Raw genomic sequence first — 142844 nt, forward strand, 5'->3', positions numbered from 1 at the left:
GTGTATGAGGACTTATTTGACCATGATCGCTTCAACAAATGTCTTCTCAACCAATGTCCATCCATCCTGTGTGCCATAGTGCATGATGTACCTGCAAGAATGACAGAAAGCCCAGATTACTAATACATTTCCTTAACATACCATAATAGCAAACTATCAAATATAAACTAATAACTGAATTGTTAGGGTCTAAACTTGGCATGGGCCTCGGCCGGTCCTCCGACCGAGGTGCAGGAACGGGCCTCGGCCGGTCCTCCGACCGAGGTGCAGGAACGGGCCTCGGCCGGGCCTCCGACCGAGGTGCAGGAACGGGCCTCGGTCGGGCCTCCGACCGAGGTGCAGGGTCTGAACTTGGCATGGGCCTCGGCCGGTCCTCCGACCGAGGTGCAGGAACGGGCCTCGGCCGGGCCTCCGACCGAGAAGCAGGGACAGGCCTCGGCCGGTCCTCCGACCGAGGACTTGGCACTGGACTCAGAGCAGGAGCAGGCCTCGGCCGGTCCTCCGACCGAGGTGCTGGGACAGGACTTGGCATGGGCCTCGGCCGGTCCTCTGACCGAGGAGCAGGGACAGGACTTGGCATGGGCCTCGGCCGGTCCTCCGACCGAGGAGCAGGGACAGGACTTGGCATGGGCCTCGGCCGGTCCTCCGACCGAGGAGCAAGGACAGGACTTGGCATGGGCCTCGGCCGGTCCTCCGACCGAGGAGCAGGGACAGGACTTGGCATGGGCCTCGGCCGGTCCTCCGACCGAGGAGCAAGGACAGGACTTGGCATGGGCCTCGGCCGGTCCTCCGACCGAGGAGCAGGGACAGGACTTGGCATGGGCCTCGGCCGGTCCTCCGACCGAGGAGCAGGGACGGGCCTCGGCCGGGCCTCCGACCGAGGTGCAGGGACGGGCCTCGGCCGGGCCTCCGACCGAGGTGCAGGGACGGGCGCCATCAGGTCCGCCGACTGAAGGCCACAGGCGGGAACAGGCGCCATCGGGTCCGCCGACTGAAGGCCACAGGCGGGAACAGGCGCCATCGGGTCCGCCGACTGAAGGCCACTGGCGGGAACAGGCGCCATCGGGTCCGCCGACTGAAGGCCACTGGCGGGAACAGGCGCCATCGGGTCCGCCGACTGAAGGCCACTGGCAGGAGCAGTCGACCGGGCCGCCGACTGAAGGCCGCTGGCAGGTGTCGACCGGGCCGCCGACTGAAGGCCACTGGCAGGTGTCGACCGGGCCGCCGACTGAAGGCCACTGGCAGGTGTCGACCGGGCCGCCGACTGAAGGCCACTGGCAGGTGTCGACCGGGCCGCCGACTGAAGGCCACTGGCAGGTGTCGACCGGGCCGCCGACTGAAGGCCACTGGCAGGTGTCGACCGGGCCGCCGACTGAAGGCCACTGGCAGGTGTCGACCGGGCCGCCGACTGAAGGCCACTGGCAGGTGTCGACCGGGCCGCCGACTGAAGGCCGCTGGCAGGTGTCGACCGGGCCGCCGACTGAAGGCCAGCTGGCATCGGCTGGGCAGCCAACATAGGAGCTGGGAATCGAGCCGAGGCATGGGCTGGTAGCTGTGCTGTGGCTGAGGCGTGGTCTGTGGCCGGAGCTGAGGCGTGGTCTGTGGCCGGAGCCGAGGCGTGGTCTGTGGCCGGAGCCGAGGCGTGGTCTGTGGCCGGAGCCGAGGCGTGGTCTGTGGCCGGAGCCCCAGAGCCTGACTTCAGGGAGCCAGGCCGCTGCCGAGAACGTCGCCTTTTAGGTCGGGGAGCCTTGTAGGCCAGGCGGGTTCCCCAGAACGGAGACACTTCAGCTGATGCTGGAGTTGAGACATGGGCTGAGGCATGGGCTGAGGCTGGTAGCTTGGCTGTGGTGTGAAAAAAAAGGTTGCTAGCAGCAATCTGACGAGCCCTGCTAGCTGGATTAGTCATAAAGTCTTGGTACCATCGAATTATGGCTAAGCCATCAACTGCTGGGTCTATTTTAGGTCTGGTCATTCTGTCAGGCGGGGGGTTAAAGGGGGGACTATGGAAAGGGGAAGGTGGACCCAAATGCAGTTACAAACGAGAGGCAAGGATATGGGGAACAAAAGGCGAGCTTTATTAACAAAAGCTGAATTTCACAAAAACCAAGGGAGTCAAAAGTCAAAGTAACAAAAGAAAGCAAGGCAAAGTAGCAACAAAAACAGCAAGACAAAGTACAAATCAAAGGCAAAGTTCAAATCAAGAATGCAAATGGCAAAATCCAAAATCCGAAAACACATACCAGAGACGGGGGAACAAGGGACAGACAGGAGCAGGAGCAGGAACATGGACGGGAGCATGGACGAGACAGACGCTGACAAGAACAGAGGGAGACAGACTGCAACTGGGAAAATACACAGGAGAACTTAAAGGACACATGACACAAGAGGGCATGGAAAATCAAAACATGAGACACAAGACACACAACAACATGAATACAGAGACATAAAACCAGAGTCATGACACATATGATGTATATGAAACAAAATATAATAGCCTACAAAAAATTCACATACAAATATGCCTCTCAACTCAACTTTTATTTTTTAAAGAACAAAAGCTGACATTTTTGGTCAACATCACAGGAACTTCAGAGGCACTAACACTTCGGCACTAGAACTAGATGTCACATGAGCAGTCTCTCAAAGTTTTTATCAGACAGCCGGATCCATTTGGCACTATAAACATCTTTACCAACACTAAAAAGCCGTTCACATGCTGCACTGGCTGGGACACCAGTGTTGAACTTCTTCAAAGAAAAATAAAATAAAATGTATATTATATAGATCTTTTATTTCTCTCTCTCTCTCTCTCTCTCTCTCTATATATATATATATATATATATATATATATATATATATATATATATATATATATATATATATATATATATATATATATATGAAAACTCGTCTTATTTGCCAAAATTGTAGTTAGTACATTGAGTGGTTAAACTACAAAAAATTCCCCCAAAAGTAGTTGAATTACTTGACGCAGCACAAAATATGAATGTAGTTTAACTACCAGCAAGTTACAGCAAATTGTAGTTAAGCTGTGTAGTTCAACTATATGTAGTTTAAGTCTCCCCAACACTGCATATAGGTTTAATTGATCTCACTCTTGGTTTGATTTGTATTCAATAATAAGTAAAATCCACTTACAGTTTAACATGGTAATACGTTAATAAAGTTGAATAAATAATACAATTACGTGAATATACGTGATAACCACAAAGATTTTTAATGAACTTCTGTCAACATATTGTGGGCATGGGCAGAAGAAAGTTTCACAGAACAGTTTCTTAATTTTAAAAAGGGTCCTGAATCGTCAACGCAGTAACATACAGTGACCACAGTTTAACTCACCAGTTTACCAGTTTAAGGCTGGTATGTAACACTGTTACTGTGATGATAAATGACTTAAATATTGAATCTGTGTCTATAATAACAACACCCTGACATGTAAATGTGACATCTGTCTTGATTCATTTAATTTAACTTAAAATATGGACAACTGACTGCATAATATATGAATCAGAAACAGAAATGATTAACAGCAGCTCCCATTCAAAGTCAAGAATATGCAGAAAAATAGTAGTAGTAGTCATAATAATAATAATAATAATAACTAGACAATTCCCCGCCGGGAAATCGCGAGAGTGGGCTGTGCGCTTTGCCCCGTGACGAAAAAGCGAACATGGCATCAGTAAAGTTTCCTCACCATCAAGCGGGAAAGGCCTTAAGGAACACACACATTAAGTTTTGTGGTCCTAGTTTCAGAAATGTGGTAATAGGAGAGAGTTAAAAAAGGCCGCAGTTTTGCAAATCCTCTTCCCGATTTACATTGGAGTGAATGGAGCAGTTGAGAGCTACTCTTGTCGGTTAGAGGCAGATCAATCCAAAACCATAAATCCTACCGATAAAGTAGACACATTGGGAGAAAGAAGACACGTGTGGCTAAGACTCTGGAAAATATCACTGTTTTTGAGCCTAATTTGTGGCCAGGATCATCACGGAAAGAGAAAATGTCTGAGCAAATTTTTGAAGTTCTCTCACTCTGTCAGTTGGCCCTCTCCACTCTGCTGCACGAACATTCCGCCATACACAATCATTGAAAACCCAGAATTTTTCCAAAATCACTCACTGTCATTCAAGGATCACAGTTCAAAAACTACACATCATAGGAAAAAAGTTCAAATACAATTTAAATACTCAGTACTTGTGCCTACATTTTAAAGCTGAAATGGTGTTTCTACGTGAACGTATGCCAGAGCAGGAGATGTTTGAAAAACGTTGCAGATTTGCGACTTTTTTGGCCTCCCCCCATTCATTCCTTATGGGAAACTTTATCGCAGTTTTCGCGACTTATGTCGTGAAAAATTAACATTTCGTAAAGCTGAATAATAGCAACCCGAGTCCGATCGAGCCGCACATTGAATGAGCAAAAAAATAATCATTAAATGTAGTTTAAATGTTGGGAAATATACTGTGTGTGCGTTTGTGGGCATGTGAGTGCACGCTTAAGCATTGCTGTGTGTGTGTGTGTGTGTGTGTGTGTGTGTGTGTGTGTGTATACATGTCTCTCTGTCTGTCTGTCTGTCTCATGTGTGTCTCCTGTCTGTCTGTCTGTCTGTCTGTCTGTCCGATGTGTGTCTCCTGTCTGTCTGTCTGTCTGTCTGATGTATGTCTCCTGTCTGTCTGTCTGTCAGTCTGTCTGTCACTCTCTCTCTTTGCCCAGCTGATTTCGGTTGCTAGGTGACAGTTGGCAGGGGCCGTAGCAACGGACTGTGACGGAGTCAGTTGGCCCTCTCCACTCTGCTGCACGAACATTCCCCCATACACAATCATTGAAAACCCAGAATTTCTCCAAAATCACTCACCATCGTTCAAGGATCACAGTTCAAAAACTACACATCATAGGAAAAAAGTTCAAATACAACAAAAATACTCAAGACCTGTGCCTACATTTTAAAGCTGGAATGGTGTTTCTAGCTGAATGTATGCCAGAGCAGGAGATGTTTGAAAAACATCGCAGACTTGCGAGTTTTTTGACCTCATCCCATTCATTCCTTATGGGAAGTGTCTCGCAGCTGTTCGCGTCTTACGACGCGAAAGATTAATATTCTAGAGAACTGAATCATAGCATACAGAGTCCGATCAAGCCGCACATTGAATGAGTGAAAAAATGATCGTTTAATGTCGTTTAAATGCTGGGAAATATACTGTGTGTGTGCGTCTGTGTGCATGTGAGAGCACGCTTAAGCAGCTCTGTGTGTGTGTCTACATGTCGCTCTGTCTGTCTGTCCGTCTGTCTGTCTGATGTGTGTCTCCTGTCTGTCTTTCTGTCTGTCTGATGTGTGTCTCCTGTGTGTCTGTCTGTCTGTCTGTCTGTCTGATGTGTGTCTAGTGTCTGTCTGTCTGTCACTCTCTCTCTTGGCCCAGCTGTTTTTGGTTGCTAGGTGACCGTTGGCAAGGGCCGTAGCAACGGCCTGTGAGGGAGCTGATTTGAGAGCAATTTCTGCCTCACATCTAGGACGTCAAACTAGTGCTATTTGGTCAAAATCTTACATGATATCAACAATTTTTTTTCACGATCGAGCCAGAAAGGCCTTAAAGAACACACTCATTAAGTTTTGTGGTCCTGGCTTCAGAAATGTGGAAATGGCAGCGAGTTAAAAAGGGTTGTAGTTTTGGAAATCCTTCTCCCGATTTACATTGGAGTAAATGGAGCATTTGACAGCTACTCTTGTCGGTTAGCGGTCGATAATTCAAAAACCGTAAATCCTACCGATAAAGTGGACACATTGGGAGAAAGAAGACAAGTGTGGCTACAACTCTGGAAAATATCACTGTTTTTTAGCTTAATTTGTGGCCAGGATCGTCACGGAAAGAGAAAATTTCAGAGAGAATTTTTGAGTCTCTCTCACTCTGTCAGTTGGCCCTCTCCACGCTGCTGCACGAACATTCCGCCATACACAATCATTGAAAACCCTGAATTTTTCCAAAATCACTCACTGTCATTCAAGGATCACAGTTCAAAAACTACACATCATAGGAAAAAAGTTCAAATACAATTTAAATACTCAGTACTTGTGCCTACATTTTAAAGCTGAAATGGTGTTTCTACGTGAACGTATGCCAGAGCAGGAGATGTTTGAAAAACGTTGCAGATTTGCGACTTTTTTGGCCTCCCCCCATTCATTCCTTATGGGAAACTTTATCGCAGTTTTCGCGACTTATGTCGTGAAAAATTAACATTTCGTAAAGCTGAATAATAGCAACCCGAGTCCGATCGAGCCGCACATTGAATGAGCAAAAAAATAATCATTAAATGTAGTTTAAATGTTGGGAAATATACTGTGTGTGCGTTTGTGGGCATGTGAGTGCACGCTTAAGCATTGCTGTGAGTGTGTGTGTGTGTGTGTGTGTGTGTGTGTGTATACATGTCTCTCTGTCTGTCTGTCTGTCTCATGTGTGTCTCCTGTCTGTCTGTCTGTCTGTCTGTCTGTCCGATGTGTGTCTCCTGTCTGTCTGTCTGTCTGTCTGATGTATGTCTCCTGTCTGTCTGTCTGTCAGTCTGTCTGTCACTCTCTCTCTTTGCCCAGCTGATTTCGGTTGCTAGGTGACAGTTGGCAGGGGCCGTAGCAACGGACTGTGACGGAGTCAGTTGGCCCTCTCCACTCTGCTGCACGAACATTCCCCCATACACAATCATTGAAAACCCAGAATTTCTCCAAAATCACTCACCATCGTTCAAGGATCACAGTTCAAAAACTACACATCATAGGAAAAAAGTTCAAATACAACAAAAATACTCAAGACCTGTGCCTACATTTTAAAGCTGGAATGGTGTTTCTAGCTGAATGTATGCCAGAGCAGGAGATGTTTGAAAAACATCGCAGACTTGCGAGTTTTTTGACCTCATCCCATTCATTCCTTATGGGAAGTGTCTCGCAGCTGTTCGCGTCTTACGACGCGAAAGATTAATATTCTATAAAAAACTGAATTATTGCATACAGAGTCCGATCAAGCCGCACATTGAATGAGTGAAAAAATGATCGTTTATGTAGTTTAAATGCTGGGAAATATACTGTGTGTGTGCGTCTGTGTGCATGTGAGAGCACGCTTAAGCAGCTCTGTGTGTGTGTCTACATGTCGCTCTGTCTGTCTGTCCGTCTGTCTGTCTGATGTGTGTCTCCTGTCTGTCTTTCTGTCTGTCTGATGTGTGTCTCCTGTGTGTCTGTCTGTCTGTCTGTCTGTCTGATGTGTGTCTAGTGTCTGTCTGTCTGTCACTCTCTCTCTTGGCCCAGCTGTTTTTGGTTGCTAGGTGACCGTTGGCAAGGGCCGTAGCAACGGCCTGTGAGGGAGCTGATTTGAGAGCAATTTCTGCCTCACATCTAGGACGTCAAACTAGTGCTATTTGGTCAAAATCTTACATGATATCAACAATTTTTTTTCACGATCGAGCCAGAAAGGCCTTAAAGAACACACTCATTAAGTTTTGTGGTCCTAGCTTCAGAAATGTGGAAATGGCAGCGAGTTAAAAAAGCGTGCAGTTTTGGAAATCCTTCTCCCGATTTACATTGGAGTAAATGGAGCATTTCAGAGCTACTCTTGTCGGTTAGCGGTCGATAATTCAAAAACCGTAAATCCTACCGATAAAGTGGACACATTGGGAGAAAGAAGACAAGTGTGGCTACAACTCTGGAAAGTATCACTGTTTTTGAGCCTAATTTGTGGCCAGGATCGTCACGGAAAGAGAAAATCGCTGAGCGAATTTTTGAATCTCGCTCACTCTGTCAGTTGGTCCTCTCCACTGTGCTGCACGAACATTCCGCCATACACACTCATTGAAAACCCTGAATTTCTCCAAAATCACTCACCGCCATTCAAGGGTCACAGTTCAAAAACTACACATCGTAGGAAAAAAGTTCAAATACAACAAAAATACTCAGGACTTGTGCCTACATTTTAAAGCTGGAATGGTGTTTCTAGCTCAATGTATGCCAGAGCTGGAGATGTTTGAAAAACGTTGCAGATTTGCGATTTTTTTGACCTCGTCCCATTCATTCCTTATGGGAAATTTGTCGCAGTTTATCGCGACTCGCGTCGCGAAAAATTCATATTTTCCTGAGAAAAATAATAGCAGGACGAGTCCGCCCGAGCCGCACGTTTTGATATATTTTTTGTTTGTATGCGCTCAACGGTGCGGGGCGTGAAAACTGCCAAAATCGGAAGGAGGATGAATAATAATAAGAAGAGACACGAGCAATAACAATAGTAACAACATGGACACCTATAGCTCTGCTATAGAGGTGTCCATAGTGGGCTGGCGAGCACAGCCCACTAATAAGAAGAGACACGAGCAATAACAATAGTGGGCTGTGCTCCGCACAGCCCACTATGGACACCTATAGCTCTGCTATAGAGGTGTCCATAGTGGGCTGGCGAGCACAGCCCACTAATAAGAAGAGGGTCGAGGAATAACAATAGTGGGCTGTGCTCCGCACAGCCCACTATGGACACCTATAGCTCTGCTATAGAGGTGTCCATAGTGGGCTGGCGAGCACAGCCCACTAAAAAGAGGCGCGAGCAATAATAATAGTGGGCTGTGCTCTGTGCCCACTATGGACATCTATAGCTCTGCTATAGAGGTGTCCATAGTGGGCTGGCGAGCACAGCCCACTAATAAGAAGAGGCGCGAGCAATAACAACAGCCCACTATGGACACCTATAGCTCTGCTATAGAGGTGTCCATAGTGGGCTGGCGAGCACAGCCCACTAATAATAAACTATATATGCTGCATATTTATAATAGAAGCCTACTGCAACTGTACGTTTTTTTCACCGTTTAACATTATTTTATACATTATCATTTTTTATAATGTTCTGTCATGGAGTACTGCTAACAGAAAAGAAAGCAGCTCACTGCCAGTTACAGCTTCTTATCGTGATCTGCAGTCTTTGTTAATTTTTTGTCATGATTGTTATTATTAGTACCCATCAAAAATCACAGTTACATGTCAGGATGTGGTTATTATAGACATATTCAATATTTAACTGTCATGTATCATCACAGTAACAGCGTTACATACATTAGCAGCTGTAAAGAATAAAAACATTAGAAAACACATCATGTGGTCCCCTTTAAACGCTGGGTGGAGGTGTATATTTGGGTAAATAACCGCCAATGCAGAGCCTAATTTATTTTGAAAAAACATCAAGGAAGAAGACGTGACCACTGACACTGCACGTTTTTCTTCTTCGCCTTTTTCACGTGTTGTGCCCAGAAGGATGCCAGAGAATTCACAGAGAAGCTGGCCAAGTTTGTGACATTTTCATCCCGGAGTTTTGTGAGGAGGGAATTAAACGCCTGTCCCAAATAAACGCCTGGTCTGTTAAGTGATTGAAACAAATAAACGGGCTATTATTTGGTATTTTACGTTTGTTCCCGCATCATCAGCACGAGCTGAACAATAAATCTAACACAGCAAGAAAGGCGGGACTTAAGGCAGAACAGCCAATCATCAGCCGGTCAGTCCCAAAGCCGGTGTCATGTTTGTTTGAAGTAGCAACAGGAGAGGGAGGAGGAGAGGAGGCATCTGCAGCGAGCGCAGATACAGAGCGGCCAGAGAAACTGAGCGACTGTAGTGAGGCGTTTGTGCAAAACTGCGGATAAACGGCAGAAAAAGTGAGGGTGTTGAACCCTCTCACCGGGAAAAGTGTGGGTGTTGAAACACCGACACCTCCCACGGATGCGAGTCGCACCGTGCGACGCCCCTGGCTACAGGTGAGCAGCAAGCTGAATGTCTTCTGTTCTTCTGTGAGCTTCTTAAACAACTTACTGACGCATTACCGCCACCGTGTGGTCGGAAGCTGCATTGTAACTGAGCGTCTCATGGATAACAGCTTTTCTCTGGTGTCTTAAGTTGATAACCTATGCAGTCCCGCGGCCCTCGCGGCCCACAGGTGCAAAACTGAAAGTTTTTGGCGGCCCTCTAGGTGGCGCTTGCGGCCCAAGCTTGGGCCGCGGCCCTATGGTTAAGAATCACTGGACTAGAGGGTGCACTGTTGCTGTTCTGCCTAGCAACAGGAACCAGTTTGTACTAGTTTGCCAGCAGCAGAAAAGAAGAGAGGACTAAAAGGTCACTAAAAGTTGTTTCTGGCAGTTTTCAGTCGTTTTTTTGGTGTTCCAGGTCTAGTTTTTGCAGTTTAAGAGGGATATGTGCATCCATTTGTTGTGTAAGTAGATCTCAGTTTGATAATGGACAGCGTGTAATATAGTAAGTATTTAGCGCCATCTAGCTGTGAGGTTCTACATTGCAACACTCCTTTGCTCACCCCTCCTGTTCTGAAGAAGTTGGAGACGTTCCGGAAGCTACGGTGGCCCTGATGGACAAGAAACTCATTTTCAAAATATGGACTCTTTCCCAACAGCGTCGAGTATTTCTACTGATTCAAGTAATGAGGTAAAGATGTAGTTAGTTATTGTTATTGTTAGTGATGAGCGCTTTCACTGAGCTCCCTCTCAGTTCCGCAGTCAAGCTGGCTCTGAGCGAAAACGCATTTAGCCTTACTACGTAGCACCACGTAGTGCTTTGTGTCCCTCTCGGCAGTCCATAGTTTTTTTAAAACCGGAAAGACATGGCGGCCTCCATAGAGCTTGCCCGTGTTATGTGTATTCAGATAGGTAATTCTTCACTCAGGAGGATAAGTCAGATTGTTGGCAGAGGTAATTGTACACCAATGAAGACTTACTTATGAACGAAGACGTTGATTTGAGTTAAAAAATTACTTAAATCGTTACACACTGTCCCTTTAATAATTATTATCTTGTGGATTGCAATTACTTTAAGTTAAGTAATAAGCAGTGTGTTAATATGGTAAACCTTTAAGTTACTATTGGTTATTATCCTTTTTGCAGTATGAAAAACTTAACAGTAGTGTGATTTTCACACAGTGTGATTTGTTCTGTGTACATCTTAGTAACCACACACACACAAAACAAAGTCCATGTAACAGCCAACAACTTTATTAGAAAATAAAGAACTCTCTCTGCACTCCACGGCCTGGTTATTGAGACCCACCAGAGCCCTGACCGGACTCTCCACGGCGATCCGTGCTCTCCAACCACCCAACCCCAACACTATTTTTCAACCTAAGAACAATAAAACGAAAAAGGAAAATCAACTTTGTAAACACAGTACACAGAACAGGTCACACATGTCTCTACATTGTCACCTGCTGATGGACTGATGGACCAACAGACCACTGAGATAGGGAGGGGCACCCACAGGGAGCTTGGGAAGTTGAGTGTGTGTGTTGGGGGGGGGGGGGGGACACCATCATTACTTTCTTGAGCAATTAAATATATCTCTTGTTCTGCCTGTTTTGTGATATACATGCCTAAAATGTGCCTAATATTTCTATACGGAAATAATATCGCCATTATAATATATATTATAACTAGGATGATTTTTCATTAGGCTATTTTTGGTGCCCCCTCAGCACTTGGTGCCCTACGCACAGTGCGTGATGCGCGTGATGGGAGCGGCGGCGCTGGTCGCTTTAGCACCAAAATGTTTATTGTGCTGTCGCACATCACACTTTCCACTGGCCTAAATCTGGAAAAAAAATGTGAATGACAAAATGCACTCCTACTCACTGATTAACTGATGGAGGCAAGGGGTGGAGAGAAATTTTGTTTTCGTTCATACTCAGAAAACCCTGACCCATAGAAGAAAGGTTCTGTGTCGAGGTGCTGATCTGACATGCCACAGGATCAGAGGTGGAAACTGTTTGCACCAGGGGCAGTTATCGCCAAGTATTTGAAGCATCTTGAGTCAATATTTCAAAGTCAGAAAACCTTGTCAATGCTGAGAGAAAAGCAGCTCAGTCTCTGTGTGGTTCCAAGAATTTCCAAGAATCCTCATCTCCCATTCAGTTTTTTTTTTTTTTTTTTTAACTACATTTTTTTGCATTACACCGATCTTGGAACTTAATTTTCATCTCAACTACAAACCTGTAAAGTTTTGTAATTGCATCCTGAACTGTTGAGACGCTATTGTAATGATAAAATCTGTCCACAGACCAGGTATTCTACACTTGATCCTTCGACATCAGGTCTCTACAGCAAAGAAGTTTTCCATGATGATGCACAGACTCCTAAAAGGTGAAGATGAAAGCAGTCGAGGCTGGTGAGAAAGACAACTATGCTGGCCTACAACTACTGTCTACTTAAAGTAGCTTGTGGATGGCGTGACTTGGCATTGACTTAGTGGGAGAACTGCACTGTTTATTCAAATGTTTGTTCAAATAGGAACCGTTGAAACATCTGGTGAGCTAATATGCAATTGCTGCCCTACGTCAACACTGAGGGGACACACTGCTTCAAATCCACAAAACAATGAAGTCATCGCCCATCACCATGTTTCACTGTATCACTCATCAGCCAACCCTAATGCCGCCCACTATCAAAACAAAACGATGTAGTTTTGATGCAGCATCCGGCTCTGGTACATTACTGTTTACAGATGTCACCTTGAGTAAACTTGTGGATTCTTCGGGTTCAACAAAACATATAATGAAGGTCAAGTTGTTTTTTCAGAATTGCTACGTACCTTATGTTTAAATGATTATAGGAAGACTACTCCATGTGGGAATGTGAGAATTTAATATAGAGAAAATAGATATAGATAATCAATATATGTATTTATTGGGCTCCATCAAAATCATTAACAGTTTAATTTGATATCGAGGTAAAAATTTCCCTTAATCCATTTATAATCAACAACTACTAACCACAGAATCTGATGCAGGAACACAACATTTGCTGTGGAAACTGTTCAGACAGGTGGCGACACATAACAACTTACATTTTCTAAATGTAACATATTTATCATGCCTTAATTAGAAGACAAAGTTTATATTCTTTTCAAACAAAATAGAAATAATAATCTAGCATTCATTCGACACACTGAATATCAGACTTACACTGGATCAAATCAGCACAAAGTGTTGACTTTCAAGTTTAATCCAACTGTACCAAACATTGGATGGAACTCAGCCATTTCTGTATCATAATATGTGCAGTCGTTAGAGTTCCTTTTGTCACATGTTTCCAAAAACTTAATGCACGTAATGACCAGATGGACTCAAGTAAGAAGGATTTATAAATGCCCCTCGAGGGAGAAATGATGAGAAATGTAGCTCTGTTAAATTTAAAATGATTATAGATGAATTCCTACAGGGATTATGTGCATGGCTATGTTCTGATAAACTACTGGCTTCTTTTTATGGGTTCTCAAATCCCTTGATGTGAAACTACTTTCACAGTTTAAAATATGATACCTGAGAGCATTTCAGTTTATAATAATACAACAACATGTCACAGTGTTAACAACTTGCTCGACACCAAAACCAAAGAACAGTGTACATTTTCAACTCAGCTTTTGTCACCTCATTTCCGGGCAATGTCATAGTTGGCCAGGAACCAATCACATGTCAGCTTTATAGCTAGATGGAGAGAAAAAACAGAAACACATCACCTTCAGCAGGTGCATTGTGCAGGCAAATATTTATCGAAAGCTCTCTTTTGCATAAAGGTGAACAAAGGCTTTTTTCTTTATTGTATTGGATGCAGCTTGCCACAGAAGCAATCACTTGTAGTCCAGAGGTCACAGCATCTGTCGTCCACCAAACATGGTACAACATGTTTGGATATTACTGTAGCCTTGTGGATTTGTTCTTCTGCCTCTGTGCAGCACTACTAGATCAACTTAAGTAATTCTGTGCTAAAGCAACAGCAGTATAATTAAGATGCACAGTGATGCACCGTGAACTCTGACCTTCTTTAACGGGCGTAAAGTTGAAGTCTGGACGGTAGCGTCTTAGCTTGGCATTGCTGGCTGTCTTCCTGAGCTGGCCGTCCGACAGGCTCGTGTCATACTGATGATATGGGTCAAGGAGAGACTTGATATTAACTCTGTGGATTTTGAGCTAAATAGGCTACGTACAGCGTAGTTTAATTAGAATCAATAACAGGGTGTAGGATCACTGGGGAATATTGAAAGGATACCTTTATTTCACCCTTGAAGTCCAGAGCCTCTGCGATCATTTCCACAGCGTCTTTGATGGAGATCTCATCCTCTTCGCCCACTGAAAAGAAATGAACAGTGACTGAGTAAGCTGCACATGTAGTGACTCAACTTTTCCCCATTTTCTTTGGAGTATCACACAATCACAAAGATTCACAGAAGAGCATAATAGTGCCGGCAGAGGGTCGAGCACAGCACTGTACTCACCAGAGAGGATAATCGGCTCAATTTCCTCATATTCTCTCAGGACCCAAACAAGCAGACGGCCCACGTCCTGATAAGAAACACAGATCAAGAGACTTGTATGAAAGTTATCATACTTATTTATTCTTAGCAGTCACAGGGGACTCATTTGTCCCAGACCTATCCGCTAAAATCCGAGGGCAGTGTTCACTTTACATTCTTAAACACCGACTTTCTATACAGCACAGACAGTTTGTAGAACAGACGTATCATACCAGGGAGTAAATGAACTGTCTTCTTGCAGCTCCAGTGCCACACACAGTCAACGACGTCCCTTCCACTACGAGAGAAACATGAGAAAAAAACGATTGTTACCCGGTCACTGTCTGTGTTTGTGTGTGTTATTCACTGCTCACGACTCATTTGCATGGGCGGTTTGTTCATAATAATAATAATATAAGGGCGATCCGGCGACGCACCACCACAGTGTCACAGTGGCTGTGACAGTTCTGGACAGTTTGAGCTGCTCTGTATGGCATTGTCCTATCAGCCTAGGGCAGTGCTCCATGAGGTACCGTTCCTTTTGGGGGACTTCTGTCAGGTTGAAATCGCCCAGATTGCTCTCATAGACTGTCATGTCATGTTTTCTATGGGTCTCGCCCTAATGTGCTTTCGTCATACTTAATGCGAAATAGCCGGCGTCGCCACCGGGCTAGCTAGTCACATTCAAGGTTACCACGTCAGGTGTACGGAGCAACTCGATAATTGCACTGAAAGAAGTCCCTTTCAGTCGTCTTAGTAACAAAGATAAATTGGCAACAAAACAATTTAGACCTCCCAGACCAAATTTAAACATCAAACAAGTTTCTACCAAGGGGGGGGAAATCATATAACCGGGATCTTCGCGGAGCTGGTATGAGCGGAAAACCTGGTTAGCAGGCTGTGAAGCAGCTAACGCTTTATTCTGCTACACCTGCACATTGTTTCAACCTGCACGGCAGACACCACCGCATGGACAACTACAGGAGTCACCGACATGCATCATCCTTCAGAAAAGGTGAAGAAACACGAGTCCTCTGAGACCCACATGGGCAGCTGTCTGAAGTCATCGTAGCGCAGCTGAAACAGAGCTACAGGCTAGGAGTTTGTAGTCACAACGATGAGGTTAGCAAGAACCAACACATCCTAGCCCACCTCATCGACTGTGTCAAGTTTTGTGGAGTGTTTGAGTTAGCTTTGCGAGGCAAAGATGAAAGTGAGGGCTCCAACAACCCAGGCGTTTTTCGTGGCTTGGTTGACTTGGTGGCATCGCTGGATGAGATGGGTGAGGAGCACCTGAAAACTGCCACAGTTTTCAAGGGCACTTCAAAGACTGTGCAGAATGAGCTCCTGGAAAGCATGCTAGCGGTCATCAGGGAACATATCAAGGAAGAGGTAAAGTCCGCTAAATTTGTTGCCATCCAAGCGGACGAGACCACTAACATGTCAACGCAGACGCAGCTGGTGCTTGTGTTGAGATACATCGACTCAAACCATGCAGTGCAGGAGTGTTTCTTTGAGTTTCTGCCTGTTTTGGATGCAACATCTGAGTCGACTGCTAGCGTGCTTCGGGACAGACTGAAAGGTCTTTTTTCCGAACGTGACAGAGAGAAACTCATTGCACAAGCATATGCCTGTGTGTTGAGGGGAGAGAGGGCTGGTGTGCAGAAAAAGGTGCGTGCACATTTAAAAAATGCCCATTATGTGCATTGCTATGCACACCAGCTGAATCTGATCATGCAGCAGGCCATTTCACCCAGCAGTTAGAGTTTCCTTTTCGGACCTGTGCGGTGTTGCCACTTTTTTCACCCGGTCACCAAAACGCACCAGCATACTTGGCCAGATTGTTGACAGGATCGTCAACACTGCACGAGAACCTTGATGACCTCATGCAGTGTTTTGAATCCATCAAGACATCAGGTTCATTTGACAGCACCACAGTGAGGGAGGCATCTGGCTTCCTGAAGATGCTGCCCGGATGAGGACTTCCAAGTTTTTTCTGCAGCTGTTTCATCAGATCATGCCTCGCGTTGACATGATGTACCAGAAGCTGCAGAAGGAGGACACTGATGCAGTCTTCATCAAGCGGGCCCTCCAGAGCTTCACAAGCAGTGTGCAGGCAATAAGGTAAGATACAATAATATTGCTCAATCCTTCTCAATACTAAACCCTGTCATTAAGAAATACACTCACTGGCCACTTTCTTAGGTACACATGTGTAACTTAATACAATCCAGAATAACAGCTCTGCTATAAAATCTACATTAATGTAATTTATACATTTTCAGTTATTGTTGATGTCAATAAGGTGATAATTCTACTTTGGTTATTGCTGAGGTCATAGTTGGTGATTGTGGAGCATTAGAGTGCATTATACTGACTGGTGTTCCTGATATTCTGTCCGCTCCATTAACATACAAAATATTCAAAACACTTTTCAAGATAATGCAATTCAGTACACCACCACCACCCACTGCAACATCAATAATAAGGAGAAAGTAGAATTATCACTTTTCTGACAGTGTCAAAGCTGAAAATGTATAAGCTTTGTAAAAGCAGAAGTTATAGCATAGTTATAGTTTGTATCGGATTGAATTTGATTGCACACGTGTATCTAATTAAGTGGCTGGTGACTGTATATGCAAAAGTAAAGCTTGATACTGTTTTTTACTAATAGCTAGATAAATAGTAGTGTTTTGAAATGAGCATTTTCTTCACTTTCCTAAATGCTACCAGGCAGTCATATTTTAATGTACTGACCCTGTTGGTCTGCTTGCCTTCAACAGCAGCAGGAAGTAGCGACAGGAACCACAAGACCAAGGAGGGCCTTGGGAGAATAGGAGAAGCAGAAGCTGTTGAGGGAGATCTGCAACACAATCCTGGCTTACGGCAAACAAAGATTCTCCTTCAGCGACCACCTTGTGAGTGCCACACTGCTACAGGCAGAGATGTTTGAGCAGCACTGCTATTAATTTCCTGTTGAAAGCTACTGTGAGGTCAAGGCAAAGCTCAGGACAGAACTGTCTCTCATCTATTAGAATCCAGAGTTCAAGGGCTGCTGTGGTGCTCTGGCACTGTACCAGGTTCTGCAGAGATACAACCTCCAGGAGACATTTTCTGAGACTGTGGCTCTGTTGAACATTCTCATCAGCACTCCCATGACCACGGCTGAAGCTGAGCGGTGTTTCTCAACGCTGAAGAGAATCAAGACCTTCCTGCACAATGCAGTGGGCCAAGAACATCTGAATGCACTAGTCAGGAACATGCCTGATTTCAACAAGAAGGTTATTGATCACTTTACTGCTTTGAAAGAGACGAGCAAAATTTCAATACAAGTAATGTAGTGTGGTGACACTCATTCTTAGTCTCTTTCTCTCTCTCTCTCTCTCTCTCTCTCCGTCACACACACACACACACACACACACACACCTATTTACTGTTGATGTTGGTTTTTCATAGTTCTCTTAATCTTTCATTCAAACGCTGCTATCAAGCAATATGTTCATCTGTTTATGTTTGTTCATGTTCATTTTTGCAAATCTATACAATTGGCCAGAGATTATATTTGTATTTATAGTTCACTGTTGAATATGTGCACTTTCATTTGCACTTAAAGATAATTAAGCTGCACAAAATCTTTGAAATGTTGTTACTGGTCTGTACATTTACTGTATTTACTGTTTCTTTCTGCAAATACAGAGTATTGTTTGTGCAATGTTGAGCAATTTGAATGCACTACTCCTTTATTTGGATTTATATAAACTATATGTAATTTAAAAAAACGACTTTACTTACGTCCATGTTCAAAGAAATTTGAAAGTAAAATGATTCACAGTTTACCTCTCTGTTGATCTTTATTTGCAGAGCCAAGATAATTGTATTTGTTGAACACTCCTGGATGTAACTTTTCCCTGTAGCCGTTACATTTGGTATTGCTATGTAAGTTGACCAGAAAATAGATGTGGCAATTGTCTTGCTGCCTATCAATTTTCCTATTAAACGGACAGTTGCCCCCCCCCCCCCCCCGAGAAAATTGTCAGGAGCAGCCACGGCTCATTTGCATCAAGATGGATTAGTGTGTTGGTTTACTCACCTTTGGCTTTGTGTGTCCTGTTTATGAGCGCAGACAGCACGTGACCATTCTCTATGTTGAAGTTGTCGTATGGACCGACCACATTGGTTGGAATGGCAGCTGTGTAATGACGACCATGCTGCTGGAAGTATCCCCTGTCAACACAAAGGCACACATGAGGCAGCGCTGGGAGCAGACAGTAATTATTAGCAACAGGACAGGGAGTTTAATGGTTCATGCATGGCGATAAATCAGGCAATTCTTTTTTATTTTTACTCCTTTTGCAGTGTTACTTTGTTGCATTTGAATTTGGCCACACTTGACAAACTAATTGGTGGCTTCAACATATTTGAAACTGCGTCTGAAGGAGTATGAAGTGTCCTGATGTTGATAGAATTTTTTAAAGCTCCTCTCCACTCTGTCGGGCGAGTCCTCCGCTCTGGCCGTCGACTTTCTGTCCCATACACACAAATGTGAAAATCTGAAAATGGCTAAAAAAAAGTGTGATTTTTTAAACTTCGACTGTGTAAAGATGTATGAATGATATGGAAAGTTGAATTAATGTCAGAGAGTCCTCGTCTTTGTGAATGTTTCAAAGTTGGAAGGGAGTTTGTAGCTGAAAGCGTGAATGAGAGGTTAAGCTTTAGAAAGTGCCTAAAAAAGTAACAAAACGTGAGGAAATGTGGGATTTTTTTTAACATCCTGACATTCATTTTAATGGGTACAAAGCCGCCTTCAGCATTCACAGTGGCCACTACAGCACTTTGTTGAGGATGAATGAAATAGAAAGAGCCCACACCCTTGTTTGCACTGCAAAGCAACATACCTGTTCTGAACATCAATCATTCTTTTAGCATAGGAGTATCCAAAATTAGAGTCATGCGGTGGTCCATTGTGTATCTGAGGGTTTAGATAAAAAAACAAAAGATAAACCAATGATTTTTCTCTTGTTTTTCATTTTTCCATTTCTGTTGATGTGTGGTGTCACTAAGGGAAGCCAGAATTCCCCTACCTTTCCTTTACTGACAATTAGACAGTACCACATCATTTTCCAACAAATAAAACCACAAATCTCCCTGAAATTAAGCTTGAAGCACCGTTTATAAAGTAATTGATAAGTAGAACAGAATAGAAACTTTATTGTCATTGCACATCAAGTATACAATGAAAATTTTATAAGCAGAGTGTTGCTTGAAAAAAATGAGCATTGGTGAACTACACTGGGTAAACAAAACAAAGCTCACCATAGTCTCATCAATGGGGTATGTGGTTTTGTCAGGGAAAATACAACTGGACAGGCATGACACAACCTTGACGACGTCCATCTCATGGGCTGTTTGCAGTAAGTTGTCGTTGATTCTGAGGTTGTCCCTCTGTTGCAGTCGAAAGACAATGTCGATATTTAGAGATGATATTTCTCACTACACATGCATAACCTTTGCAATTTGCATTTTAGACGGCTGAGGTGGAGGCCCATCATCCGTGTAGGGCAGCGTTGTCTCACCAGAAAGTGCAGGTTCTCCTTCATGTGTTGAAAGAGTCCCCCAACTTTTGCAGCGAGGTGGATGACATGAGTCGGACGATACTTCTCGAAAACATCTCTGGTCTGCTTAAGATCTCTGTTCGCATTAGTTTGAAATTGGAGATTGGGAAAAATAAACATAAAGGTTTGAAAAGGAAAAGTTTAAGTTTTATGACAAAAAAAATTGCCTTTTTTTTCTAACTCTGGTGGTGTTTGTGATGGAACGGTGGAAGACGTAGTCCGATCTTTCGACTCTTTTTGTTTTGCTTACATTTTGTAACATAAATCCATGTGTGAAAGAGAATGAGAAAAAAAATCTAATCAAATTTCCACAAGTGAATTTGTTTTTTTCTACGTGTGTGGAACCCAGTAAAATATTTTCTTTCAAGATGAAACTATGGCTCATTCTCCAGACTGATCCAGATCAACAAGAAGTGAGTGAGGAATAGAAAGCAAATACGTAGAAGAAAGACATATTGTAACAAGAAGCTTACTTAAGTGCAGGACTTGAGTAAACGTTATTTTCCACCACTGTGCATCAACTATATCAGGGAGGGGCAACTTTAATGATAGAGAGGGCCACAAAAATGTTATCCTCACTACCTGAGGGCCAGATTGTAATCGCGCACTTCCACCAGTAGGATACTGTATCTCCATCATTCAATTAGCCAATTTAATACAGAGACAAAACATTCACATTCCTGAGTGATATACAATTATTTCAGTGCAATGACATCTCAAAAATCATCATTCAATAAAAATAACACAGGAACAAAGTGCAACGGTAATAAAAAAAAACAATATTCATGTTTGATGTGCATTTCTACTCTCCGCCCTACCATTCCATGACATGTTTCTGTATGCCGTGAAGGAGCAATGAGAGATTTTGAGTACAGAAAAATATATTATGCGAGCACATAAATGATATTTTGAAGATGATTTTTCCCCCGGGTAAAACACAATTTCATTTGCGGAAACAGAAATATATTCTGTGCTCAATACATGTATTTGCGTGTTTGCTTTTATGCATTTTAAAGGCCCCCACACACCGCCCAGACGTCCAACTGTCTTATCCGACCACTCTCCAACCACTCCGTTGCCTCTTGTCTGACCCGTTCGGCAGAAAAGCCGCGTTGAACACACCGCTTCGACGTGCTGCTTACTCCACAGTAGCGTGTACGTTCTGCGCCTGCGCGAGATGCAATAAGCAGGTGGCGCTTATGTTGTGAGTTGTAAACGAGAGGCTTATGCACGAAACTCTCTTTACTTTCGATCAAAACGAAACTTAACTATTTCATACAAAAACAACTGCATACTAAACATGCAGCGAGGCATTACCAAACGAACACAGATTAATTCGTCCTGAACGGACATAACAACTAGTCTCGAGCCAATACTACAAAACATGAAAACGGGGAACAACCAGCTAATCTGAATTTAGCGTCTGATCTCCAAGTCTCCCACTGGGTTGACTTAGTATTCTCCATCACTGCTGCACTCTGTCTTCTGCTGCAGCGGCGCAGTTACGCGCGTCTGCGAGTGACGCCTCCATACCGGACGCGTTCAAGTCCAGCAGGCTCCGCAGGTGTTTGATAGCCGCCCCCGCAGTGTCTCCACCTTGCTGAGTCGTTCGTCTTCCAGCTCCTGCGGCAGATGCTTTCTGAGCCACGCGTGCCCTTCATTTACGCAGCGCACTCGGTGCCGCTCCTTTTGAGGATGAACGCAGGCTCGACACACGCCGAGGAGTCCGTGAAAGTGGAAATAGGAGAGCCGTGTTTCGGGTAAACTCTGGCCATGCACGTGATCGATCGTGTGCGGCGTCCAGGTGGAAGAGCAGTCGGAGTCAGAGCGCATCCTTGTAGTGCGCTCCGGTGTTATCCATGGAGAGGCCGTGGAGAGCACGCGTGGACATATGAAACAGGCTCCACTAACGCCTCTCTATGAATTAATAGTTGCCCATAGTTGCTCCAGTTGCGCATCCCTGAACTTTATTATCATTTTTATACTTTATGAGTGAGAAAGGTAGAACTGAAACACCTTACACAAGATCAGCATCCTTGGAAGAGAGAAAGATCCATTCCTCTCCCTCCCGTTTCAGACCTTCATTCATCACCACATGCTCAATGGCTTTGCCCAGCAGCCCAGATCCACCAGTCACCAGCACACGCACTGGCCCCACTTTGGTGTCCGACTCCATCTTCTCTATTTGTGCTGGTTGTTCTGCATTACGAGGAAAATTACACAGAAAATAGATTTCATTAATTCAAACAAATGAATTCATATACCAATACAACTATGTAAAAACATAACTATAATAATAATAATAATAATAATAATAATAATAATAATAATAATAATAATAATGATGAATTAAGACTCTCAGCCGAAGAAATATCGGTAAACTAAACAGCCTCTCCGTTCCGCACCTTTGAGTTGATAAACTGGGATTGGCATCGCAGTGCGGTTTTTTATAATGCTGCTGAAAACCTGTCAGACAAAGAGAACTGGTTATTATCATGTTCAGGCACAAAATGTTTTCATATAAATATATTTACCCACGCCACAGCCATCCAGATCAGTCAGCGGCACACGCGTTGGTTCTGCTTTGGTGTCCCGACTCCATCTTCTCTATTTGTGCTGTCTGTTCAGTGATGGTGAAAACTACACAGAAAATAGGTTTCATGATTTAAAAAGAAGTTTGATTTCATTGCATTACCATGAATACATCAGTTGAATAAACAAAAATAAATAAATACGTGTGCGTAAACTGCATAATATTGCCACAAATTGGGCCTGGAAAGGTAACATCACATTTCTAATGCATTCCAGTTCTTTCGGTTTGTGTTACAGGACTGAAGTGGAGGGTTACGCATGTATGTGTGTTGGTACCTGTATGCAGTCCTGTGCAACTACACCAAATTGACCCTCCTTCATTATTCAATCGTGGTTTAGGTGAGGTTGTTGTTCTGGACACCTTCTGCTACTTGAACACAATCCAGAATTTTATTGTGCAAGTGCCTTTTACTTGATTTGGAACAAAGGACTATACTAAATACACAGTCTTTTACTGATGTACAGGATCGGAAAGACACTGTAGCGACTTAAACGAACAAGGAAGTCGCTGAGGTTGGGCCCGGGCTTCCTAAGAGAAGTTGCTGCTATTCGAAAATAATTTTTAACTTTTTATTAATGAAAAACGATGATCAAGTCATGGTAAAATGTACAAACTCAAAATCAACGTAATTACAGCGATCAAAGATGAATAGCGGTCAACAAAAACACGGTGATCCAGCTCACCCTCTCCCTCCAACACATGAGAAATGAAAAAACAAAACAAACACCAAAAAGATAACAATATCCCTTCACCTTGTGACTAATAGAAAAGCACCTACCAATTCATTCATGGCTCCTACAGACACAACTGCCAGTACTTTGAAGTTCAGATGGCTGAGGGATTATATGATTCGATACCAAACTTCATAAATATCCCATCAAAAATATTGAAAGTATTATTTGAATTTGACACAATACTGGGTTCAGTTAAGGACGTGCAACATCTGTCATAACAGACATATGAAGGCTGCAGCTCCAGTCTGTCATTATTTGTGTTGTAACAGGTTAGTGAGCATACTCAAAATGTTGCACAATTAGGGCATTTCATCCAGGACCTGTAACATCGGATTAGTGGACACTAAAACAGGAGTTGGCTCAAGGTTTCTATATAATGTTCTTCAGAGAGGGAAGGTGATTAACGCAGTAGAAACAGTAAGGCGTCTGTACCTGTACCGTCTGTTTCCTTTTTCTTTTTCAGAAAAAATGATGCTATGCTGTTCTCAAAGGCTTTTCTCTTTGTACCCCATCTGTCATTCAAGTTTTACTTTCATGGTATGGCAAAAAATGATTTTTCGTACATATGGACATTCTAAAATGTTTCCTAAAATAATTATACAAAAACAAGTTTATGGTAATCTGGAGTATTCATGAAACCCTTTCATGTTTGTCGACCAGTCTCTTCCTGAAAGGAAATTTTCATTATCCAGCATATGAAGGTAGATGTCAGGCACAGTGCCAGATGTTTCTCAGTCTCAGTAAAACAGAAATGATTGGTCGACACTCTTTAACTTGTTTCTTAAAAACATTTTTAATGCTGAGAGTGATTTTTATTTACCTGCGACACCTGACATTATATAGTATAAATACATTCATTCAGAACACTGACATTTAAATCATATTCAAGAAAAATCACAATAATTTTCAGACTGCAGAACATGGAACAATAGGCACTGGAAACTATCTAAAGAAAACAGATGATTTAGTTCAAGAGCATGCTGTAAGTCATTCCACTACCGAGGGGCATAGACCTGAAAAGCAGTCTTTCCCAATTTGGTCCTCACAGTAGGAACGTTTAAAATCAAAGACTCTTGTGAACGAGTGTGCAAATTACAAGTTCTAAATGAGATAAAACTGATGAGATAGTCAGGTAAAACATGCAGCAGGGTCTGGTAGATAAAAATCCTGCAGTTCTGTTTCCTCCACAGATAAAGATGGCCATCCAACTTTGTCATAAAGAACACAGTGATGAGTTCTAAACTCATCACCAGTAATAACATGGAGTGCAGAATGATACACAGCATCAAGGGGCTTTAAAGTTGAGAGAGCAGTATGCATGTACCTAGAACAGGTAAAAAAAACCTGACCAAGTTGTTTTCTACAATTTAAAGTACAACAAGCTCTGTTACGATAAAAGAATGATAATTGACTCTTTAGTTTTTTGGTTAGTTCAGAGATATGAATTTTAAAAGACAGCTTATCATCTGTCCAGATGCCCAGATATTTTTGAATTGGAAACCTATTCAATAGGAGTTCCATTCAATGCTCTCACCACCCGCATCACACGCTGTGCGTAGGGCACGTAGAAACTGTTGAGACACCCACATACAAAATGTCATGCTTCGGTGGTAGTTTCCTCAACAACCGGTCTCTCCAGGACAGAAGTTCTCTGTGATGACACGCAGACTCACAAAAGGCAAAAAGTGAAGTCTATAGCAGTTGAGGCTGGTGAAAAAAGACAACTATGATACTGCTACTCCTTTCAATTTCAACGAACATCGCATATGATAGAAGCCCAGTGTATGTTGTCTTTTTCTTTTTTAGAAATGGAAAATTTTGGTCTTCACTGTGTATTTACATGTGAATTTTACCAAGAAAATAAAAGTTTAGAAACCATGTGTTCGCCTGATCATTTAAGATGAGCCAGTTGCCCACCCAGAACGCTGCGTCTGATGGATATTGTACGTGTCGGTGATGCTGTTTTACTGCTGAAATCTGTGCACAGACCGTGACTTAAACATCTGTTGTGGTACTGCTTCTATGGTCGTTCGTCCGACAACAGGGTTCTTTAGGACAGAAGTTTTCTATCATAACATACTCACAGACTCACAAAAAGTGAAGATAGCAGCCTGTAGACTTCACAACAGTACCAAGCCCTGATCAACCACCCTCAGCCAGCAGTTTAAGGAGAGATACACAGCAGAGAACCACCACCTCTGAAAGCACAAGTACTGTCATTTACCCCCCCGCAGGGGGTTTTACTGGAGCCAATCCCAGCTGTCTCTGGGCGAGGGCAGGGTACTCCCTGGACAAGTCGCCAGCTCATTGCACACACAGATGGCAGAGGCCGCCATGCAAGGTGCTAACCGCACATCAGGAGCAATTTGGGGTTCAGTTCCTATACAACCGGTCTCCCCAGTATCTTGCTCAAGGACACTTCGACATGCAGCTCAGCTCAGCCCGGAGCTGGGATTTGCACCAGGGACCTTCTGATCACTAGCCAACCTACTCTCCCCGCCAGTGATGTGCACAAGGGGGGGGCAGGGGGGGCAGTCGCCCCCCCTCGTGGCTCAATTGTTGAAAAACGTGCGCTAAAGTGCCCTCCTGGGAGCCAAAAGGTGTGCTAAAGTGCCCTCTTGGGAGCCAAAAAAGCATGTCAAAGTGCCCTCTTGGTTGGCAAAACACGCTAAACTATCCCCTTGGCTGGTTAAAACATGATAAACTGCCCTCTTGGGAGCCAAAACACGCACTAAAGTGGCCTCTGGGGGGCAAAAAACGTGCGCTGAAGTGCCCTCTTGGGAGCCAAAACGCGCGCAAAAGTGCCCTTCTTTTCGCCCCTGCCCTTCAAAAAGTCTGTGCACGCCACTGCTCCCCGCTGAGCTACAGCCGCGTAGTTGATTTTGATTTGATTTTCCTTTTTATTGTTCTTAGGTGTTACATTGTGATGCTGCTATTGTGTTATTGGTATTGAGTTATCTGTTTGGTAATAAAAAGTCAAACTGGCAAAAACAAACGTTTTTTTCTTGGTGGGGGAGATGGGGGAATCATAAAGGAATTATGTGCTTAGGGCACCAAAAGGGCTAGCAGCGGCACTGTAGAGATGCTACTGTCTATCAGAAAAGAATGTTACAATCTTGTGAACAGCATGCATTGGGATTAAGCAGTAATATGAGGTCAGTCAGAGATTGCTCTACAACACGAAAATCGGACTGCTCTCCAAGCAATCGTACTATGCAAGCAATACCATCTTGTTTGAGCTTGATCTGAGCGCATAAGAAATTTGTTCAAGTTGACTGCAGTAAGAGGGAGAGCGGGAAAGAGAGATCGACTGCTGGGTGACTTGGTATTGACTGAGAGAGAGAGGCAGTGGTGAACTGCACTGTTAATTCAAATGTTTGTTCAAACAGAAACTGTTGAGACACTCTCATGAAAAGTATTATTTTTTTCCAAGCAAATATTTCTTTCATATCAAGATCTACGCCATGACAACATGTCATTCAACATGTCATGGGTGCTTCAGTGGTAGTTTCCTGAACAACCAGTCTCTCCAGGAAAGAAGTTCTCTGTGATGGTGCACAGACTCACAAAGGTGAAGTCGATAGCAGTCAAGGCTGGTGAAAAAGGACAACTATGCTACTGCTACTCCTTTCAATTTCCACTGGTTAGTAGATAACTGTTGAGCGCATGACTGACAAGTTTAACTTCACTGCATTTCACTTTAGTTTTACGTAGACAGAGTCTCTGGATTATCAAGAATTATAAGGACACACAAAAATTATTCATTTAAACTGACATCCTTTCTAGAAGTGACAGGAAACTGAAATGATGTTCAAACTACAGGCCAAGATATCGTAGTCGTTGTGGTAGAAACTTGCTGCTTACTAGCAAAACTTGATGCCCGGATGAATGACGTTCCATAACAGTGGACTCAATCCCTGTAATGAAAATATGAACACTGTAATACATGTGAGACAAATAGACCAATTCAGTATCCTCGACTGTGAAGGTGTGACCTGACCTCCCTTCACAGTTTCAGTTTGAAGTCGGGACTCCTTAGTCTTCTTTCTTTCCATCTCTCGCTACAAAGATGCAAAGCAGAGGGTGCGGAATGTCTCTGACTTCCTGAAGTGTTTGAATACCATGCACTGTACACTTGAGTCTAGCTTTGACAAGACTTGACTTGATACTGCAGTAGGATAATGAGCCAAAACACGCCTCAAAACTTAATGAGAAATACTTGAACAGAACCTGTTTGAGCACACTGGAAAAAAACATGTCAACAACTCCCTTCTACATGTAGAGAACAGGACGGAGGAATTGTATTATTAGAACATCTACAAACCCTTAGTTATCAATATTATTTAGATTGTATTTTTTTAATCACACAAAACCATCACTACCCACTGAGCATGACTGACAAGTTTAACTTCACTGCATTTCACTTTAGTTTTACATAGACAGAGTCTCTAAATTATCCAGAATTATAAGGAGAAAAATGATTCATTTAAACTGACATACTTTCTAGAAGTGACAGGAAACTGAAATGATGTTCAAACTACAGGCCAAGATGACGTAGTTGTTGTGGTAGAAACTTGCTGCTTACTAGCAAAACTTGATGCCCGGATGAATGACGTCCCATAATAGTGGACTCAATCCCTGTAATGAAAATATGAACACTGTAATACATGTGAGACAAATAGACCAATTCAGTATCCTCGACTATGAAGGTGTGACCTGACCTCCCAATCAACTTTTTATAATACACACAGTGTAAATTGTTGCAACAGCAATGAATGACCTGCACACTTCATTATAGATGCATGTGGTGAAAATACATTAACCATAAAAAGTTTAGGGATGTCGTCTTTGACATACAAATAAATGGAGATCACCTGCATTATCCTTTGAATTCATGTTCTGTTCATTTTACACCTTGAAGTATGTTGACAGATCTTGAGGAGTACTACTTGTTGCTTCAGAAGAAGCTGCATGTAATCGGACAAATTGCTTCCAGTTATGTCACTCAGTGGCTGAATTGCATGGTGGGCAATATAGGCATCAGGCTTTCAAAAGGAAGAATGTGTGGAACAAACACATGATGTCTCTGCTATGCTGGAGCCAGTTTCCAACTTTTTTCCACACATGCAGCAGTACCCCGCACGACCTTTAATATGTAAAATTGGTGGAGTTGCACTCTAAAATCCTGGCCGAGGTGAAGCGGGTGTCAGCTCGGAAGGTTGCAACTCTGTCTAACAATACAACAGGGAGAAACAGCCTTCTTGCTCTACTTTATGTAACAGGCCTCAAAGTAGCTCCAGAAGAAAGATTTTTGTTTTATTTCCTACAGTTGAATTCATACTCTGAACAAATAGTTGGCAGCATATTACCAGAGTAACCACTGGAAGCTCGGAGCACCAGGGGAGTGATGGTGTTGTTTACCATAGCGCTGTCACCTCATGAGGTGTGAAGTGGCTAAAACTATTATTTCTTAATATTCTATCCATCATTTTAGTTAAAGCTCCTGTTTGTAAGATGGTAAAACTGACGCTTTGGGTTTCCCAACTCGTCAGATACTGACGCTTTAGGATTGTAGGTCGGGTCGGCCACCATCTGAAAGCGTCAGTATCTGACGAGTTGGGAAACCCAAAGTGTCAGTTTTACCATCTTACAAACAGGAGCTTTAATTTCTTCATGGTTTCAACTAAAACACACCTATTAGACTTTTAAGGATGAGGATTTTTCAGTTGTAATCTATCATATAGGTAAACAGATTCACATGATGAATAAGTACTTTACATTCTTACATCACATACTGTATGTAGCCTACCGTACACTCACACAACATGTTGAGCCCTGTATTTCAGACCACATTTCATAAAGGTAAATCTGCAAATACAGGTGGATCAAACAGTCAGAAACAGTTCTGTTTCGAATGTAATACTTTTATTTCATCTTTCATTGCAAGTGATAATGTCGGCTTCACAGTTTCAATTTGAAGTCGGGACTCCTTAGTCTTCTTTCTTTCCATCTCTCTCTACAAAGATGCAAAGCAGAGGGTGCGGAATGTCTCTGACTTCCTGAAGTGTTTGAATACCATGCACTGTACACTTGAGTCTAGCTTTGACTTGACTTGATACTGCAGTAGGATAATGAGCCAAAACACGCCTCAAAACTTAATGAGAAATACTTGAACAGAACCTGTTTGAGCACACTGGAAGAAAACATGTCAACAACTCCCTTCTACATGTAGAGAACAGGACGGAGGAATTGTATTATTAGAACATCTACAAACCCTTAGTTATCAATATTATTTAGATTACATTTTTTTAATCACACAAAACCATCAGTACCCACTGAGCATGACTGACAAGTTTAACTTCACTGCATTTCACTTTAGTTTTACATAGACAGAGTCTCTAAATTATCCAGAATCATAAGGACACACAAAAATGATTCATTTAAACTGACATCCTTTCTAGAAGTGACAGGAAACTGAAATGATGTTCAAACTACAGGCCAAGATATCGTAGTTATTGTGGTAGAAACTTGCTGTTTACTAGTGTGACATCACCAGGGGGCAGGTGGTAGAGGGCTGCTATATTCCCCATCAGGCTTGGCTGCAGCCTAATAAAATGGCCGCAGCACACACTACGCTTCCCAGCGGGCCTCACTCCTCTGACAGGTGTAGGTGTTTAGGCCACCTGATTAAGGGAGAGGGGAGGAGAACAAAGGAGGACAGAGTGCAGAGAGTAGCCGTGCTTGGAGCTGGGAGCTGAAAGGAGCTGAAAGGAGCTGAACGGCCAGGGATGAAATAACTGCAGCGACAAGGAAAGTGCTTTCAGGGAAAAAGGAGGATGACGGACACTTTTTGTTAGAGACTTTGTTGGGGGTGCAGGAGGAGTTAAAGGGCCCTCCCCCTCCTTCGGGAGGTGTTTTCAGTTGGACTCATAGGGGATTTTTGTGTGAAAGAATAAACCGTCCGCATTGATTCTTCTGGTTTTGGCTTATTTTTTTCAGTTTTTGCATCGCTCCAGCCTTGACTATTGGGATTTCCTGTCATGACCTCACAGATGGTGGAGAATGCTGGCATCTGGGGCGTAAGTGCGGATGAGCGAGAGTAAAGATATTGGAGCCTTGATTCACCGGTTTTCTGACCTCCACACAAACGACAGCCCCATCCACATGGAGCAACTGGTGCAGATGCTGTTGGAGATCCAGAGGGCACAGCAGGAAATGAATAACGCCTTGTTGCAGCAGCAAATCAGGGCCAATCAACTAAAAGAGCAGGAACTTCAGCAGCTGTCGAGGTCCAAGCCCAACCCACGTGAATGCACTGACAAATGTTCAGGTCATAGAGGGCACTTTGGTGGGACCCCGTTTAGCCCCTTGCTACCCCCACTTTGCAGTGAAGCACGGGCTACTGTATCAGGAGACCAAAAAAAAAATGATAGGGTCACTGAGCAGCTCCTGGTTCCCCAACCTCATCGCCCCACAGTTCTGCAGTTAGCCCACACCCATTTAATGGGGGCCCACCTAGGGGTAGAGAAGACCAAGGAGAGAGTCTTGCAGAGGTTCTTTTGGCCAGGAGTTCACAAGGAAGTAGAGAATTACTGCCGTAGTTGCCCAGAGTGCCAGGTTAACGCCCCAACACAGACCTATAGGAGCCCCCTGGTCCCCCTGCCTATCATAGAAACCCCCTTTGAGAGGGTAGGGATGTATATTGTGGGACCCTTTACCAAAGAGTGCTCGGGGACACCAGTACATTTTGGTCTTTGGGAGGTAAGTCCTGATATGTCACTCTTTCACTTTCAAGATGTTCCAGATATTGTAAAAAATGACTCCAGTTTCTTCACAGAAACTAATGCATAGTGTTGATTGAAATACATCTTTGTCTTACTGTATGTTAACATCTATAATTTGGTCTTCAGCACTTTTTAGTCAGCCATGGAGGACTGTGCCAAAGTGAGTAAACATGAAGTCAATGTGCATATTGTGCATTTAATAATCAAGTTAATACAGCATTTTATTCTGAAAATGTATCTTCAACACACAACAGCAACAAAGACAATCTCGATTTTGTAAAATCTTACAAACCTCGAAACAATAAAGTCGAACATCTCAGGATTCTGCTTCATGGACCAGTTGGTGCCGGCAAGTCAAGCTTCATCAACTCTGTTGACAGTGTTTTACAAGGCAGAGTTACCGGTCAAGTTCCAACAGATGCAACATCTGAGAAAAGCTTCACCGAACAAGTAAGAATAACAGTTGATTGTGATGTTTCTGAGCAATTCATGAAGAATTCCACATAGTTTCTTGTGTAAGTACACCTATTATGTTATCTAATCTTCAGACCTCTTGGTCCGGCACAGTGGAAAGAAAGGTTAAATAGACATAAGTTATAACTGTTATAATAAATATTATAGAAATTCTTCACCCACAAAATCATAGTAAAACTGACAAGCACAAACCCTTCCAACACATGGAATAATTGAATTTACAGAACAAGTATATTTTCTGTAATTTAAGGCTGATTTTGGAAGGAAATAGTCATAAAGTTTCCGTCTTAGTTTTAAGGCTGAGGCACCACAAAATGCTTGATAACACTGGGGGGGATGGAGTTACAGTCCTGTGGGTTTTATCTGTCACAGACAAACACAAAATTCGCAAGGATGAAGAGAACTTTTACTCTTTCGTTCTTAATGACACCATGGGCTTCGAGAAATTGCCTGACGGAGGAGTTCATGTGGAAGACGTCAAACTAGCTCTGAGGGGACATGTGAGAGACGGTTACCAGGTACAATCCTCTGAACTCTGACATTGTTTAAAGGAGCCCTGTGGAGTTTTCTTATTAAACAAACATAATGTGGATGTACATTCAGTATCCCACACCAGAAACTTTTTTTTTGGAGGAACAAATTATCGAATGGAATAAATGTATTCACTTCCCAACAAAATACTACACCAAATTTGAACACTGCATTGTTAAGTACTGCATTAAGCAGTCTTCTTTCCTGTGTGTCATTTAGATGCCGATTAAAAAATGACACATAAATCTACCTTGAGCTTGTTTGGTGCATTACTATTGACAGGAATGTGTATTGTTTCACCCGTGTGCATGTTTGCATCAGTGTGGGCATGAGAACAAAACAGGGTCCATTCAAACTTCCCTGTAGCACTACACAAACTCCACAGGGTACCTTTTGAGTTATCCTTTTTTTCTTCTTTTTTTCATAAAATGCATTGTTTGACTCTTTTTTATTGTTTTTCTAGTTCAAAGCTGGGGACTACATGGAACCAAGAGATCCATCTTACGAACCATCTCCCTCTCTTAATGACAGAGTTCACGTCCTGGTTTCTGTCATTCCTGCTGACTCAGTTTCTTTGCTAAGCAAGGAAGTCTTGAAGAAGATGAGAGAAGTCAGACTAGCAGCCAGGGACATGGGTAAGAGCTCTGTGTGGGGTAATAATGACATCTTGGGCTTTATGAATCACAATACCAGCAAAACAAATGTTTGAAATACTGATCAGGTTTCTGTATCGGCAGGGATTCCCCAAGTGGCTATTCTCACCAAAGTTGATAAAGCCTGTCCTAAGGCAAAACAAAACATCGTCAATGTGTATAAGAGCAAGTACCTGAAGAAACGGGTAGGTTTCTATCAGTGATATGTTGAAATGCAACTTAGGTAAATTTTCAGTATTCAATCCAAATTATCTCCTTCAGTCGCTACTTTGCAATTACTGTTCAACTGAAATTTTCTTTCGTTAAAAATTAGGTGGACTTGTTCAATGAGTTGCTGGGACTTCCACTGAACTGCATCTTTCTTGTGAGGAACTATGAAACAGAAAACAAGACACAGGCTGGCTTTGATGCGCTGATATTGTGTGCACTGAGACATATGATCGACTATGGAGAAGACTACCTCATCAACCTGTAGACCTACAAACTGCTGAGGCAAAAATTGCATGATTAAGTCAAGAAAAAGATTGCATTTGAAAAGTTATCTGAATTCTTCTCTATAGTGATTTCTATGAAGATGATACACAATATGTATAGTTATCTAGCCAAGAATCTGTGAATTATTACAACAGACTTTTAATGAATGCTATTTCATATACTCCTTTTTTCACAATGAAATACTTTATTGAGGGTGTCTTATTTTCTAGTATTTTTTATTTCATTTTTTTTAATAAAGTTAAGTTTATTTACTTAATCCACTTTCCATCACAAATTACTTGTTTGCAATCATAGACAACAGGTCAGTGCCAGTGATACAAAACAAGTGTGCCCTTGTGTTGGGCTGAGATGTAAACAGTTGAGATACTCTGATTTTAACATTCTTTACATTTATTTCAATGGACAAAATAAGTTGAGAAAAATGAAAAAGTACAAATACGGACGACCAGATGTGTTTAGTGAGCCCACATATTGATGACTGCTTTGAAGTTTGCATTTTAACATGTTATTCATTGTTTCATTTTCTGGTATGGATGATATTTTACTTAGAGACAAATTTAAAAAAATGAAATAAACATTAACTAATCATTATCGCCACCATTGTCTGTGTTGTTGTTTCATCTTCTACAAATTTAAAGTGCAGAGGTATGCTTATACTCTATATGTTCTGTAATATGTGCAGCATTAATGAGTGTATGAATATTCCCTTTCGTAATGCAACTTTGTGATGTATAATGACCAGTAAATCACCTTGCGCCTTGAATAATGACATGCCAACTATTGTGTGAGTCTCAAACTTTCTCGCCACAGACAAGCAAAGGCAGCTTCAATGAACCCTATCACCTCACAACCACATGATTTAAAACTCTGATCATGGTAGAGTACAACAAACGGAGACACTGGAGCAACATTTGATGGCAGGGCCTGTATCATCTGATTCTGTTAGACAGGAATTGACAGCAGTGATTACAGAACAGGATGTCTTTAGACCTGGTAACAGCATCCCCGCGTATTGTGCAACTTATAAAGTTATATTCCAGACAACGATGCAGATGGACAGGCTATCCAGATGGGCCAGCACATCATGACAGAGGTGCTCGACATACTGATGGAAATACATGGCTATACACCTGCAGGCTTCAGAAGGTGACTACACTCCACTATTGGCCAGTCACGTTAGTAAAAACAAAGGAGGAGCTATAATGCAAGATGCTGACTATGAGGACCATCCCACTGTACTTCGTACCTGGGAGTAAACTCTCTACAGTGGGGGCCCTGCATAGTGTAAAGCATCTAGGTCAAAGGACTCAGACTTGGATTCTGCTCTGTATCAGCAAGGAAACACTAACTGGCATTAGTCTCCAATACTCATGAAGCCCGTCCAGAGGTCAAAACAGATATAACATGTATATCTCTGACATCTGTCTGAAATATTATGAGTTCGTAATAACACTAGAAGGGCCATGACAATCATTTTGACCTTTTTCAAATGTACAGTGTATGTGCTATAACTTAGTTGAATCAAACATTATAATGTTGCTGCTACCCAACTTTTTCATATTTGTATTCAAAGGTTTTTTAGATATACTGTACATTACGCAATTGGTAAAAATAATTTGCTAATAATTAACTTCTAGTGTTAGGTCATGTGGTCCGCAACTACAAAGTGAAAGCAGAAAATAAAGGCAGGAAGCGATTCTATTAAAAAGTCTCAGCACCGTCCCGACACGGCAGTATCACACTGACCAGAGCCATATACGAAAAGGTAAACACTTTCTATTGTGTCTCTCCGATATAGTGGCAAGATACGAGGTACACAAGCTTTGTGATTTTGATCACATGATATCTCAAATGTCAACTCATAGATTAGTGTACAGCAATCTTCAAACTGGACGCACCAGAAGTGAGGGCCACCATAAAGCCAGTAACATAGAGTTTAGTTAAACTTAATCTTGAGGGTATATATTTATATCCTGATCAGGATATGTTTATGGTATTTTATTATTTACTCTTTAAAATGTATAATCAACGTATATTCAACAATTTGGGGTGCCCTCATCTCTATTAAGCTTTTTCAGGGGTAAAGATTATTATAGTGTTTAAACACACGTATATCTAAATGTCAATGATATTAAACTATTCGATAGAAAACGTTTGTACGAGTCTATTGTTTGTTTGATGTCATTTGATTCTCTGTCTAACATCCATGCCTATAAGTTATGTATCAGCAGTAACATAAGTCGTAAACTTACTGAACGAGAGAAGTTTTGATGACATGAATTAAGGTGATTTAGCTGTTTTAACCTGCAGACCTTTTAGTGTCCCACATTAGGAAACGCAGACTGTCTGAGACAGCTTGGCACTAAGAGATCTAATACGTCTACAGTTTATTTGATGAGTGTGATGTGTGCATTTTCTCTCTTGCTTTGATGAGAGACACATTCTGGAGATTTCAGAATGGAGCTGTATGTGGATGTAATGTATTGACTTCATGTTACCATATATTCCAGATGTCTGAAATACATTAGCTACTGTGATGTATTGAGCTGCAGTATTTCCTGATATAAACTTGACAATCTTGGATGATATACTCAGACACACTCAGCCATTATATTAAATATGTTTTACTTTTGTTTATGAAATGTTGCTGAGAAAATGAGTGGGGTTTTGATAGCAGACCTTATATGTTTAATGGAATAGGTTTACGTCTGTGTATTGGTGCTTCTAAAGGATCTGAACATTTCTGTCAGTACATGGGTAAATTCATCCCATTTACATGTTATTATCTCACTTTACAGCTATGATGGGAGGTAAGTCCTGATCTGTCACACTTTCACTTTGAAATATTAGTAAATATTGTAAAAATTATTCCAGTTTCTTCACAGGAACTAATGCATAGTGTTGATTGAAATACATCTTTGTCTTACTGTATGTTAACATCTCTCATTTGGTCTTCACCACTTTTGAGTCAGCCACGGAGGACTGTGCCAAAGTGAGTAAACACAAAGTCAATGTGCATATTGCGCATTTAATAATCAAGTTAATACAGCATTTAATTCTGAACATTTATCTTCAACACACAGGAGCAACAAAGACAATCTTGATTTTGTAAAATCTTACAAACCTCGAAACAGTAAAGTCAAACATCTCAGGATTCTGCTTCATGGGCCCGTTGGTGCCGGCAAGTCCAGCTTTATCAACTCTGTTGACAGTGTTTTACAAGGCAGAGTTACCGGTCGAGTTCCAACAGATGCAACATCTGAGAAAAGCTTCACCGAACAAGTAAGAATAACAGTCTATTGTGATGTTTCTGAGCAATTTATTAGGAATTTCATATAGTTTCTTATGTACGTATGTATTATGTCAGTTCATCTTCAGACCTCTCGGTCTGGCACAGTGGAAAGAAAGTTATAACTGTTATGATAAATATTAGAGAAATGCTTCACCCACAAAATCATAGTTAAACTGACATGCACAAACCGTTCCAACACATGAAATCATGAAATTCACAGCACAAGTATATTTTCTGTAAGGCTGATTTTGGAAGGAAACAGTCTTAAGGTCATGAAGTTTCTAATAAAAGGATAATATGTGAAAATCAAAGCATTTCGAACTTGCTGAATAAATTGTATTAAAGCACATTTATTTTTATTTTGTTGCTTTAAGAACTGCATGTTTAGCTGGGATTGATGATGCAAATAATTGCACATTCTGTTTTACAGTACAAAACTTACAAAATCCACAAGGATCAAGAGAATTTTTACTCTGTAATTTTTAATGACATCATGGGCTTAGAGACATCGCCTGATGATGGAGTTCATGTTGAAGACCTCAAACTGGCTCTGAGGGGACATGTGAGAGACGGTTACCAGGTACAATCCTCTGAACTCTACCACTGTTTCAAAGATCCCTGTGGAGTTTTCTTGTTAAACAAACCAAACTCATATTTACATTCAGTGTTTCACAAAACATTGACAGGAATGTGCACTGTGTCACCCGTGGGCAAGTTGCCTCAATTTGTGCATGAGAAAAACAAAATGAGGTCCCCTTATAGAAAAACTTTGCCATAGTGCCTAAAAATCTCCATAGGGTACCTTTAAGTAATCTATTCCTTTTATTAAATGATTATTGTTTGGCATTTAAGGTCCTATTTGCAAGAAAAGTTGATTTTGAGTCTCATTCATCAAATACTGACACTGCAAGTTTGGGTCTGCCGCCATCCATGAGTTGAGAGTGACACTCCAAAATTAATTTTACTTATGCTAAGGACCTTTGAACACAGTTACACTTATAAACCCATTGTTCATAAAAAGCACGGTTTGACTGTTTTTTATTGTTTTCTGCAGTTCAATCCTAAACGCCAAATGCAGACAGGTGATCCATCTTACAACCCATCTCCCACTCTGGATGACAAGGTTCACGTCCTGGTTTCTGTCATTCCTGCTGACAAAGTAACTTTGCTAAGTGACGAAGTTTGGAAGAAGATGAGAGAAGTCAGACTAGCAGCCAGGGACATGGGTAAGAGTTGTGTGTGGGGTAATGATGACATCAAAATACCAAAATACCAGCAAAACAAACGTTTAAAATACTGATCAGGTTTCTGTATCGGCAGGGATTCCCCAAGTGGCTATTCTCACCAAAGTTGAGAAAGCCTGTGCTGAGGTGAAAGAAGACATCAACAATGTGTATAAGAGCAGGTACCTGAAGGAACAGGTAGGCTTCTGTTGATGATATCTTGAAATGCAATTTAGGTAAAATCTTCGGTGTTTGATCCAAAAAATCTCCTTCGGTTGCCACTTACTGTTCAACTGAAATTCTGTTTTGTCAAAAAATTAGGTCGACATGTTCAGCGAGTTGCTGGGACTTCCACTGAACTGCATCTTTCTTGTGAGGAACTACGAAACAAAAAACAGCATGAATGACAGCATAAGTGCGCTGATATTGTGTGCACTGAGACATATGATCGACTATGGAAAAGACTATCTCAAGGACCTGTAGACCTACAAACTGCTGAGGCAAAACTTGTGTGATTAAGGCAAGAAAAAATTTAGTTGAAAATGTCTGAATTCTTCTTCATAGTGATTTCTATTATTGTGTAATTCATATCAGGGTTGTCACAATATCAGACTTCCATGACACAATTGTCATGGCCAAAAGAATTCACAATAACAATATTGTCACAATATCAGTGTGTCTTATCACTTATTTGACTTTGATGACCAGCATGTGCCAAAAAGATTCCTGTTTGTGTGGAAAATCAAAGTGTGTAAGACTGAATATACACGACATTGTGAAATCAAAAATCATATGAATTATTACATGTTATTGACAATTATACAGCCAAGGATCTGTGAATTATTCCAACAGACTTTTATACCACAGCCTATTCAGTTTATTATTATCAAATGTTTTGTTACCAAATTTCACTGTACTATTTTTCACAATTACATAATTAATGGAAGGGGTCTCATTGTCAAAGTTATTTGTTTGCAATCCCAGACAACAGGTCAGTGCCAATGATACAAAAACAGGTCTGCCCCCGTGTAGGGCTGAGATGTAAACAGTTGAGATACTCTAATTTTAATGGATGAAATAAGTTGAGAAAATGTACAAAAAAGTACAAATACGGGCAACCAGATATGCTTAGCGATACTTTTGTTGGACTGAGGTAAAAACATAATGAGTGAGAAAGTTAAAGCCCACATATTGATGACTGTTTTGAAGTTGGGCATTCTAAAGCCTGAATCACACCGGGCCAACCGTTTGACGTCTGAAGCATTTGGGGAGACTCGGACGACTTCGGGAACAAATCTGTTGGGTGTGTTCAGCTGCATTGGAGGCTTTTGGAACCATGTGGACAGCATCTGCTCCGATTCAACTTGTGAAGTCTGAGAAGGTTGGCCGTCGGCCGTCTGAGCCATTAGATTCTCTGATTGGTTTAGTGCTAGCTGTATGACCATTCTGATTGGCGGTGTGCTAGCGAATCAGCGCGGTGTGTGAGAGGGGCGGAATACTGCGTGCGCTTCGTTTTTCTATGCACTCCGTTCCGTCATTTCCTGTTTTCATGTTTTGGAGTACTAGCATGAGACTGGCACCACCTGCTGTTAAGGAGGCTTATTCCATCTCGCACAAGCGCAGAACGTACACGCTACTGTGGAGCTGGCAGCACGTCGAAGCAGTATGGTCAGTGCAACTTTTCTGCCGAACGGGTCAGACGAGAGGCAACAGAGTGGTCGGATAAAGGCAGTTGGCTGTTGGTTTGAGTCTGGGCGGTGTGTGGAGGCCTTAATTAGCTCCTATGAGGGACTGACTCGCTTTTGGGTCTTTCAAAGCCCTGCTGAATTTATGGTGAGGAGAAATCCCCCCCTGCATTTTCTGTATATCTTGTGGCTGTGGCTGACAGGCCAAATGTACGTGTGTGTCTACTTCAGCTGTGCAGTTATTCATTCTTTCATTTTCTGGTATGGATGACGTATACTTGAAGACAAATTAATAAGAATAGAAATAAACATTAACTAATCATTATTGCAATCTTTGTCCGTATTCAATGCAGTTTTTTTCTGTTCAGTTATGTATGCCTCTGGTTTCATCCTTTACATACTACAACTGTAAAAGTATGCATGTACTGTATGTTCTATAATATGAGCAGCATGAATTAGTGTGTGAACTTCCCTTTTGTTATGTAACCCTGTGTCGTAAAATGACTAATAAATAACCTTCTACCTTGTACCTTGAATGATGACATGCTAACTATTGTGTGAGTCTCAAACTTCCTTGCCACAGACAAGTAAAGGCAGTCTAACAGATCCCTATGACCTCACAACTACATGATGTAAAGCTCTGATCAAGGCTCTGAGGGGGCATGTGAGAGAAGGTTACCAGGTATGATCCTCTGAACTCCAACATTGTTGAAAGCGACCCTGTGGTGTTTTCTTCTTATCGGACAAAAACACATATATTAACATTCCACCTTACTCACCAAATGCTTTGTGTGAATTCTTGAGGTTTGATAAATTAGACAAGGGAATTCCCTTCCTCATAAAACACTCAATAAAAGATTGTTAATATCCAGATTCAGTCCTGCAGAGAGCAATCTTCCTCTTTCCTGCATTTCTGGTGCATTACCGCCACTTATACCATGGTCTGGGGGAATACTTGATTCTGATTGGCTGCAGGGTGTCCATTAACCCCTGATATATGGACATCTACTAAGTAGTTCCAGTCAAATTGACTGTTCACCGCTGTAAATTAATGCGCTAGCTGGCGTATCAAATCTGAATATTTTATTTCCAGCACTGAGTGCAGTCCGTCAGTCCTTCAGTGTCTTATCCTCTGAACACCACAGGGTGGCGAATGTAACACACAAGCTGCAGAAAGTTCACTTCCCTTCTAAATTTACTGATACGCGAATAATCTCTCATCCCGTTCGCTGTTCAGCTCTCTACTTCAGGCTGCGGCCACAGTCACGTTACACACGGCCGGTCATTTGTTCGTGAAAATCTTGCTATTGATTTGGCGACAATGACATGACTGGTTTGCTAGCTAATCGTGTTAGCTAGCATACTGTCAAATTATATCTACTGTTTGTCAACCGTGCGCAATGTTATTGACTTTGAATCTTGCTAGCATAGCGTTAGCTTTCTGGCTCATCGCTGAGCGGACTAGAATATCTCCCGTTGCCAAGTCTATGAGCCGTCCTATTTACTGGAGGAGTGAACAACGTCTCCGTTGCATAAGAATCTTACGGGAGAGTAATGATTGTTCCAGGTATTAGTCAAACCCTCAGGCGTTACCAGGGAAACTAAGTTATGGCGTGTGAAAAACTTTATATTTTGATTGTAAAACGCATAAAAATGTAAATTAATGGTCCGAATTTCTTTTCTTTGGCAAGTGACCATGGTATGAGCGGGATAATGCCCTTCGAGGTGTCCATAAACAGGAGTTAATGGACTTCGCGGAGGCAACCGTTCTTCGGCCTCCGCGTCATCCATTAACTCCTGTTTATGGACACCTCGTCGGGCATTATCCCTTACCTGTAAATCAGTGAAACAGAGTGGAGACATTGGCAGGAAATGTGCAAGTTTGCATCGTTGTGCTCACTGGACAAACAAACCAGGGTCACACTCACTTCTCCACGGCTCTACAAAAACTCCACAGGGTACCTTTAAGTTATAAACGTTGTTTGACTGAATTGTATTGTTTTCTAGTTCAATCCTAAATGCCAAATTAAGATGGGTGATCCATCTTACGACCCATCTCCCACTCTGAATGACAGAGTTCACGTCCTGGTTTCTGTCATTCCTGCTGATTCAATATCTTTAAGTGAGGAAGTTGTGAAGGAGATGAGAGATGTCAGACTTGCAGCATATGAGTAAGAGCAGACATCACAATGGTTAATTCCTCTGTGTGGGTTAACAGTGCCATATTTTGTTTAATAAACACGATACCTGTAACGCAAAAGTTTAAAATACTGATCAGGTTTGTGAATTGGCATAGCCTCTTCTAAGGACAGAAACAAAACATCAACAGTGTCTATAAGAGCAAGTACCTGAAGAAACTGGTATGTTTCTATTGATGATATTTTAAAGGTGTTTTTAGATTTGTAATCCTTGAATACAAATCTTTTTGTATGTACGAATACATTATCAATATTCGATCACTAACATCTCCTTCGGTCGCCACTTTGCAATTACTGTTCAACTGAAATTCTGTTTCTTTAAAACTCAGGTTGACAAATTCAGCCAGTTGCTGGGACTTCCACTGAACTGCATCTTTCTTGTAAAGAACTACAAAACAGATAGCAGCATTAATGCACTGATGGTGTGTGCACTGAGACAGATGAACCTACTAACTGCCCAGGAATTTCTTCCATGATCATGACATGAAAAAAAAAAAGAAAAGAATGTGAATTGTAATTTATGTTGATTTCTATCCTTGTGTAATTCATATTCACTATATAATGTAATTCTTCATGTCACGATCTCATTTTGTGGGGGATTATTTGTGTTTTGGTGCCTGGTTCTGTTTTCTGTTTTGCTTGCAGAGGTGCACTGAGAGGCTGGGCGGAGTTTGCTTTTTTCAAAATAAAACCCCATTTCACAATGTTATTATTCCCAAATGACTGTTTTACTTCCTAAATTCACCTCTCATCGCTAATTATCTGAATGCCATTATAGCCATTGAATAATTAAAAAGTGGAGAGATATACAGAACAGAAATGAGGAAGTTGAAACTTTCTGTACAGGAACACAGTCCTAGTTTTTTTTTTTCAGACTTCCGGTTACTGCACATACCGCTGTTTGGTTAAAACCATGAAATGTGTCATTAGTTTCCCTTTATTTAATAGTTTCTGTATCATTAGACTATGTTGCAATAGCCTGCAGTGCATTCCTTTTAAAATGATTCAGGCCGGCCTTCTCATGCACTTTTTTGATATTTTAAAACAATATTGTGGTTTTTCAAATATGATGTGATTTAGTGGTAACACCTTCAAAGAAGACAAGAAAGCTAAACAGGGGCTTAAAGTGGCGCCTTAAACATGTACAAATAGTTTCGGGAGTAAACTCTTGTCTTGCAGTGCGTCTTGCAGTGCGTCAGTTTTTAAATTTCAAGTTGGCTTTTTAAATTCAGTATTTTGTTTTAAGTGTAATTATGACCTGATTAATTCTAGTGGTTTAATAAAAATGTTTAAAAAAAATATTATATTTTAAAATGTTATCAAGTTATGTTATCAAGACTTTTTTGATAATGTCTAAAACTATCTTCCATACATTAATGATCTCTCTGAAGAGAGCGCTCTGAAAAGCAGATGCCAGAGCTCTCGTGGGCCGTTTGGGCCGGCCGACCAATCAAAGAGCGGCATAAAAGTCGTAAGATCATATCTGTCTGCCCTCTTTCAAGCGTCAATAATGTTCTTTTGCTAAAATGACAACTAAAATACTCCAATTTATTGAAACCAAGAAAGGCAGAAATCTGATCAGTATTTATATGCCACATACAAGTCTCTGTATCACAGTCATGGTTACCCTCTACACAGGGGCGGTTCTAGGGGGGGGGCCAACAGGGGCCAGTGACCCCGTAACTCCGAGTCTGGACCCCCCTGTGGCTCCCCTGACAGGGAGTCTGCATCAATAATACAATGACAGATTTCTTGCGATGATTTTGTTTTGAAGGGAAAGGCTGAAATAAAGTGTCTCAGCAGTTTACTACCCAATCAAAATTGCTGAAATTGTAAACACTGTTTTGTCTGAATGAGGGATTTATCCTTTTTTTCCCAGGTTGTATGTGCCCCCTAACAAAAAAGCCGGCCCCGACCTAGCCCCCCTATTAAAACTGGTCTAGAACTGCCACTGCCTCTACAGTCACAAATTTTTATATCAGTCTGCATTGTTTTGTAGTGAAATGTCTTATTCAGATTTTCAAATATGTGCATGGTTTGAAATAAAACAAATCCACCTGCAATTTTTTATTTGATTATTTGTTTGCAAAAGATATAATGAAGCAATGCCTTCTGGGAATTTCAAGACTGAATTGAGTAGACAGCATCTGCATGGTTGTTGGAAGTCGGAGATTGGATGTCAGAAGTTGACTGTGATTAAGCTAGCAAAAACGATGAACCGAGGCATCAAGCGACACAAGGGGGGAGCGGAGGAAAAGAGAGAGAAATCTAAGAGAGCACTGTTGGCTGAAAAATGCTGCAAACTGACTGATTTGTTTTTCAAATCAAGTGCAGCTTCAGCTAGCACTAGCGCCAATACTGCTAGCACTAATGTTAGCAACACAGTTGAGCCAGCACACCAGGGAGAAAAACAGGACAGTGAGGATTACTAGCCAGGGGAAATGAGCAAGAGGAGGATGAAGAGGTAGACATGGATAAAGAATGATGGTAAGACATGTTTTTATTACGGAGCGGCTGGCTGATGATTTATGAATTTGTTTTATGCATTGGGGTTGTGCATTGATATGTCCATGTTCTGGTGCAGTTAAATCTATCTATCTAGCTATTAAAGGTGCGTGTGCACTCCGTGTGTCAAAAGTTCTATCTGCCCCCCACCCCGCGCGCTGGTGGGCCGCTGGTGGGCGGATATGCCAGATGCCAGGGCCGTTTTTTGTTCCCAGTCCGTCACTGCCCACATTTTAAAGCTCAGAACTCTTTATCATCAAGCCGAGTTGTTATTGACGTAACAAACCCGAAGCGAATGAGGAAGTGAGAGATGAACAAGAATCTCGGCAATCCGTGAATTCCTCCGTCTATATTTAGGTGAAGTGCCTCAGTTAGATCTCGGGGAAGATTTCACGTGTAAAGCATATGGGTTAAAGGACTCAGACTTGGAGTGGATGGAAGCCTGTCCAGAGGTCAAAACACACGCCGCACCCTGGATTACCTGATCATGCATCGTATCCGCTTTTGGCTTCTGCAAAACTTAATTCAGTGCAACAAATCATATGAATTATTACACAATATGTACAGTTATACAGCCAAGGATCTGTGAATTATTCGCATAGACTGTAATACTGTAGTCTATTCAGTTTGTTACCATATATAGAAGAGGATTAGGGTTACTTTAAAATTGTAGTGCTGACTTTAGACACACATATCATATGTAGATATGCAAAATGTCATCACACTTTTTGAACAGTCACAAACTTTATTTCATTTTAATTTATTTTTTCAAAATAAAACACCATTTCACAATGTTGTTATTCCCAAGTGACTGTTTTATTTCCTAAATCCACCTCTCATCGCTAATTATCTGAACGCCATTATGGCCACTGAAAAATTAAAAAGTGGAGAGATATACAGAACAGAAATGAGGAAGTTGAAACTTTATGTACAGACACACAGTCCACATAGTTAGTTTTTTTTAGACTTCCGGTTACACATACTGCACCTGCTGTCATTAGTTTCCCTTTATTTAATAGTTTCTATATCATTAGACTATGTTGCAATAGCCTGCAGTACATTCCTTTTAAAATGGTTCAGGCCGGCCTTCTCATGCACTTTTTTAATATTTTAAAACAATCTTGTGGTTTTCCAAATATGATGTGATTTAGTGGTAACACCTTCCAAAAAGACAACAAAGCTGAACAGAGGCTTAAAGTGGCGCCTTAAACAAGTACAAATAGTTTTGGGAGTAGACTCTTGTCTGTCCATCAGAGGGCGCTGTAGAGTGAGATTAGAGCTGGCAGTGGATCACTGGCTCTCAACCTTATCTGGGATGTCTCCTATTAAATAAAGTGTAGGCTTATTCTTTTTTCCCTGGATGTTGATAATTAATCTTACTATCATTTATGATGATTATTGTGATTATTACTATTATTTTCTTTATTATACATCACATTAAATGTTTTTCATTTTATTATATTATTGTATTTATTTGTTTGGTTATTTTCATGTTATATTGTTATCATTCTGTGTCGTTTCATTGGACAGCATTAAAAAGCATGTCATCTAATGCCACATACTAATAATTTTATTCTATCGGACAGGAATGAGCTGACTTGTCATCACATTAACAAGTTCATTCATAGATTACTTTTTAAAGGATTTTACTCATTATCATGACAGCTGTAGCCTAGAAAATATGTTTTGCTGAGATCTACTGGTTTCCCTTAATTCAATTTATTTTAAAATCATGTATTGCACATTTCGAGTTTCACATTCCATGTTTTCCTTGTTTTATTTCCATTGCTATTTACAATTGCATCAATACAAATGATTTCGGTTTGACCTATGTCCACTTGAGCTTTTGCATTACATTCTTGCCTTAGCATACACTTTCAGATCATCATTTTAAATTTCAAATAGGCTTTTTCAATTCAGTATTTTGTTTTAAGTGTATCTATGACTTGATTCATTCTAGTGTTCTAATACAAGGGTTGTAAAAACAAATGATTATCTTTGAAAATTTTCACAATACAAGTTCTGTATTTGGACTGTTTTGATAATGGCTAAAAATATCTTCCATACATAGAATGATGTCTCTGAAGAGAGCGCTCTGAAAACTGGAACTGTCAATTTCTGAACAACACACCCATATTTTAAAGCTCAGAACTCTTAATCATCAACCCGAGTTTGTGTAGTTATTGACATAACACACCCGAGATGAATGTGGACGTGAGAGATGAAACAGAAGCTCAGCAATCTGTGCATTCCTCCGTCTGTATTTAGGTGAAGCGCCTCAGCTAGATCTCGGGGAAGATTTCACGTGTTTCTGCCCGAGCATGCAGAAGCAGAAGACTTCAGTCATCATCCTATATGTTCTGTAATCCTCATAGTATGATGGAGTTTATGAGCTTCCCTTCCGTTATACAACCCGGTTTTGTGCAATGATGAACCTTATACCTTGCACCTTGAATTATGACATGCTAACTGTTTGTGAGTCTCAAACTTTTTTGTTACAGTAAGGTGAAGTCAGCCTCACTGATCCCTATGACCTCACAAATATATGAGTTAAAGCTCAGATTATGGTAGAGGACTGCAAACGGAAACACTGGAGCAACATTTGATGGCAGGGCCTGTACCGTCTGATTCCGTTAGACATGAAATGACAGCAGTGATTACAGAATAGGATGGTTTAAACCAGGTAACAGCATCCCCATGTGGTGTCTGTGGAAGGGTTGGGTCAACCTGTTAAACTTCATATTCCAGACAACGATGCAGATGGACAGGCCTCAGATGACGACTACACTTACCTATTTGCCAATCACGTTAGTGATAAGAAAGGAGGAGCTAAAATGCAAGACGCTGACTGCAAGGACCATCCCACTGTACTTTGTACCTGGGAGTAAACTCCCTACAGTGGGGGCCCTGCAGTGTGTAAAGCATCTGGGTCAAAGAACTCAGAGTTGGGTTGTATGGAAGCCTGTCGAGATTTCAAAACAGACAGGAGACATATGCAAAGAAGAAATCAGCCATCATTGTCCATCATTCGAAGACAACCACTTTCATCTGAGATGGATTTATCATAAGAGATTATGGAGTTTGAAATGTAGCTGTCAAAATGACCACAGTTACAGTAGCCTTGAAATTGTGGTTCTTCAAATTTTCAGTCACGTGGTCTGCAATAATGTGAAAGTGAAACAAAGGCAGGAAGCAAGTCTATAAGAAAGTCTCAGCACCGTCCCGACACTGCAGTATTACACTGACCAGAGCCACACACGTAAAGGTAAGCACTTTCTATTGTGTCTCTCAGATATAGTGGCAAGATACGAGGTGCATAAACTCAAATGTCCACTCATAGATTAGTGTACAGCAATCTTCAAACTGGACCCACCTGAAGTGAGGGTCACCAAAGGGTCAGTACATAGTGTTTAGGCAAACTTAATTTTCAGGGTAAAACATTTCTATTCTATCTGCACTTTGTCTTTTGCTTTAATTAGGACACATTCTGAAGGTTTGTTAAAGGTCCTGGTGTGGATTTAATGTTTTGGCTTCATATCGGAATATATTCCAGAAGTCTGGAATGAAAAAAAAAAAAGAAAAAAGGAGAAGAATAGGAACACTCAGCAATTGTGAGAGTGAAGACAAACTGTACTATTTGTTTATTTTGTATGATACATTTTATGTATTTAATTATATTTGATACGTCCTCTTCTATTTACTTAAGATGTACTGAAGAGCTGAAGCCTCGCTGTCTGGACTTTTATTGAAATGCAGTATTGCCTGATATAAACTTGACATATTTTATAATCTTATGTTGTAGTTCAATCTGAGATGATAGAATTTGTACTTTTATTGGAATACTTTTTTTTAACGCACATTTACATGTAAATGTCTCACTTTACAGCTATGGGGGGAGGTAAGTCCTGACCTGTCACACTTTCACTTTCAAGATGGTCCAAATATTTTAAGATTATTCCAGTTCCTTTACAGAAACTAATGCATGATGTTGATTGAAATCCACCTTTGTCTTACTGTATGTAATTTGCCCTTCAGCGTTTTTCAGTAAGCCATGGAGGACTGTGCCAAAGTGAGTAAACATAAAGTCAGTGTAGTGCCAATGTGCCTATTGTGCTTCAAAAAAACAGTATTTTAATCTGATGCTCTTTTCTTAAAAAAAAAAAAAAACAGTACAAATCAGGAAAATCTTGATTTTATGGAAACTTACAAACCTCATAACTATGAAGCCACCCATCTCAGGATTCTGCTTCATGGACCCGTTGGTGCCGGCAAGTCCAGCTTCATCAACTCTGTTGACAGTGTTTTAAAAGGCAGAATTACCAGTCAAGCTCCGACAGATGCAACCTCTGGGGGCAGCTTCACAATTCGGGTAAGATGATGATTGTGCTTACAATTGGTTTAAAACTGCCTTCAAATTTAAATGCAGTTTTAAACCTATTGTTACCACAATGTTAATGGGTAAAATAGCTTCTTGGATTACTGACCATGTTATTGCTTTTCTTATTATATCCAATAATATTGTATTTGTTTATCCAGTTTCTAGCTGTAGCATTATATATGTATGTATTATGTCAATTAATCTTCAGACCTCTCAGTCTGGCACAGTGGAAACAATTGACATTAACTGTTATAATAAATATAAGAGATATGCTTACCCCCACTAATGATTTCCCAACACAAGTATATTTTCTGTAATTTAAGGCTGATTTTAGAAGGAAACAGTCTCAGAGTTTCTGTCTCTTGGTTATAAGACAGAGGCACAGAGAAATGCTTGATAACACTCTCTGATGGAGGAGGGATCTTTCAGACAGAGTCCTGTGTGTCTTATCTCTGACATTTAACGTGAACATCTTGTGACATACCCTCTAAGCATGAAGATTTGATAAAACCACGCAAGTAACTTCAGCCTCTGCTTTACAGTACAAAACGTACAAAATCCGCCAAGACAACGGGGGCATTTACTCTTTCGTCTTCAACGACCTCATGGGGTTGGAGGAACGAGCCAACACTGGAGTTCATATGGAAGACCTCAAACTGGCCCTGAGCGGACATGTGAGAGAAGGTTACCAGGTACAATCCTCTGAACTCTGACATTACAATGAAACTTTAAAGTGGCCCCTTGGAGTTTCCCATTTAGCCATACTCACCAAATACTCTGTGTATATTCTTGATGTTTAACAAATGTCATAAAATATAAAACTTGATTTTTCATAAAAGGTAAATATGGCATTGTTAACATCTGTTAAGTCCTGCAGCAAGCAGCCTTCTTCCCTCCTCTGTTTCTGCTGCTTAACAATGTGTGCACGACACAAACAAAACTTCTCCATAGCACTACAAAAAACTCCACAGAGTACCTTTGAGTAATCTATTTGATTTATCTATTCATTTTACCATTTTGCATTTAACACATTTTCATTTGAAACCCATTGTTCATAAACATGAAAAAACATTATTTTATGTTTTTACAGTTCAATCCTAAACTCAAAATGCAGAAGGGTGATCAATTTTACAACCCATCTCCCACTCTGAATGACAGAGTTCACGTCCTGGTTTCTGTCATTCCTGCTGCCTCAATATCTTTGTTAAGTCAGGAAGTTGCGAAGAAGATGAGAGATGTCAGACTTGCAGCCAGTGAAATGGGTAAGAGCAGAAACAACAGTTGTTTTAGTTTTTGTGGACTAATGGTACTGATCAGGTTTCTGTATCTGCAGGGATTCCCCAGATGGCTATTCTCACCAAAGTCGATGAAGCCTGTCCTCAGGTGCAAAAAGACATCAACAATGTCTATAAGAGCAAGTACCTGAAGGAACAGGTAGGTTTCTGTCGGTGATATTTTAAAAGGGTTTTCAGATTGGTAATCTTGAAATGCAATTTATGTTAAAATTTCAGTATTCGATCACGAGAATCTCCTTTAGTCTCCACTTTGGGATTGCCGTTCAACTGAAATTCTGTTTTATTAAAAAATTAGGTTGACAAATACAGTGAAATCCTGGGACTTCCACTGAACTGCATCTTTCTTGTGAAGAACTACGAAACAGATATCAGCACGAATGAAGGCATCAATGCACTGATATTGTGTGCACTGAGACAGATGATCAACTTTGGAGAAGACTATCTCAACAACCTTCTAATTGCTGATGATATGCCATGAATAACTGTAAAAGTAAAAAAAAACAGGTTCTGAGAGAATATTGAGATTTTTTATTTTATTTACACAGCCTTCACACATTTTGTTGTCTTCTGGCTAAAGATACCACATCTGCTGTTCTGACAGCAGTTTCAGTGTTATGCCCTTTCATCGCTTCACTGTGCTACAGTACTGCTGTGCTACAGTACCGCTGTGCTACAGTACCGCTGTTTAGGTGAAATAAAATTAAAAAATTAAATTTGTCATTAAGTTTCCTGTATTTAATTATTTATAGTCCATACTGTTGACTATATTGTCAAAACCCACAGTAGAATCCCTTGAAAGTGATTCAGGCGGGTCTTTTTCTGTATTTTCAAACAATCCTTTGGTTTTCCCAGATAACGTGTGATTAAGTGGAAATGCAGTAATGTCTTTCAATAAAAGAACAAAGCTAAACTGAGGCGTGAATCGACCTAAATAAACAGGTGATACATTTGTGGGAGTAATTTCTCGTCTGTCCATCAGAGGGCCTGGTAGAGTGCAAGTAGAGGGGTGTTTCAATAAAAGGGAAATGTTTCTATATTAAAGCTGTATCAAGCTGTATATGAGGTCTGATTATGTATATACTTAAGTATACCTGTACCTCTTTTTTTCATGTACTATTTATTTTCTTAAGAACTGTGCTTTATGCTCCTTATGTACATTTGCTTCACTTGCAAATGTACATGATGTAAATAAATCATAGATTACTTTTTAATAGATTTTACTCATTATCATGACAGATGTAGCCTAGAAAATATGTTTTGCTGAGATCTGCTAATTGTTTCCCCTTTCATTTTATTTATTTTAAAATAATGTATTCCACATGTTGAGTTTCACATTTCATGTTTTTCCTTGTCTTATTTCCATTGCTATTTACAATTGCATTAACACAAATGATTTCGGTTTGATGATGTCCACTTCACATTTTGCATCACATTCTTGCTTTAGCACATATTTTCAGATCATCATTTAAAATTTCAAATAGGCTTTTTCAATTCAGTATTGTAAGTGTATCTATGACCTGATTCATTCTAGTGGTCTAATAAAAATGTTGCAAAAAATTAATTATCTTTTAAAATTGTATTAAGTGATAATAAAGTTCTGTATTTGGAATTTTTGATAATGGCTAAAAATATCTTCCATACATAGAATGATATCTCTAAAGAGAGCGCTCTGAAAACTGGAACTGTCAATTTCTGAACAACACACCCATATTTTAAAGCTCAGAACTCTTAATCGTCAACCCGAGTTTGTATAGTTATTGACACAACACACCCGAGGTGAATGAGGAAGTGAGAGATGAAACAGAAGCTCAGCCAGCTGTGCATTCCTCCACCAGATTTCACGTGTAAAGCATCTGGGTCAAAGGACTCAGACTTGGAATGGATGGAAGCCTGTCCAGAGTTCAAAACTGACAGAAGACACATGTAAAGGAGAAATCAGCAATCATTGTCCATCATTAGAAAACAACCACTTTCATATGAGATGGATTTACCATAAAAGGTTATGGAGTGTAAAAATGTAGCAGTCAAAATGACCACAGTTGCAGAAGCCATTGAACACTGGTTCTTAAGTTTTGAGTCACGTGCACTGTTGCCAACGCCTCAGCAAGAAAAGTCGCTATTGGCCGTCCTAAAAGTAGATAAAAGTCGCTAAATGACGTTATCACCCAATTTGCATAACTGGTCATGTTTATTTAGTTGAAATGGACGCTGTGGGAGAGATGAATGACGTTGTGGGAGAGACAAAAAGTGAGTAAAAAAACACACCATAAATATGATGAGAACTACACATGAACTTATTTTAGCGCAGTGATTTACTTTAGACAAAATAGATTTTACATGTAAATCAGCCCGCGGCGACATCGCGCATGCGCGATTCGAAGAATGGACGCGGAGGGCTGAACATCTCCTGCTCTGTCCGCAGCTGGGTGGGGCTGTTGCTCGAGGACTGGACCGCCTGTGGGGGCTTTGGGCCGGAGGTGGGGAACACGGCACGACCCACTACTCGCTGAGAAGTGTAAGAACAGTACGTGCTTTCACGTCAGAGTCTTCAAAAGTCTCTAATAACCCCAGAAAAAGTCGCTAGATTTGTCGCTTTTTTTTGAAAAAGAGTATCTAGAGGGGTCTGGGAACTCGCTAAATAAAGCGACAAAGTCATGAAGTTTGCAACAATGGACTAGATCTGCAATAACTTGAAAGTGAAACCAAGGCAAGAAGCGAGTCTATAAAAAATAAAAAAGTCTCATCACCGTCTCAACACTGCAGCATCACACTGACCAGAGCCACACACAAAAAGGTAAGCACTTTCTATTGTGTCTCTCAGATATAGTGGCAAGATACGAGGTGCATAAGCTCAAATGTCCACTCATAGGTTAGTGTACTGCAATCTTAAAACTGGACCCACCTGACGTGAGGGTCACCAAAGGGTCACTCACACTGACAGTCCTCTTGTCTGTCCTACCGATCCTCATCACATTTCTGCCCGAAAAACAGCGTCTGTCACCAGCAAAAAACTTTAACTGACCAAGTGTTTGTGTCGAGAAAAGTCAATGCGATGGTCAGCCCTCCAGACGAGACTTGTGAACTTTCCCCCAGAAAACAGCCTCCCTCCCCGCCAGTGACAGAGTCAGACAGCGTCCTGTTCAGACTGATGGCGATTATGTAATTATATTATTTAGAGCGAAAAAGGTAACTTTGACACTTTCCAGGATGTTTGGTGGTTTAGGATTTCGGCCACTACACTGTAGCTTCCATATGATTATAAACTGTCTGCGGGTACATGTTTAGAATGACAAGAGGACACCTGGGAAACACCTTGAAAACACAGAGATGTCATCATCATGACGTGTACCGTCATGCCTCTTTAGGAGCTGCATCAGCTTTCTGTGTGTATTACACAGCGGTTCATCTTTTGACGAACCACCGCTGCGGCCATGATGCGGCTGCTCTGTGTGAAAGGGGCTAGTACCTCCAGAGGAGTATCAGCACAGGAGCCCCTCGCTGCCTCCAAGACATGCACACAAGCCCCTTTCACACAGATTAGCTGCATTATCGCTGCAGCAGCGGTTCGCCAATTCTCCGCCATTGGTCATTCACACAGATCGAAGCAGTGCTAGGATAAAAACGAACCCTTGTTTCAAGGTGTTTCCCCAGTGTCCCCCCTGTCAATCTAAACCAGCTGACGGTTTATAATGATATGGATGCTGTTATAATGTGCTGTGATCAAGATCCTGACCCATCAGACATCCTGGCAAGTGTCAAAGTTACCTTTTTCGCTCAAAATTGCATAATTAAATTAAAGCTGCAAGCAGCGATGAATGGGCCCTCACAGTCCAGGTGCGTTGGTGCATGCTGCTGTCGGGGCGTGCCGTGTACCCAGCCCCATTGCCTGATTATTGTGTGTGCATCTCTTAACTGTCCGTGTTTCGGACAGTGCAGGAAGGGGTTGAATGTCATTTCCTGTGTCCATCTTGTGGCGCTGTGACTGTATGGCTGTATATTGGCCTATATCAATGTCATGTAAATAGAATGTTGCCTGAATTCTTGTGTCCAGTAGGTGGCGCTATGGATATGACACAGTATTGATTCATGGAGGTATAAAGGGCGATATCGTATACATGTGTGATGAATTTGGTGTTCATGGGAAATTGTATGTTGCAGTTATAATGACTTGATGCTTTATGGCGAAACATGAAAATGGGCCGCACCATGACACCCACCATGTTTGACGTAGGCAAAAGCTTTTGTTAAGTTTTCATGTTCAAGCTCTGAGGATGATACTGAGTGAATCAGAAGTCTGGTGTTCAATCTGTAGGAGGAATTTGTTAAATTACGAGGCATGGAAGTGGATCAAAATGGGGGTGAAATGGGAACTTTGAATGAAAATGGGCGACTTCCTGTTGGAGTGAGAGTTTGGTACCCTGATGTTTTTTGTGCGTCTGGTGATGATACATATGCATACCAAATGTCATTCATGTATGTGCATGTAGGAGGCGGGGTTTGGATTTTTAATATTCCAGGTGGACCTTTCGTCAGCTATCGCCAGGAGGGCATTGGCAATATTTGTACCAAGTTTCGTGTTAATTCGACCTACCGATGTGGAGATATAAAATACTTCAATTTAGAGAGCGCCACCTAGTGGTAATTGGCCAAAATTTTGCAGAGCCTAAGGGGCTCATGGGGAAGTAGTAACCTGAGTTTCATGTCATTTGGACAGACCAATGTGGAGATATGCAACACTTCCTGTTTGGGACGAAATCTGCAGGAAGTTGTTATTTAGTAACCTGAGTAATGTTTAAAATATCAAAATTCTTTTAATAACTTTTTGTCAGGAGGGTCCACACATGCTGTGTGCAAAGTTTTGTGCAAATCAGAGAAATCTGGGAGGGTTTCCAAAAAGTAGGTGTGCGACATTTAGCGAAATTTGCAAGAAAAAAAAAAACGGTGGGCTGAAATGGGCGTGGCCTATATCACAGGATTCAACACAATTCAGGGAACGCGTGGATATAAGGTTTTTGAATGTGCCGTTTCCGTGACTATAGAGCCACCTAGGGGTGGAAAGTCACAATGACAATAGATTATAACATTTTTCGGCAGGTGTAACTATACTCCAAGTTTGGTGAGTTTTGGGGTATGCTCAGGCAGTGAAAAATGCGATCATTTGGGACAAAAAAGTCATCACTACAAAAACAATAGGGACCTCGCAGGTGGAGACCTGCTCAGGCCCTATTAATCACAATCATTAAACTGGACGATGTCTGACTCTTTCACTGAAGAGTTCACTGAAGTCTCGTCTGGAGGGCTGACTGTCGCTGTGATTTTTTTCAACACAAACACTTGGTGAGTTAAAGTTAAAGGTGACAGACGCTGTTTTTCAGGCAGAAATGTGACGAAGAGTCGGTAGGACAGGTGCTTCTCCGCATATATCGGCGGTATTTTTTTCCTCATATAAGCTGCCAAAGTCAGTTACGGTTACTACGTTACTTTTGTTTGGTTCTGTGACATTGCCTTTTGGGACATTTCTCTTTATTTTGTTGAGTGAGGGACCTGTGCAGTTATCAGACTGTCAGATCGACATGCCCTTGATAGGCGCAGCCACCTTATCCGTTCACACTGGTTCGGTTCGCCAAAACTGCACCTCTGGTACTACCTCCAGAGGCATATCAGCACCTACCGCCTCCTCCGAGACATTCACACAGAGGCGGAGAATTGGCGCAAGATCCCTGCATCCCAACGGCATTGTGAATGGGGCTACTGATATGTGTTTACGCAAACTTAATTTTCTGGGTAAAACATTTCTATCCTATCTGCATTTTGTCTTTTGCTTTGATTAGGACACATTCTGAGGGTTTTAGAAACGTGCTGGGTGTGTATTTAATGTTTTGGCTTCATATCGGAATATGTTCCAGAAGTCTGGAATGCATAAAAAGAAAAAGAAAAAATCCGAAGAAGAAAACTGAGCTATTGTGAGGGTGAAGACAAAACACAATTTGTTTATTTTGTTTAATACATTTTATGTATTTAGATTTGATATCTGTCCTCTTCTGTTTACTTTATGATGTACTGAAGAGCTGAAGCCTCGCTGACTGGACTTGTACTGAAATGCAGTATTCCCTGATATAAACTTCACATATTTTATAATCTTATATTGTATTTCAATCTGAGATGATAGCGTTTATCCTTTTATTGGAATACTTTTGTTCATGCACATTTAAATGTTATTATCTCACTTTACAGCTATGGGGGGAGGTAAGTCCTGACCTGTCACATTTTCACTTTCAAGATGTTCCAAATATTTTAAGATTTATTCTATAAACTAATGCATGATGTTGATTGAAATCCAACTTTGTCTTACTTTATGTAATTTGCCCTTCAGCGTATTTCAGTCAGCCATGGAGGACTGTGCCAAAGTGAGTAAACACAAAGTCAGTGTGGTGCCAATGTGCTTTTAATAATCAAAATAACAGTATTTTAATCTGATGCTCTTTTCTTTAATAAACAGTACAAATCAGGAAAATCTTGATTTTATGGAAACTTACAAACCTCATAACTATGAAGCCACCCATCTCAGGATTCTGCTTCATGGACCCGTTGGTGCCGGCAAGTCCAGCTTCATCAACTCTGTTGACAGTGTTTTAAAAGGCAGAATTACCAGTCAAGCTCCGACAGATGCAACCTCTGGGGGCAGCTTCACAATTCGGGTAAGATGTTGATTGTGCTTACAATTGGTTTAAAACTGCCTTCAAATTTAAATGCAGTTTTAAACCTAATGAATCCACTGTTATGCATGTTTTTAGTATGAAGATAACATGTTAGGATAAACATTTTCTCAAGACATGTTTCCTTGCTGTATAAATTGTAGTATAGTAATGTAAAATTTTGTGATCTGCATATTTATCTGGGATTTTATACAACTATGTAAGTAACTTCACACTCTGCTTTACAGTACAAAACGTACAAAATCCGCCAAGACAACGGGGGCATGTACTCTTTCGTATTGAATGACCTCATGGGGTTGGAGGAACGAGCTAACACTGGAGTTCATATGGAAGACCTCAAACTGGCCCTGAGCGGACATGTGAGAGAAGGTTACCAGGTACAATCTTCTGAACTCTGACATTATTATTAAAATGATATTTTGAAATGGCCCTGTGGAGATTCCCATTTAGCCATACTCACCAAATACTACAAATGTCATAGAACTTCAAACTTGATTTTTCATAAAAGGTAATTGTGGCATTGTTAACATCCATGTTAAGTCCTGCAGCAAGCGGCCTTCTTCCCTCCTCTGTTTCTGCTGCATAACCACCTACAGGAATGTGTATTGTGTGCATGTTTGCATCAATTTGTGCACGAGACAAACAAAACTTCTCCATAGCACTACAAAAAACTCCACAGAGTACCTTTGAGTAATGTATTTGATTTATCTATTCATTTTACCATTTTGCATTTAACACATTTTCACTTGAAACCCATTGTTCATAAACATTAAAAAACATTATTTTATTGTTTTTACAGTTCAATCCTAAACTCAAAATGCAGAAGGGTGATCAATTTTACAACCCATCTCCCACTCTGAATGACAGAGTTCACGTCCTGGTTTCTGTCAATCCTGCTGCCTCAATATCTTTGTTAAGTCAGGAAGTTGCGAAGAAGATGAGAGATGTCAGACTTGCAGCCAGTGAAATGGGTAAGAGCAGAAACAACAGTTGTTTTAGTTTTTGTGGACTAATGGTACTGATCAGGTTTCTGTATCTGCAGGGATTCCCCAGATGGCTATTCTCACCAAAGTCGATGAAGCCTGTCCTCAGGTGCAAAAAGACATCAACAATGTCTATAAGAGCAAGTACCTGAAGGAACAGGTAGGTTTCTGTCGGTGATATTTTAAAAGGGTTTTCAGATTTGTAATCTTGAAATGCAATTTATGTTAAAATTTCAGTATTCGATCACGAGAATCTCCTTCAGTCTCCACTTTGGAATTACCGTTCAACTGAAATTCTGTTTTGTTTAAAAATTAGGTTGACAAATACAGCGAAATCCTGGGACTTCCACTGAACTGCATCTTTCTTATGAAGAACTACGAAACAGATATCAGCACGAATGAAGGCATCAATGCACTGATATTGTGTGCACTGAGACAAATGATCAGCTTTGGAGAAGACTATCTCAACAACCTTCTAATTGCTGATGATATGCCATGAATAACTGTAAAAGAAAAAAAATGAGCTTTGACATTTTTTCAACAGGTTCTGAGAGAATATTGAGATTTTTTTTTTTATTTACACAGCCTTCACACGTTTTGTTGTCTTCTGGCTAAAGATACCACATCTGCTGTTCTGACAGCAGTTTCAGTGTTATGCCCTTTCATCGCTTCACTGTGCTACAGTACCGCTGTTTAGGTGAAATCAAATAAAAAAATTAAATTTGTCATTAATTTTCCAGTATTAAATTATTATTAGTCCATACTGTTGACTATATTGTCACAACCCACAGTAGAATCCCTTGAAAGTGATTCAGGCGAGCCTTCCTCTTCACTTTTCTGTATTTTCAAACAATCCTTTGGTTTTCCCAGAGAACGTGTGATTAAGTGGAAATGCAGTAATGTCTTTCAATAAAAGAACAAAGTTAAACTGAGGCGTGAATCGACCTAAATAAACAGGTGATACATTTGTGGGAGTAATTTCTCGTCTGTCCATCAGAGGGCTTGGTGGAGTGCAAGTAGAGGGGTGTTTAAATAAAAGGGAAATGTTTTTATATTTGAGCTGTATCAAGCTTCAAGACAACCACAGCTCCTGAATAATTATGTATAATAGATAACTATTATTATTTTACCCCAAACTCTCTGTCTGATTGTGTATATACTTATGTATACCTGTACCTCTTTTTTCATGTATTCTTTTGTTCATAACTGTACTTTATGCTCCTTATGTACATTTGCTTCTCTTGCATCTGAGATGCATTTGCTGACTTTGTCTCAGCTGAATTATTAGAATAGTGTTAGTTTCTTATGAAAATAAAAAAAAAAAGCTATATTAAGCTCCGGGTTAAAGATGCCTCATAGGAGCCCTGGTTGATACAATTAATTCTGCTACTCATGAAATCAATGTATTATTTTCACTGACTGCTCTGTGAATTTTTTTGTTACATAATTAAGATTGAGCAGCTTTTTTGTTAGTACAGTTTATAATTTTAGAAGTGCAACACAGTGTGCAAATAATCTCACATTGTCGGCATGACGTGACGTCGTCACGTGATATGGTCAACAACTCAGCTGTTGTGATGGTGCCTTTAGGTACCGTCGAAAACAGGGCACTTACAAGGATGAAAAAAAGGTTACCCAATAGAAAAGGGAAGCCGGGAAGCTCGTGATTTCCCAACCTTCCGATGTGACAATATATAATACATACATATAGCATAGCATATACATACATATATAGAGAGAGTGCATTTGAATGCGCCGTAAATAAACACCGTAGACTGTGAGGTTCCCCAGTGATTGTGTGTGAATAATCATATAGTATATTACGTGGATGTTATCGTGATCTTTTATTTATTTGCTTGACAGGATTTCACGGGATTTATACTTCCTACTGGACAGTGGGATTTCGTCCCTTCAGTGGATTTAGGAAAGTGCGAGCTTTGGGGGAGATCGTGAAGGCAGCATGGGACAAGTGAGGGGAAACAGAGGAAGAAATCCACGTAGCCGATCCTGCATCGTAACGGTCCGGCCGCGTAATGTCCTCAATGTGTACGTTTATTTGACGAAACGCTGCTGCCAGTTAAGCTCATAACGGTGTTCACAGTGGCGGGCTAACGCGGAATAACCCCACATTTGGTCCTGTTTGCTGGAAAGGGAGAGGGGGCTAAAAAAAATGGAGCTGGAAGACGGGGTTGTGTACCAGGACGACCCGGGGACATCAGCGATGATGTCGGAGCGGGTGTCGGGCCTGGCCAACTCCATCTACCGCGAGTTCGAGCGGCTCATCGGCAAGTACGACGAGGACGTGGTGAAGGAGCTGATGCCGCTGGTCGTGGCCGTGCTGGAGAACCTGGACTCGGTGTTCGCGGAGAACCAGGAGCACGAAGTGGAGCTGGAGCTGCTGAAGGAGGACAACGAACAGCTCATCACCCAGTACGAGCGGGAGAAGGCGCTGAGGAAACACGCAGAGGAGGTAAGTTGAATGGAGATGGAGGGGCGGAGAAAAAAAAAAAAACAGGAATAGTCAGCGTGTTGTTTGGTTTTTTTCGTGGCTGACCCAAAACTGCCCCAGTGGTGTGTGTGGTCTGTGCGGTGACTTATCCGACACACGTGGCCCGGGCAGCATCCCGCCCGTCCTGCCGTGGTGCTGAATGGGGGGATGTAAACAAGGCAGTGTCATGGCTAACGTCAGGCTGAGATGGCCCCCTCTCTTTTGTACGAGCTGTGTGTCTGGTCAGTGACATAACACCGCATCTACTGTAATCCCGGGACGGGAGCTCTTACTCACTGCCCTCTCATAAACAGAGGCATCTTTCTCACAGGCAGCACATTTTCATGAAACACACCTATACTCCCATCAGCTCGCCCATTGCATCAGACAGTGGAGTCACGTCTGAGCCCCGTGAGACCCTGACTGAAGGAACAGCAGGTGAAATGACTCAGCGTTTTGGGACATCATTGTAACATGACTTAAAAGAAGATGGAGACAGACAAGCAGGCGGAGGGAGGGCAGATTGACTTGTAATATGGCATAAATAGAAGGCATAGGAAGCAATATTGTCAGAAAACATCCAGCTACAGCTCTACCCAACCTGAAGCTTATATATATACACACACACACACATATATAGGATCTTAAGACTTCACACCCCACACCAGTGGTCGACCTAATATCAGGGCCGATATTCAGTGTCTTCCGATTATCAGTATCAGTGATTTTTCCTGTAAACAAATTCATAGATGTGTTTCTCATGCAAAGTTCCACTCGCAACAATATCTAAATGGTAACACGTCACAACAACACTGAATCTGCAGAGTAACATGTCACTAGATTTATCAAATTAATGTAGTAGAGAGGAAGATATTACTAAAGGGAATACTCACGTAAAGAACGTCAAAATTGCACTAAAGAACAATGCTTGAGTTAATAGTACTTTATTTTTCCTCACTGACTTGGTCGAAGTTTTGACACAAAGATTTGACATTTTTACTGCAAATAAATATCGGTCCCAAATATATGTTTTCAGTCACCTTGATTTCTAATAATCGGTATCGGCCTTGAAAAAGCCATATCGGTCGACCACTACCTTGCTCTGATGAGCAGCAGGTCGTCATTGCCACCCTTCACCCATGACCAAAGCAGGTGAACCATATCTTCACACTCTTAATCACTCACTCAGTCAGATATGTAAGAGGGGGAAAAGCTAAATGGTGCATTCAAGATAACCAGTATACTATAGTATCGGGATGCATGCGGAAATCGGCTGATAATGAGATATTCCTATCAGCCAAATGTGAACATTTCTGACGGCATGACGAGCTGATATAATGGCGCTTTTTGTGCACACAATGTGAACACCAGTCAATGTGTGCATGTTGAAAAACATTGTATGTCTGCATTTGCCAGTACAATTAATTGGAAAAAAAAAAGATATCGGTATCGGCAATTGGCAAAAATGAGGTGCAAAATATCGTAAAAAAAAAGAATGTTACTGTAGCATACAAAGCTGTGACATATACTTGCAAACGTTGTCACTGTGCATTGCGGGCCTTTGACTGCATTAACTGCATCTGGTCCTGGAGTCAGAACTCCCTGAAAGCTGTTTGAAACCTTTTCGGAATCAAAATATCAGCTTTTTTCACCCCCCTTTTCACCTAACAGCATTTCATTGGTTCAACATTCAACTGGATTTAAGTTATTATCTACTAAAGAAACAAAGGAGAGCAGAGAGTGAGAAAACCCGATTTATCAAAGTTGCGTCATCCGATAATTTTAATGGCGATGTCAAAGTGGTCCACTGTCTACTTTTGATATTAACGGTAATACATGTCTTGTTAGATTTCTAAACTTCTCGTAATATCATTAGCTAGCAGATCCGCGTCACGTGAAATTACAAACAGAGTGATTGTGAATAATGTAATGGAAGTCATAGCTGGCAACGTGGCGGATGAGGGGCTTGTGTCAAAAAGGAACTATCTTCATTGCAATATTGTGTTTCAATGGTTCTAATGGGGAAATGCATAGGGTTGATAGTGATTAGGTAGATCATGACATTTTTTAATACCCAGATCACCAGCTTCTGGTCCTTAGTATGGCCCAAGCTGCAAGAACACTGGATCCTATATTTCCCAGTAATAGCTTCAGATTCAACATGGCCTGTAAATGCCCACACCTTTCAAACTCCATACTGTACCTACAGTTTATAACTCAGTCCGCCTGTCTTTTATAAATATGTAGTTTGTGAACCCAAGCTGAGATAATTATAGATTCAGACTTCAGAAAGCGCCTCCAGAGCCACTGAAGACATTATGCAACTGTTTTCACAGGCTGAGTTGTGTCAGTAAACTGACTTTGACCTGTAAAATCAGGGGAGTGGCTCTTTAAAGTAACAATAACATCGAGTAAGCATCTGATGCTACGTTGAGTTAAGAAAATATGAAACAAAAGTGTGCATTTTGTCGAAAAAGCTCACTTTGGCTTGATCAGACATCGCCAACAATACTGAGACCTGTGTTTGTGTCAAAATACTGTGTGTGTCTGTGTTTGTCGCTTTGTCAGTGATCTTGTGTTTTGCTCAGTAATGCTTTCGATGTGTGAATGCGCTGCCTCCCGGCATCTGCATTTTTTTATGAAGGACACTGTGTTGTGACTCAGACCGTATGTCCCAGCTTGCTTCTTTGACTCAGGCCATCAGGACAGCAGGGACGCTCGCCCACCGCAGTGTGGTCATGCAAAGCCCTCTGTACACTCAATGACACTGAGGTCGTGTGACACCCAGGCACACAAACACCCATACACATGCAAACTGACAATCCTAGTGTACCTTTCATCGTTATGGCAACATAAATGCCTGTTTGCTCAAATTAAATCACTGTTTACGGGGTTGTCCTGGGAAAGACTCTTTGTCCACGCCCCTGCGGAGGAGTTAGCAGGGGTACGCCGAGCCGGTCGGAGAAGCAAAGTATTACTTCCAGGTCATGTGATCCTTTGTCAGAAACTAGCAGAAAGGGAATGTTCCCCAGCTTGCATTTCTCCCTTTTCTTTCCTTTTGGTGTCACATTTCTTTTTAGGAGGCTGCTTTCACATGAGATGAACGGCTTAAGCTTTTCACGTGTATTGACTTATTTTTTCCTTTTACCGGCTGAATCGACGATTTATTCTACAGACATGATAAAGATACCATCATCCTGGACGCTCTGTTATTAATTCTGTGTTTCTTCTAATCTCTATTGTAATTTGAAGAAACAAACATAAATTAAAGAGTGCAAATAACTTATGCTATCCATGACTGTGAAAATCATTGATTCTGAGACATCTAAACAGCTGTTCAGATCAATAAAAACCATTTTGCAGCCCCTCTCCAGTTTCCCATTGGGTAGAAACACAGCATTTCCATCATTTTCATCATCAATCATTTTCTCAGACGATCAGATAACGTCATAAAATGGCAAAGAATGCCCATCACAACTCTCCAGAGCTCGATGTGACATATTAAAATGCATTGTTTTGATGGCCAACAGTGTAAACCCAATGATATTGAGCTCACTGTCAGAAAAGACTGAGAAAATATGAATATGGCGAAATATGGGGAGTTTTTGCTTAAAACTTCTGTGGATGACTAATTATCTAAATGATTAGTTGTTGAACATATGAAGTAGGGCTGCACAAAAAATCGTTAAAAAATCGCGATCTCGATTCACACATACACGTGATCGCATATCTACACACAGCGATTCTGAAGCATTTTATATCTCGAGCTGAATCACAAACAAATGCTCCTCTTTCCTCCCGGATTTTTTGAAGCGCCCCCAAACGCAGCACTGCCGCTGCCTCCTCCCTCAACCTGTGGTAAAGCGTCTTTACAACATGTGATTCAGTGGCGGAAGCCCGCCTGCAGTTAAGTGTATGGAAGAAGTGAGTGAGAAGCCGTTTTTAGACAGGGCAGCAAGCCGCCAATCTGCCCGTCCTTTTGGCGGCTAGGTCCGCGGTTTTAGATAGAGGGCGGCAAATTGGGGGTCTGTTTTGGTCCGCCGATTTCCCCCCTTGGAGGGTCCACTTATTTCCGCCTCGCCTGCTAGATGAGCAACTGGACAGCCGCTGAGATCAGGAGATGCTAGTGTCTCCTGGATCTCTAGCTGTATGGTTGTGTTAGCTTGTTGTTGTAGCCACAATCTAGGAACGGTCGCTACTTTCAAATTAAAAGCCCCCCGCTAAGAACCCAGCTCTAAACTCCAATGTGGTGTAATGTAAAGCTCTTATTTTGAAGACAAATTCATTGTCAACTGCTCACAGCCCAACGTCGGGCTTCACGTCACGTCACATGTTTACCTCTACCTCTGAGGCGGCTTTGGAAAAGGAAGAAAATTATGCCTCCGTTTTAGAAAGCTGATTACAGCAGCTATTACATATCACCTAGGTTAAAATACGGCCCCAATAAACACTGTACAACATGAGGTATAAAAGGATGCCCTCTCATCTTGGGAGACTAATTTTTTTTTTTTTAATTTGTGTAAAAATAATTTCTCATCCAATGATAGAACTTGAAATGAACAAAAAAACAATGCTTTGGCAGAGGCATAGTAGTATCTGCCATACTATCATGTTTTTTTTGTTTTGTTTTGTTCAAGTTCATCAGTGCAATAAACATTTTGTGAAAAAAATCGTGCCAGAGAATCGTGATCTCAATTCTAAGCGAAAAAATCGTGATTCACATTTTTTCCAGAATCGTGCAGCCCTAATATGAAGTGGGCAAAATCCGAATGAAACCCAAGCAGCAGCCACTTCAAATCTGCAGCAATCAAAATGATACAGATGCAGAAGATTAATTTAATTTTGAAATCATTTGTCGGTCGGTCTGAACATGAATACTTTCTCAATTTTCAGTCATATAGCGAAAATAACAGAGTAACTGCATGTCTGTGTCTGTGTACATCAAAGTACAGCAAGACTTAGGCATCCAGTGGAGGAAGGGCAGCCACATAAGGGCCTTGGCTTGCTCAGCTGGACAGGATGTGGACGCTCTCACACACACAAACACAGACACACACACACTTTACTGCCCAGTGGTCTGCCCAGGAGGAAACTGGGAGTTCCTGCTTCTACCAATGAGTCAAGATCCTGTCCTACTCCTGATTCAGACATACAGTATTTTTATATCCATCATCATTGAATGTTTACAAGTTGTGGAACGTTATTTTGGCACAAATATTGTTATAATGTCATACACCGTGTGTATACTTCTAGGACTAATGATTATTTTCTCTTAAAAGCCATTTTAGTTAAAGAAGCTTCAACCAGAGAACATTTTGTAGGTTCTTTTGCCTCAGAAACAACTGAACTCTAATCTTATCATTTTACGTCCAACTGTGCAAAATATCAAATACGTTATTCTACTAACACTGCTATTGTGTTGCATACAAGTAAAGAAAAAATGACTGGTGCATTAATGGCTCCATTGGCTTATTAGATACATCATCTTGTATACATGGGTAGACTTTGCTTCAGTTTTTATATTTTTTTCTTACTTGTCTTAAAAAAACCCCTCAGATTATCACTTTGTACAGCATCAGACTATTCATGACTAAGATTTGTGTGTGTGTCTTTGTGTGTGTGTGTGTGTGTGTGTGTGTGTGTGTGTCTGCGTCTCTGTTTTCCTGAGTAGAAATTCATTGAGTTTGAGGACACTCATGAACAGGACAAGAAGGACCTGCAGAACCATGTGGACAGAATGGAGTCCCACGCCCGGCAGCTGGAACTCAAGATCAAGAACTACGTAGACCAGAGTAAGCACAAACACACACACAAACACACACTTACAGTCACATGCACACATGTTCGTAAATGTGTTACGACACTCTCACATTCACTGTTCTCCATTGTGTGATGGAGAAACCATCCATTCATCGATTAATTTCTTTATTTATCAGTCTGTTCACATGTCCAAGACTATTCTGTTCTCCCCTCCGCTATTAGCCATTTTTTTAACTCTCTTCCTCACTTGTTTGATGTCTCTCTCATGGCTTGTAATGCCGACTTTCTCTCTCTCCACACACACACTCACACACCCTTTCTCCTTCTTTGCGGGGGTAACAGTAATGGGATTATAGGATTTCTGTTATTCCCATCCTCCTAATGCGGCAGTGCATTACCGCCCATCTTATTGGTGGATTAAGGAATGCAAAGTGATTGGCTCCCACGTTCTGTCTTGTTGGAAATAGTGGATGCACACAATGACCGTCTCGGTGTCTGGTGGCAAAGCAACACAGCTGGTCAAAGTGAATCTTTCATTCACACAAAGCTGTGAGGGGGGGCGGGGGAGAAAACCCCAATGTAAAATTCTTCCATATCTCACTTTAGCAGAAGTTTGGTTTATTTTTGAAAATGTAATGTAAATAATGTTGTAATTTTCCTCCCGTGTCTACCTTAAATCACCACATTACCTGACTGGGGAAAAAGGAGAGTGTGCAAGCAGCTAATCAGTTGGTTCAGTCAACCCTCCGCCACCCCCACTGAATAGTAAATCATTCATTCAGTGCTGTTTGTTGCGGCGCCTGAGCTGGTTGTTCCTTGAGGCATTTAGGACAGAGTCCACTGCTATTGTAGAGTTTATAAAGCCACAATTGGTAGCAGATGATGGGTAACAGTAGCACAGCTAAGATCATTTAAACTTATCCTCTGCTCTTGTAAGTATATACTTTTTAAAAAAAAGTAAAAGTAAAGTTTTTTAGTTTACTTGTTGGAGCTCACATTAGAGACATTAGAAATTAAGGTTGGGCTGTATGTTAAGATTGTCTAACGGCCCACCCTCGGCCCAAAAACCGGTGATGGGGTGCGAGCAGGGGGTGGTGGAGATCCTACTCCCCACACTAGTGTTAAAGAGACCTGTCCTTTAAAGTAACCCAGTTAGTCTCATCCCCTGCCACTAGTGAATCCACTCATGAGGTGTTTCTTGTCTGTGATTGGCAATTTTTCTGGGTTAAATAAGCTCTTTAAGATATTTTTAGTCCAATAAATATAGAACATATTCTCATGATGTCAAGAAAGAGAATATTTGGACACCTTTTTTTTCTCTTTAAACTTAAAAATGCAATCTAACACCTTCCGATGTCAAGCTTCTCTAAGACTAGCTTAACTAGCCTTGTAAACTCATCACCTCATCCAAACTCGATGAAAAATGACTCATGAAGTTAAATGTGTAAACATTTCTCACTCCGTGCACTGTTTTTCCTAGCTGCCTCTCCGTGACCATTCCTGACAATCCCTGACTAGGGGATTGCTAGCTCATCTAATGAGAGTGTGTCACTGAGCACCAACTCTCACCAATTCTTCAGTCAAAAAATGACATATTATGACATTTTCTATGGTGTTGTCTTGTGTCGCATATCCTGTTGGGGGAAGAAAGCTATTGTTGGTTTTCAGGGTCTAAATTTCGATCAGTAATCACACATTAAGCTTCTCCACACAGTGATTCGTCAAACATCACTAAAATGAACGCGCAGGAGGATTACTTCCGACTTCAGCCCCTCTCCCCTGTATAAAGCCTCTCTCACTTTACAGCATTACATGTCTGCAGGAGTCATGATAGCAGAATGATGTCAAAACACACGTAGGCCAGACGTCGTCACACATGAGGCAGGAGCTTTAGCAGCTGTAATTGATACTATCCAGGCTTCACTCTGTCAGTCACAGTAGCGCTCTGTGTGGCTCAGCCTAGACCTGACACACTAATAGGTGTAATTAGTTGTTTTTGTCACTTCACTTTTGTCACTTCATAAGTCGGCGCATCACTGAAACCCATTTGACTGAGATTACCTCCTCTGCCTAGTAGAGTAAAACTATGCAACTAGAGGGACGTGCACACTCTTTCATGGACAATGAAGGTCTAAAAATTGTAAAGGAATGTCTTAATATTTGTATCCATTTTTACTGGCTCTCTGGTCAAGAGCGGAAGTAGAGTGAGACCACTTTCATGTCTTCACACTAAATGTGAAGCTACAAGCAGCTGGTTAGCCTAGCTCTTCGTAAAAACCGAAAGCGTGGGAAACCAGCAACTCTAAAACTCACTATTTGACATGTGAATGTTTCGTCTCGGCTGTTTTATCTGCAGAAAAATCAGAGTGTGAAGACGTTGATTTGCTGTTTTACGGGGGGTTATGAGCTGAGAATTGCCCTGGGCAGGTGTAACCAACGGATGTTCCAGGAAGTTACTGCTATCAGGCAAGAAATTGTCTGAAACATAACCCCCATAAAACTGCAAATTCAAGGTTTTTACACTTTGATTTCTGTACAGTCGTTAGATATAATTACTCAGCTTTAAAGGTGCTGTTAGGAAGATTTTATTACCTTTAGACGGAGTCAGGCTTGCCGTTTCCCTCTGTTTCACCCTCTTACCTTTTGCAAGAAAACAAATAATTATATCTATATTATATCTTTCTTGAATTATTATCATGTACACCAGTAGCTGCACTACATAGGCATTGTTTTATTTTAAGATTTTACATTTCTCATTCACAGCTTTTTAAAAGTTTTTTATTTTACTATCATTTTACTACTAGTTTATAGACAGAATGTGATGTTTGTCTGGTGCCTTTGCAAAGTGACTACCTGAAGCTGAGCTGGTGTTGTGCTCTGTTTCAGTCGGCAGACTAGAAGAACGTGAACTAGAGCTCAAGAAGGAATACAACTCCCTCCATCAGCGACACACAGAGGTAAGGGGGAGAGGAAGGATGGAGGGGGAGGAAGGAGGAAAGGAAGGAAATGGTGAGTTATAATCATTAAGGACATTCATGACTAGTTACCCTCTGGTGCTTTGGTTTGTCTTCCACAGATGATCCATAATTATATGGAGCATGTAGAGAGGATCAAAATGCAGCAGATTAGTGAGACCTCAGAGTCGAGCGCGGTCGGTCGAGTCAGGTAAGAACACAACAGATGAGTTTGTATTAATGCTGCGTCCATGTCACGTGAGATGAGTAGTTGGAAAGATCCTGTGTTTACAAATTTGTGTTATCAAGATGGTTTTGTGACCACAAACAGACTTTTGTACGAGTAATCAATCAATCAGTCTTCAGCCCAAAGATTCTTCAATTACCATCATAAATGACAAATCCTTACATGTAAGAAGTTGGCAGCAAGGGAAGTGTTTTGACCGTTTTAACTTCAACCAAAAAAGTAACTTTACTGTGACATTTATAAAGAGCAAAAACATAAAGAAGGCATACTTTCAGATTGCAATATGTATCTGGTTGCAGACATACAGTTAATATACAGGTAATCAGTGCAACAACAAGAAAAAGTACCTGAATGTCGAACTCCGACAGGTGTTAACAAAGCCTCAACTGAGACAAGAATTGTGAAATGTGCCTTTGAGCGAACAATGATCACCAACCTTTTTTTGTTGTCCATCCAGGAGAGAGCGACCTCTTTCTTTGGGGATCTTTCCACCTTCTGGTGGGGTGTCTCTGCTGACACCAGACCCCCAGGTCAGGGCAGACACACTGGGACCAGAGGCCTGGAGGTTTACTGACCCGGCACAACCACGGTCAAACACTAGCCTAAAGGTATGTTTGTGTGTGTGTGGATGGCACCACCGTGACACTGACAGACATGCAGTGTTGCATAGTGAAGGAAAAATAATGCCACATCTTCTAGACCCAAAAACCAAACAAACGTAGCTTTCCTGTGTCCTACGCCTGTTATCATTCTTCTCCATCCTGTCTGGTGACAGATAAATTCTGATCGCCCAGGCTGAATTATGACGATCTCAGACAGTTAAAGAACATTGTGTTATCTTGATCACGTCATTAATCGTTTTTCACGTGCTCCAAATGATTTGATACCTAAAACTACTTGAACACTCGCACTGCTGAGACTGTTTGATCAAAATGAGTGTCAACAGTAGAGAAACTTCAAAAGATGGAGAATGATTTCATCGCTTTAATCCCATTTGCTGGCTGCGTTTCGAGCCCTCCTGCCAGCACTAGAAGATAGAGGAGTTTTGGCTTTGGATTAGCATTTAAAAATAGAGAGCCTTTGATAAGGCTCGGGCGTGTAGGCAAATTTTTAGCAGGCATCTGACAAGGCCATCTCTGTTTTCAGACATCCTCCTCTTTGGCCATTGATGAATATGCAAACGTGTCTGTTCCCCTGGTGCAGCAGTCAGAGAAGATCATTAAATGCATCTCGTGAATATTCATCACAGCGACGATATTCTATTGGTCAATCATATGATGTGATTTTTCAGTGATTTCAATACCACTGATTTAAATCCTACTGCCAATACAAGTCCCTCCTCTCACATGAACATTATAATGATTGTGTTCTCTATGTTTTCTCTGCAAAACAGTGACTGGTACTCTTCCAGATGATTTGATGTGTGGGTTCTGTTTCATCTGTGGCAGTGAGGACCTGGAGGGTGACAATGTTAATTCATCCTACTGCTGCTTTTTTTTTTTTTTTTTGTTCAAAACTGGGACATCAGCTCTGTGGTGTGATGCATGATGGGAGTGATGCGGCTGTATGGCTCGCAGCCAGTCACTGAGGGAGAAAAAGGGCTAGCTGGAATGCGATTGGTTCTTATGTAATCGGTGCTACAGGACGGTTATTGTTGAGCCGCGGCCTTTCGAACACAAGTGGCTTTGATAGGCAGACAGGCTCTCAGAGTAAAACAGAGACGTCATATTTATTCACGGGAGTGGGAGGCATTTCAAGTGAAAAGGAGCGGCAGGTTAATGACTGCGTACGCCTGCATGTCAGCCATGATGGAAACCTCATCTACAATATGAGTCATATAATCAAGACCATTCCATTGCCTCGAAAACTGGCTTAATTATGCTTTGTAAATCATTGCTCTCTGTTTAATTCAAAGTGACCTTGACAAAGCAATGCCACTTAAAGAAAAATCCTCCGATTTGACACATCAGTCTCTGTTTGCAGGTCAGGAGCAGATTATGACTGTCTGTGATGTGAGCTTCATAAAGCGTGTGGTGACTCTGAAGACGAAAGTCTGAGTGGAGTTTGAAGAAATGGAGCCTACCAGACTTAGGCTAGCAGCTTGAGGCTACATCAGCCGCTACTAGCACAATAACACACCCAAATCCGGGGGCTAAACTGTCAGCAGTTCAGGTGCATTGTGGGTAATGAAGGCTTTGGATAAAGATGTAGAAGAACAAGACTGTATCCTAGGTTCTGCTACATCTATTGAGTGTTTCACATCAGTCTGACAAATTCATTGAAGTGTAAAGCTAAATTGGTAGATTAGTCTTTTAGACAAATCAAAGTAGAACTGGTACAGTACTTTAAAGGAAAATAATATAAAAACACTGTAAATATTTGTAATTTTCAGAATGTATTAAGATTCTTACTTCTTTATTGGTGAAAAGTTTACATATGCTGGATTTGCTTTGATTTCTCAAGTTCATATCAGCCCAAGTACATGTTGAAAGGCATTTTGGCTATAAACTGGACTATGGAAGCCATTTGGTTGGGGAAGCAACTGTTGATTACTGTCAGTACAGTGAAAAATACTTGTGATGCACAATTTATCCTATACATAGAATGTTATGCAATGGGCTATTTATTCGGCCAAATTATGATTTATACGAAGACAGATTGCTACAATTTACCCTAAAAGTGCATTATCTACACACTCAGATACAGTGTGTTGTGGTATGCACCTTTAAAGATGGTTTGTGATTGCCTAATACACACAAAAAGAGAAGAGGAATAAGAAGGCTGTGTTCACAGTTACGACGTCAAACTGCTGTTTCTAGGAAGAGAGCTTCTAGTAATACAAGTTAATCAACTTCCTAAAACACAAACATGACATCATCAGATATCTTATTTTGTCTGACAAACAGTCCAAAATCCATACACATTCAGTTTACAATTACAAACAAAGGAAAGCAGTAAATCAGAAGCTGGAACTGTAGATTTTGGATGACTTTTGCTTGAAAAATGACGCCGAAGCTCTTAACCAGTTATCAAAGTGGCTGCAGTTTCTTATTTGTTTTGTCAGTAGACTAATCGCTTAAACAGCTGTTGAAACAGTTGTTTCAGCTTCACAGTTGTTATTTTCACAATATTTACTTCAGTGTGCACAAACAGGTTTATTTTTATCTTCACACTGTCACATACAGTAGCACTTTTCCATTTCACAGACATGCACACTTTGGGGTGTATGCATTTCTGCTGAACTGCTTCTTCACATGTGCGCTTCATTCTTACTGTCCCCTCCCCTCACAAGCAGTTGGACTTTGTCGACCCCCCGAAGGAAAGGGAGGGTAAGAGTGCGCAGGACTCTACTTGGGGGAATTCACTGGCAGACGACTGCAAGGTAGTTGAATGAGTGGCGGCCGGCGGCTCTGCGGCAGCAGCACGCCTGCACTGGCTGTGGACTGCACAGTGTCTGTGTTTGCGTGTGTGTGGGCTTCAGTAGTCTCCTCCACTATGCTGTTTCATCTTCAAAAGCATTGCCTCTCACATCACCAGACCACCTGTACTAGATGGTGCTACATGCAACCATGTCCTGTGTCTTTTTAAAATCTAAGTGCACACAGCAGTCAGCTAATTGGATAAATATTCATATTTTACAATAAGTAACAGCGTGGTTGCATCTGGCCTCTAATTTGTTTGTTTTTCTTCAGTTTGAATGCATGAGATTTATATTTCACTTGCTTTTTGCGTCATTCATGCAGATATTCAACATAACAATAACATTTATGATCATTCATTGTACAATAACATACATTAATTAGTATCCTGTTATTTAATGCTGTAGTTGTGTAACATTGGATGCATTGTCTAGTGTTTAGTTTTCTTTAACCTTTTCAGTTTTTGGATCTTTTGTGGGTTTGTGTTGTGTACTAGAGGTAGAATGGCTGCTCCCATTGTGGCCATGTTTAATTTCACTTGTTGTGTGAAGCCCCCTCCCTGCAGTCTGTGTAGTTGTGTGTGGACTTCTGTGTCTGTGTTTGTGTGCTAGCTCTGTGTCGCTCATGTTTCTTTTTGGTTTAAATCTGTAGCATTGCTTTTTAGATTTCACAATAAACAGTACCTTTGTCGTTCAGATTGTTTGTAAGATGATCAGAGGTAGATTTTCACTTCAAGATAATTACTATGCCCTTATCTGAGAGAAATTGTGCTCTTGTGTTTTCTGTTATACTGCATGTGTGTCGCGTACGTAGTGAACTCTCTAGTGTATGATTAGCACATTCAGCCTGTTAGATTGTGAACTGTGTTGTTATGCTGCTGTTTTCGTTGTGGTCCCGATGTTTCCTGTGCGTTTTCCTTTTTTATGTTGTGGCCCCGGCTCATTTAAGCTCTGCTTTTCATTTTGACCCTTGATTTTGAATGCAATTATTGTTATAAAACGGACACCTTTAATTACAGGATGAGCTGTCCGACTTCACCAGCTCCAAGTCGGCCACACCGATGTCCACCACAGCCTCGGACATGGAGAGGGACGATAGGAACAGTAAGAGCATGGAGGTGCAGGCTGCACCTGGGACTAGATCCATATCAGTGGGTAGGGTCAAATATCATGAAACTGGCACTGGTTACAGAATGATTTAATAGTCATTCATTAAGTCATGCATTTGCAGAAGAAAGTGTTTTTTGTTGTAACTCCAATCTAAAAATTCATGTTCCTATCCAGGTTTACTTGAAAATGAAGAGAGCTCAGATGTGCAGGACATTATTGAGTCCACCCCTGAGCTGGACATGGAACTCATGGGCTACAGGCCATGCAGGTAGCACAAAGAGCACGCTTTCGGGCCACTTTTTAAACATAGTTTAAACAGGTAGCATTACATCGCCCCCTGGTTTTGTGACTCTTTCAGTACACCTACTAAAGGCATCGAGAACATGGCATTCGACCGCAACACAGAGTCCCTGTTTGAAGAGCTGTCGTCTGCAGGCACCGGGCTCATAGGGGATGTGGATGAGGGGGCCGACCTACTGGGTGAGTAAAAACGTCATCTTCATCGTGTCAAATCCTCTGAATACAGTGATCTGCCAAGTGTTGTTAGAAATGTTTTGATTCTGTTATGACCTGAGATGACGTTGTTTTGTATGTTGTGTGAAGACAAAGCATATAAATATTTTGTGACAGTTATACCATGGCCAAGGAAAATACTTGTTTGTAATTGTCAGGAGTTTGTTAAAATTGAGGCATCTTGATTGTGGTGCAGAGCAGAAGTTTCACCACATCAATTATCTAAATTACATGAAAGTGAATGATAAATGGAGTACTACCGTTGCCAGAGAATGCAACTTCAGCCACGCAGCCATAAGAATTATCCACTTTTCTATAGATTTTAATTGTATTTTTTACTGTATTTCATGAACAAAACACGACATGCTGAGCAGGGAACAAACAAACACAATACCAAAGTCACACTAAACAAAGCCAATATAAAATCAAAACCTATACATCCTGACACAAACACACAACATATATCAACAGGTCTAATAACCTGATAAACAGGTATGAAAAAACGTTTATGACCTCTCAAGATAATACACTAATGTAAAAAGAATGCGTGTTTGCATTGCCGGAAAGGTGGGAACTGCTCATGAGCTCAACGCTGTTTCTCGCTGTCACGTTGACCCACTGGCCACACCTCGCCGAGAAAACTGTCACCACCCACTTACAGTACAGTTGCCTCCACGGGGGAAGTCTTACAGCAACTCTGAGAATTGAGACCACAGTTGTAATGCTCTCTGTTGGGCGCCTTTTTGAATCATGATGTCACAGTGGCACAGGGCTCAGTCACATTTAGCAGCGGTACAAAAGATATTTAAATGTTTCAAACAGATCACAATTTTTACACAGCCCATCTTATTTTATTTTGTCAGTGGCCATGGTATAATAATGTGTTTGTAAAGGCGGGTACACACTACAGGATTTTACAAACCTTCACAGATTAGGAGACCACACACTTGATGATAACAAAAGACAGATCGCACAAGATCTCTCTCTGCTGATCTTATAGTGTGTGGTGTTCTCCGTAGTGCACACCATACACTAACCGATTCTTCAGCAGAGTATCAGGTTCTTCACGCTAAATATTACAAATCTCGCCTGGTCAAACGTGACTTCAGTGTAAACAAACATGGCGGACGAACTGACAAAACAAAAACAAAAACAAAACGGCTATGGTAAAAGTCATGGAGTTGGCGAGAGTGTGGGCTGTATGCGTTACAGCGCGAGTTGGAGGTGAGTAAAAATTGTCAGAAGTATTACAGATAGCTTCGAGAGCAGCGCTGTACGCTCTGGCCCCCGGTACTGCGGGTAACCATGGCAACAGGTAAACAAAAGGCTGACGGAGAAACACAGCTAACTCAGCTCGCGTCTTGATTGGCTGTTGGTCCGGTACACGTGACATCACACGCTGTGCGTGCTAGGCTCCGCTCGGAACACCCCACACACTACAGGAATTCTAGTCGCAAATATTAAACATGTTCATTATTTACGATCTCTCCTTCCGACGCCTTCCGAGCGGATCTGACCGGACAAAATCACTCTTAACACACCACACACCACAGGAAAATCAGACACGATGTCCTTTGCAAACATCAGATAATCGGGCCTTTGCTGGCTTTGATCGTAAGGGGGAAATCGGGACAAAAATCGCCCCGATTATCCTGTAGTGTGTACCCCCCTTTAGTTTGAGGTCTCCTGATGTAGAAAGTAATGGACTCTGTGGAGCAGACGTGACCCTTTTTTATATTGTGCTGCTGAGAAGATTATGTGCCTGTTTATCTCGTTGCATACAAATGAATTTATTAACCCGGAATATTCTCTGTTTTACTGAATCTCCTCTACTTCGTTTGGCGAGCAGCTGAAACTGTGCTAGATTTAAAATCATTGTAACTCCCAGCTCCCACTGTTTGCTGCAATGCTACACCACTTGCTTTGGTCCTGCTGTTATACGCAGTGTTAGCCATCTACCCATGTTAACATCACCTCTCTTTCTCCCGTGTCTCATCCTCTGGCTTTTGTCCATAATCCCAGTGGAGTACTCCGGTGTGTATGACCTCAAACCTTTCCTTGGTTAAAACATTCTTCTGTGATGTCCCTACCTTTGACCTCTCCTCATCCTTTCTGCCATACTCTACCATTGCTGCAGCTCACAGCTTCTTCTTCATCATGTTTGATTACAGTTGACTTTTGACAAAGTTCAGTGCATGAATGATGGAGTTCAATGCCTCCATTGTTGGCCTAACTGTTTTTTTTACAGCTTGAATTATTGTTTTGGCCCTCGTATTTTCCTTCTCTGTATTGCTGCGATTGTTGTATTTACTTGGCGTTAGAAGCCCAACAACATCAGTTGCTTGTGGAGCCAACAGCTACACATTTAGCTCTGGCTCTGTCATCATTTTTGGTCATTCCACTGTCTCAAACTATATCCGCATTTCTTTCTCTCTCTCTCTTCCTTATTCTTTCCGCCTGACTTGGATTGCATGGTTATCTCAGACCTTAGTTTGATTGGTAAGACCCCACCCACTCTCTCCATCCTTCTCCTGTCAGTCATGTGACATGTGCTGTGAGTTTGTGTGTGTTGTAGTTTCTCGTGCTGTGAAACCAACAGGTACAAATATCTCAGTAGGAGATATTTCACATCCTGAGTAGTTCCTTGTTGTATTTTACCGTAGTAAGAATAATCTCCAGTGAGCAATGCATCTTAATCAGTAGTGTTGATGTAGTTACAAACTGAAGGTTTTTGTCAGAATGTGTTTTTTTTTTATGGACTAAAATTCTGATTCAAATCATGAATTCTATTCAGGAATGGGCCGGGAAGTTGAAAATCTCATTCAAGAGAATTCACAACTGCTTGAGACAAAGTAAGTGATAACAAAATGTCTTCCAGTGCTGTGACTTTGATATTTGATCTCTTAACAATTCAGTTAATCCAATATGTCAAAATGTGCCATTACACTAACTATAGAGGCAAAGATTCACTTTATTTTCAGTTCATATCCGAATCGATACTTGAATATGGATACCTTGGCATAATGTTACAAATTGCTGTCTTGCTTTTCAGTGTTTAAAAACAAATATCTCCAAACTAGAATGGCTCTCAGTAGAGCACATGTCTCTGCCAAGGCCCAACAGTTCCCTTTCGACCATGCCTAATCCAATATCAAACCCTAAATTTTATATTACAGCTTAACCTTGATTTAAGCTCCTGACACCGGTGAAAGCATAACCTCCTTTCTGGTGGTAGCTAAGGACATGTTGAGTTAGCCAACTATTACTAGCACACTCAGTTACAGACTGTCTCATGTTACGTTACGTAATCTCTGCCTGTGCATAGAATCCTGGGAGACAAAAGAAGTATAACTTCACCGATAATTAAATAGCAAATTAACCCAAGAGTCTTGTTCTACCTTACATTGTGTTTTTCATATCAGAACATATTAGATGTAGACACAGATATCGATAGATGTGTGATATGCCAGTGTGCCAGTATTGGCAACCGATATCAGTCGGGTAAGTGTAAGTATACAAGTATACTAAAATGTCCTCGTTCCTGTCTGTGCAGGAATGCTCTGAACGTGGTGAACAAAGACTTGATACTGAAGGTGGACGAGTTGACGTGTGAGAAGGAGATGCTGCAGGGAGAGCTGGAGGCTGTGCTGCAGGCCAGGACCAAGCTGGAGGACAAGAACAAAGAGCTGGAGGAGGAACTTAAAAAGTTAGTCAGCAGCCAAAGCAGGGAGCAGTTTCTTACTGCTGTCGCAAAAATGAAAAAACAACAAGAGAACATAGCAACATGATAACGATCGCTCTTTTCCAGAGTGCGACTGGAGGTGGAGGACGTGAAACAGAAATCTAAAGATGAAGAAGATGTGAGTGTTTTGTACACAGAATATAAACATACTCATAACATGCTCGTCCGGTTTACGCGGAGATAAATGTATTGCTGCATGGTCATGTGTGGGTTTAATTGTGTGCTGCCGCAGAGTGATGTGCCAACAGCCCAGAGGAAGCGCTTCACCAGGGTGGAAATGGCCCGAGTGCTGATGGAAAGGAACCAGTACAAAGAGCGGCTGATGGAGCTGCAGGAAGCTGTGCGGTGGACCGAGATGATCAGGTACAGTCGCTCTCTGACTCATATTTAATATTCATCACCTAAGATGACAGAGCATCCAGTACTGTGTTGATTAGAATGATACAGTGAGTTAGATAATGTTGCTTCTTCTACACAGCACAGTTACTTCCTAATTAGTCACACAGTAAACATATGTTGGCATATCTACTTGACAGATTTCTTCTTTAATGTAATGCTACCTATACTCTTCAAACCAGGCAACATGATTTCATCTTGTACTTTTCTTTAGGGCCTCAAGAGAAAATCCAACGCTCACAGAAAAGAAGAAATCCAGCATCTGGCAGTTGTGAGTCCTCCTAACTGTTACAGTCTTTAAAAAACTGTCAGTCTGACTTTAGTGTTGAGAGTCCGTTGAGGTCAGTAGAGTTGGGTATCGATCTCATTTTTATCCATTCAGATTCTGCTTATGGATTCTGGTTCTTTTTGATTTTTGACTCTAACTCTCACACTGTTAGCAGTGCATGCTTGTAAGCAGAACCAAAACTTTTGAAATACATTTTTTGTTATGAGTACCTGATTGTTGTTATTTTGGATTCAGTTGTAATCTGGAACCGAATGTCAGTTTAGGACGATGCACGTAGCCCGAGTGAACTCCTGTGCCATTTTTCTCTCAAATATTCAAACACATCTTTTTTTCATCTTTTTCCGGGATGTGCTGTTGAATTGGCAGCATTAGGTAAAGATGGTTTACTGAACCTTCTCCCAGCCAAACCTCTATCTTTCCCTTCATTAACACAGGACTGCTCCCCCATTACAAAATGGGTCCAACTTTGATGTGTCTTTATCCATGATACTCACTCTCCATGCCGTGCATCAGTTGTTGTTATCACTAAGTGCTCAGACATGACTCTCCTTGTGCCCCCGGGCTTTCCTGTCTCCTGCCTGCTGTGTGCCTTTTTGATGTTTTCCCACTCTGTCTGCTCATAGGGAGCTAAACAGGGACGGAGCTTTAATACATGTACATGTGCTTTTTTCAAGAGATTTTTAAACAGTGTCAGTAGATGTTTAATGTTTGTTTTATCAGGGATATCTGAGTACGGTGGGACAATATTGAATGTAGGCAGTAAGCTAGAACAAAGTTTTGGCACAAATACTGATGGGAAATGAAAACATATCACTGGAGACCCATCTGCTGTGATTTGAGTGAAATATGTTAACGTGTTATAACAATTTTTTCTCTATATCTGACGCATGGCAGGTTCTATTGTAGGAAAGTGCCATGCTTGCAATATTGTTTTTTTTAATGCTGTTATCTCAAGATCACAAGTTAATTACTTCATTATTTCGAGATGGTAAGGTTTTCTCTTGATAACAGGTTAATTTAGCTTCCTGAGATAACAGATAATCTATCAGGAGAAAAATACTTCATAAGAATCATAATAGTGGACGATGAACAACACACACTGCTCTGTGTGGTGTGTTTTCAACGCAAACCGTATGAGCGTTTTATTATCGCTCCCTTTTGTTGAAAGTGTTTTTCCACTTAGAGATTTAATATGGGGGTAATTATCTGACGGGCTTTGCTCACACACAGTGGTCAACTTAAAGCAGATGTCTTGGTATCCATTAAGCTACAACCAAAATACTTTCACTTGGCACAGGGTAAAACAAAGTATCCACGTTGCTGAATGTTTGAATGGTCGAATAGTTTATTAAGTACGTCTATAAATTAGTAAGACTGAAGTACAGTCTGATCTGTTGATCATACTACCTTCTCCTTGATACATTTTGATATATTTGAGCTTAAAAGAGTTGTAATGAGAGCAAACAAACCTTTGTTTTGTTGTGATACCAGGTGCATTATCTTTTTTATCTTCAGTTTGTTTTTTAAAAATAGCTAAATTATTATTATTTTTTTTATTTATTTATTTATTTTTTTTAAAGATTTTTTTCTGGCATAGACACCTTTATTAAGCAGTAGACAGATAGGAAATATGGGAGAGAGAGGGGGATGTGACATGCAGCAAAGGACCTCCGGCCGGAATCGAACCGGGGTCGCTGCGTATGTAGCATGCGCTCTAACCACTCAACCACCTGCGCGCCAAAAAAAAAAAAAAAATAGCTTAATTATTAACTTGTGATCTAAAGATAAGGGACAATCTCGGCATCCATACTTTTATATAGTTAATATAGGAAGTAAAAAATAGTACCGGGCGATACGATTCTAACACCATTTTGAAATAATGATTTAGACATGAGGATATTTTGTTTGCTTTTCTTTAACAGGTGTATTTTTGTATGTTTATTCAAATTTGTATTGACACTTAATAGTTTAATTATGGATAATTTACATTAACTACTTTTCAGATAGACTTTTCCTGGGTATTTTTGTGTTTAGTTATTTACACTGGTGAGACCTTAGTCTCAGTACTAATGAAGACTACCTTGTAAAAATGTAAACAATCATAAAAACTTGAGTTATTCTTGACATTTGGTGAGAAAGTTGCAATCTTGTAAGTATATAGTATCAGATAGGAAGTGCTCAGCTCTTTGAATACTCCCAGCATGCTCTACGTCACTGTTACAGTAAATGTTGGTGGTGCTTCCTCGGTTGTCCGGTTGGTTGGTGACCCCCTTTCCTTGCTTTTTCCCCGCACTCCTTGTCTGCTCTGTTTCCCCTCTTGCTTTCTGTAACCTTGCCACCTGCAGCTTCAGCAGACTGTTTAGCTCCTCCTCCAGCTCCCCCGTCATAAAGAAGGTGGACTCCCAGTCCAACATGAAGTACAACGCCCCCGGCAGCCTGGTGAAGAGGAGTAGCACCTTCTCCCAGTTCCCCACTGAGAAGTCCAAGACTTTTGACTTCCTGAATGAAGAGTGAGTTACCTGAATCAGGAAAATGGAAACTGATGAGAAGCCAATAACCTTAAAAATAAATGACAAATTGAGTCATTACTTTATAATAATTGTATTTTTTATTTATTTGTTTTTTTCCCCAAAACAAGGTAAAACAGTGTAGACATATTCTCTTTTTGCTCTCCCCATAGTATGGACCAGTGCAGTTCACCATCACGTAAAGAGCAGAAGAGAGCCCAGTACAGACAGGTGAAGGCCCACATGCAGAAAGAGGATGGACGAGTCACTGCACACGGCTGGAGCCTGCCCAGTAAATACAAGGTGGGTATCGATTAAGTTTGTCTTTGATTCATAATGATCCAGAGTGTCATTCTTTATTTTGGTCCATACACAGCATTCATTCAAACTGTCCACCAGATGGAGCTCAACCTCATGAGACATGCAGTGACATCTGAGGCTCACTGTCCTATATAAAATTGGATATGACTAGTTATGACTCCAGCGTGTTTTGCAATGGCTGATTCACACCAACTCCAAGATGTCTTCTGTAGGCCTTATCGCTACTGTGTACAGAATGTTACAAAGAGATTTTATTATGTTCCTTTTTTTTTGGATGACAGTATGTTTTAAAAGTCTGTGTCCTTTGCATGTGTGGGTCGACAGGTGGCAAATGGTGGACAGGTGGAGAACAAAATTAACCTACCTGTACCAGTATACCTGAGACCTCTGGATCAGAAAGATGCTTCTATGAAGGTAAAAAAAAGTCACTTACTTACATACAATTAAATATTTGTAAAGAAAATAAGGTATTTATAACGGATTCTGTCTCCTAGCTGTGGTGTGCTGCAGGGGTCAACCTGTCTGGGGGAAGGTCCGCACTCGCGTCAGAGCTCGGTAAGCAGACAAAGGGTTCTCAGAGTAGCCTGGACCAGTTGGAGCAAGAGAGTAAGGTAAGACCAAGTCATTAAAGGAAGAGGCTGTGGCTATCCTGTCCATAAAGTTTGTCAAAGTTAAGTTTAAATTATGTCAAGACTGTCAGCTGATTTTGTGACTTTCCAAAGGATGTGGAGAAAGGGGACCAGGAGAAGGAATTGGTAGCTCAGGATGAGATTTCCAGCAGGGTGTGGGTGTGCACTAGCACCCACTCCTCCACCAAGGTTATGGTGCTGGACGCCAGTCAGCCCTCTGACCTGCTCGACAGCTTCTACGCCTGCAACACCCATGTGGTCTGCATTGCCAGTGTGCCAGGTAGGCTGAGTTCTCACATTGTTTGCTGGGTTTCTGTGTCTTTGTCATCCATGACTCATTTATTAAATGTTTTATTATCATTTATTATCAGCACTGAGGTTTGACTGCCACATTTGTGATGTTTTTCCAGGTGTGTTGGAGACTGATTTTCCCGCTGGTGAGGAGGTACCACAAGATCTGGAGGCTAGCCAAGGTGACGGGGTGTCGCTGGCAGGCAGTGTGGCCAGTGTGGGCTCCACAGGCAGCGATGGTGCCATGGCAGCGGAGGGGACCACCGCCATCCCCCAGACAGCCAGCGCAGGTTGCACTGACCAGCCGGCTGAGCACAGCGGCATCTCTGGCTCAGGTAGTTCTCAGATAGAGTAGACCTTTTCTAGTGTTACAGCCAGAATGCAAGCATTAAACACAAGTGGGGTTAGTTAGTAACTAGTGTGATAAATAGTGTAGGTTAATTAACCATCTCGTTGACTGTGTGATGCCCACAGTTGAGCTGTCCAGAGAAACCAGTCCATTAGAAGACGCTGTCCCTACGGCGGAAGAGGCAACAGAAGCTACAGAGGCTAACGCTGGTGTAGGCGAAGATGGACAGGAAGACCAGGGAGTGGATTCAAACCAGCCGGGGATCTACACGGAGCATGTGTTCACCGACCCACTGGGGGTGGGACCTACTGACTCTCCTTCTGACACACAGAGGTGAGTTATAATGGTCTGCAGTACAAACACCCTCAAACAACATCAGAACAACACAGTCAACATTGAAATATAAATAATATTTAGTGTATTTTGTCAATGTTGCATTTGTTGAACTGACAAATCTTCTGCCTCCTGTGATCCAGGGGTTCCGGGCAGGACGGTGTGACGTCCTTGGCAGAGGACTCAGACCTGTCTGAGGGGGAAGTCCTGAGGATGAGCAGCGCCCTCCCCACCATGTGGCTGGGCGCGCAGAACGGATGGTGAGCAGGACAACGGTCACTAGAGGGCGCTATTAGTGCAGCAGCATAAATATCATCCGTGACTCACAACAAATAGTATAATACAAGCAGAGATGATGAAAGTGGTGTGAGCATTTACTGTAATTTCATACATGTTACTGTAGATGTTTATGAAATCAAGCCTGTTGTTACCCCACCCTCATGATGAGCTTTATCCATGTGGTTATGCTTTTTAATGGCTCTGTATTTCTCATTTAATTTGAAATCCACTCCACATAAGTGTTACCAAGTGTTACACTCTGATCCGCCTTTCTTCATCTCTCTGGCTCTCCCTTCTCAAGTCTGTACGTCCACTCGTCCGTGGCTCGGTGGAGGAAGTGTCTCCATGCCATCAAGCTGAAAGACTCCATCCTCAGCATAGTGTGAGTACAAAGTTAGAAACAGAATTAGAGCCAGATTTCTTGCCATGTAAGTTTGACACGTACACGGACTTTGCCTTGGGATGTTGGAGTATAATCCAACAATAAAGAAATATGAACCAACCATGTCAAAAGTCAACAAACATAGATAAAAAGAGAAACATTAACAATAAAAAAAAAAGATTTTGAAGATATGTACAGTGTATCTTTTTCAAATGAAAGAGCTATACTGTTTGTGCAGGATTGATATAGAGAGGATTTTGACAAAGGACTGCAATACTTCCCAATATGACGTTTGAAAAATGTGTGCAATGTACAAAGATAATACATTTGCATAAATGTGACATTTAGTGCAGCCGGTCACCTTGTCAGCAGCTCGAATGATGCCCTGCAGCCTGGCTTAAACTCAGTTGTGTAGCTGTTAAAGGACACACACACCCACCCACACACACACACACACACACACCATATATACATTTGTACCAACAGGTAAAATGTGCAAAAAATGTCTATCTCTTGTTCCAGGCATGTCAAAGGGAGAGTCCTTGTAGCTCTGGCTGATGGGACATTAGCAATTTTCCATAGAGGCATTGGTAAGTCTGGGAGTTAGCGCTGTTTCTGTTTGAAAAGTTATTGAACATTTTTTGAGAATGCTTAAAATTGTTTTTGTCAAAGATCATCATTCCTTTTGTTTCTCCTAAGCAGACGGTCAGTGGGATTTAACTAACTACCACTTGTTGGATCTGGGCCGGCCCCACCACTCCATCCGCTGTATGACAGTAGTCCATGATAAGGTGTGGTGCGGCTACAGGAACAAGATCTACGTCATCCAACCGAAGGCCATGAGGATAGAGGTACTACTTTTACCTCATTTGATACATTCTGTCTCATTGTTGTAGAACCAGAACCTCCTTTCAGTATTTCCACCACATTCTAACATCATGTTATCTCACTGTGTCACATCCGAGCAGAAGTCATTTGACGCTCATCCTCGCAAGGAGAGTCAGGTGCGGCAGCTGGCCTGGGTCGGAGACGGTATCTGGGTGTCCATCCGACTGGATTCCACTCTACGCTTGTTTCACGCACACACCTACCAGCACCTCCAGGACGTGGACATCGAGCCCTACGTCAGCAAGATGTTGGGTATGCATGCTTTTCCGAAATTCTTATTCCAACTCTGACTCTTTTAGGTGAAATAATTGCTGGCTTGAGCTTCTGTATGAAAGAAGATTAAAAGCAATCTTGTTTCATGAAAGTTTGAAGTCAGCGTCTGTATATTTCAGGTAGATACTGAACTCCATTTTCCAGGTCATTTGCACATGGATTGAAACAATGAACAAGTGCATGCTCTGTGTGTGTGTTGCAGGTACGGGTAAACTGGGCTTCTCGTTTGTGAGAATCACAGCTCTGATGATTTCCTGCAGCCGCCTGTGGGTGGGGACAGGAAACGGCGTCATCATCTCCATCCCGCTGTCTGAAGGTATCAGACAACTACATTTTAAAATAGTTCAGTTTGATTTTGAGTCACAAATTATTTATATGTTCATTGGTTTCACAAATGTGTCCTCGTTTCGTCAGTAGTGTTTATTAACTTCTCTCTCTCTTACACTCAGCAGCCAACAAGACAACGGGAATAGTGCCAAATCGGCCCGGCAGCGCCGTCCGGGTTTACGGTGATGAAAGTTCAGACGGTTCCATGTCGGGCAGCTTTGTGCCGTACTGCTCCATGGCCCACGCCCAGCTGTGTTTCCATGGACATCGAGACGCTGTCAAGTTTTTTGCCACCGTGCCAGGTGAGCAACAAGTAAAGACAAACTGTGGGGTCCAGTAGCAGAAACACCAGTCACTAGTGCAAAATTAAACAGCTATGCATCCATGATAACTGACAGCCATACACAATGTATGTAAGAGTCAAGTTAGTTACTTCTGACATAATCTGAATCTGATAAGATAACACAAAGAAATTGTCCTCACCACTGTTTATATTTGAGACATTTATGTTAAGCTGAACAATTTAGGATAATCGACTAATAGTTTCAAGCATTTTCAGGCAAAAATGCAAAAAACTTGTTTGTTGCTGCTGCTGAAATGTTCCTATGATAATGTCATCTTTCTACAGCCATTACTGCAATCGGAATTTACTCCGAATGATAAATTAAAGCAACAATGTTGTCTATTGCCAGTTTAATCTGTAAATGATTTTACTAATTATTTGAGTAGAAATGGCAGCTGCACTTCAATCTGCTTCTCATTTCTGTAAACACGAACACTTGTTTTGACTCTTGGGTGTTTGACTAATCGTCACAGGTCAGGCGATGCCCCCTCCAGGCACTGTAGATTCAGGCTCCGATGACCCTCCATCTGAATCCTCTGACACAGTGACCTCAGAGCCCAAAACGTACCTGGTCATGAGTGGTGGGGAAGGCTACATTGACTTCAGAATGGGTGAGTTCATCTCACCCCTGGCACCACTGTCAAAGCACAGACGGTGCTAAATGTATTCCCCGCTCTGACCCACCTGGTAGGCTGTTTGTTTGACTTGTCTTCTTCCTCCTCAGGTGATGAAAGCAGCGAGTTGGACGGTTTATCAGAGCCAACGGCCAGCCAGCCATCAGCACCAACCAAGGCTGAGCAGAGCCACCTCATCGTCTGGCAGGTCACAACCTCTCATGATTGAGAAAAATAAAAATAAAATCCCGGACTGTTGTGTCGACGCCAGGGCCGTCCAGCAACCCCCGCATGCCCCTCTCGAAGTTTTTAATTTGATATTACTGATTGTTCTTAATGCCTGAGTAGATGACTACTTTGTAAAAAAACAAAAAAAACAATTATTTTTAGTCCATGTTTTGTACAGTTTATTCTTTATGAATTTGAAAATAGATGAGGTCTATGTTAACTTAAAGAATCCGTCCAAGGTCCGGGTGTTCCCTTCTGTCCGGGCAGCATGTTGGAAAAGCCGGCACACACAGGAAGTAGACGACTAAAGTCTGATCAGGTAACGTGTGGACGCCGATTGTCTGTTTAAAAAAAAAGGGGGTTCGATGTGAAGGATGAAAGGGGAAGAAAGTGCTCGAAGCATTTTGAAAAAAAAAGGGAGCAGGAAGTTTTAAGTTGGACTGAAGTATATTTTATATATACACATTTGTAAACCACATATCTGTACGTGTGTGAGCATCAGGCGTGTGTAGGCATTCACTGTGTTGAGCATTTTGTACTTTTCCTTTACCATTAGGGCCAGATAACGAAACATGAAACCTACAATCCAAAATGTATAGGAAACCTCAAAAAGGTTTAATTGTTTGAATGTGTTATTCCTGAAGCTGATTACTCCACTGTTGTGTCTGATTAATAGAAAAAAGCAGCTTGCACGCACCGGTGGTGAATTATTAAATGTGCTTTAACGCAGCAGAAAAGCTTTTAGGATGAAAAAGTTGCTCGAAGAAAAGGGTCTTACTAATACTGAATGACACCGAGCCCCGTCCAACACGTTTATGTTTTGTGATATGAATAATCTCTTAGCAGTTTGGGTACTTAAAGGTTTCCTGTGACTAGAAGAACCAGTTTACTATCCAGTACTGTAGGTTAGCATTAGCCTGCATGGGGGGGGGGGGGGGGGGAATCCCGTATCCTCGTCCACGTCTGCATGTGACCGCTCAGACGTTTTACAGCTTAAACCCCTGTGCCCACCCCCCAGACGTGGCACTTCCTGTCTGCTTCAGCTCATTGGCACTTTAAAAATGTAACACGCAAGTCGGTAAAAAGGTTTGGAAAGAACACCCAGGGTAACGTACAGCCACACTGCTGTGTGCTAGGTGTGTGAAGGGAACAAAAATTTAAAACAAAAAACCCAGTAACCAAAGGACGAAAGAAGAAGAAGGAGCACCGTGAAACTATGTTGTTGTTTTTGCAACTTTAAACATCTCGTGAGTCTTATAATTTGAGGGTATACGTGTGCATTTTTCAGGATGACGTCTTACTGGGAAATAAGCTTGAATAAGGGAATCTGACTTAAAAATAACATTTTTGTGTGGCGTTGTCTCCACTAAAGAGAATCTCTGCTGATTGCTTCATCATTCCTTTAGTTGTTACAAATACATTCTAGATAAATAAGGTATAAAAGGCGATTATTGTCAGTATTTTTTTTGTTATTTTGGCCTTTGTGCTTGTTTGTTTTTTTTTGTGTGAGACACTTTTGTTAAGTACTGACTGTTTGGATGATGACTATAACACAATAGCAGAATCTGAATTATAGGCAGGTTGTTTTAATTTGTTTTTATATCGAGAAAAGTAAGGCCAAGATTGGTCTTCAGTCCATTTCAAAAACTAGTAACTTTATATTGTGTTTTTGCCATTCCAGTATTTATTTCCGCCGTTATCGAGCCGATCTCGGTTCAGAATGTAACTTTCTACATGAGCAAACTATAACGGGAGGCTACTATAGTCCAATGAGTTTACGTGATTGTTAATAATGGTTCAATAAAAGACATTAATGTGATCATGTTGGAAGTTTTTGATAAACCTTGCGATCAAAGTGTGCGAACAATAATGTGGTGGATTTTGGACGACGACACATTCATGTACTAAGCTATGCATGTTTTTTTTAAGAGAACACTGCTATGTTTTCTGCTGAATCTCTGTTTATTGCCACCGTTTTGGGTGGGGTGGATGTCTGTGTATACGTGCGTCTGTGTGTACAGTACATGTGTACATGTAGGGGGTTTGAACGCAAGACACATTTGTCGGTGTGTTTGGTTTTTTGCAAATGTGCGGTGTATGTGTGCCCACCATGTGTCCATCTGTAATACCCCCAGAGATCAGCCACATTTACTCGTTGTTACCGGGTGTGTCTGGACGCCGTGATGGCGCCCCCTTCCTGGTTCAATGTTTGCTAAAACAGCATCATAGCCTTATTTTTAACAATCTATTAAACTCAGTTTCATGGAGAAGCTTCTGTTATCATGTGTCTCTTTTTTATTCAGTGTGATGTTAAAGACCCTGAAAACACATTTCCTCTTCTGTAAAAGAGCCGTTTGGGTTATTATGAAGCGGGAGAAATTCATGATTTTCATTTCATCATTCGGTTAATCACAATCATTCAAAATCAGCACATTTGGAGAAACATGTTTTTTGACTGGACAGGAACAGAATGAAAGGTAAGCAATAACATAACACAACTTTTGCCTCTGAAATGTTTGAAGTGAAAGTATAAACCTGCAAAAAAAAAAAAAAAAATGGAAAGGAAGTACCGCACAGTGAAGTACGGGCACCTCAGTTTATATTTCAACAGCAATGCTTGTGCTTGATTCCAGCACAAGTAATTGGACCATATAACCACTAGATGGTGATATGTGTTTATTTTCCCCAAATGGCTGAAGTGCTACAGTCAAATAGACATGATGCTGAAGCTTTTTCTCAATCATTATTCCACCATTCCGTTTACAGCTCAGATAAACTCTGTATGTGTGTTTTAGGTTGCAGAACAAACAATGATTTCATTCATCTCAAGTGTTTAGCTGCTTGACGCATTCAGACGATATCCTCAGGCTCCAGCAGGATGTACATCAGTGTGGATGTGGAGGCTTGTTGATGTTCAAGATGAGGAAGTGCTGCTTAGTGTATAAAGTGGCAGCACTGTATTTTTTTTTTCCCCACTCAGACACACTCGTCCCTGCCGTCCGACCTCGTGTGGTCTTTTCCGCGGCCGGTAGGAGGCCGTGCTGCTCGGCTCTTCTGTGGGATGCAGCATCACCACACATAACAATTTCCATGAAGTTACATCACAGCATAAAGCCCACCTCCCACTTCCGTCTCCCTCTTTGTCCCTGTGTCCCACCTCATCCACTCCTCCTCCTCCTATTAAGCCATGCGGGAGCTGACAGCGAGGCCTGCACACACATACAAAGAGCTGTGTGAGGTCACAGAGTGTGTTGTAGCCCAGACGGGGGATTCTTGAGACTGTGACATGCCAAGCTTGTGCTGCATTACAGGCGGGATGCAACAAGAGACGAGCTAATCGCAGCTACCTGCGTCAGAGCTGAGGGAATGGAGGCAAAATGTGCTTTGAACATCAGCTACAAATTCTGATTAAACAGATGTTTAGTCATGCAGATGAGGAGGACGTGTGTGTGTGTGTGAGAAACTGTTCGGCACCTGAGATACAAAGTTTGCCTGAACTTGGCTCATTTCATGGTGACAAAAATGTCCAAATGTGCAAGTTATCGTTGGCCGATGGGTTAATATTATGCATGATGATAAAAAAAAAAAATACATATTTATGTGGCATCTTTCGTAGAATGCGGCTTAAAGGGCCGGCTTAAATATGTGGGGGTTACAGGTCAAAAGCAGGACATGGAGAAACAACAGTTTTGCGTTCTCGAGAAGTCTATGCCCCATCAAAGGTCAAATCTTTTGATTTGTTTGCTCCTTTGTTCCACGGTAACTTGTGCTGACGGCAGAACATCTCCTCTAAAAGCTTGTGTTGTGATCGTGCAGGAAACGTCAGAGAAAAGGAAAGTCAAGGACGGAACATTTTCCCTCTGGAAGGTGCAGCAGAGAACAAGGACGCCGCTGCTTTTGTGGTAAAAGTTTTCTCTGTGTAACAAGCTGTATCTTTCATTAAAATGAATGCATGTGGTCCACAGGTGTGATTGCAATACCTGTTTTATGGAGGCCCGTGGCATGGCAACACCGAAAATCTGAATCGGGATCAATTTGAGTCGCTCTTGACCGGCGGCGAACGTGGCCAGAAGTCCAGAAGAACAGGGGATCGAGAGAGGGGAGGAAGTCAACAGAGAGAGAGGGAGAAGGGGAGGAAATAAGAGAGGCTAACCAGATGATACACCAGATGATACTGGAGTAAAAAATATGGCAGCGGCGAGGAGACAGGGGAAGAGATGAATCAGCTATCTGGAACGTCGTCCCTCAGAGTCGTGCAGCTGGGAGCCTTGGTAAACAACAAGTATGGTTGACTCCAGAGCATGATAGTCTCTGCAGGCCTGTGGAGAGAGACGGCGCGGGTACTCAGAGATGTGGTCCTTTTTTTTTTTTGCGATTTCACGTTTTGGTTGCTCTGATTGCTCTTGTTTTGTCTGTTAGGCCCACATTCCTCGTTTCTTTTTAACTACAGGATCCTCCCGACACTGCTGCCAACATTTTTTAATCAATCGCTCGCTCGCTCGCTGCCAAAGAATTTTTCCTAGTAGACACCAACCTGACGGACCTGCTCTTCTAAAATTCACGAGGGGATGAGGGAAGACCTGAGCACAGCCAGCTCATGTCCATAAGTCAGTCTGAGCCTGCTGTTGGTGGCTGATCTCCCATGGAACCAGTTCATAGTCTTGCTCAGCTGGCTGGGGGCTGTTCATTCGCCCTTAAAGAGCGACTCCACATATATGAACACATTCAAAGTGTGTCTCTAGGCGTTCGATAGAACTGCATACGTTGGGGGGGTTAGGGTTAGGGGGGGGGAAGTAGTCTGAACCCTTTTGTGGCTCCAGAGGAAGCTGCATGTAATCTGCTGAATATCCTCCAGTGATGTCGCTAAAGTGGCAACGTTGCATTGTGGGTAATGCAGGCCAGGTTTTGAAAAGGAAGCAGAAGTACGTGTGGGATGAAAAAAAAGGCAACACCTCTGGTTCTGCTGTGATGACTTTGATTAATTGTTTTGTTTTTAAGCCGTCCACTTGTATTACAGGACTGCGAATCTAGACCATTACCCACAATTCAATTTAGCTACAAACAGCTTTATGTCAGTTTTTTTTTCCATATATGTAGTAGTTCTCCCCAACGCCTGTGAACACACCTTGTAAGAGAATTTCATGTGGGTGGGCCCCTCCGAAGTAGATTTTAGACTTTCACCCTAGAACTAAATACACTGAAAAAACGCGTACATTTACCTGAAGTATATGTGCAGTAACTAACCCTCAGTCTCCAGGCTCTGTCTCCTGTGAACGTACATTCACAGGTGGCTCTCTGCTGTTTGTTGTGTATACAGCAGGCTGAACACAGTCAGCTATCCAGTTCAGAACACAGAGCATACGAGCAAGAAAGGTTTGGCCTTGTATATGTAAAACATGTTCAAATGGCTGCTAACTGTAATACTGAGCCACAATGTCCCTGAACATCTAATGTGCTAGAACTGGAGTCTTTTATTCTGTGTGTGTGTGTGTGTGTGTGCACCTATAATCGTATGTGATTTAAAAGCCTCCCTCGCTCCTGGTGAGAGTGCCTTTGGCCTCCCGTGGAGGTGTGCAGTATTTCACAGTGATGGGCTGGGCTAAGCATTTTCTGAGCCAATACAGCAGAGTAACACTGCATTCTTAGAGCGCAATGCTGTGCACGCCGTAAACAAAACACAGGCCTGCAGGTGAGGCCTCTGTCGCTGAAAAATACAAGTGGACACACTTAATGGGCTATTGGCTGCAGTGTGTGTGTGTGTGTGTGTCTATTTATAGCAAGTGACTAAAGTGCTGAGGGGACAGAACTGGGGTTGTAAGCGGGGACACAGTTTAGTGTGACACCGTGTGCTGGCTTGCAGTGAGGCGGAGGTTATATATGGGTGCAAAACAGTCAGATCCTCGTCCTCCCCTCTCTCTCTCCCTCTCTCCCTCTCTCCTATATTTAGAGATTTAGAGCTTCTGGAGCACACAAGTGTGAGGTTTAACCTTGTTCGTGGAGCGGGAGGAAAACAGAATCTTGCATCCACCCCGCTGCCCTCTGCCTCTCTGTGTGCTGAACGCTAAATGAAAGAAAGGGGTAACATGCGAGAGAAGAGGAACATCTTGTGAGGTAGCAGTGAAAGGCAGTTTGTGTCTTGCATCGTCGAAGCGCTTTGAATTATTGACCGCCCAGATATCGATGAGGACTTGTGTTCGCGTTTGTGTGTGTATAAATATATATGCGGTGCGCTGAATAATTAAGCACCTGCAGTGTGCTTGTGTGTGTGCGTTTCTCTACATACTCCATGTATGTTTGTGTATTCGGGCGCAGGTCCAGCGAGCCTTCTTCTGCCGTCTGAATGACATCACTGCCCAGCAGTGCATGACAGGCGGCAAGGCCACAAGCAGCGGGGGCATGTGGGTAATATTACCCACACTCCTCGCTCCTTTATTTATCCCCTCTGCCCCAAGGGTCTGGTTACTCTTTCATCGATGACGTAGATGCACTGTTGTGTTGTTATCGCTCTCCTCCTCTCTCTTCCTCCCTGTCGTTCTTTTCCTTTTTGCACTATTGTGTTATTTCATGCAGGCAGCGCCTGGATGATTTTAGTCTTATGAATCACTCTCCTTCTCCCTTTTGAATTCTATGATTCACAGAGCTGGCAGTGGTTTTCTCTCTGAAGAGGCACTTTAGAGCTTTCGGGCACTCTGTACACTCTCTGACGATCGTTCTGCTTCTGCGATCCCGCTCTATATCTTACGCACACAGGTAAACAAGAGAGCTGAGCCCCGGCGGCTAGTCGTGAGAAAATCGTGTTTAATTGATGCAGTTCTGTCTGCCTCGTCAATCACAAAAAACCAAATGCTTTTCCGAGGTGTTTTCGAAGCAACCGCACCTGTGAGCACAAGTCCCTCGAAGATCGGGGCGTAAACGTGAGCTAAACTTTGAATTTCACTTTGCTAAGAAATGGATATCAGTCCTGTTAAAGATTAATTGCTCTGTTAGTTTATTTAGTATAGAGATCCCCAAAATCCTGCCCTTCTTTAGGATTCACTTCTCAGTGTCGATCGATCAGTCCACAAAAATGTCTCGTCTCTCGTTTCGTCTCTCTGTCCTAACTTTATGAATATGTGTACATGAATCTAAGCTCCACGTGCACCTTTGACTTAAGGTATGCAAGTCCACCTGCCCATGACACCTCACCCCCCCAGTCCCCTCTCACAGCATCTGTTGGAGCAGCTTCATTAGCGACCGGAACACGTGTCTGATTCGGATAAGTAAGCGTGACACATAAGTCCACTTACAGTGTTTACAATATACTGTATATGCATCAAGCTGTCAGGCCGGAGATGTACTCACTTATCGCCACGCATCTGAGTAGACACCTGACATATCGCATCCCATTGATGCTTTTTTCTTTTTGACGCAGGATATGCCAAGAATTTGGTCTGATAGCCGCCCAAAGCGGCCGAATTCCAGGTGACTCAGGGTTGCCACTTCTTGCTCACATCTGTTATATCCATCCAGCCGTGCACACTCATCTTCTCCCCTTCTCTTTCTTGCTCCTCTACCACACACTCAGTCTTTCCTCCGTCTCCCTCCACCTCCCCATTATCAGTCCTCCTTGGTGCCCCCGCTGCAAGGTCTCACTGCTGGGCTACATCCTCACTTTTGATCCCTCTGTGTTGCATCTGACGCGGAGCCCTGCCGGGGCTCTGAGCTGTGCTGACCTTTCCCGAGGGCCCTCCCATGTCACACTCATCTGAAGTCCCCTGGAGAGAGGCCCGGGAAAATATTGACGTCTCCTATCATCAAAAAGCAGCTGACTTCCTTTTGTGTGCAGTGTTGTGTGTGTGTGTGTGTGTGTGTGTGTGATTGTTTGTTTGACCGATGCATGTTCATGCTTTTTCCTCGTCGTCTCGTAAATGTCGTTATTCATGCTGCCATTTTTTCCCCTGGCTGGCTTCTCCTCTATCTCCGGAAAAGTGAGTGCATGCGAACATGATGTAAGCGCCCCGCACATCTTACAGATGGCGAGGTCCGCTTTGAAGTCATACGCGGCTGATTAATACTGATTAGTCGAAGTGTTGCCGCAAGAGATAACGGACACTCACGATGTGCTCGCACCTTGATGTCTTAGGCTTTGGTTAGTTGTTACTGTGATGTAAAGGTGAGTGGAAGACATAAAAGAGACAATCGAGTGCAGTTGTAAAGACAGCAGTGTCTAATATATTTGATAAGTGTTTTGTTACGTGGTATTCATAATTCCTTGTTAACTCTCAGACAATGGAAAGTGCGTCGCGGAGTGGGTCCTTAAACGTTTGCATTTTTTCAGATTTTCACACTTTGTTCTACGACACAGAATTTTTGTCCTAAAATGTTTGTCGCTAACAAGCAGCTTATTGAGACTGCAGAGGCCGTGGGGGACGTTAAATGTCTTCGCGCCGAACACGGAGGCTCACCCGCCCTCTTTTCTAGATACTGTTCTAGCTCCAACTTTACACCTTGAAGATTTATCAATTCAGAGTAAAGTGTGTACAGTATAGTGTAAGACGCTAAATGTTGGTGGTGTTAGATTATAACTTAACATGAGCTTTTTAGGTCAGCTGGTTGCATTTATGCTTCAAAAATGATGAAAATGGCGCTCAAGAAAGTAATATTGCTGTGAAAAATGTTTGCAAGTGTCATTAATTTGTGTTTGACATGGAGCATTTTATCTGTAATGTTCCAAAATGAGACCGAAAACTCTCGTAGACGTCGGAGTGATGCTAACTTCTGGTTCATCCCTGCAGCACTCTGTACACCAAGTTAAAATTTTAAAGTGAAAAAGTTATCCGCTGACTTGTTTGTGTGTCTGCTGAGTACAAAGAGCGGAAATAGTGAACAGTTAGCCTGGCTCTGTCCAAAAAATCTTTCCACTAGCAGAGTGTAGTGCAAAAAAACGAAGTGTGAAGTGACAATTTGCCATTTTGCAGAGTGTTACGCACGGGACACTTTCTGGGCCTCGCTGTAACTTCCTGGAGTCTCCCCTAGTTGCCTGGCAACTGGCCGTGTTAAGTGTGATGGACCTAACGTTGGGCTGTAGTGCTCATGGTTACTGGAAGATGTTAATGATAAGAATGTTTGTTTAGGAATTAAGAGGCACCCTGATTGATACGGGCTATCACACATTTGCCGGCGCGCGCTATGGTGGTGTTAAAGCACGCTGTATCAAACCCAAACACATCCTTCAGCCACTCACAGCTGCTATCACATACAGTGACATACTGTAGTTTCCACTTTCTTGCATTTGCCTTTTTCTTTGTATTTCTGCCGCCCTCCTGCGTACATTATAGCCTGTCTTTGGGCACAGAGCTTCATCTGCTGGGCCGCATGAACTCAACAAAGCTTAAACAGTCTAATTGTCCGACACCTTGTGATCAAATGGAAAATAAAGTGAGAATAAAAATATAGTGAAGAGAAACCAGCACACTTCTGTACATCCTCTATAGTGTAATGGTACGGTAGAGACATTATACTGCATGTCGATAAAGCTGCCTGAAAAGCAGAAGAATGCTGACTACCACCACCGAGTAGGATACTGTATGCACTGTAAAAAGATGATGAAGCGGGACTAAGAAAAAACAACTTGTCAGCTGGTTTCCATGAATAACACATGGAATTGGAAATGAAGACGTGTTTATCCCCCCCCCCCCCCTTCGCTTGTATGCTCGGATGTGGACGGAAGCGCATATTTACATGGCTCAGGCACACACACATTGCATTAGCACCGCACGCGTGCATAAGCAAATGTTTTGCTGTCGTGCGGCATGATGTGATTACCGAGCATCTCTGGCTGCAGTGGCAGGCTCGCGGTGAGATGGAGTCATAAATCTCCGACAGGGGGGACAGACGGAGAGACGGACAGCCCGACAGATGGGAGCAGAGAGGTCTAAGTCTGCCATTTGTTCACTGTGAGAGCAGCACATGTCTTTGGTGCGGCGGCGATTTGTCAAACTTAACAGTGCAACTTAGTGAATCTTGAATGTAAACATGAATGTAGATTAGACTATAGGCACACTGTCCTGAGAGGGACTCTGCCAAATACAACATTACAGCAAACAGAACTGTGGTTTGAGTGGGAGCATTAGCATTCTGAGTTCTATTTTTAAGGCTTAAGGAAATAGTCTGACACTTTGGGAAATCCAACGCAGCCAGTTAGCCTAGCTTAGCGCAAAGACTGTAAACGGGGGGCAAACTGATAACCTGGCTCTTTCTAAAATCCACCTAGCAGGATCTCTTAAAGCTCGCTAATTAGCATGTTACGATACATCTTGTTTGTTTCATCGGTACGAACTTAAGTGTCATAAGCACAACTGGTAGTTTTCCCGAGGGCTCCGGTGCCAGACTATTTCTTGACCAGCGACGGAAACTTTGCCCGACGACTGGTCCCAGCAAAGAAATAGATAACCATTTCCTTTTGGCAACAGGCGCCGACAAACAGTATATGACTGTTTCCAAAACAACATGACAAGTTATGCGTGTGACGTTGCGCGCATTACCTAACATCGTTTTTGACCCATCGATCTGTCCCAACCTCCTACGTAGACTTTGTCACTCTTTACACTAAGTCACCTGACTTCCTCCTTTGCTCCTGTCACAATTACTAAAGCCAAAAGAACTGCCAATGCAGGTTTCCACAAGTTTCAAGTGTTTTGTTAAGTTTTCCAGGTGGGGACACCATACTTATTAACCCTACAGACACAACAGTGGTTATAGAAATTGCATAGAAAATTAAATCTAGGTTGTTCTAACATACATATATAAAGGGATCTTTGCTTTTTGATGATTTGTAAACAGTCCAAAACAGATGACCCACCCAGCCTGGGTATCACCTCGGTGCGTTCAACTGTCCGTCACAGATGGCTCCTGATGATTCTTGCGCCCTGCACCTCCTCCGCCTCCTGAGTGAGTTTCTGTGTTTTCTCTGCGAGCGAGCCGAGAAAAAGTGTCAAAGATGTGTTCCCATGACAACCTCCATCCAGCATTAGCAACACGAGGTGTCAGGGAATATCCGTGTGCGTGCGTTTGTTTGTGAAAAGGAGGGGGAGAAAGGAGACGGTCGACGTGGGTGGAAGCAATTTCAGATGGAGTGCAGAAGACCTCGGACGTACTGTAAATATGAAAGTGTGTGCGGGTAAAAGGTGACTGTCAATGTAGAGTTTTCTCCTCCAGTGGAAAATGAATATAAATACACCTTGATGTTGAACCTTTTTTTTCCTAATCTTCCCCGACACCCCGGGAGGTCAACTTTATTCAAATTCTCTGACGTGAGCGAGAAACACGGGCGCAGACGCATTTACATGTATGGAAAGCGCGCATGCAAAGTGGCGATCGCTTGCTCACGACTCACTCCGCCGGGGATGACCTCCGAGTGAGATGAAGTTGTAGCAGGCTGAGATCCCAGCAGACAGACGGTGCTGGATGTGTTTGTGTTGTCATTTGCGTCACGGCCAGCTCGGTGGTGAAGGACTTCTGCAGGTGTTGTTAGGCAACAGAATATCGTCTCTTAAAACAGTCAGAACAAGGAATATAATCTTCTTTTTACACGGTGACTGATGATGTGATGTTTTCTAAGCCTTTGACCGTTCCTTGAGATTACGATCTTGTATTTTTTAATAGGTCATGGTCGCGGTCACTGATATCGGCTCTTCTTGTGAAATAAATCATCTTGTGACATGTTTCTGGCACCTGTCCACTCCTTGCCTGAAGTAGTCACTCACAGTGTGCTCCAGCCCATCGTCCTACCTATCCTCTCTGCTCCCTCACTGTAGGTGTTACTTACAATCTCGCTCCCCACCTTCACCCCCCCTCCCTCTTTTAACTTCCTATCTCAACAACATGGAGGAGCAGAATCTTTCATCCAAATCGGTTGTTGGCGTTTTTTTTTCTGACATTCGGTTTCCTTTAAAAGCCCACATGAACACCTACTATAAAGTAGTCCAAGTTGTTTTTTTTAATTTTTTTTTTTACACGACTTCAAAGCTCCGATTCATAAAACTTACCTTCGGGGAAGTGATCCCGTATTTCACACACGTCAAACTAAATTAATCTCTGCTCTCGCTTCCCTCTTTCTCTCTCTCCGACACCGATTGAAATACAGCAGCGGCAACAGCGTCTCCCCAGCTTTTTATTGGACGCCGCACACAGCGGCGCGGCTAAAAAGACATACAGCAGGGCAGAGGGGAATTAAATCTACTAATGTATCAGCCAAGGTCGGGCCGCGGTGGTCGGACCATGGCTTCCTGACCTCCGGGACGCCTCGCGAGGAACATCCGTCTCTTTCGTGACAGGTTGAGGTGAAGAGCTGGTACATCTCAGCTGGAAGGTGGGAACAGCGTCTCCGAGTGCACCGGCGTCCATTTTTTTATGTGACATAGTGCCTTGGTCTTTATGAGGGGTTGAGAGTGCACATAATAGGATTGCGAGGGATAGATTGATGACAGATTGGAAATCAATAAAGCATGGTGTCGGATCTGGTGTGAGGGCGTAGTCGGATTCAGTTTAACGTGGTGTCATTTTGCAAAACGGTGTGATGGAATGTAACTAAGTATATTCAATCAAGTACTCAAGTATCATTTTAGTTGTTATTCTTGAGTCAATGCTCTTAATTGTTGATCTTAGTTGTTGTTACCGTTACTGTCTGTAGGGGCTCTGCATTTCTACATCTGTGTTATTGTTCGTTTTTATGTTAAATTGTTTTATCACCTGTTTTATTCCACGAAAGCCCGACCAGGGACAAGGACCGCAAATTAGCCGTTGCATCGGTTGCATTTTGATTGGATGTAACAATGCCTAATTGTATTTTCCCTGTCAAATGAACTGATGAATAAGAAATTAAGCCAGTCCATAGTCAGGTGACCTTTGTTGTCCACAAAAATAAAGGTGGCATTATGGTTAGGTTTGGGCGACAAAAATACTTTGCGGGGGTGAGTAAAAGATGGTGTTTCGCATGTGACGTAGGCTGAATATGATCCAACCGTTGACTTTTGGTTTCACGCGGGACAGGAGCATCGGCCTCCCGGGTGAAAGTCTTTGTCTGACCATCGACCCCAGCCTCCTACCTTCTTGGACTTTGCTCTTCATACGATGTCATGCAAGTTGAGTTGTTTTCCACCCCCCCAAAAAAAGGAGAATGCAAAGAAAGGATTGGTGAATGATAGCTAAACCTCATTTTCATAACCACATTGCAAACCTTAAATGTTGCCAAGAACTATGGTGGCCATACCAGGCTCCTTGCTTCATTGTGTATTGGGGACATCACAGTGTTTTGTCCCTCCTCTCTCCCTGTAGGAGTTTGAGTGTTTGCCCGTTCCTTCTGTGTCCTGCTGGCATGTTGCGCAAATTTGGCCTTTTAGTGAAGGGAGAGCTGGTTGGGTGTGAAAATGCCAGTGTTTGTAAAAAAAAAACTTCTTGTGCATTGAGGTGAAGGGAACACGTCCAACCTCGAGGGAATTTTACTTTTATAGGAACATGGGCACCACTGACTCGAACATTTCTAGCCTTTTTTTTTCTCTTTCGAGGGAGCTTTGAATGTGACTGCTCCTCACCGAGCTGAACCAGTAACTGTCCTGTAACTCGCCGGACTGACTCCGGTGCTCCACTATCCTGCTCTGTCTCGATGAATACAACCTCTATTGTGATATCACGGCTTATCTCACATTATCAATCAGGAGCTGAGGCGTGACCTTTACATGGCCCATGGTGTGTTGAGACCTGTGTGTGTTTGTGTGTGCTTGGATCGGTTTCTAGGCAATCGCCACAGGCTCGTTATGTCACTGTGCGGGTCCTCCCTCTGCTGTAAGTCTTATCACTATCTGGTTGTGTAAACTTGTTTTGCTGTGGAGCAGAGCTTTCCCGTGAACCTGGATGAATAACAAACGGTGTGTTTATGGAGCACTTTAGGCCCCAGTCCAAGTGGTCCACAGCTCTTTTCTCAAGCCCAATGTCCCCTGACAGTATTGGACAAAGAACTCCTTTACTTCAGTTAAGGTACCCATACAAGTGCACATGTAAAACAAAAAAGACTATATTACAATACTAGAATCATCAGCAAGGCCCTAAAGGTCGGGCCCCTCCTAAGGTTCACGTCTGAAGCTCCATCAGATTTATAATGGAGTAGGAAAAGACACAAATGACACAAGTTTCTATTGATCACCAGATGAAGGTCTAAGTAATGAAACGTTGCGAGGAGTCTTTTTCCCGATTTTGTTGGCCTTCTCCTACCCACCTGTCGATCTTAAGGTGTGCAGAACCTCTACTCTGAGAAGCTTTGGGGGGGGGGGAACATTTCCTTTAGCGTCTCATAGACTCAACAATGAGCTACAACTAGACAGTTTTTTTTGTTTGGGTTACAGGCCGAAGAGGCTCGCAATCACGGTTTTAGCTTTAAGAATGCATTGTATTTTATATGCTTATCATATGGTTTTAAAGGGGCTATATGTGAGAAATCTAGTTAGAAAAAATCAGTAAATAACAAATTGTTGTAAAATGATCTATTGTATTGATCTATTCTATTCTCTTCTATTTGTTGTGCTGCAGAGATATCTACTGAAGTTAGCATGCTAACCAGCTAACAGCAGCTCATCCTGGCCTGAAGCTCCTGTGCTGTAAACACTAACGCTCCCAGTCTAAACACTAGCTGCACATTAAACTGAGCTAACTTGTTGAGGGCAGCTACAGTTAGCAGCAGTTAGCAGGTGGCTGCCCCTATTTGTTTTTAGTGTGAATTTGACAGGTGGCCAACTACACATTGCACCTTTAATGGAAAAACGTCAGCCGTGAGAAAACTGAGGAGGATGAAAAGTACATTATTTTCTCCTAAACTGTATAGGAAAAGAAATAGACAATTGTGCTTTTTACTTGAGTTAATGTACTTTGTTACTTACCACCACAGGTTCCCAGCAGTCAACATTACCACTTTTGCCTGTTTACTTATGCCAATAACATGCTGGGAACTGGTGTCAACACAGGTTGCTGAGTTCTATTTTTCTGGATCTTTCACCGTCTGTTGATGATCAGAAGCTTTGATTGAAAGTCTAAAATAAAAAGGTTTTGGTGGCTTTTGTTTAATGCCTCAGTTTATTCATCCAACCCTGTCTCTTTCTGCCTCCCCCTTTGTCTTTGCGTCTTTTGCCTATCCTCACATACTTCCACATTCCAGTCGTCATCCGTGCCTCATTGCAGATTCTCTGTCATTCTGCGCCGTATATTTTTAAAGAACTCCAGTCTAGATTTAGACCGTCTTTAATTAATTCCCTCGGTGAACGATGTTTTTTTAAACTGCTCAGACTCAGACGTGGCTGCTCTCAAGCACCGGGGAGGAAGGTTCAGCTATCTGAATTTTAAATGCCAGGTTTGTGGTCGGCAGAAGCTGGAGTGGTTGTTGAGGGGAAGTCACACTGATGCTGCTCAAAGTCAAATGTTGCTGACAGTTGATTGAACGTGCGCAGGGACACGCACACGGACACTTGTGCGACAGTGTTGTGCTGATCAGCCGCTTTGGCTGAGGCGTGTCTGCCGTCCAGGGCATTTTGACCAGTCACATCCTTGAGGAGAGCATGTGAGGAGACAGAGAGCTTGAGAGACTGGCTGTGGCCCGGGTATGAATAGCAAGTCTAATCGCCCTGGGCCATGGGAACCAACTAGCTGCAGGGCTAAGAATATGCCAGATTGGTGCTTGGTTTGACAACCACAGAGAGGTGCTCTGCCGGGCAAGACGGTGACCCACAGTGGGAGGGGATTGAGGTCATCTTGACGCTCTCTGCCACCAAAGCTGGCTCAAGCTTATACAAGGGGAATAAGGAGCAGAGTTATTTTAGTGTACAGTATGTACGAGGCAGATATGGGTGAGAGAGAGAGTTGTTCGATAAGCCCATTGTGAGCTTATAGAAAGTGTAACAGAGAACTTTAAATAGCACTTATAAAGTCTAAAGATAGACCGTGGGCGGGGAACAACACTGACCCATCATGGCTTTAATACAGACTGGATTCTTATTGACAACATTGGCCTGCTGTAATTGTTTCTCCATGCCTCTGCACTGTATATTAATAATGTATATGCAGTATTGAGATATGCTGGTTCACTGAGGTCGTATTGTCTTTCACAGCGACAACATTTTTTTTTGCTCATTTACTACAAAGCACAAGTGCTGGAGAGACTACTGAAAGTCTGCACTCAAGCACGAGTGCAGTTACATTACTGAGATATGACTCAATTGGGAGTGAAACTACAGGTTCTAAAACAATACTTAAAGGTCGTATTAATGACGTTTTTATGTAGACAAAAAACATTATTATGATAATGGAGTAATAATTTCAAAAATGTTGTTGGGTCCAAAATTATAGTTTTGTTTATGTCTGTGTAAGAATTCTGTTCAGTTCCAGCTTCTAACAAGGTTTGTTACCCAATAATATAAGGTCATGGTATTTAAGTAGTGGCCAGTTTGTGTCGAAAATCAAAACAACAAAAAAATAACACAGGCCCAGCGTACTATTCCGCCCTCACTGCCCGTTGGTACTGCCGACATTTTCCTCACAAATACAATGGTCAATGGACTGTTTGCCCAATGCTTTAAAAGTCCTGTCATGTGGAAATTAAGCAACATGATATTGAAAATGGCAATAATCAATAACAATTTTGCACCCCCTGCTGTTTCTGAGTGCGACACCGCTGTGGTAAACACAGATCCCAGGTCTGTAACAGTTTGTCAGGTGCTAACTACTAACAAAACTTGTTAGGTCACAACAACAACATCATGCGCTAAAAACGTGTATGTTGAGGTAAACATGTATGTATGCCTGTGATCCTACCCTCTCACTGAAGTTGACACAGTGCTGAAACAAGTGATGGAGATGTGGAATGGCTGAGACAGAGGCACCATTCTCCCTGTTACAAGACACCGTGCCATCAACATGATTTTGAAATTGTTATTTTAAAGTGAAAAGCGTACGTGATGTTTGCAGAGACTTTGCTTCGTAACCCATCACGGTTGAGCAGCTGCATTCCTGCTTTACCTCCGCAAAACGAAAAGGGAATCACTTGCATTTTGTTCCCTCGGGCTGCAGCTCAGGCTCAAATCTGCACAAAATATGACCCTTGAAGGTCTTCAAACTGAATAGTCTCTCTCCTCATGAACTACCACTGCATATCAATACCCACGGTAAGAAAATCGTTACCCTGCGGTGCTCAGTTCCCTCAGGATTGAAGAAACCCTAACAGCATCTGACCTTCAATAATCACCTCCCGACTTGAGAAACATGTTGGCTCTAATTGAATCCTGTCATTCTGCACCTGATATGAGGGCACCGCATCCAAGCCCCTCTACCCAGTCACTGTCCATACATTTTTCAGCCTGTATTGACTCGCCCTGTCAATATTTCTGGTACGTAAAAAGGGGGCCATTAAAATTCATGAAGGGTACGTGTGTAGGTCATAGAGCAACCAAAATGAAAAGCCATTCTCGTTAACCCCTGATGAAATTCATTGAAATCAGAGATGCACGCGACCTCCTCACAACATTAGGCGCCTGGAGCTTTATCAGTTTGTGTCCAGTGAGAAGAAGAGGCATTTTCTTGGCACGGCTCTGCCTTGCCTCTTCTTGTGAGTCTGTGCATGCGTATGAGAAATGATGTGAATTGAAATGATTGAAAAATGCATCGAATTTGCAATGGAGGCTGGTCTACTGCATCTCTAACTCGGTTATTTTCGACAATTCAACGAGCAAGAAAAAAAAAAAAAATAAATGTGTTGCAGAAAATTGCAGGTCAGGCTTGTTTTCAGTGAGCTGCTGAAACATCGTTGCCCATATGAAAGACCTCCCTGGTTAATTTGAGCGGCTGGCGATGCCGCTTTGGTCTGGACGCCGGCCGATAGCTCGACCTGAGAATGTGCCAGGTCACTACACACAGGGAGGAGTCAGCAGTGCTATTAACGACTAACTAAGCTCCATCCGTCCTCAGATTAGCGGCGTGCCAGGATGCTTGAGAAATAATCAACAGCAGTGAGAGTGGTGGCCTTTTCTCTCTCTGACAGCTGCATCATCTTCCTTTCTCTCTCTCTCTCTCCCTTCCCCTAATCTCTGCTGTCTTGCCAACTCCTCTCCTCAGCGTACCTTTCTCGCCATTTCCCCCAAACAGATCTCTTTCTCTTTCACATATCTTCCATTTTAATATCTTTGTATCATAATCTCCTTTTCCCTCTTCTCCCCTCCCCTTTCCCTTCATTTCTATAAACCTTTTAAGGGGAAAGTTGCAAGCTGCCCTGGCTCTCGAAAAAATAAATAAATACAAAATTCACACCATGGAAGTGAGTCCGGAGGAGAATGGGACACACTCTCTCTGTGTAACAATTCTTTCCCTTCCTCTTTATCACAATTAGGCCTTACTATAAGGGACGCCTTTTGTAACTGTGCAGGCAGCAGCTCTTACAGGAAACAGGGACAGGAAAATAAGTGTAAGGACAATCTGATCAGCAATAAACAAATTCGTAATGCGAGTATGAAAGACGAATGCCACAACAGGACGCTATTAAAGTCACAACCATCCATCCGCAAAAGTACTGTACACGTTTGACATTTTCAGCGGAATGACTGTTGATTAATGACCATAAAGAGCATTCGCTTCTGCAGCCCTGTTTATTTCTTTCCTTTCCTGCAGACAGTCTGCAGTTGTGCTCCGTGTTGACAGGACAAACATGGGGGGGGAGGTGAGCCCGCCGCATCAGTAAATGCCGTGGCCAGGTTGAACTCCTAATTCTGTCCATATTAGTTGAATTTCGCCTGCTCGCTGAAGCTTCAGAAAACCCTGCCGTGATCCAAAATAAGCCTGAACCTTTTCCACTCACGAGCAACTTCGTGCCCTAAATAGCCCAGAGGAAATATCATGGTGCAAAGGAACGCTAAAGGAAATATCATGCAGGGGCTTTTACATTTATATAATGTCTTTGGGAAATCCAGAGGTTAACAGTTGTATTGGTGTGAATGTGAATTTCTGGGCTAAAATTGAGGATTCGGGTGAGAATATCACATATGCTACATTCAAAAAAACATGCATGAGAGCACATTTAACCCCTTTGCTGACATTTCCCCCGTAATCTAAACACCGATTGTTTGGTGATGCCTGAGCACAGTTCGAACACAAGCAATGTTAACTTTACTGTATAAACATGCGTAAGATAGCTCAGAACAGAGAAAGTGGGTCCCATCTTATTCTCCTTCAAACAACATGTCTGACTGATGAAATGGCTGACATTAGGTGCTGGCCAAGCTTGGTGGTGCGAAGAGAATGTCTCACTGAAGCACTTGCAATGGAGTGTGCAAAAAATGTTTTGATTTGATTTGATGACATTGGTGACAAATCGTTGTTTTTTTAATGCATCCACTCAAAAGTTGGGCAGGTAAGCCGGATATGGCAGCTGGGTCAGCCTTGAAAACAGGTTTGGACACCAAACTACTCGATTAGGTTTAGACACCAAACTACTCGGTTAGGTTTAGACACCAAACTACTCGGTTAGGTTTGGACACCAAACTACTCGGTTAGGTTTAGACACCAAACTACTCGGTTAGGTTTGGACACCAAACTGCCCGGTTAGGTTTGGACATCAAACTGCTCGGTTGGGTTTGGACACCAAACTACTAGGTGAGGTTTGGAAACCAAACTACTCGGTTAGGTTTAGACACCAAACTGCTCGGTTAAGTTTGGACACCAAACTACTAGGTGAGGTTTGGACATCAAACTGCTCGGTTGGGTTTGGACACCAAACTACTAGGTGAGGTTTGGACATCAAACTGCTTGGTTGGGTTTGGACTCAGACTTGCTCTTTATACTACTGCAGAGGGGCACTTCCAGAAGCGATGCTAGATTGGAACCTACAGCGTCACTCTAATAGGCATGGGGCAACTGGCCAAGCTGCTGTATTTGAAGTGCCTGGAGTGAAAATGGGCTGCTAGATAGCACCAAGGTTACAAGAATCTGTAATCTTTGTTCAAGAATCAGATCTAATTTGGTCTGCCAATCATAAATAAGTGGCTCTGGCAGAACTAATTATGGTAAAAGTCATTCAGGTTCAGTTGAGTATGCAGTTCAGTGAAAATTTCAGCCCCCACATATATGATGACAGTGCAGGCTGAAAACTGTTCAAAGGAGAAGCTATAGAACATAAACATAAACACTGTGCTCAGAGTATAGTCAGTCACGTTTAGATCTTTTTTTTTTTTTTTCCTTTACAGCACATCATAACTCTCGCCCCTACACACTGTTCGGAGGTGTCAGAACGGTGTGTGCTTTATGACCATCTCAGGGGTAGACTGAAAGATTGGATGGACACGCCTTAATACCATCAAGGTCACCATGTTGGCGCTTCCTGATTGTGGAACAAACATCAGACTCCATACAAGCTACATACAGTGTATATCTACTGATAAAACAACATAGGTCGTTTAGCTGAAACTTTGGTCACCGTCGGACCTCAGACAAACAACAAAAATGTGTCTGTAATGAGGGGTTTTATGGCGTTGTATATATATGACCGTTTTTTATTTTTATTTTCATCGGCTCTCTACTGTGGGATTTATGCCACCACTGTCTAAAAGTGCCCCTACCCTGTGCTTTATGGCACTAATATGAATCAGAGTGCAGAGAGTATAGGGAGCATAATATATGTCAACTGGCTCACCTCTAGCAAGCCCATCACTCTGCCTTTACTGCAGGTTCCTGTTGGGGCTCAGTGTGGATTATAGACGGTAAAATGAAGGGACTAAACATTATACTTTTTACTTTCGGAATTATACTTTAATCGAGACATGTGATGACAATTCTCATCCAAGTGATTTAGCTCGTCATACTGAAGCCATTTTTGTCTCCCATAGTTTGGTTATGACCTTACATGAATAACCACTCGCCAGATTCATACCTTTCGCCATATCTTCGCTTTCATTTAAGCAGCTGATGATAATGCATCGTGTCACAGTGGCAGTCTCTTTAATGCTGCAGGAACGTAACAGGAAGTTAATGTACAGCACCACCTGGATCAGTCGTTCAAAGAGAAACGGGAGGAAACGGTCCAGTGCCACCTGTCCAGGATCCCAACAGAGAGGCGCTGTGACATTAATCCAAACAAGCTCCTGTTGTTTGATCCGATTGATGATGAAAGCTCTAATTGATCGAGCAACAGCGCTCTGAGTTGTTTTTTGGGGGTTTCTTTTGGGTGCATTTTTTCTGCTTCCCCTTTCATACTCCTTTCCCAAGATTAATGAAACAGTCATTCTACTTGGGTCTATTATTTTCTTCTTCTTCTTTCCTCTTCATCTGCACCAGCCTGTTCTTATAAATAGATTTAAAACTGGATGCTATTGCAACACCATTGATTATTTTGTATTTTCACAGTGTTCTTTGTGCTGGGAGTGTTTATTTGTTTCTATTGTTTAATTATTTTTCATGCATAGATAACCACTTAAACTGTTGATTCATATTTAGCTATTTGAACAGCTTGTACATTAGCTAGCAGCTAAAGATCAATACACTATGTTTATCCACACTTTTAGCTATTTCAGCTGTTTCTTAATTACTTATTATTGAATCTTCTTTTTAATTAATGTACTGTTTTGACCGTTCTTTGCTTTTAGCCAACTACTTCCACAGGATTTTTTTTTTTTATTAGTTTTGGTTCATTAACATCTGTTTACACTGTTAGCTAACACCTTTAATTCATAAGTGTCCTGGTTGCTATTTTCTGAAGAGGTTTTTTGTTTTTATAAGTTTTGTATTGACTGTTTATCCATACTTTGGATGTAATATTTTACCTTACTGTTATTGTTATTGTTTTGCCATTCCAAGTCTCTTTTCATTATATCCGCTGTTTAGCCTAGCCATCAGCTATTTTAGCTAACAATCAAGATTTTATTCCTTAATTTTAGCTATCTATTACGGATGATTTATAATAATCCTACTTTTATCTAACTATATAGACTATGCTTTACTTTAAGCTTACCATTTGAACCAGCCTATTTTATGACTTTTCATTAGGCTATTTAAAAAGTTTTTGTTTAACAATTTCAACTGTTACTCATTTTTTTTTTTGCCATTTCACTATTTATAATGTAGCCTTTCAACTGTGTATCGCTCCCTCGACTGCTGGTGTGATATTGAGAAGGAGGTAAAGAGTACTGAAACTTGTAAGAAGTACTGATACGCAAAATAAAGACATGGTATGACAAAGAAGTGCCGAAATGTGCCAATGTTTCTTACTGGCAAGTACCAGTCTACCTGAATTGCAACATGTGGCTGATATGTAGCTACTGGTTATTGTAAAATTTGCCACATATCAGCATCGCACCATATTTATTGTATTTCGCTGTTTATTGTCCTCCTTAACACAAATCATTGGACGTATTTTTTAAATTCAACAAAATCTAAAATAAATGTTAGATTCATACAAGCAACACATTGACAATTACTGCCATCTATAATGCTATAATCAGATGAAGTAGGATTAGTTTTGGACAGTTAGTCATTATGTCGCCGATCAGAAATGTTTTGATGTATTTTTACTGTGCAGATGATACTTTATCTTGCAGTGTTCTGTGTTCCAGTACTTATTGCGCCGTTATCAGCCTCAGTGAAACAATGCTTGCTGTTTGTTTTGGGTTCAGGGAGCGGCTGTCAGCTCAGTGAAACAACACTGTGGTAACACTGTTGCCGAGCAATCGCTGGGAAATGCTGCCCAGGACATCGCTGCAATGACCGCACATCCCCAAAGATGTCACATTGTCACTAAAGCAAACAAACCAGTAAAGCAGAACACACTCACACACATTAAAGGACCTGACGTTGCACACTATAATAATGCTTCCATCAAATGCTGTTTGAAAGCCTCTATCTCTCCCTGAATCGTGTTATCTTTTAATCACCCTGCAACCTCTTACAATCCATTTAAAGATGGCAATGTAAAATCCCTTTATGTGTGGCCAGTGCGTATATTCACACCCAAACTGATTTTCTTTTCCGTGGCTCCTGGGAAATATAAAAGTAAGGGGCACCTAGCGTGGTGTTTCTGCTCAGATCACTTATTAATTGAGACATAAAACTGCCAGGTTGTGTCTCTGACATCAGAGACATGCAGCAACCCTCTAATTCTCCTGATTGCGTGGTGGTGGTGATTCACACACTCGGTCTGTGTTGACATCCACTGAATGATTATGGTAAACAACTGTCAGTACATGTTGTGCCTTTACTTTGGCCCCATGTACTGCACCATCCATTAACACCAAGCAAACATCAATTATGTGCCATATGTCCGACAAAATCAGACGAAAACACATAAAAACATGTTCCCTTTATACGTATGACTTCCATTCACAGCGGTGCAGATCCTGTCCGCATTGCTCTATCAGGGCCACTTTATTAAGCTGCCCCAGCGGAAAACACGCAGGTCAAGACCTTGAAATATAAAAATGAAAAGCCACTTTCTCAGATTGAATCTTAAAACAACGACAGACGGCCGTCAGATAGGAAAGGTGCTTTAATTGGAATCAATACGGAAAAGCTGGCGCTGATCGATACGTTGGAGTGCTGTGACTGCACACTTCAACGTGTTTTTTTGACATTTCTCTTGTCGGGAGGAGATATGACTCCTCAAGTAATATTGATTAAATGGTATTCAGGTCAGTCTCATTTTGGACATGGAGAGCTGTTTTCCATTCCAGACTTTCCCTTTAAACTGGACCTCACTTGATTATTTTCCCCTTACCACAGCGCGAAACTCCAGTTAATAATTACTGATTTTTATCACGTGTGCTATCGTGTAGCGCTCGGGCCCTCAGTTAATCTAAAGCTGATAAAAGATACTCAGCCTCCATTGCTGACCTGACTGTTTACTTTTCCTTCTCCTTTTTCTTTTCATCCATCCATCTGTCCCTCAGTGTTCCCTCGGCTTGAGAATACGAGCAGATGGAGGGGGAGCGCGCTGCTTGACGCCAGGTGGTCAAAACGACAGAGGAGTACAGGAAAGAGCGATGGAGGGAGGGAGGGAGAGCGGGGGAAGCCAAAGTGTACTCCTGTGGTCACGGCGCAGCGGTGCAGTCTGCTCTGACCTGTGATAAGACAGCGGTGACCCCTCTCCCTGAGCTGCTAGTGGAAAATCATGTGCATTTTTTTTTTTCCCAGATCTCTGACCTTGCTCACAGTGGACGATGATGAGAAATCACCTGATGTTTTTCTACGCTTGTCCTCATTTCCTCCTTACACAAATTTTCCCCATTTTAAAGGACTGCAGAGCAGCTGTTTCTCATAGCCCCCAAATTAAATTTAAGACTTACTCACAACAGTCTCCCTGTCTCATCTTGTGAGGCAACAGCATGAATGCACAGTGTTGAATAAAACATGAGAGGGATGTCGTAGCTTATTCTGAGGCTGCCTTTATCTCCCTGTCGTCCAAAGATCAAAAGCTCAACTCTGCATTACATTGCTCAATGAGTTAACATTAACCATGGCAGTGTTTTGTCCTCTGACAGCGTAAGAGGAAACATTTCCACTGCCCTCCTCCTCCTCCCCCCCTCCTCCGCTCTTGTTTGGGTTCAACTGCAGTCTCTGGAAGGACATGGTGACAGCCCGGCTGCACAAACACATACACATGCAATATCTGTTGAGCCCGACTCCCGTTTGCACCATTCAACCTGTCTTGCTCAAGATCTCTCCCGGGTTACGGTGGTTGCTATGGGTCAACTCCATATGCACTTTGTGTTTGTAAAAGGTTGTCTTCCTGGAGAGTTTATTTACCCTGGGAGGTGGTGGATAACTCAATTCTTGATACCGCCAATTGTGAGCAACCTGGCGATGCAGCTCCGCCCGCTTTCGTTCTGTCAGCCTTCTCGCTTCTGGACTTTTGGCAGCCTCTTTCTCTCTGTGCGTGTGGTTGTGTGTGTATGTGTCTGTATGTGTGCGAGCGTTGGTACGTCAGCGTGTGCATGTTAGTTTGAGGGGGGAAAGACCATGCCAGTCGACAGGCCAAGGGATGCAGTGATCTTTGGAAGCGGGCCCGATAGGGAGGGAGACAGAACATGTGCTAGCAGGAAACATGTACATGGACCTGTTTAGCCAAAGAGGGCGCTTACTGTTGTTTACCTGATGGTAAAATGGAGGAAGACATATTATACTAATTTTCATCATTTTTTTTGTGGGGGGGTATACTACTAGAATAGGTTTGCATGCTAAAAAACACATCAGATATCTCATACTGGCCAGTGCTGCAGCGCTGTACCCCCCTGAGATGCTCTGTTTTAGCTCCCGTCTCTTTAAGGCCCTAACTCTCTTTAACCCTTTAGGCGCCGGGTTTTATTTTAAAAAATACTAGATTTTGACATCTAAATTTCAGAAGGCTCTGGCTTGAATGTAGTTTGAGATAGAGACAAAGTGTAAATGAGACAAATATTGAGAATGACCTAAAGTTTATGAAGGGAGTAATTTTTCCCATCTAATTTGCATATTATGACGTCATATGGTGGCGGCCATATTGGATTATGTAATTTCCATGAAATACCTGGTATTTTGAAAGAGAGTTGAACTTATTTCATCAGATTCATCCCCTCCATCCATTTGTTATGTTGTCCACACATCAAATGAACAGGGAAAATGTAAATTGTTAGCCAACAGTCGTAAATTAGAACTATTAGTACACCACAAAACTCATGTAAACAGTATGCGTTTTTTTTACCCACCACCCCCCCCCATCGGAGGACACTTTTTTCTTCCCTTTTTCTTGTTTTCTCTTCTCTTCTTCTTTATTATTATTATAATTATTATTATTATTATTATTATTATTTTTATTATTATTATATGATAATAATAACAGTAGGCGTCTTTTAGCTGCAGAGGCCTTATCTGTGCCCATCTATCCAGATAAAAGTTTGTAATATTTGTAGAGTGTGGAGCCTCTCATTGCAAGGCATAGAGACAATAAGAACTATATATATATAGTTATTTATATATATATATATATATATATATATTTACATTTACATCATACCATTCATGGAACCGTGAACTTGGAATTAGTTCATGTCAGCCTAAATACTGATGAGCATTGTCTCCATTGTTATAAGATACCAGAAATCATCAGTCAGAAAGAGGGACAAAAAAACTATAGACCTTGAATCATTGCTTAGCTTTCTGTCACCACGATATCCAATTTGCTCATCAAAGGGCTTTATCCATATTCTTCATCTCTCAAGTAAGCCCAGCCACCATTACCATTATCATCATCATTTCCAGCCCTGTTCTGCCTTCCCCTGTTGCCCATACGACACCCATCAGCCTTTCTACGAACACTTTCCCCACGTCTCCCCCTGCTATCTCCTCTAGTGTTGTGAGAAGATCTGGACTCATGTGTGCTTTGTGCTTCGTGAACACTGCTGCGGCGCATAGCTGCACCGCTGCCGCGGATGGAGGCTACGTGACCGTCGCGGTGGAAAGAGTGAACACTAACACTGACACCCAGCGGTATTCTCACCACCACCGCTACTTCTACCACATCCATTCGCTTCCCTACTGATACTACGAGTTTGTGTATCATTTCCATTCCCACTTATTGGGCAAAGGATCGTGTGTTAGTGCTTATGCGTTTTCCTCACTCTGCGCGGCACCGCCATTGCTATGCAAAGACGCACCGCGACTAGCAAGCTCACTAATCAACCGACCGTCATCTCCCAAAGCTAGATTTTCCACTTCAGAATCAGAATCACCGAATAGGAGCTCAATCACTTCCCTAAGTGTCAACTTTTTGCATGTCATTGTCGTTTATTTCGTCTCAATAACGTCTGAATCCAGCAATACCCCTTCAGCAAAATGGCTTCCTGGCGCACTGTCTCCGCTCTCTCACCCCACAGTTTGCATGGGACTTCCTCGAACATTTTGCATTGAAGCAAGACGTTTTTATGAGCTAAGGTCTAAGTATAGGGTGTCTGCCAACTAGTGGTGGGGAGTATGAACGACAAACGACATCTATTGGGAGAAAACAGCTGTTTTGTTCAGTACCGTGGTGTGTCGCAAATTTGCGACTCTGGCGCCTAAAGGGTTAAGACTGAATATTCAGTTTGCTCTGATTGGTCAGCTCACACATGCCTGAGAAAGTACTGCTAAAAACAACAGAGCAGCAGTGCTGAATCCATTCCTATGTGCCAAGCTAGTTGGTAGGCTCAAATAACTGTATGCAAAAGTGTGACAAGGTGACACCGTGTGATGTCACAAATCACAGAATTAAAGGCGGGAACACTGACAAGTGTTTTCTGTAGGAGGGAGCTCCTCTTGGTGCAGACTTTTGACCTTTTTAACTTTTAAGATGTTCCACATGCACAAGAAGCTAACACGTAACCTAATGCTTAAGAAAAGGGAAAAAGAAAAGCAGCATGACAGGTCTCCTTTAAAACACATCCAGAAACATGATTAAGCATGACATGCAGGTTTGCCATTTGTTTACCGTGAGAGAGTCTTCAAAAAGCTCTGCTGTTGGGTTCATATAACAAACTAATTCCTGTTCTCTCTTACGCAGTCAGCTCCTCAGAAGAAATTGAGCACCGTCAGTTCCCTATTTTGAAAATCCGACAACAAATGCACAGCTCAGTGTGCAAAATGCAAGGGAGGCGTATTTATTTTTCATCTTTCCTGTGTGGCAGTATTTGTTCCAAACAGCTTCTCCCTGTGTGTTTAACTGATGAGGCTTCCTTCCCAGCATGTTATTTCAAATGTTTGATTTTCAGATCCAGTATTTGCAGAGCTTTTACAGCTGATGAAGTGTATGCACAATGTTACTGCTTCTACTACTGACTGTTTACTTTAGAAAATTGTTTTATTCTATTTTTCAGACTAAGTGTTGACTGTCCTTTTAAAGGAGATCTGTTGTGCTTTTTTTCCCTCCCCCTCCCTTCTCTGTTTTATGAGTTCTTGTGTATGCAAAAGGTCAAAGACTGCAGCAACAGAGGCTCCTCCCTCGCACAGAAAACACTGCTCCTGGAACAGCTTGTCAGTGGTCCCGCCTTTAATTCTGTGACTTTGTGACATCACAATTTCACACATTTGCATAATTTATGCCTAGCTGCTAAATTGACATGTGAGAAGTGATCTAGCACAGCTAGGGGTTGCTGGCTCAGGCATGCGTGAACTGACTAATCATAGCAGACTTGGTATATTGGGGAAGGGGCCTTAAAGAGACAGGCGCTCAAACAGGAGCTCAAACCTTTCAGACAGAGGGGGAATACAGTACTGCAGCACTATGAGAAAACTTTTTGGAGCACTAAAGCATGTGAATCTATTCTACAGTGGTAGCAACCAAAAATAAACTGATGAACCTGAAAATGTGCATAATAGGTCTCCTGTAATGCCTATATTCTTCTTTAGTAAGTCATTTAATGAATCCCACTTTTATTTTTTGTTGTTTTACACAATGACAATAAAGACTTAACTCTTGAATCTTTCTACAGGTGTTTTGACAATCTGTTTAGCACAAGACAAATAGCCCATATATACTTTTAACCAAGATGAAGCGGATGTCTCCTTAAGGAGAAACAGATACATCACTGCCACTGTTCGTTCAGTGTTTTCCCTTTGCCGTCAGACATGTAGTTGAAGGTCGTGTTATAAACATCAGTCAGTAAACAACAATGCATCCGAACATCTGACAAAAAAAGAAATACACGAATAAAGGTGAAAAAAACATTCAGGTTATCCAACTAATAAAACATTTGTTCTGGAAACGATTTGATTACATTTCTGTTTGTGCGATGAGGTTTTACGTGGAAGGGAAGAGGAGCGGCACATCCATTTACTGCATGATGTAACATGATTATGAGTGTTTTGAATCAACACTGCCCTGATTTTGAGAGATTAGAATTCGGGACAAACATCAACACGCAGCCTCCATTTTTCGTCTGTGACACAACACAGACTGCTGGGACACTCGCGCCAACTAATTAGACGTCGAGAACGAGGGATTAGGATGAAAGGAGGACTGTTCGAGGTGAGATGGGTGGTTGATTATCGTGATGGAGGGGCAGATGGCATGGGCAAAGGAGAGGACAGAGCGTATAAGATTTGCAATGGGAAAGACAAATGAGTCACTCTGGAAGCCCTCGCACATACAGCAGGACTAGGTGCAGTTCGAGGGGGGGATTACATTATGCAATCTCACACCTGGGTGCCCCCCAATTCAAAAAAGTTGTGTGCTGCTGATGGCGAACATTGGAGCAGTAGGGCAGGCAGGGAGCAGATAGCCTGCCTCCAGAGCTCCGAATCACTGCCCACAGCTCGGATTTTGTTGAGTAACACACATTTTGAGCTGCCAAACAGTGGTGTAACTAATATCATCGATAATGCCTGCATTGCAATCCACCGCGCCAGTGCAAGATTGCGCGAAGCTGGGTCACTGCAGAGCCTAAAGCACGCCTAAACGTAAGAGGAACATCACTAATATTATTAATAAAACTGTACTTTTCCTGCTACTGAGGAGCCGCTTTGTAAAACGTTTTGTTTATAGGTCTGCTCTTCTTAGTCTGTCATAATATCACGAGGCAGTGTGTCCATTTCCTTGACTCGGATAAGTCATTTAATTAAAGCATTAGTCCACCTCAAAATGAATATTATGTCAGTGTGACCCCCTTTCATTGATTGGAAAAGACACACTTTCAGGAGCAGAACTCTTAGCCGGTAAGCTAAAAGCGTTAGCACACCCTGACACCCTGTCTGAATCGGGGTGAACTGGCAATCCATCCATTCCTCTCTTTCATTATTCAAGGATCACTGTCTGCATCGGCACGTCATCTCGGCACCAACCGAGTTGCCTCAGCAGCTGACCCCGGTTCAGTTTGGTGCATTTCCCAGTCTGTCTTCTTCATCTTATCGCCAGTAAAAATGGAAAGCTGAAGTGGCAAAATCAAATTCACCTTCCACACAATCCCATCACTTATCTTTCACTTAAGTTCGACTGTGTGTGTGATTCACTCAGCAATCCATCATCATTGTTTTGATTTTGTCAGTCTTCTCCACGTGATCCATATTATGCCAGGGAGAAGTGGGTACGCTACCTCCCCCCCTCGCTCTCTGTCTCTGTCTCTCTCTTTCTCTTTCTCTTTCTCTTTCTCTCAGGACTTATAAGTGTCTACTCAGAGGAAAAAGTTATAAAAGGGTTCAGTCAACTCTCACAAATACGGAGCAGGAGAGGGAATAAAAAAAAAAAAACATTAAACAGAGTTAACCTTTTTGTAACCTTTGGTTCAGTGTGAAAGTCAGTCGAGAAGCGTTGTAACCCTGACGGGTGCTGGATCGGGTTTCTGAACTGTGCGTCCTCTAACTTTAGCAGCCAACGGATCACACATACCTGCCCGCGGAGCAGTTGTTAGGATTTGTGACAGACGGCTGTGCTCGGAGAAGACACAGGCGAGTGTTCCAAGAGGTGGGGCCGTGCACGCCGCATCGGCCAATCACGGCGAGGGGTGGAGATGTGCTTCTACCCGGCAACATACCCAGAGGGTCTCCCGTTGCTCTGCGGGACTCAGGTGGGGCTGACAGGACACCCTTGGGCCCTGAGAGGAAATCAGTTTGGGCCTGTCTCACCATGTCGGTCACAGTGCACGGTGAACGCTGTGACGTTAGACCCAGAGAGGAAAAAAAAGAAAACCCACTCTGAGTCTGAGTCTATAAAAAAAAATGCTTTTAAGGTTTGATTGAGGCATTGGGGTATGAAAGGAGTCGCTGATTTAGGCTTCAATCAGGCTGACGCGTGTTTTGTGTTTTGGCCGCGTTGACGCAGCAGAGAGGGGAGGGAGAAAATCAAGGCAGCAGAAGTACATATTGCAGCGCATGAGGGACAGTTATCGAAAAATGTCAAGAAGGGAAGAGAGTGAGAAAGAGAGAGAAGGGTGGGGGTGGTTGTGTTAGCACAAGCAGTTTTTCTCTCGGCGAGGCCCTACGGTGCATTTTTAGGAGCTCTGCGGATAGACTGGCAGAGTGAGTGAAACATTAACACTCCTCAACCTTTGTGACTGCCAAAGGAACTAGAGTTGGAACGGAGACAAGAGGGGATCTCAATAGTCAGCCTCCCAGTGTGTGTGTGTGTGTGTGTGTGTATGTGTGTCTGTGGGTTTGTGTTTTCTACTTTCCCAACACTGTACGCGCAATGAAGGTGTTGAAATCCAGCAATAACAGCCTCTCTCCACCGGTGAAAAAGACACGCGAAGGGATGTCATCAGCTTCCCGAAGCCCCTTTGGTGTAATCTCGTCGCTGCTTCAATAATGAGTCTGAACTTTTCCTCCACGCTTCACTTTTTGAGCGATGCCCTCCCATTAAAAGCTGTTCTAATGCATGCAGAACACTTTGTCCTTGAAAGCATGGCGCGTATGTTGTGCACGCCAGCATATTAACTTGCGGACCATTTGTTTTGGGTGTTGACACCTCTGTTAATGCTGAAACTGTAAATCACTGAGCGAGGGTGACAGCGGTGACATTACCAATTCATGCAATAAGGGAGATTGCTGAGCACACAGTAAGAATATACAATCTGCACATTAAAAAAAATGCCAAATTCAGTTTTTTTTTGGGGGGGGGGGGTTGCTACCTTTCACACTGTTGTACAATTCTAAGCAATTCAATCACACTTCATCAACAGCAGCGTTTTTAAAGGGAGACTCATTAGTCTAAATACAAACTGCACATTTACAGCGCGGGGGTTTGAGATTAGTTTTTAATGCAGACAAAAAAGTTAAGGCTTTGCTTTCTCAGCAAAAGTGCCAGTACCCTCACACAGTCACTACTTCATCAATCATTGATACTTAGATATAGTCTACTGGAGCAAACACAGGAAGTAGGGATGCCGGGATGGGAGGGAGCAGAAGTGGATAAATAGCTCAGAGAACTTACTGTTAGTGAGCACCACAAACTTTGGAGGATGATAGACGTGCCGGCTGTCTGAGGGTGCAGCAATGAGTTTTATGTTGAATTTCACCGACTGTCTGCAAACTTATAAAACCTCTAAACAAGAAATGGACAATGGACATCTGTAAAGTTTGGACAGTCAATTCACATGTAATTTAAGATTTATAGATATTTAATCGATATAAAGTACTTTTTTGTGATAGATTTGATTATAGATGCACTGGTGCTAAACATTCACCAGTTTCCCTTTCGCTGCACTGGTAAGTGTTTGTTTGAATGCAATTCCTTCAAATTCAAACACAAAAGACATTGTCGGTCCATGCCCTTAAGAACAAGATGCATTTTTCTGATCTGACGCTCCCTATATTCATTTGTCTGTGCCTGCCAAAACAGTTACAGAATCACTGGTCAAAAATAAACGTTTGATGGGTTGAAAATGCTACAGTTAAAGGTGCAATATGTAAGATTTTTTGCAATCAAAAATGAGCAAAAATTACAAACGGACTGTTTTGACGTAATGTCAAAGATGCATATGTGTAATGTTGTAGAGATAACCATTGAAGTTAGCATGCTAACCAGCTAGCCCCGAGCCACTTTGTACATTCGCACTCCGCCAGCTGCACGGTAAGAGGAGCTTACTAGCTAACAGCAGCTCCAGTGAGCAGCACAGTTACTCTGATGATATGCTGCCTCCTATTTAAATGGAGTATGAATTTGACAGTCGGCCAATTCTTACATGTTGCTCCTTTAAGGTTTGTGTAGGTTTAGTCGTTACGGCTTGGTTATGTAAACGTCATGGTTTGGGTTAAACTGGCTGTGATGAAGTAAAGGGAGATTCGTGGTCACGGTTAGAATATTGTCTGCTACATCTGCTAGAGGGCTTTTCACTTTCACACGAACATTTCTCGCTAGGGGGCTGAAGTGACTGATTCTATCGCTCTTTTCGGGAACACACTCACAACCTGTCCTGCGAAGCTATCCACTGTCGGCTCCCTGTGTATCTGGATAAGGCACGTGGTTGACTTCACCCATGGGCCAGCCGCGGTGTTAGCGGTGATATGGGCAGGGTAATTGGACATTCCTAAATTAGGGGGGAAAAAGTGGAGGAGAAAACGCAGCCAGGGGAGTCACGTTATCACCAACATGTTTTAGACAGAGTGAAATGTGTTACTGTAGCTTTTGATTGTTCAGTCAGAATGTCAGGATACAAGCAGTCGGAGAGCTTGTCTGTAAAATGTAAGAGTGTAGCAGCTGCAGGCTGTCGCCGGCTGGTCAAAAAGAAGCGTGCGGATTGACAGACAGACAGACAGACTGCGTATAACAAATAGGAGAAGATATCATACAGATTGCCACCTCAGGGCTCGAAGCTTCCAGCAGCAGCAGCAGCCCAACATTAATTGGAATTCCACTTCAAAATGCTCTAACGCTGACTGAGTCCTGCTGAGCTCCATGCCTTAATTTATGGAAATGAGACAACTTGTGTCAGCCACTCATTTATTAAGGACGAAAAAAGTGAGATTGACTCTCTTGGATGCTGGCTAAATATAAATGGTGCAGCGCTGGAGTTCTAATCAGGTTGTGAGGATTCGGTAATGAAAACAGGTCCCACCCTGTCGAAGGTGTTGCATGAATTCAAAGTCTCTATTGTGTGAATGCGGAGGCCGGCATTTTTTTATTTTTCCTTCTTATCCAAACACAGCCTAGGCCTGAGCTTCAGCTCTGTCCTCCACACAGAGAATATTTCAGTGGACAGGATGTGTGGCGCACGCTCACTTCCCCCAAAAAATACCTCCCGGTGCAGATACAGAGGTGTCCTTGATTTGTGCCTGCATAGGTTCAAAGTTATAAACGTGCACTTAAAACGTGACCAGAGTGATGCCTGGCATTAAGGTCAACTTGGTGTTTCCTTAACATCTTCTTTGTTATCTCTGATTACAGACCATTAAAAGATAACAAGGGTGAGATATTGGATTCCCCAGGGGTTCATATGGCTGCTGCATTGAAAACAGCTCTCTGCAGGCTGACGCCCAGAGGAGCCGAGCTCACTTTCTTATTAGCATAGTATACAGTCAGACCAGCACTTTCTGATGCCCTCCAGAGATTTTCGTTCAGAGATGACTGGAGGCGCCCGTGTGATGCTCCGTTATAAACCACTTTGGTGATGACACCTCAGTAAAAAAAAATGTGTTTGCATGCTATGTATCCGTTCGGTTTGACACATCTGCCTCCCCTGCTTTTCAATAAGACAGAAACATCTCTCAATTACATTAAATTACACAGCGAGCACAGTCGCAGCTGATCTGAGAAGGAGCTGTTTTACAATGCATTCGCCTCGGAGCACTGCAGGAGCGTGGCGACATGACCAGAATTCTACTGAAAGAAACCGATGTCATTGAAGATGCTGATTGCCTGCCCTCGTTACAGGGAAAGAAAAGAAAAGATGTTTTGGCTACTTACGAAAACACAACCTCATTTTCTATTCAGCGTTTCAGCACTACATCTCAGAGGTTTTATGCAACCATAACCATGTGATTAAATCTTTATTTAAACGTGTAAGAATAATGGGGTTTTTTTTAGAATAGCATCCGAAAGAAAATTAGCTTCTCTTTTGTCACATTAGACAGACTGTGCTCATGACAAATGAATCATTCATCAACTTTACTCCTTTTTAAGAAATAAATGGCAGACAGAACAGCGCTGCAACCCCAAGCTGTCTGAATAGCTGTTTTTTTTTTTTTTTTTTTACCTCTTTCCTCTTTCACATCAAACAAAAACGAGAAGTCCATTGCAACAGCTGCTTGAGAAAGCGGGGCATGCTGGGGTCAGCTCCTGGGGTGACTTGCTGGTACTTTGACAAAGCAAGAAAATGGCCTCCAAATTGCAGTGTGCATTCAGATGTCTCGAGTGCCCTGAAGTATTGATTATATGTTCGGAATTTGTGAAGGACAACAGTGACTCAGCGTTTTCCTCGTACCCGCCAGCCATGTCGGACTATCTCCCATTCTACTTCTGTGCCCAGCGACCGTGCTCTCCTGTCACAGCCTTTTATTCAGTATTTGGAGGGGAGAACAGCGCCGACTGGCAAATACCAATTCGGTGTGCGCTATGTCGAGATTTACAGCCTTGTCGATTGTGGGATTGCTGCCACTCAAAGGGCTGTGATTTGAATTTGACTTGCGAGAACGCTTTTCCCCAACGGATGAACACACTCTGGCCCCGTTTACACCTGGCATTGACATGCATCTCAATTAGCCGCTCTATACGCATGAATACATGTACAACTTTCTGTTCGCAAAAACACAAAGTGCATTTTTGTTTTTAACCCGCCGGCCAAACAGTAGCCAGCATGCTGGGTCAAATAATAGTAGTTTCATGTACAACTTTCGCTGAATTTACAAGAAGGCCCAAATAATTAAGAATATACGAGGTTCACAACATTTCTTCTCAGCAACAACTGGCTCTAAACACCTAGATGTGCACCCACATTTTGGCAGGTATTGTTAGTGTGATGCCGCGACAAGATGATTTACATTTTTTTCACCACTAACGAAACAATGCAATGTGCTGCATTAAGTGCAGAACTTAGAAAAAGGCAGGAATGATTAATATCGTGTTGTAGTTGTTTTGATAAAACTGTTATTCGGTTACCCCTTGGCAACAACTCGATTGACGCGATTTCTTAAGGGAGTCTGGAGAGATTGCTGATCCTAGTTTATCAGTGAAATCCGCTTAAGAAGACGGTGTTTCCCCAAACATCGGCGGCTAATCTTTGCGAGAAAGCGAGCCCAGCTATGTTGTTTACATTACAACCAAACTGAAATCTGCCAGTGTGTTTTGTGTGTACTCACGCGGAAGGAAGTCAGTTAAACCACCTTCACGGTGGCACGAGGACTCTCACACTTGCCATACCACCCGTGAATGTGTTCCGAGCAATCGCATCTCATTGTGTCATGGGTGCATTCACACCTGCATTCAGAGCAGTCCACATCGGATCACCCGAGAGGCATGTTAAAGTCAGGCGTAAACAGCGTAAACAACGGCCTTGTAACAGGACTTTCGAGGCACAGCAGGAGATCATCATCGCTCAGTGCGAAGGCGGTCGACGCTGCTGCTGTACACTGTCGGAGCAGAGTAAATAAAAAGAGATGTTTTCTCATGAGGTGATGATACAAAAGTGTAATAATGTCTGCAAAGGCTTAAGTGCTGGTGCGGGACCCACACACGTATTTCTCGTGGCACATTCAGACTCTCATGGACATGTACACATGTACACGTGGGTTGATGACACACGCTGGGGAGCCAGCAGCAGCGCACCACAGGATTTCTCATCCTTATTTAATGGGGTCGTTAGTGTGTCCTTGGAGACAAGGTGGACTGTGATGTAATAAGTGATCTGGCTGGGCCGAGGCGGTAAATGAAATAATCTCCAGGATGAATGAATGACATTGTGAACCCATGATGCTACCCCACAGGACACATTATCTGGACACTGAGTGTCCTCCCTCTCAGGACCGAGTGGTGATGAAAATCAACAAACATCGCTTTCATTATTATTTGGCATGTGGTACTGTGTGTGTGTATGTGTGTGTGTGTGTGTGTGTGCATATGTGTGTGTTTGCGACGCTTTGTTTGTCTAGAGATGAATTGAATTGGCTCAAAGCAGCTGATGGAAAGGTGTGCAGGTTGACATTTCACGGCCCTTTTAACAAAAGGAGAGGGTTGTCCTTCAGAGACAGCACTTTTACCTGCGTCGCTAAAATCATCAGCAGCATGAAATATATTCACATGTAGATCTGCTCTTCTCATACGAGACACGAAGACACGGTGAAAAGGAGAAAAGAATGAATAGATCAAACAAAGCATTCGGTTCTTTTCTTCTTTCTGCATGTATTATATCTCTCCGGCCTGTTGCTGAAAGATCGAAGGACGCCTTTTCGCGTCTGTTTTACATCCGTGACGTTCATCCCAACCATTCAGCTGCTGAATATGGAAACACTGTGGGAACATAATTGTTTGATGTGGCCCTCCACAAGGTAACATGTCGCTGTAACTGAGGCTACCTCAAGTGGTTCTCCAGAATGAAAAGGCATCTCCTTCATTTGACAGTAGTGTGTCCGGCACCACGTACAATGTTCACTGTTGTCCGTCTAAAAGAACATTATCTGTGCAAATGAATTGGTAAATTATCAAGTGGAGATGGGTTTTTTTTTTTTTTTTTTTTTTACCAAAATCTGCAGTGAATATGTCCATATTGCTGCTTATTTGGATTATGTTGGCACTGTTTGGGGGTGAGCATTAGGTATCAGTGTCAACAGGTGCATTTCCATCCATCTGTTTTTAATCGCATTTTTTTTTTTTTCAAAACATTTTTTACCCTCAGTTGAGGTGGAAAAGCCGGCGTATCAATAAACATGAAATGAGGCAAAGTGCAATAAAATACTCTCTTTTTTACTTTAATTTGAGTCCCCGGTTTATACGTCTGGGATGAGCTGCCAGCAAGCAGCCGGCGGATGAAGCGCAGGAGGGTCCGCTCTGTGTCTGCAGCATGCTGGATGAGCTGTGGGAGCTGAAGGCGGTACACCGGAGGGACGAGGCGGTGGGGGAGACTCGCTGATGGAAAATGGGTTGACTGAGTGAAGCTCAGTTCAATCTTGCAGGATTGGATCGTGTAAGTAGTAAGTAATTAAGTAAGCTTTATTTGTACAGCGCCTTTCACAGACCAGGCTCACAAAGCGCTTTAACAACAAAACAATAGACAGTTAAGAAGTACATACAAATTTAAATTTAAAAGGCCAAGACAACTCAGTGACAATCATAGCATACCCCAAGGCAATTAAGCAAAAGCCTGAACAAATAAATAGGTCTTAAGTTGCCTTTTGAAGGAGTCAACAGACTCCATTGAACGCAGAGAGAGCGGAAGATCGTTCCAAAGCCTGGGAGCAACAGCCTGGAAGGATCGGTCTCCTCTGGTCCAGAAACGAGTGTGCGGTACCATCATCAGATTCTGATCCACAGACTAAAATTGATCCTTGAGGAAACTGGAAGCCAATGAAGAGCTTTAAGAATAGGGGATATGTGTGTCCTCCTATTAGAGCGGGTCAGAATTCTCGCTGCAGAGTTTTGCACTAACTGCAGGTGAGACAGCTCCTTCTTGTTCAGACATGAAAACAAACTATTACAATAGTCTAAACGCGAAGACACAAATGCATGAGTGATCAGCTCCAAATTATTTTGTGACACCATTTTGGAGATTTTCCTCAGCTGAAAAAACAATTTTTGGTCAGCTGTTTGCAGTGTTGCACTAATGACATGTCTTTGTCCAATACAACACCCAGGTTTCTTAGGCGCGGTTTAACAGACTGGCCTAAGTCACCCAAGTACTGGTTCAACCCAGGAATTGAGTCATCAGGGGCAATAACCAGTGTTTCTGTTTTGTCCACATTTAGCTGCAAGGTGTTGTCACTTAGCCATTGTTTAATCTCCACCAAGCAATGAACTAAGGAATTTAGCCTCTGGAGCTCAGTTGGCTTAAAAGAGCAGTAAAGCTGGATATCATCAGCAAATATGTGGTACGAAACATCAGAAAATCTCTGGATGATTTTTCCCAAGGGGATCAAATACAACAAAAATAATACAGGACCCAAAACAGAACCTTGAGGGACTCCACACAACAGATCCGCTGACTCAGACCTTATTTGGTTAGCTGTGACACTAAAGCTACGCCCAGATATGTATGACGAGAACCAATGTAAAACTGACCCTGACGGTCCTACTTCATCCCTCAGTCTTCTCAGCAGGATCTGGTGGTCGACGGTGTCAAAGGCTGAGGACAGATCTAAGAGAACTAGAACAGTGCATTTTCCCGAATCAGCAGACATCATAATGTCACTGGACACTTTCAGTAAGGCTATCTCCGTAGAGTGATGTTTGTGGAAACCAGACTGAAACGTCTCATGGATGTTACTTTGATCCAGGAATAATGACAGCTGTTCAGAGACCACCTTCTCTAGGATCTTGGACAAGAGTGGGAGCTTTGAAATAGGCCTGAAATTACGGAGGTCAGTCGGGTCTAAGCCTGTCTTTTTGAGTAAAGGCTCCACTATGGCATGCTTAAATGTATTGGGAAAAACACCTGTAGAAGGAGAGAGGTTAACCATTTTAACCCAGGGACCAATTACATCAAACACTTTCACAAAGAGCCTACACGGAAGGAAGTCGGATGAGCAAGAGGAGGGTTTCATCTTGGTCACCAGTGCCGAGATATCAGCAAGAGTCACAGACTTAAATGAGGACCACAAGCTGGAGACAGGCTCAATGACAGCAGGGGTTGTCTGAAAATTGTGCTGTGTTAAAGGTGCAGCATTTAAGAAGTGTCTACCTGTTAAACTCATATATAAAACACATTGAGGGCAGAATATCACCAGAGGAACTGCTAATTGTAGCTTCAATTAGCTTGTTAGCTCAGTTAGCAGTGCAGCTGACGGCCCTAAATTGGAGCCCGGTGCACCGGGGAAGTGATGTTGTTTACAGTCGTAAGCGCAGGAGCTTTGAACTGGGACTCAATGGGGCTAGCTGGTTAGCACACTAGCTTCAGTCGATATCCCTGCAACACCATTCACAGATGTACTACATCATACATACACAACATCACATTATTTATCAAGTTCTGTCGATCATTTTAGTTATTTTTTTAATTTCTTCAAATAAATTCCTAAATATTGCACCTTTAAGCTAAGTGAAATTTAGAAAAAGTACCCAAACCTGTGTTAATGCATGTATTGACACAGAGCATGGTAACAGGTAACATTATTTTGAATAATTTCTTGGCACCTAGGGTCAGGGAGTGTGTTTTGATCCATGTATGTCTAATCTATCATGCGTGGAAGTTACGAAGGTAAGACACAGCCTTCGACTAGACAATGTCAACGATCCAATATATATTGATAAGATGACCAATAAACCTCAAGGACAAAGACTCATGACGCATTAAGTGCATATTTGGTCCAATGCTCATCAACTGACTCCATCAAAATAATCAATTTATCACCCTAAGTATTTGGCGGTGGTGTCATGAAAGATGCAAAATTCAATCTGCTTGCTCTCACATGATACTCATCAACAGTGGGGTGGTGGTGGGGAGTGACTGAGACAATTTCAGTAATAACTGTGTGACAGCACATGAGACAAAAGAGATGGTTCCACATAAACAAGCCAAGATTTTATTTTTTTCATTAAATCCCGGAAAAAAACGAGATAGATTTACGACTCCAGTTACACTAAAGTAGCTGATTCTGAGTCAGATTTTTTTGCTCTCTGCAAGCCTTTTCTCTCACAGGAGAGACGATTCACAGTCTTGAAAACTGAGCGCTCGTTAGCCGCAGATTCGCAATGACACAGTTCATGCACCAGTTTGTATGATGCAGTATTATTAGTGAGGAAATTCGAGATTCTTTTTTCGGAGGCGCATCGAGCGCTGTGCACATGTGTTGCGCGTGGACGTCAAGATGTAAATGGAGCCCTGGTCCATCAGTAATGTGAGATTGTGCTGTCAGATCACTAAATGCTACCTTTGTTGTTGTCCCTTTTCTAATTTCCAGCGCTCATATTTCACCTCGCGGCTGCGTTCAGCCCGCACGTATATTTAGCTCTGAGCTTCATTTTCTATCGATCGTATCTGCTCTGCTGTTATTGTGGGGGCAACTTGGAGGTAAGCCACATTCCTCTCCGGCCCTCCGTTGTCCTTGACAGTGCCATGTCATTACAGGCTCCTCTTATTCCAGCCCGAGGGACGTCAAAGCCCGAAGCCTCACACGTCAGTGCTGTCATGCCATTAGATATTTTGTACATTACATGTATGTTCTGCTTAAAGGAGCATGTCGTTTTGAATGTATGAAGTTAAACAAACCAAATAAACAAGTTATCTTTGTTTCCATGGTTGAATAAACAAACTGGCCTCAAAGGACGACACGGTTTGTTTCATTTTGTTTACATTTGGCGGACCCTGCCACCTGTCTACCTTCGAACAGTGTTCTGGGGTCCTTATTTTCCCCTGAGAACAGCTTGTTTATTCATTTATGGAAAAAAATAAATATCTCTGAGTTTGTATTATTACCTCATTAATATTGTAAAAATTTAAATCCTGTTTTTGGACTTTTCTCCCCAAATTACACAGTGACCCTGTGATTGTACGACATGAAGATTCAGTGTGTGTGTTTACCCGTTCGCAAAGCTTTAAATCCCTCTAAAGCATGTCTGCACTATATTATCATTAAACAGTCTTTCTGGGTGAAAGGTAAACCTGTTGTCCAGATTACAGCAACACACACACACACACACACACCACACACACACACACACACAGACTAATGATATGATCCGGCAGCCTGAACACAGGATGCAGATATACAGGAATAGAAACAGCGTAATGTTTGCTGCTGATTCCCAAAGGTGCAGTGATATCATCAGCGTCACAGATGCTAAGACAATTCCCCCTCCTGTGTCTGCCTTCTCCTCTTCCTCCTCTACACTCTCCTCCCAAGCTCCAAAGGCAAGGTACCAGAGGTCTCATACTTCATACTTCTCTACTCTGTTTCTTACCCTTCCCCCTCTTCCAACCCGTTTAGCTCTCGGTCCCTTATTCGAAGCTGTGCCAGAGTAAGCGCAGACTGGAAAAAATGCTAGTGGAAGTCCAGTTGGACACAAAACAAACCTTCCTACTGTTTTATACACAGCCTCCGCTTTCATTCATTGGCAGTGGCGATGTGACCTGAAGGAGCCCTCGTTGCTCAGATAATGATTATTCCATCTATTCTCGAGAGCCCCTCTTCCCATCTCTGCTGCAGAGTTTGTTTGCGCGTTGATTGTTCACAAGGACCTCTCCGCTAGTGACCTCTCCTCCACTGGCTCGCTTGCTTGTTACTTTCCATCACTCTGTCATCCCTCTACATCCATCCATCCGTTCATGTTTGCGCACAAAGGAACAAGTTTAAATGCTGCTTCCACAAAGCCTCACTTCTAGGGCACTAGCTTGGAACAAGGGGACCATTGAGCAGTGTGGTAAGAGGCAGGGGGTGGGGGGGGGGGGGGGGGGGGGCAGCCCTGGCACTCGGTCCAGCATTTGACAGGGGGCTGATCAAAGGCTGTGAGAGTCGGTCTGCAACACAGGCCGCAGAATGGGGGCTGATGGGATATATGCATGCCTGAACTCAACTGGGCATGTGTAATGTCAGGATTGTTTTGGGTACCGGACAGAACTGTTTCCATCACCAGAGGATCAAGCACACTGGTCGATTGTTTCAGGGGGTTAAAGAGACTGATGTGTATGCTGGCGGTGACCTCTAGTGGCTGCAGTAATAGTTATTACAGGAGCAAAGGAGGAAGTCAGGGAGCGGACAAACACAGGAGATTTCCCAAGAGACAGCTGTTCATATCCGGTGTGAAAGTCAGTGTTGATTTATTAAACATGTGTGGTTTGTCTGTGTCTGTGATTGTCTCCACTGTCAAGTTTGCAGCAATACCTAATATGCAACATCTTGTTGGACTTTCAAAATAAAGCGAGCTGGCAAATCTCATATATTATGTCATGCTATGTCTTTTGGAATGTTATTTATGTTGTCAACGTTTGCGGTGAGGTTAGGTCAAGGCACAAAACAAAACAACAACAGGGTTATGATCATACTTAGGATTAGAATAACTACATTCAGTTTTTACCTTTGTTATTTGTTGGATGGTTGGTTTGTCAGCAGGTTTACACAAGAGCCACTGAAAGGATTTCCACAAAACTTGTCACAAAACCGGGTTTCAACCCAGAACAGACCCTGTTAACTTTTGGTGGAGATCTGGGTAAAGCGACAGATCCTGGAATCTAATAGAGTGTTTTTGGAGATTTCCGTCAATCTCTTAGGGGATAATGCATGGCCGTCTTTAGGTGGCTGGCATCTATGCATGTAATTTGAAGCAGATCTAACAAAAAAATCTGGATCTGGATCTTTCAATATGTTTTATTTGACATGGAATTAGGCTTGGTCGAATTAAAGGGGATAGTTGGCAGAAGTATGCACTGTGGTTGTACTTGTATGAAAAAGGTATATGGATGCAGTTGTTTCATCAACAGATCATTCAGATGTTACTGAACCCAGAGGCACCAAACTGTGAGGAATAATAATCAGAACAATTAGAGGGAAATTGTGGGATCCATTTTCTCAGCTTGTGACGAATACGCTTATTTATTTATTTTGGTGCAACAGCGTCATTCATTATTGGATTTTGAATTCTGTTCACATGACCCTTGGCTGACCGCCTCCTCAATTTTCTGCCTCGGTGTGTGTTCATATTTCCCCCTCTCACTCTGTTTGTATCATGCTTTTTTTTTCTCCCTCCACTGTGCCTTCCCCCTTGTCTGTTTCCTTTTTTTTCTTTGTGTTGTGTGTTTCACCATCTGCCTGCTCGCTGCAACTGTCTCCCCCGTTTGTTCACCTCGTAGTCTGTTTCTCTTTCTGCATCCAATGGCGGCAGGTCCAATGTTTATTTTCTGTGTCTCGGATGTTTCTGATCTCCTTGTAACCGTTTCAAATTGGATAAATGTTGCATGTATAAATACGTCAGGGATAGTGTGGGTTGCAGCGCAACCAGGTCAGTGTTATGTCAACATTGCATAACCACATGAGTGGGATTTGACCGCGGCCACTGAGACCTGACCTCTGGATAACTGGTCCGCCATGACCTCGTCCTCGATAAAAACAAACAAAACAAAAAACCTGCTCACGATTAAGGATGAGTGCATGTGTGCTATAGGTTCATCGCTCCACATCAGTTTCATCCACCTGAATCTGTATACATGCACATAAGACGTAGTAACATATCGCCCCTCAGTCTCACACCACTCGCCGTTCAAGCACCACGTACAATCCATACGTTCCGCTTCTCCAACATGATGAAACTGGCGCAGCCGGGCCAAAGCCTGGGGTGGGGGAAGAGTGGGTGTTTCCTCTGATAGTGCTCTCTAAAAATAAACCTGTGCCCTTACATAATAACCTCGTCTGTGCGAGAGCGAGTGTGATCAATGCCAGCAGGTCCTCATTACTATCAGCTACAGTGGGGTTGTGACATTCACAAGCAGCTTCAGAGCCCTGGGTGACTTTTAAAAAAAAACAAAAAAAAAACAGGTTTATCCATCTGATGAAGGTCATATCAAGGAATCTTTCATATTTTATTCATGTATATGGTACTTTTTAAACGGTCGGCTTCGAGCTTTTCAAGACTGGCTGGCACTGAGAGAAAAATAAGCTTACATCAAACCATGTGATCCGCTCGCAAAACGGGACACATTGTTCAAGGTGGAACAGGAGGGCGCAAAAGCAGAAAAAAAAAAACATATTAACAGTGGGTTTCGAACTGTGCCGTTTCACAATGTCTGAGGGCCACGGTAAACCTTTCATCCAGTCGCCCTCCTCCACTTCTCTGCTGTACAAAATACACTGATCAAGATACACTGTAACAGGAAGGCTGCAGGAATAATGTTATATACCAGGCTAAATCTATTAAGAGCCCCATATAAAAAGCTGAACTTTGTACCGGGCTGTAAACATATTTATTTCTGCTGTAAAGAAGAGTTCTGTAACTGATGTATCCATTCATGACAGAGGGTAAATTTGAAAAAGAAAAAAAAAGAAAACTTAGGCTAAGGCTTTGAGTGACAGCTAGCCACTAGCTGCTCGTTTTGGGGTAAACTCAAGCTGCCATTTTCTTTAGTCCGTGATCCAGCAGGTGACTTAAGTCTTTCAAGTGAACCGACTGTCAGAGCTATCTGCCAATGTAAGATTGCAGCGAGCAGCGGGTTAGCTTAGCTTAGCATAAAGACAGAAAAACAGGCGTGCAGTGCGAGCCAGGCCTCTTCTGAAGCCAACAGAATTAGTTATCAGAAGGTGTCATAAGTAGCCTACTAACTGACACTAAATGTAAAACAAGTGCCATGTCTGTTTTCATGAATGTGCTTCTTGGCTAAAACCAGAAAATACCTTGCCACGTAACGCCCCTATGGTTTGTATGCGATAAGCAATCAAGAAAAGACATGTCAAATAGTTAGAGGTGCCACTCGGCTACTCCTGCTTCATATTCATCCATGGACTGGAGAATTGTGTTAATATTCGCCAGAAAGCGAATAAGGATATTTCCCATACTATTTCTTTTAACGGGAGTAAATTAAAGTCCAGTGTGCGCTGAGGTTTAATAATTAATACTTTGGAATCGGCTACAGATGTGTGTTTATAACTGCAACGGACAGCAGATAAGTCCAGGGAGCTCCTTTGGCCTCTGCCCGGTGCGTGTTGGGGATACGCTGGTTTATTCCGCCTCCGTTGCAGCGTTCACTACTGTTGAGGCCCTCATCCATCACCACTACCAATCTATCTCATCCATCTCAGTAGGCTGATGTCCGCTACCTCATCCCTCCCTCATAAATCAACAGACAAATTCATACTAAACAGCAGTTGTCTTTTCTTTTTTTCAGTCCACCTCAACCTGCCGAAAAAGGACCTTCGAATGAATCGCAAATGAAGGCGTGCTGTGACCACCTGTGTGAGCCGAGGGTGAGAGTTCAAAATAGAGACATTTTTCTGCTTCTTCGCCACATGGCGCCGACCCACGCCTCCTTATTTTTTCCCCCTCCCGACCCGATCCTGATGAGGAAATGAGCTCACTGGCCAAATTGGCAACATTGGAGTAACACATTGTAGCCTGTATGTTTGCAGGAGAACGCATTAGCACGACAGACAGATGGACTGTCACTCTCCCTCCGAGGAGATTTAAAGGATCAAAGAGGGTGAAAGGGAAGGAGACGGAGAGGGGTGGGAGCGTGAGAAGGGTTTCCATGGTGACTGTGACATCACCAGAGGCTTGTGCTTGTCCGCCTCAATGGGAGTTTTGTTTGCGTGGAGGTGAAGGCAAACAACAGTCTCCGGAGGACAGAAGGAGGCACTTTGTGAAATGTAAGTGACAGAAACGTGGCTCTCAGAGAGGACAATCTGGAAAATTAGGCTTTTTTTTCTCCTTTTTTTTTTTATTCTCCCCCTGCTGACGTCGCTCCCATCCCTCTGCACCTCCCTGTCGTGGGCGGCTGCTGAAACAGATCTGCGCTACGTCAACGCGCCATTAACACAGGGTGGATGTGCGGAGGTGAATTGTATGCTCCAGTCAGCCCAGTCATTTTTAATTGAGCTATTACCACGAGGGACAGGAACGTAGAGAAAGGAGAAAGAGAGGAAATACAGGGCGCCTGTTCTCTTAAGCATCATTGTGAGTGGATGAGTTTTTGTCTTTTAAGCACCGTGTCAGGCATTTAACTATGGCCAGCCACCATGTATACCGCATGAACAGAGAAAGTCCAAAAAATAAAGAAGCAGCTTGAGAATCTTTCACAATCAAATCTACGATGTCTAACAACACCAGCACTCCCCTGGTGCTCCAAACTCCCAGCCTGGGCAGTTGGCTTATGGGAGCACTAGCTGCACAGCTAGAAGAGCTAACCCGTAGTCAGCTGATGGCGCGACAGTTAGCAGCGGTTATTTTTTTTATTTTTTTTTTTTCCATACTTTATTAATCCCCGAGGGGAAATTATTCTCTGCATTTTACCCATCACTAGCTGCATATATATTAACACTGCAAGATAGGAGCAGTGGGCTGCTGTGAAAGCGCCCAGGGAGCATATGGGGGGTTGGTGCCTTGCTCAAGGGCACCTCGGCAGTAGTCAAGGAAGTGAACTGGCACCTCTTCAGCTACCAGTCCACTTCCATATTGTGGTCCGTAGCTGGACTTGAACCGGCCACCCTCCGGTCCCCAAGCCAAGTCTCTACCGATTGAGCTACTGCCGCCAATCTCCTCTGGTGATGTGCTGCTGCCCATTTGTTTGGAGTACGAACACTTCAGATGGCCAGTTCTTACGCCTTTCAGAGCTTGTCGAAGTTTGGTGTTGACTCACAATTCTTATAACATGCTACACGCCTGTTGGAAGAGACTCAACAATAAATCAACTCTTCCTCCAGAAAGTTACATATTGTTGCTTTTAATAAAAAAATCCATCTTGCCTCCTGAAAGCCTTTTGAGAAAAAAGTTATAAATCATTATCGTGAATTGTGAAGCATAAGTGGGACTCACTCTCCACTTCACCCAAATCACATAGGTGATCCATCTCCATCTTCAATCAACCTCAGCGGCCAGATTATTATTATTATTATTCCTTTCTTTACTCTGTGATCAGTGGATTTTTAGCCAGAATCAGCATAAGCCACACATTTGTCACACATGCATTCAAAAAAAAGTAAAAAAAAAAGAAACACACAGCAGGAGACTCTCCACACACAATAACTGTGATGACGTTCCTCCTTGATTCTATTCATTTTGCTCCTTTTTTTACCCCACAGACTTTAATTGCGGCCATTTCCTCGTCGCTGCTGGGTGCCTACTTACCTGGTGGAGGTAGTTCAGAGTTGCTTTTATGTGTCTGAGATGCTGATGTGAATTGAGCATTCCACGACAGGCCTTCTAGGCGGCTGTTCAGGTGCTATTTTGGAGATTTGTGCACAGCATTATTCTTCCAGATGTCCAAATATGGTAGAAATTAAGTGACCTTAAGCTTAAAGGTGGAAGTGATAAAACACAAAATAGAATAAACCGCACAAACACTTTGGAACACGGCTAAGCTATCTAGTGGCTTGTCGCACTGCCTCCTCACACTTTTTAGCTTTCTTTGTGAAATGTGTTTGTGTTTCAAAGACATGTAGGTGAATAGGAGACACCAAGGATCAGGTTATGCTTAAAAAAAGAACTAGTTCACATAGCGTGTTGTCCAACCTGGTCACAAATCAAAGTTGACTGCTGTTCTAAACGGCCAAAGTCAATGGCAGAGCGAGAAGCCGGCCGTCTCAGAGGGAGGGAAGATATGACACTGTTTAAATATGGTAATGGTAAATGGAGCAATATCTTGCACAAGGTTACTTTGACATGTAGCCGGGGAATCAAACCAGACTTTCCAATAACCGGACGACCCACTGTACCTCCTGAGCCGTGGCCGCCTGGGAAGAACATGTGCACATATTCAGCCTGCCTCTCCTGAATGGAATTCATTGTGTTGCACTCATGTTGTTCACATAAACCACCATAAACAATTGTGTAATGAGCCATCTGACAAGCGCTTCGATTGAGGCATGCTGGCAGATTAGACTGCCCATAGATGTTAAATCTGTTTATAAGCGTGTTTTGTTAATCTGAGTTATCCTGCTCAAGGAAGGCGGTTGGCTCCTTTCCTATTGCCAGCGCACGAGTTAGCCGATCTTTTCTTTCTGATGGCTCATGTTCCACGTAAGGAACAGGACAGACCAGAGAGACCAGAGAAAAAACAGTACAATTGTAGAAAGCAGCGTGAATGTCAGTGTTTTTTTTTTTTTTCTTTATATTATTTTCTTAAGTCAGTCTTAAAACCATCAGTGCAACTGAACAATGTATGAGCGGCGCCTGAATGGAAATACGCGCCAAAATCTGGCAGTTCAGTGCCGTCATAGCGTGACCTTGGTGTTGTGTTTCTAATGTTGCCGATACATTTCCGTGACTGCTCCAGAGTAATTTGAACTGGGAATTAATCCTGATTGTACCCTTTCCCATTAAAAACAAAACCCAGTTGTTAACGGGTGTCAGTGAGGTTTTTTATCAAATGTGAAAAAGGTGTGCGTATACCTTGTTCTAAGCTGGAGCATGCTGGTGGATTCAGCCTTCGTTAAGTGTTGTGTGTAGAAAAACTACATACGTTAGACCAACTTTGACAACCCCTTGAATCAAATTCACGTGTCTTTCTTTTCCTTTCCTACTTAGAAACCAAGACCTTCGTCACGTTGCTCACCTGTCCTTCAAACCTTCTCTACAGCATTTGCCAGTTGTCGTCCAAAGATATAATCTCCGGCACCATTGTGTCAAAATAAGATTTGTGTGTGTGATATACGCAAGTGACGGAGCAAAGGTCAGGACAGGAGACGCGACGCGGCTGTCCTACTGACATGGTCGACGCTCTGGGGGTGAAGGCAGTGACACCGCATGCGGGTCCCTGGGGATCAAAGGGCATTTATAAGGGATTCAGAGAGTCATACAGCTCCTCTGCTCTCTGAGGTGAGTTTCAGATGACTGACAAAGACTTCTGAGTGTGAAGTGCAGCAGCTGGCCACTTCCTTTTTTAGTGGATGGTGAGAAGATTTGGGAGGGGCAGAGTGTTGGTGGTGGAAGGGTGGTGTTTGGGGAGAACGCTTTGTTTCGGGGGCAACTCTGCACCATTAGCGCAATAAAGAGTTGGATGGACGGGGGTGTGAGGAGCATGAAAGGTGAGTGGCTTGCTCTGCCTCTGGAGCGTTTTGCAGGCCACAACCTCGGCCTGTTATTGTTGGCTTCTAAGCTTGAATTAGCAGCGAAGTTGGAAAACAGACTGGTGCAATGTATGTTGAAACAGGCACGTGTTTTAATTTAGTGTTCATTTAGCTCACACAATGCATTTTGCAGCTCATTAGATGATGGGGACATACGTGATAGAAAACTGCTGAAAGGTAAACTCTGATTTACACATCAAAGTCACAAGGAATCCTGGGGGTCGTGGGATTCCTGCGGGATTCTCACAGGATGGGAGTCAATTTCACCATTAATCATGTGACTGGAGCGGGCAGAATGAAAGTCATAGTAACTGTAGGTCAGTTTCTATGTATAAATATGCAGGTCTAATATATAAAAACCCTCTATTTTCTTTGTATTGAGCATTAAAATAATGATTCTGTTGTCTATTGAAATGTCTTTTTGCTCTGGAGGCTGTTTCCCAGCAGCCACCTGACTACTGCATGACATGTGGGGCCTGTGGACTGACGATGGACTATGCAGGGGACAGTGGGACTCAAGGCATGTGTGAGCTGACCAATCAGAGCAGACTGTTATTGAGCACTACAGCATGTAAGCCTATTCTAGTAGTAATCTAAAATAAAATGCTGAACCTGAAAATAAGCATTATATGCCTCGTTTAACTGTAAATGTATGATTGTGAAATCTGGAAGTCCCACAGCGTCTTCACCGACTGAATCTCGCTTATAAACATCCGCACACACGTCAGTCCACGGCTGTCTCTCACAATCTAGCTCTGTTTGGCTGCACCCTGATTCTCATTCATGGCCAGTCAGTTTGCCATCTGATATTGGTTCCCCTCGTTGACTCCACGGGACGGATGCTAAATAAAGGAAAGGTTAATGTGCTGTACTCATTTTGAGTATGCATCAGCCACTGCATGATACCATATCTGTTTCCAAAACAGGTACAACCATTAGCTGTTGGGAGTCACGCGGTCTGTGTGTGTGTGGGGGGGGGGGGGGGCACTTGTCACTATGTTTGTGCGTGTGTGACTCACTGATAAGGCAGCAGAGATCTAACATAGACCTGTCACCTCACACAAACACACACACACACACACACACTGTACTGAGGAAGGAGAGGGGGAAGTCTACCTGCAGAGTTTATGGACCGTGAATGTGGTACATTGTGTCTTCAACCAACCAGATGCATCACAGGGCAAAGTATGTGCAAATCCCTGCCCCAGATAAAGACTTGTGCTCAGAGTCACATACTCAGAGCTATGTCTGCTGGAAACTGGAATGTAAAATGAGTGTAACGAATGTCGCTGTTGATTGTGTTCTCGCAAAGTGTCGCTAAGAATTCCAGGAACGGCCATCCTCGTGTGATGTCGTGCTAAATGTCTGTCAGGATGTTGTCAGCTAGCATACGTTCCATACCAAACATCTGCAAATCAAGAGAAAATACATACCAACAAGATTACTTTGATGTATTCGGTTTCACTCATCGTCTGAGACTCATTAGGTGTTGTCATGTTTTTACAATTTTTTATCTGTAATCTGATTACATATTTATTTCTGCGTTTTTACCACAATAGTTACATAATCCCGTTGCATGTATTCTGTTAATCCCCAAGCCTGCTAATATGTCTATCCACTCACAGACAACTGTCCACATCCAATCCGCCGCCCGCTCCCCACTGCTGGTGGGCGGGTCCTCTGCTCTGGTGTCTCATCTGAACTCGCCGTGGCACGTCGGCCGCGGTGTCTTCTTCTTCATCTTCTGCTTTTGCTGTTTAATGGCTGGTGGAACACAGCTTTTACCTGGTTACCGTCACTTACAGGACCGGAGTGTGGATCAGAGCGGTTATACTCTCGCCATTGACATGTGCACTCGCCATGTTGTGTGACAGTCATACATATTCTTCTAATGACTGCATGCTCTGAACCGTGACATCAATGCCGCGATGGTTCAGAAAGAATATGTGTTCCATTGCACCCCTAGTTTCTGATTGTTTCTGAGAAGATTTGGTCCCCCTCAGTGCTGACACCTTGGCTACCAGCTTGCATCGCGCACTGATCCGACCGGCAGGTCCGAGGCGCTGCCAGGCCAAGAGGAACAACAGGACAAACAATCCAAAAACAAGACTCGAACTTTGAATTAATTTTGTTGCACACATTTTTGTTGAAACATCTTTACCACATCGTCTGCAAATATGCCAGAGGAAGTCATACATGCACAGAGAAAAGATGCACAGCAGCAATATCAGTGTAGACTTTGTAAGAGAAATAATCTGTTCAGATATAATCCTTCGTGATAAAGTGTAACTAGTTGCTCCACAGCACTATAAGCAAACGCGCTGTGGCTAGTCTTGTCTCGGGGCGTTGTGTTATCTTACAGTTTGAGAAAGGAGAGCAGCTGTTTCATATGTCAGCAGGGTGAAGCAAAGGCAGACTGTTCCCATTCTTATCTCTCTCCGAAAGCTACATAAGGCCGCTCCAGGCCCAGAGCCAAAAGAACAGGGAAATCAGAGGTTGGCCATCAGTCAGCACGTTGATGATGTGGATGGAAATGTGGAATATGAACCAACAGAGCTGCTCTTATCTCTGTGGGATAAGAGCCACTATATTAGTTATATTAGCAAAATCATACTTTAGATTTGAAGGCAGTTAATGGGATTCAGAATAAGACTTCTCCTAACATTTCCTTCTGTTTTGGACACACACGTATACTAAACAGGCAAATTAAAATGCAGCCTTCGGTATTCTTGGATCGGCACTTCATTAAGCTGCTAAATAATTCAGTAACGCGCATCGTCAAAGAAAAGTATGGAAACACGTGAACGTAATGCAGCATTCACACACACACAGACACACATTCACTGTCTGAACTCTCTCGGCGAGGGGACCTGCTAGCTGTGACATAATGTGTCACCGAGGTGGGATGTAATCAGCGTATTCGACATGGACTTGCAATGTGAGCACACCGTGGGACCTTAAACCAAAAGGGGCGCATTACCCTATAGTACGTGGGTGAAAGCAAGTTGAACAATCGCATAGAATCAGCACGCGCAGGATGTTTAAAGATAACGCCGGGCGCTTAATAAAGCTATCTAAAAAGGCAGAATCTCATTTGGGGGTGGATGAGATTTCTGCTGGTGCGTGACCACTTAATCTCCATCGATTACCCAACAACTCGCACACACGCGCACACACACACACACACACACACACACACATGGTTAGCAAAGAAGGACGTGATTAAAAATTCAGGGAGTGTGAGAACAGGCCTTCAGAGAAATGTATAGATGTGTGTGTGTGTGTGTGTGTGGGGGGGGGGGGGGGGGGGGGGGGGGGGGGGGAGTTGAACATACAGATTGATTATGATTATGAATACAGAGCAGCCTGCCTCTATTAAAGACAACAGTGGGATTATTATTCCCCTTCTTTCTTTCTTTCTTTCTTTCATGCTCCTCTGTTGTCTCACTCTGTCCCTCCTCTCATCTATCGGGCACACTTCTCAGCAGACGGCCTCTGCTGTTTCTTTAATTTCTCCCCGTGAATCCTAATTGCGTGCTGTGTCGTTCCAGGGTTAGTTCTAATCAGAATTATGATGAGTGCGTCAGACCCTGCAGACTCCGGAAAGGAAAAGAGAAAAAAAAAGTTGTTTTTGTAATGGGCTCTGCTGTTGTCAGGGAGGGTCCTCCCCACATTTTGCTGACATTACTTTTTTTTTAAATACAACAGATTCCAGCGAGGACAGAACTCATTTGAAGTTATCCGTGGGGTATTATTTCGCTGGATTATCCGTCATCCCTTTTCATCTAAACCAGGTCCGTCTTGATTCTTTTTCTCTCACATCTGTCTCTCGCTCTCTATATATAAGCCCTCAGAGGTCACTCCTGGCCCTCGGGGCACAACTGCCTCCTTTCTCTTCCTTCATATCCTCCCAGCTGTCCTTTATGCCTCCGTATTTCCCCCTGTTGTCCGCACTCGCTCCCTTTCTTGCACCTCTACACTCTTTCAACCTGGAGGCTATTGCTTCCACCGACACCTCGGAGAGTCACGCCGAGCACTAAAATGCGTCCTGATTGATTGCATCGCGAGTAAACAGCTCTATATACAGGTGTGAATGTAACCAGGATGCACCGGGACGGGATTCCTCAAGCCACATTCGGAGGTGGCCAAGGACACAAATGTGGCAACAAATGCAGTCTTACGCGAATGCAAATGTCCCCTTGTCCACACTGAAGGACTGAGGAGGTGTCGAGGAAGCCAAAAATAGCAGAAGCCAAGATTAGATGAGAGGTCTGTTTTGGTTTGATTTTTGAGCACAGGGCCTGGTTCATAGAGATGTCGTGTACGGGCTGATCCTCGTACTGAGCCGGGAACTGAAGTCACGAAAAGAGGACGCTCAAGAGACGCTTTAGACACCCTGATGCCTGGTGTGACTGCAGACTACAATCTGTCTGAAGCCAAAGAACATATCTTGATATATTTCCCACAGTAAAAACATTACAGAAAAACAAAATAGAGTCTACAAAAAGGATTCTGCAGTCTGTTACTTTACATCTGCACGTTAAATAGAGCATGTGTGACCCACACTGACAGAGGTGTGCTAGAAGTATTTTTTATATGTGGATAATGAATAAACAGGACCATATCGATAGTTTCTTTTATGAAAAGCACCTGTGAGCCATCCTCTCACCTGATGAATAAGAAAAAGAGATAAAAATGACTGATTCCCAATGCAGTGTTGGCCTTTTAAAGGACGAGTTCACCCAAAAAAGTGTAATTTAGTCATTATCTACTCAGCATTATCTTCACAGCTAAACAGCGGGGCATCATTCTCCTAAACAACTGGAGTGGATGGGGACTTGTTTTAAAATGTAAAACAACCAGGGGGAAAAAAAAATTGCTTCATACAGCCTCGGGAAGATCCCAAATTGATTTGAGAAAGACAATATTCACCAACTGGACATGCTTTCCAGCTTGTACACCCACTTCATATGAGGTGAGCACTAAGGCTTTAAGCTTAGCAGCCACAGTGAAGATTTCGGCTTAGAGAGCCTGGAAATAACATCTTTTCAAATCAGTTTGGGATCTTGGGGCTTCGGGAAACTGGGATCTATGCCGGATACCCTTTTTGTCAATACAGGTTTGGATGAGTAGATAATGACTGAATTTTTATGTTTTTTGGGGGAAAACACGCAAAATAAAACAGGACTTAACCTGTGAAAGAAGTTGAATTTCTAATAAGTGGATTTTACTTTGCGTCAACATTTGTTTTAGAAGAGAATGGGTGAGGACTTAAGACCGGAGCTTAAATTCTTTGTTTGTGCTGCATGTATTGAGACAGAGACGGTGAGGAGTCACTCTCAATAATTCATAAGGCAGTGTGCCCTTTAAAGCTAGCATGCAGCTGAGGAGAGTCTAGTGGGCTCTTTCTTTACAATTTTTCGTCATGTCTGATCGGCGGCTTGGAACACATCCACCTTTGCTGTTCACTCATGACGCACGCAGTCAGGTCCTGTACGCACTGTTTTGTCGTGTTAGAGGAGCACCCTGCGTTTGAAACCCGCGAGTGATCGGGGAGAGAGAAGAGTGCAGAATAAAAATGAATGTCTGGTAATCAACATAATGTCACGTACCAAAGCGATGGATCAGAAATAAGTCGGCACCTTTCTCTCATCCTTCCAGCGGCGACCCACGTCTCATTACTAAATTGATTCTCCATGTCCTTGGGGCGGCGGAGGTGTCGCTCTATCAAACAGTTTATGTGCAGAGACCCCAGGCGTGGGGAGGGGTGTGTGTGTGTGTGTGTGTGTGTGTGTGTGTGTGTGTGTGTGTGTGTGTGTGCCTACACTCAGCTAGAGTACATGCAGCTATCTTATTGACTTCCTCCCGAGCTCTGTCTGCCTGTATTTTAAATCATGAGCTGTGGATGGGATGAGGAGTAATGTAGGGAGCGACCACATCAGGAGAAATGTAGGATGAAGAGAATTAGCTGTAAAATGAACTCGTGAGAAGCCATTAATGAGAACTTGCGGCACAGAGGGATAATAGAATAGTGCTGCTGACTTGTACTGACCCCTTCCTTCGTGTGTGTGTGTGTGTGTGTGAGGGCGACACTGACCACACACTTGTGTTTACCCTGCCCGGAGGTTAAAGCCGAAGCACGCTGCCACTGTTTTTGCTGAGCAGCGCCACAAGGTCAACGAAAAAAGCAAGGCACAATCAAGGCAGTCATTTTATTTTCAGCAGAGAGTTAACAAAGTCTTCCTTTCCGCCTATTTACATGCATCCCTTATTTTAAGTTTTTAAGTTGAAACTAATCAAGCCATTTCACGCAGGCTAGACTTGGTTATATTAGGACACTCTTGTTCATTTCAGCCTCGTTCTTTTTTTCTCTCTCTGCAGATGTCAAATGGATCTATTGATGTCGCCCCTGTGAGCTGCCGTTGGATGAATTATGTAACAGACTCGCCGGGTTATAAAGGCGACTGTGCAGGAGAAAAAAAAGTACTTAGGCTGCTGTCGTGACAACTGATAACACAACCTCCGTATTTACATATACTGTGCCATGCATGCACGCGCGCTGTGTGACTCACCGCGGGGCCTGCTGATGCATGATGTTTAATGGGCAGCCACAGCTGAGAGGCTGCTCCGGAGTAAGAGAGGAGGCACGATTTGTCATCCCGCGATAACACCGTGAAATGTTGGTGTAAGAACTCAGTGGCTCGTGAAATTTGGTTAATGAGATTTTATAGCAGAGCGGTCATTTCATGTATCAGTGGCAGACTGGCCAAGGTCAGGACTCGTTTCGAAGGTTACGGAAAAGAAAAATGTCTTTTTTAGAGTCAGTAGTCGTTCGGTACACTGAGCGAAAGCTCTTGGACGCTGGAAGGACGCTGACTCTCTGCTGCCGTTACAGCTTCACTGCAGTTTTAGCTACTAATGCTAATGCTACATGATGCTAACAGGTTCTAGGTATTGTGCTGCATTGACATGCTATCATGCTCACAGAGATAAGTTAGGCAGGTTCATATCTAGTGATGTAACCCTTATGTAATGGCAGTATGTTCTGCCTGTATATGTTGATCCATTACATATTAACACGCTTGGCTTTTTTTCATTATTTGTGTCAATTAAAAAGTGTTATGTTGATATTTTCAACTCATATTTAATTATATTTCTGACATGAGGAGTTGTTTGAAATTACTGCCGTCTTCATATACACTGAAATGTACATCTAAAGGGTAATTCCACCATTTTTACACATTAAATTATGTTTGCATGTGATGTGGCAATATCCCAAAAACCACTAAACACATTTTAATGACAAAAATAGATGGTGTTGCCCTTTAATATTGTACTTGCAATGTATTATTTATT

General features: G+C 42.5%; 6 protein-coding genes and 1 long non-coding RNA gene across 21 annotated transcripts; 6 read left to right on the plus strand and 1 right to left on the minus strand.

The window, feature by feature from the left end:
* Positions 1 to 11007: 11007 nt before the first annotated feature.
* LOC115574941 (GDP-L-fucose synthase-like) lies at positions 11008 to 22380 on the minus strand. Of its 2 annotated transcripts, XM_030406639.1 has the most exons (12): positions 22336 to 22380; positions 21952 to 22129; positions 19892 to 20006; positions 19632 to 19760; positions 19214 to 19287; positions 18409 to 18542; positions 14552 to 14616; positions 14301 to 14367; positions 14075 to 14154; positions 13845 to 13944; positions 13456 to 13512; positions 11008 to 11155 (listed from the first exon to the last, which is right to left on the minus strand). In XM_030406639.1, exons 1-11 carry the CDS (start codon positions 22361 to 22363, stop codon positions 13457 to 13459), a joined length of 1026 nt encoding a protein of 341 aa, XP_030262499.1. In that variant the 5' UTR covers positions 22364 to 22380; the 3' UTR covers positions 11008 to 11155; position 13456. The 2 variants fall into 2 exon arrangements, with proteins under 2 accessions (XP_030262499.1, XP_030262501.1); XM_030406641.1 differs by lacking the exons at positions 21952 to 22129; positions 22336 to 22380 and adding an exon at positions 21464 to 21586.
* Positions 14894 to 18111, plus strand: LOC115574942 (uncharacterized). Its single transcript, XR_003982591.1, has 3 exons — positions 14894 to 16442; positions 17102 to 17236; positions 17354 to 18111. It is a non-coding gene; the product is annotated as an uncharacterized LOC115574942 (long non-coding RNA).
* A 7579-nt stretch (positions 22381 to 29959) lies between the features above and the next one.
* Positions 29960 to 33808, plus strand: LOC115574830 (interferon-induced protein 44-like). 4 transcript variants are annotated; one of them, XM_030406456.1, is made up of 7 exons: positions 29960 to 31018; positions 31168 to 31201; positions 31296 to 31491; positions 31888 to 32033; positions 32510 to 32681; positions 32784 to 32884; positions 33013 to 33808. In XM_030406456.1, the coding sequence occupies exons 4-7, from the start codon at positions 31947 to 31949 to the stop codon at positions 33172 to 33174; spliced, it is 522 nt and encodes a 173-aa protein (XP_030262316.1). In that variant the 5' UTR covers positions 29960 to 31018; positions 31168 to 31201; positions 31296 to 31491; positions 31888 to 31946; the 3' UTR covers positions 33175 to 33808. The 4 variants fall into 4 exon arrangements, 3 of the variants coding, with proteins under 3 accessions (XP_030262316.1, XP_030262315.1, XP_030262317.1); XM_030406457.1 differs by lacking the exons at positions 29960 to 31018; positions 31168 to 31201 and having other exon boundaries at positions 31209 to 31491; XR_003982574.1 differs by lacking the exons at positions 32510 to 32681; positions 32784 to 32884; positions 33013 to 33808 and having other exon boundaries at positions 31888 to 32008.
* Positions 33809 to 34902: 1094 nt separating this feature from the next.
* LOC115574829 (interferon-induced protein 44-like) lies at positions 34903 to 39930 on the plus strand. 3 transcript variants are annotated; one of them, XM_030406452.1, is made up of 8 exons: positions 34903 to 34959; positions 35993 to 36004; positions 36153 to 36186; positions 36278 to 36476; positions 36917 to 37066; positions 37541 to 37712; positions 37807 to 37907; positions 38031 to 39930. In XM_030406452.1, exons 2-8 carry the CDS (start codon positions 35995 to 35997, stop codon positions 38190 to 38192), a joined length of 828 nt encoding a protein of 275 aa, XP_030262312.1. In that variant the 5' UTR covers positions 34903 to 34959; positions 35993 to 35994; the 3' UTR covers positions 38193 to 39930. The 3 variants fall into 3 exon arrangements, with proteins under 3 accessions (XP_030262312.1, XP_030262311.1, XP_030262313.1); XM_030406451.1 differs by having other exon boundaries at positions 34941 to 34959; positions 35895 to 36186; XM_030406453.1 differs by lacking the exon at positions 36917 to 37066 and having other exon boundaries at positions 34941 to 34959; positions 35895 to 36186.
* A 7135-nt stretch (positions 39931 to 47065) lies between these two features.
* LOC115574828 (interferon-induced protein 44-like) lies at positions 47066 to 50675 on the plus strand. The gene is made up of 8 exons (XM_030406450.1): positions 47066 to 47362; positions 47984 to 47995; positions 48133 to 48166; positions 48268 to 48466; positions 49018 to 49167; positions 49566 to 49737; positions 49809 to 49909; positions 50066 to 50675. The coding sequence occupies exons 2-8, from the start codon at positions 47986 to 47988 to the stop codon at positions 50246 to 50248; spliced, it is 849 nt and encodes a 282-aa protein (XP_030262310.1). The 5' UTR covers positions 47066 to 47362; positions 47984 to 47985; the 3' UTR covers positions 50249 to 50675.
* Positions 50676 to 52164: 1489 nt separating this feature from the next.
* On the plus strand, positions 52165 to 58436 carry LOC115575011 (interferon-induced protein 44-like). Its single transcript, XM_030406749.1, has 8 exons — positions 52165 to 52564; positions 56005 to 56016; positions 56144 to 56177; positions 56270 to 56468; positions 56714 to 56863; positions 57286 to 57457; positions 57529 to 57629; positions 57786 to 58436. Exons 2-8 carry the CDS (start codon positions 56007 to 56009, stop codon positions 57966 to 57968), a joined length of 849 nt encoding a protein of 282 aa, XP_030262609.1. The 5' UTR covers positions 52165 to 52564; positions 56005 to 56006; the 3' UTR covers positions 57969 to 58436.
* A 972-nt stretch (positions 58437 to 59408) lies between these two features.
* On the plus strand, positions 59409 to 88420 carry spag9a (sperm associated antigen 9a). 9 transcript variants are annotated; one of them, XM_030407332.1, is made up of 32 exons: positions 59409 to 59939; positions 65629 to 65749; positions 68604 to 68674; positions 68794 to 68882; positions 69376 to 69526; positions 72214 to 72300; positions 73356 to 73491; positions 73621 to 73714; positions 73805 to 73926; positions 75982 to 75993; positions 76444 to 76458; positions 76754 to 76811; positions 77513 to 77665; positions 77768 to 77819; positions 77934 to 78064; positions 78312 to 78368; positions 80732 to 80896; positions 81067 to 81196; positions 81539 to 81628; positions 81709 to 81825; positions 81937 to 82123; positions 82254 to 82469; positions 82609 to 82816; positions 82960 to 83076; positions 83397 to 83477; positions 84000 to 84067; positions 84177 to 84328; positions 84446 to 84617; positions 84841 to 84954; positions 85091 to 85267; positions 85782 to 85919; positions 86033 to 88420. In XM_030407332.1, the coding sequence occupies exons 1-32, from the start codon at positions 59640 to 59642 to the stop codon at positions 86149 to 86151; spliced, it is 3900 nt and encodes a 1299-aa protein (XP_030263192.1). In that variant the 5' UTR covers positions 59409 to 59639; the 3' UTR covers positions 86152 to 88420. The 9 variants fall into 9 exon arrangements, with proteins under 9 accessions (XP_030263192.1, XP_030263191.1, XP_030263194.1 ...); XM_030407331.1 differs by having other exon boundaries at positions 59410 to 59939; positions 72211 to 72300; positions 85088 to 85267; XM_030407334.1 differs by lacking the exon at positions 76444 to 76458 and having other exon boundaries at positions 59410 to 59939; positions 72211 to 72300; positions 85088 to 85267.
* The last annotated feature ends 54424 nt before the right edge of the window (positions 88421 to 142844 follow it).

Source organism: Sparus aurata, chromosome 23 (genome assembly GCF_900880675.1).
Source record: "Sparus aurata chromosome 23, fSpaAur1.1, whole genome shotgun sequence".
Lineage (NCBI taxonomy): Eukaryota > Metazoa > Chordata > Actinopteri > Spariformes > Sparidae > Sparus > Sparus aurata.

Excerpts from the sequence above, each read along its gene's own strand:
- LOC115574941 (XM_030406639.1), bottom strand. The coding sequence starts at position 22,363 with ATGCCAATCCCAGTTTATCAACTCAAAG. Across the intron at positions 19,761-19,891 it reads AGGAGAACCTGCACTTTCTG|AGGGACAACCTCAGAATCAA; the intron begins GTGAGACAACGC and ends CGACTGCAACAG. Across the intron at positions 19,288-19,631 it reads ACCCCATTGATGAGACTATG|ATACACAATGGACCACCGCA; the intron begins GTGAGCTTTGTT and ends CTAAACCCTCAG.
- LOC115574830 (XM_030406455.1), top strand. The coding sequence starts at position 30,347 with ATGAGCGAGAGTAAAGATATTGGAGCCTTGATTCACCGGTTTTCTGAC. Across the intron at positions 31,019-31,167 it reads TACATTTTGGTCTTTGGGAG|CACTTTTTAGTCAGCCATGG; the intron begins GTAAGTCCTGAT and ends TTTGGTCTTCAG. Across the intron at positions 31,202-31,295 it reads CCATGGAGGACTGTGCCAAA|CAACAAAGACAATCTCGATT; the intron begins GTGAGTAAACAT and ends AACACACAACAG.
- LOC115574829 (XM_030406451.1), top strand. The coding sequence starts at position 36,125 with ATGTTAACATCTCTCATTTGGTCTTCACCACTTTTGAGTCAGCCACGG. Across the intron at positions 36,477-36,916 it reads AGAAAAGCTTCACCGAACAA|TACAAAACTTACAAAATCCA; the intron begins GTAAGAATAACA and ends TCTGTTTTACAG. Across the intron at positions 37,067-37,540 it reads ATGTGAGAGACGGTTACCAG|TTCAATCCTAAACGCCAAAT; the intron begins GTACAATCCTCT and ends TGTTTTCTGCAG.
- LOC115574828 (XM_030406450.1), top strand. Across the intron at positions 48,467-49,017 it reads GGGGCAGCTTCACAATTCGG|TACAAAACGTACAAAATCCG; the intron begins GTAAGATGATGA and ends TCTGCTTTACAG. Across the intron at positions 49,910-50,065 it reads GCAAGTACCTGAAGGAACAG|GTTGACAAATACAGTGAAAT; the intron begins GTAGGTTTCTGT and ends TTAAAAAATTAG.
- LOC115575011 (XM_030406749.1), top strand. Across the intron at positions 56,178-56,269 it reads CCATGGAGGACTGTGCCAAA|TACAAATCAGGAAAATCTTG; the intron begins GTGAGTAAACAC and ends TTTAATAAACAG. Across the intron at positions 56,864-57,285 it reads ATGTGAGAGAAGGTTACCAG|TTCAATCCTAAACTCAAAAT; the intron begins GTACAATCTTCT and ends TTGTTTTTACAG.
- spag9a (XM_030407331.1), top strand. The coding sequence starts at position 59,640 with ATGGAGCTGGAAGACGGGGTTGTGTACCAGGACGACCCGGGGACATCA. Across the intron at positions 77,666-77,767 it reads CTGGAGGAGGAACTTAAAAA|AGTGCGACTGGAGGTGGAGG; the intron begins GTTAGTCAGCAG and ends GCTCTTTTCCAG. Across the intron at positions 83,478-83,999 it reads GACTCCATCCTCAGCATAGT|GCATGTCAAAGGGAGAGTCC; the intron begins GTGAGTACAAAG and ends CTCTTGTTCCAG.